This window comes from Oryzias latipes, chromosome 21 (genome assembly GCF_002234675.1).
Source record: "Oryzias latipes chromosome 21, ASM223467v1".
In the NCBI taxonomy this organism is placed as follows: Eukaryota; Metazoa; Chordata; class Actinopteri; order Beloniformes; family Adrianichthyidae; genus Oryzias; species Oryzias latipes.
In genome coordinates this window covers 7,897,992-8,042,170 of record NC_019879.2, presented here as the reverse complement: position 1 = coordinate 8,042,170, position 144,179 = coordinate 7,897,992, and the positions used below count along the sequence as shown (strand labels likewise).

At 41.2% G+C, this 144,179-nt stretch overlaps 2 protein-coding genes across 3 annotated transcripts; one reads left to right on the top strand and one right to left on the bottom strand.

The window, feature by feature from the left end:
• Window positions 1-58,577: 58,577 nt before the first annotated feature.
• Window positions 58,578-114,327, top strand: dach (dachshund protein; the record flags this gene model as incomplete). The annotated part of the gene is given in 10 exon segments (NM_001104874.1): window positions 58,578-58,696; window positions 68,609-68,761; window positions 84,679-84,851; window positions 84,960-85,104; window positions 85,199-85,330; window positions 103,172-103,317; window positions 105,278-105,425; window positions 105,822-105,965; window positions 107,667-107,735; window positions 112,908-114,327. Coding segments are annotated over 10 exon segments (1,267 nt in total), but the record flags the coding sequence as incomplete, so codon positions are not given.
• Window positions 114,328-133,179: 18,852 nt separating this feature from the next.
• On the bottom strand, window positions 133,180-138,145 carry gpr18 (G protein-coupled receptor 18). 2 transcript variants are annotated; one of them, XM_004081450.4, is made up of 3 exons: window positions 137,703-138,145; window positions 137,097-137,137; window positions 133,180-134,963 (listed from the first exon to the last, which is right to left on the bottom strand). In XM_004081450.4, exon 3 carries the CDS (start codon window positions 134,960-134,962, stop codon window positions 133,949-133,951), a length of 1,014 nt encoding a protein of 337 aa, XP_004081498.1. In that variant the 5' UTR covers window position 134,963; window positions 137,097-137,137; window positions 137,703-138,145; the 3' UTR covers window positions 133,180-133,948. The 2 variants fall into 2 exon arrangements, with proteins under 2 accessions (XP_004081498.1, XP_004081499.1); XM_004081451.4 differs by lacking the exon at window positions 137,097-137,137.
• Between the last annotated feature and the right edge of the window lie 6,034 nt (window positions 138,146-144,179).

Here is a 144,179-nt window from a genome sequence, read left to right as displayed (position 1 = left end):
TTCCTCGATGGTCAGCTGCTGAAAGACAAACCAAAAAATTGATGAACCCGTCGGCCTTATGATGAAAAGAGAAGAAAAAATTGCGAAACGCGTCAAATTCATTTCTGATTAATGTTTGTATAATTGACGTGATCTGGAATTACTTATCTTTTCAGCGCTGAACACTAAGCTGCAGATTCATAGCATCACATTCAACACGGTGAACAAAAGGTAAGAGGGTTCAATCGGGAGATTAAAGGCAACATCACCAAACTTGGAAGAGAAAACCAGCAATTTTCAAACACAAAAGCCATTGATGTGGCTGGTGCAGAATGTTATCACTCACCCTCCGCCATCAGAGCACTCTCTGTCATCTCCCCTTCACCCCAAGTGGCATGTTTGTGTTAGCCGACGTCTAAGGAGAGATGGGGTCAAGGCAGTATAACCTTGGAGGAACAAATATTCATGATCAATAAGTGCTTTCTTCCAAGCATCTAAATGATTTCTGTGTCTGCTTTTGTTCATCTCGTTTGCCCGTGCAGGAATGCATTTGGAAGATCTAAAAGGACATTTTTAAAGGGATACAAAGCGTCAGTGCCTTCAAATGTCACGCATTCCTTGATTAAAGGGAAGGTGCTTTGACTCCAAAAAAAAAAAAAAAAAAAGAAGCAAAGTTATGCTACACATATTAATTTGAATCTGAAATATAACACTCTGTAAGTATGACCCCCCCCCCCCCCCCCCACAATCTCTGCACACCAACTCAGAAGAAATAGTTATTTATCTCCCTCCTTTTTTAAGTTCATCAATTATATTGTGATACACTTAATGTCCATAAGAGGATGATGTATGATTGTTCTAATTATTTCTTATTCACCATGCTTTCTAAAGCATATCAATTTTGTTAATACCATGTAATTAAAACACGTCAGCGCACTACAACTTGCTGGCTGTATTAATGACTATGAAAATTATTTTAATTAAATAGCCAATTATAGAAAAATCCTAACCATGAGAATTGACATTTAAATGAATTTAATTTAAATTGCTTTTCAACATTGTTTTATCAAGGCGTTATGGGCTGAATAAATTATGACATCAAACAATATAGTGTGTCATTGATCATACACAAGTCCTGTCTCGTATCCATACATTTTCAAACACTTTCCTGATGCCATACATCATACAGGGTGATTACATTTTGACACGGTCATTTGTTTACCGCAATCTAATCCACGTGCGCATAACGTGCCGGTACTTCTTGGAAAACTATGGGAGTATTCTGTAACTTTTTTTTATTGAGATAATTGATGCCTCTTTCGGGTCAAAGTTGGCTCCTTTAATGTAGATTCTTGACTTGGTTCATTCGAATTAATATTTTTCTATTTTTGTGGATTAAACGAATCAAAGCGATATGGCGCAATTTGAAGCACAGGTCGGCAGGCTGCATTTTTGAGTTGTGCCGTGTTTTCATAACAGGGGTTGGACACACGCAGCCCACCCAGTCTGCTAAAGAGCCGTTTTATCTAAAACATCACACATATCCTGTGTTGCCTTTTAGTACCTTTTAAGCTGCTGGGGCTCAGATGTTTTTCTTTTTCTCCTTTTCCCATATTAATGAAAGTCATTTTTCAGACATTACGAGAGCAATGATTTGCAGTTAACCCAGCAAACAAGAAAAAGTAGTGGGCAAACTGTTGTGACATTCATTGTATATAATGAAATCTTAATATGGTGCATATTTAAGTGAAAGGTTAGCAACATAAAGGGCAAATGGATTGCCTTGCAATGAATTTTAAGCAGCTATTGATTTTACACTACAAGCTACTTCTTCCCTGAATGATAATTTTGAAATGGCACACATTTTTAAGCTTATCCAACAAAAACAGGACATCAGGAATACGTTAAAGTTGATCAATTAAAAAAAGGGGTTTTTTTTTTAGAGAAAAGAATTGAAACTTTGGGCAAGAAGGTACTTTTTGGGCTGTCACAGATGAAAGTAAGCAGGAAGATGGAGATGGAAAAAAAAAACACAATTTAGGATCTCCAATAAAAAGTGCATGTGGGCTGTTGGAGGAAGTGTGACGTGTAAAAAACAAACACACCTCAAAGTAAAATAAAGAACGCAGCAACCCATTCTGAAACTAACCATACTGCTTCTTGGTTCTTAAAATACAAAATTTATCTGGAGCTCAGAGGAAATTGTAGAGCTAAAGATTGAAAAAAGGCAAGGTGCTGCAACGCCCTCGTATATGGTTTGGACTTTAACCCACTTTACAGCGTGCAGGTTTCTGTCTTACTGTACTATCCGAGGCTGATATTTTTTGAGGAAGCTTTAGAGTTCAAGTTGGGCCATATACTGTATATGCTTCAAGATTCAGATTTCAGGAACTGATACTCTTTTTTCAAAAGAGTTTTAAGTTACAGTAGATGGTTTAATCTCACATAACAAAGCAAATAATTTTTATATTCTTTCATATGTGCATGTCTGTTATTCTCCTATAGTAAAACATATATAATAATAATAATTACATTATTAAAGTATCAGAAATACATTTTTTGTGTATTTTTGGCTGTGAAACAGCATTTAAGACAGATTAGGTTAGATCGTTCTAAGCAAAAGTCATTCACACTTGGGTCATTTCTCCAACCCAGTTCTTGGGGTATTCATTTCGGGTATATTTTTAGCTCACATTCTGGAGCAATACGAGTTGTTGTTTTTTTTGGGTTATAGTGGTTTCATTTAAACCCAAATTATGTTTTTTCTTAGTTTTTTTTTTTTCACAGTTCAAATAACCCATAAAAAAGTTAGTCCCTCATTAACCTTGGACTTGGATTAGGTTAAAAACACCCCTACTTGGATTTCTTTTTAAACTATGATGTTGTTAGTGTGTAATAGCAAGTTAGAAAGATTTAAATATATTCTAATCCATTTCAAAAGTGTTCTCAGTGGTGTGTTAATTATGATTATCCAGTTTTTGGCCAAAATAATAATAAAAAAAAAACAGTTGTTTTCTAGGACATAGTTTCTGCAGGCAGGAGTTCTTTAAAAATTCACTTCGGAATCGTTGGCGGAGTAAACCCATCCCCCTTCCCATCATCCATCTTTTTACACGCTGTCTGCTGGCTTAAAGCCCCTCACAAACCCAACTTAACATTACCAGTGAAACAAAAATGGCGAGCAATATTAGAGCCGTGCAGCCCAACAGTTTTTGAGCCAGCGGATGCGTTCTATTGGGGTGGAGCGGGAAGCTTCTGGCTCGCCAACTGTAGCACCTACGTCACTGCTACAGGCTTTTTGAAACGACATTTTTTCATGTGCCCCTGATTCACAATGAATTGAAAAAAAAATACTCAGAAATGCAAATTTAAGCTTAATTTTCTTTAAATGTGTCCTCCATCGTGAGAAAATGCTACAAGAACATGTTAAAAACACCAAAAAACACGGTTTCATCAGAGTGGGTGTTTAATTATGGAGTTTTTAGTGTGTAATAGCAAATTAGGGCAGCAGTTTTATACACTTTGACTTAAGTTATGAGTAAAAAAAACGTTTTTAGGAGTTTAAAGCGCTAGAGATCGTCCTCTCCTGGATGGGATGTTGAGCGCGTTTAGTCAAACAGAGAGCGGCTGTGTTCTTCAAAGGCTTCGCTGTCCCTTAGCTCCGCCCCCTCTGTACCGTGTGACAACAACAACTCATCCACAGAGCGGAGCTGCACTTTTCAGCTCATTTTCCTCCTGTCATTCCTCCTCCTATCTTTGATCATTGTCCCGCGGCTCGCCCCCCCTTTCCCCAAAAACCCTCACTCAGCACGCCTTTTTTCTTTCTTTTTTTTCTTCTTCTTCTTTTTTTCTGGGTTGTTGCGGTGGCTGTTTTTTCTTCTTTTTTTTTTTTTTTCTACTTCTCAACTTATCAGAGGAGCTAAACTCTCGTGGATTCTTTCATTTACGGAGTCTCGGCAGGCTGGGTTTTCTACTTTGAACTTCGGCTGCTCTGTTCCCCCCCTCTTGTAGGTGACCATGGCCGTACCGGCTGCTCTGCTCCCACCGACTCCCCTGGTCCCGCCGCCTCCGATCTCGAATCCCTCCGCCACCACGTCCCCGCCGTCGACAACTTCATCACCGTCTCCATCCCTCGCCCCCCCATCGGGACCCGGACAGAACCTGTTCAGATCAGAGCTCCTCGCCACCGGCAGCCCCGGCATCCCGACCGCGGCGCTGCCCCCCAGCAAACCCGTGTACTCGACCCCGTCGCCTGTTGAAAACATACCGCAAAACAACGAGTGTAAGATGGTCGAGCTGCGCGGCGCGAAGGTGGCGTCTTTCACCGTGGACGGCTGCGAGCTCATCTGCCTTCCGCAGGCGTTCGACCTGTTCCTGAAGCACCTGGTCGGCGGACTGCACACGGTCTACACCAAGCTGAAGCGGCTGGAGATCACGCCGGTGGTGTGCAATGTGGAGCAGGTCCGCATCCTCCGAGGGCTCGGCGCCATCCAACCCGGGGTGAACCGCTGCAAACTCATCTCCAGAAAGGACTTTGAGACGCTGTACAACGACTGCACCAACGCCAGGTTAGTGCCGGCGGGAGGGGGGACATTTCAGAGAACCTACCTAGCATAAAATAAAAATTAAAAAAACTCCCCCCTATTATAACCTTGCGTTTAAAGGTGTGCTGTCACTAAACTTTTTACGAGAACTATAAAAGCCGCAAGCTGGATGGAAAAGGAGTTAAAAGCGGAATAAAAAGTTGGAATAAAGTTTTTTTCTTTATGTTTTTTGAGCACGTGCGCAGTGACAGATAAGCTAGCATGTTCCCCGACTGTATACTGTAAATAAATCGATGACACATCGGTAGATTTCCATAAAGCAAATTGATAAATTACACACTTACAGTAAATATGTTTATATAATTAAAAAAATGTTTAAATTGAACCAGTTTCCCCCATTTTTAACGACTGAAATAGAGGTTGTGCCTCATTAAATGCCCTTGCCACAGGGGAAATATTGGCTCAGTTATGATAACTCAATTTAAGGAAATGTTTCAAATCATTTTCATACGTTTTTTTTAAATATATCTCAAGAAATAGTGCAGTGAGACACTTTATTTTGAAAGAAGTGTGTTTGCCAGAGGTGAATCCACTCTGTAAGAAAAAAAAGGAGCTTGATTAAATGTGCCTGATTGCTCCAAAACAACAAATTAGCTGAAGTCAGGTAAACAACAAAATGTGTTTAAGTTAAAGCTTTATAAAGTGTTTTTGTGCTTTAACGTGGAGTGATTTAAAGCAGAGATCATGATTTGATTTAGAAGAATTTAAAAAAATCAAAGTTTCTTTTGCTTGTCATGCATTGATCACATGGAGGCTTCAGCAGGGCCACATTTACCATCCATCCTGTCACTGTGATTGATTCTCTATTGATCTGCTTCCCAAAAATGAAATTAGGGTGGAGAAGAACTGCATCTCTGCTCCTTTTTTTTTTTATTTTTTAGAGAATTCATTTTGTGATGTAAAAGTTATGGCTCAAAAATCTGTATGTCAAACACGGCTCATCTCCCCCCCCCACTATTCGATCAATGATCTTGATCAACTATTGATCCTATTTCCAGTAAATCATAAGATCAAACCTACTTCTCCTTTAGGACAGAGTCTTACAATGTGAAACATTTTAACTTCTAAAGCTGCTTTCTAAGCAGTTCTTTGAATTTTGGTGTACGTTTTCCTTTTTCCTTTTTTCTTTTTCTTTTGCCATCGGCAAACACAGTTCCCAGTCGGCCTCAGAACATCTACAGCGAAGTGCCTCCAAGCATGCTGCAGCTTCATATTTCCATTCTCGCAGCAATCGTCTCAACAATTCACCTGTGCACTTTTGCTGCTTAAGCATCATTTACATAAAGCATCCCTCCACACGCACAAACACACTCACACACACTCACGCATCCTCCTCTTTACACCAGGGAGCGAACGGTGCGCTGATCCTCGCCTCTCCAGCCTGGCGCTGGAGCTTCAGGTGACAAAGTATGTGGTTGAACTCCCTGGGTTGTCAATGGGGGGATGGCCAGCGATGGGGTTAAAGGATAATGCAGTGCCGCGTGTCGCTTTAATGACGCTAAAGTGCTGGGCTATTATGGGCAAACGGACAGGACTGTAATTGTCTCTGAAAGCAGCCAGGTTCTCCCGGTGCTGGGCTGAAATCAATCACTCAGGCCCGGCCTGCCCGCCTGCTACCCGCCCGCCCGCCTGCCTGCCTGCCCCATTTGGAGAATTACATCATGGAACAGCGGAGCATCCGCAGGATAAAAGCCTCCTGTTACTTAGAAAAGAGTTGATTTTATTTGCAGGGATGCACGCTTTTTACCCCGTCTGTCGTTGAATTGCTGCTGACAAAACGATCGCTCTGAGTAAACAAGATCTCCTGTAGGTGAAAACGAGCCCCCCCCTCCCTCCCTCAGATACAGACAGTTTTTGTTTTTTACAGTTAACTTACAGTTGGAAAAAAGCTCACAGCTTCAGGTTACACAACATTCTGCCTGGGACAGTTTAGCTTTTCGTGTCACTCTTATTACCACAATGTCACGTCTTTTTTTTTTCTTCTTTGCACAGTGGTGCAACGATAACAATGACCTGAATAATGCTGCTCCACAATGGCTCCTGCTATTTCACATGCCCCTTTATTTCTTCTTTTCCACGCTCCTTTGTGTCTAAGCGCCACTCTCAGTGGATCGGTTCAGTGTCGATGTGCTCACCAACAGTTTCCCCCTTTACCTTAAGCAGAACTCTGCAGAAACACTTCAAACTACAGGTTTTTAAAAGTTCATCAAAAACTTTCAGGTTGATTAAAAAAAACACTTTTTCAATTTGTCCAATTTAAAGCTAATGTCAGAAAAATATAAAATGTTTCCCTTTTTTGAGGACAGCAGCGTTGGCTCCAAAACTGATCCCAGGTCTGTAATCTCCTCTAACATTATGATTGTGGCCCTCCAGGAGCCCTGTGTTCCAGCTACTTGTTTTCCTTTTCATTTTCCCCGCGGTGGGATGAAAAAGGTTCTTATTGCTGCGTGACACTTGAACTCACTGAAAGGTTATTATAACACGAGGGGGGGGGGGCACAGAGATATCGCATATCTCTCATTGGTCTGCTTTTGTGGAGGCAGGCTATCCGATGCTGGGGCGCAAAAATACACCAGTTAATTGACAATCATTGTCTCCCCCTGAAGGTTAACCACACGCCCCAGACAATGTCCCACCACTGGGAATGGGCTGGCTTTTCACTTACATGCCCTTCTTAAATAGATTTTCCCCGGCTCGTTTCAGTCAAACAGATTTTCCTCTGAAATGGTTCGGGTCAGGGTGAAAGAAAACTCTTTCTCCCTTTCTCCTCACCCACGCTGCCCTGCCAACCCTTGATCCCAATATGCCGGGAACTTTAACGGGAGCTATCGCCTCTCCCGGTCCCCGCTTCCAAAGTGTTTATGCCTAAACACACATATTTGCAAATGACGGTAATTGTTTTGTTTAGCGCTCAGTGTGAGCTGCCACCGAGGGTGCCAGCTTGTCTCTCTTCGCCTCCTCTCCTCCGCTGAGCTCCCCTTTATAATATATTTGTTTTCTACGAGGCACGTATGTGTTTACAGGTACTCAGGGGAGATTTCTGGATTCCATTCAAATCGTTCCCAGTCAGAGTGGGTGCTAAGATACCCGTCACCCGGCAACCACATCCAAGAGGGAGCCTGGGCGATAATAACTTCAAAAACAGAGTGACAGATGCCTGATTAGAGAAGGAGAGGGGCAGAGGTAGAGATAGAGGAGGGGAGAAAAGAGGGGTGAGAGATAATGGTATACAAAGCAGTTTAAGACCAAAATCCATTGGAGTACTTTCTTCAAAGCCAAATTGGCTCCAAGATGGTGGGATATTTGTCTTCATTGAAGGGAGGACGAAAAGAATTGAAAGTCTGTTTTCCATGTTTTTAATCCTTCTTGAGGATCTGCTGTATTTGATTAGGTACAGTCCGCATGCTAACGATTTCTTTTTTTTAACTAAAAATCAGAATTAGACTATTGATCTGTCAAGTTGGAGCAAATGAAGTTTTTTCTTGTTGAAAAGTAGCTCTCTGATAATAAAAAAACAAAACACTTTAATCTTTATATTTCTCTTCGGCCCCTATCGTTTATAAAAAAAGCTGAGCCAAGACTGCTGCTAAAACCCCAGATTTGACTTGTTAGAGAGGCTTTGTTTGACACTGTCTAATGTCATTTGTGGATTTAGAGGCTATTTGCATGGCAAAGAGGCCTGTATTGTTAATTTGCCTGTTGAATGCATTAGTTTTCCTTGCTCCTATCTTATTTGCATGCCTTTACTGTGTCGGCCACAGCCGCTGAATTACCAATTAATTCCTTTGCGAAATGAAATGCTTCAAAGCCACACTTTTGGCAGCAGGTCTTGCGGCATTAATCAGCGCATTGCACTTATTTTTATGGAGTCGCCCCAAAATGAATAAATACATTTAAGAAAAAGCATCACCTTTGACTTTTGCAGGGATTTTAAAACCTTACATCAAAAATTCTAGCAGGTTATTGATTTTTTTTTGTGTGTGTTGTGCTGAGTGACATGTCCCAAAGATCTCCATTCGCCCCTCCCTCACACTGTTCTTCCTTTTTTTTTTTTACCTGTGAGGGCCCTCACATTACAGCACATTTAGGAAGCATGGCGAAAGTCAGCGATGCTCGCACCAGGATGTTAAATGCTCCTGACAGAAGTTAGAGGGAGCAGATGAGATTTCCTGATTGGATGAGGAATGCAGGCCCTTGCCAGGCTCTGTCTAATATGGTCACATAGAGAAATTGATTTTCCTCAGAAATTAATTAATTTTTCATATAGCCCAAAGCTGGAGTTTAAAAAAGTGTGCACACTTGCTGGTTTCCTATTTTGCCCCCTTTAAAAAAAAAAAAAAAAAAAGAATTATTGCCTAATCATATTAATACTTTTGCCCCAAGGATGAAAAGATAATTGTACAAATGCATTTGGAAATATGTATCACTGAGTATTTATGATTAAATTATGCAAATAACTCTGCTCCCATCCATCGCAGACCCAGATTGTCTAATTAGGATTGATATGGCGAATAGATGTTGGGGAATCTGAATACAAGCATGTCCAAAGAGCAGAAAATTGAAAATGACAAGGCTAGAATCCTTAAAAAGTGTGTTGGATTTTTTTCCTTCTTCTTCTTTTTGGCCCCCCTCCCCTCTTTTTCTGTTTAATTCAGCGTAGCTGTATCAGGAGTTAATTTTCCCCAGCTTCATTTCTCGTCTGAGCTGACAGGAAAAAGAATCCATCAGGGAAGCAATCTCAGATGGGATTCCACAAATTTCCTCTTCTTGTTTTCCCTCTCCCCCTCCTCATTTTGGCGGAGCCTATCAGGAATGAATCTTCTCTTGAGTAAACATGCAGATGTTATTCCTCCACTGTCAGTGTTTGCAGAGCTTTTTGCTCAATACTTAAAAAAACCCTTCTAATAATGGAAGTATATTAAAGGAGGAATGTCATCGGACTAAAAGCCTGCTTTGTACTTTTTGGAATGTCGGTGAGGTAATCATAACACACACTTCTCTCTTTCTGGGGAGACTTGCAGCTTATTAAACTGTTTTGAATTAGGAGAGGCTCAGTGTTGAATATGCACATTCACATGACTCAAGCATAACTTCAAATCGGATGGGTTTTCTCGCAAGAAGTAAAAAAGAAAAACCCTCTTCAATGACCAGGGTTTCCACTCTTTTCTTCAGAGGAGCAGTGCAGCACCAGAACGGCTCCACAGCCTCCAACAGTATCTATTAAAGGCCTGATTGTTATCTAATCTTTACCTGGCGCTAGCTGGAAAAGCCCCGAAGCTAATGACACTTGAGACTAACAGTAGCTCCTGTTGTGGTTCAAAGCATCTTCTTGGATAAAAAAAAAAAAAAAAAACCTAAGCCCCTGCAGCTATTTGTGTGAATCTGGATTCTCTTCTGCGACAGTGCAGATACATCACTACTGTAAGCACTTCATCTATCTACTGCCTGGAATAAAAAAAAACACCTTTCTCCTAAAAAAAAAGTTAATTCTGCTACCATATTTTTCGGACTATAAGTTGCAGCAGCCAAAAAGATGCAAAATAGAAAACAATCCTATAACAGTTGCTTTTGTGGAGCAAACTATTTCATAAAATACGGGAACAAGAATGGACATTTCATCTTGAAAGTCAAAGCAAATTAACAGAATAGATAACAATAAAATATATGCATGCTTCAGGTGACACACTGGGCATTGTTTAAGAACGTGCTAAACACTGGTTTTTGAACCAGCCCTGTCCCATTTTGTTCACAGTAGAAAAGCAGGGAGGGGCTTCCTCTTCCTTTTCTTTTTCTACTTTTTATTAATGCATGTCTCACCTACAGTTGGAAGAGGCTTGGTGTGAAATGTTGAAGTGGTGCAAATCTCGTGAATCTTGCTCCAGGCTTTTTCTTTCACAGCTCTATTCCGATAAGTATGAAAGACTTAGTTTCACAGAATTACAGTCGGGCCCAAACTGCAATTATTATTTTCTCCTCCATGATCAATTTTCAAACAGTTGGCACTTCCATGACGTCATCCATACTTTACTACCAAATCCAAGTCCCAGATTGGTCACTGTTTCATCTAGTTTAGCTTTCAATGTGTTTCATTTTGTACATAGATCCCGAAAACAGGCGTGGAAACTTGCATAGGTGACGCATGAATGCAAGATTTTTAAACATTGAACCCCCTGATGCTCGCTTACATAGACTTTGAATCTAAAGTGGTTTGCCTAAACGCGTGTAGCCGAAGGCAATGTGAACCCAAGCCTTAGCCATTGATGCTTATTTAGCTTCATGAAACAAAGGGGTAATCTAGTATATTAGAGCAACATATGAATAATCATACAGATAAACTTATTATGTTAACAAGTCAACTAAACCTTTTATAATCACTAAACCCGTTGAATTCTTCATCCTCTGTGTCACTCCAAAAACAACTTAGCCAAGCCCGGCGTAAGACTGGACTGAGTGGCGCTTCTTCTGCATTGCTGTCAGTAGCAAATACTGTTACAGAACACCTACAGTGCCTTCTAGTGGTTGGTGCTATTTGATTTGATTTTTTAAAGTCACATATAAGTTGCACCTGAGTGTAAGTTGCACCCTCAGCCAAACTTTGCAAAAAAATGCAAATCATATTACAAAAAGTTCAGTAAATATTATTCCTGGACAAATATTTGATTGGGAGAAAGTTTAAAATCTTTCTCTAAAATAATAAAAAGTAAATTAAAATGTCATCAATAGGAATCAAATCACTGTTTAATCTTTGAATATAAATGTTCTTTACTTAATTGGGAAACCCAAAGTTGACAAAACCTGCAAAAGTTTGAAGAAAAAAGCAAACAATTAAACTTTTAGAGGTTTCCTCCACTATTGCTTTAAAATAAAGCTTTATGACATATGGGTGTGTAATTGTGGCTTGATAACTACTGTTAACAGCTTTAGATGGAATTCTTTGGGCTGTTGAAAGTGAACTCAGCAGGTCCTTCAGCGTGTTATGAAGTGATAAGGTCTGCAATATTTTATTTAAAGTCTCACCTCGGGAGTTGTGTTCAGACGGCACCACACACCTGTCGAATATACAAACAGGGTGTCAATATCAGCGGGTCAACACATTTTCATCTAACACTGACATCTCCCTCTGCCTTCTCGGCCTCCCTCTCCGCCTCTGTCTGGAAGTCTGGAAGTCTGGCGAGAATATCAGCAGGAGTCTTTATTGGGTGCAGCGCTTGGGTTTCTCTCTTGGCGGACTCAAATGTCACCATTTCCCTGATGTTTCTTTAAAATCGCATGGGCCACCACTCACTGTGGCGCCTGGCTGTTATTACCCTCCTCTTTAAGAGTGACAGTGGCGTCCTCGTTGACGTGACACGAGCCTCGGCGGATGGATTGCTGTATCAAGCCGACTCTTGCGACTAGTTGGATGGTGGGAAACAAATTCATATCAAATTTGAACTCTCTAAATGACTCAGGAGTAGTGGAACTCTTCTGGTGCTTTTGCTACAGCCTCAAAAGCATTGGAACAATGGCATGGCCGTTGTCTCCCGCTAATTTCCCAGCAGCTCTGAGAATGCAGCGTTCTCCGTTGGAAATAAACAGGTTATGATAATGGAGCAGCCCCTGGCTGAAATGTTCTGTCCACACACATTAACCCCGTACGACTTCCACATTAGGAGTTTGTGCAAGTGTGCGTGCGGGTTGCTCGGGGAGAAGCAAGCCAGTGTGTGAATGAGAAAGAGACGCAGCTTCACATATGAATGGTCTTGTGTGAAAAGGAGGATGAATTGAGTCAAGCTGACACAGCATGCCAATAAGCTTTGTCTCATTCCCAATGCCGTATTCATTGGTGCCACGGAGAGATTTATTGCATGATTGACAATTATGAGAGGGTGACCTAGTTCTTTGTGATGGAACAAAAAATGGTTTTCATCAGTTGCTTTTGCTTTCTTTTGCATTGTGTTTGCATGGGCGAAGAATAAGGATAGGCTTGATGTGAAAGGGGACAGTTTTCCCCTCCAACCACTGACACATGCTTTTCTCTAGTAATGGATGTTTACATACACAACCTATGTTTGTTTCACAACCCAAAAAAGTGCCCCATAAAGAGGTGCTGCCAGATGTATGAATTCAATTCTGTATGTTTTTGTATGTGCTCAGTATAAGCTGATTATTCTTAGATCTTTGCCTTTATTGTTACTTCTGTCTCTTGTGCTTTCTCAATTCCTTTATGGTTCAGTCTACCTGTCTATTAGTTGTGTGTTTGTCAGAGTGTGGTTGCGCGGCTGTGTGCGAGCGTGCCCAGTCGAGCTTAGATTACTGCGACTGCGAGGAGGAAGTCTCCTCTCCTCCTGGGACTCCTGCTTGACTGGCCGCACAAATGATACAAGCTCGGGTTTAGTTGGGAGTTAATATCCTGCAAAATTGTCCCGCACAGCCTTCGCAGAACGTGGATGATTAAATGACACAAGCATATCAAAAACATTTTTCTCAGACTAGTGGCTCTTAAGTGTCGCTGCGGTGCAGCCCGTCTCCCAAGGTTACCGTTAAAAAGAAAGGAATATTCAGTGGAAAGTGGGTGCCGTTGAGCTGGGATTAGGTGTTTTTTTTCCACATTTTTCTGCATTTTGCCTTGTTGGAGTTATAATATGTCAATTGCATTTCAGAGTTTCATTGAGAGGTTAGGAAAGTTGAGAGGACATATGCTAATTTTACCTCTCCCAGAAACAGACCCCAATAGATGCCATACTTCCCTTAGTGACCAAAAAAAAAAGACTGGGGGCTCCAAAGAGATGCATTTTATCCTTTCTTTTTTTCAAAGGATGCTGTGCTTTGTTTTAACCTCAGCAGGAAGATAGATAAAAGGCGGCATCTTTTTCGCTGGAGAGGTGGCAACAGGAATATCTGATCATCAGTGTTTCTGCATGTCTTTTCAGATTTGCTTTTTACTCTCTGCATTCTGTCACTGTGCTTAATAGAACCCCATTTTCAGCGCAGTTGCATTTCATTTTGGTATTGTTGTCATGTTGGATGAATTAAGGTTTCAGTTGGTGCTTTTAGAAATGAAAAGCCCCCGACAATGTTCACCCAGAAAGGGCATTTTGTAGAATGGCATAACTTTCTAGATACAACACTCTTAGTAGCCAAACCCATTTTATGATGACGCCAATACAGTGTTCCCTTATTTATGGCTGGGTTATGTTCTAAAAATTGCTAAAATTCCGCAAAGTTGGATTACAGATGTTTTAAAGCTGTAAAACTCTTCACTCTTTATACACCTTTCTCATAAAGACAAACATTTTCATACTTTTTTCTTTAAAGCCCTAAAGTTCAAAGCTTCGTAGAAAAATAAGTCCAGGATTGTAGAATAATAACAAAGATCTGATTGCGATTGAAGATTTTTGTAACTCTGGCAAACTGAATGCATTCAGGACCGGAGATTTGGCAGGGAGGAGATGGATTGACAATGGTTGACAGCCAATCAGGACGCAGACTACAGTGCACTGAAAAAAACTGTAACCATGAATGGTGAACTATGATATAGCAAAGGAACACTGTAATTATCTTCCATCCAGTATGGGTGCTGGGTGTCCAGTTTGTTTGATGCTGGTTTCTCCCTTCACATCCATAGAAGGGTCGACTGCAGCTAATCGCGCTCTTAGATGTAGGTTGTTATCAGCCTTCACGATGTCACCCAGCATTCCTGTCATTCTCCACATTCTGTGGAGGGGCACTGGCTGTCTAAAGCGAGAGTTTCTGTGCCTGCGGACCCCGGAGGGCTCAGTGTGTGAGAAACAACCGAGGCCTGCCATACCAGGCCTGTTGACAGTTCCTTGGCGCTGTTGTCTCAGCAGGAAGGCATAAACGGCAAGGCCGTGGACGAAGGCTGTCTGGTCAGCAGAGGGGCTGGAGTTGGAGAAGATTAGGCTTCACCCAAGGGCCACTTTGTTCCCAGAGTGGGCCGCCCCAGTGTTGTTAAAGGGAAAGGTCAGGTGCAACAACCAGGCTAAGCCCATTAAGAACCTGCACTCCTTATTCCTGCAAACCTGACTGTGCTTTCTCTTAACTACCATGGGGTTGGGGGGCTTTGAATAGCTGAGGCTAGCCATATCTTGATGTGAACTGGAGACCCGAGTTAATTGAAAAGAATATTACTGTGTACTCTTATGGAGGCATTGCAATTACGCCACTTTTATTACAGCAGCGCATAGAATGGTACTGCTTTTACACAACACACCCTCCAGTTGGTGTGCCATGCACGGCCAACAGCAGGAGGTGCCAGACAGATCCCGCCGGTGTCAAACAAATCCTGGCGTTTATATCCTCTCAGCAGTAAGTGCTCGTGTACCCCCTTCATAAGGTCGCCTGAGCTCCGGCACACTCGCATAAGTCTCCTTTAGCCGCGGTGAAGGCTGGTGTCAGGCGTGTCTGCTGAATGAAAGGAAACACGAGCAAGATAGCGTTTGATCCGTGATGGAGATGAGTCCACATCGGAGTAGAGCCGGTGATTAATAATGCTGCATCCGAGGTAAAAAGGATGTCATAGCCCGGACGTCTAATGAAAGCTCTTGAACGTATCTGGCAGAGGCGATATGTTGACAGTGGATGATGCAAATGAGGCTAAATGTAAGAGGAAACCTGAAATGAATCACCCCGCCGTCTCTTCGCCGCGCACGTGCTCGCGCGCCCCACCACCAGCAGTCAGCCATTTACGCTGTACAAAGCTGGGTTTGACACTCTCCCTCCTTTGTCTCAAACTGCTAACTGTATTTAATTTCACATCTTATCGGGCCCTGCTTTGTCTGTCTGTGAGTCTCTGCACAGTGGAGGCGACCCCCGGAGATAAACTCTGTCAGGCTCTGGGGTGATTTATTAAATTCTGATTTCTGTGAAGGACTTTAATGTCGAGGGGGTGGAAAGAGTAGCGGTGGGGGGAGTTGTTGGCGAGAAGAAGGGTAGTGCATGTGTGTATTGGGGGGGGGGGGGGGGGGGGGAATATGTCGCAGGTGTCTCTGCCAGCTCCGGGCACTGTTCTCTCTCCATTACCAGCATTGTTAGGTGTGGAGAGGCAGGAGAAAAGAGAGAAGTAGGAATCTATGGTGAATTTCCTGTCTTTGTTAAAGCAGTGGGCTTGTTTTTTCCCTCTGTTCCAGGCCAGAACAGCACTATCACATCTTAGCGTGTTTGGACTGGAAAGCCAAGAGCATGGGTGGGTTTTAGCAAAAGGCTCGACCCAGGTCTGGGTTCGCGCTTCCTCGGCTCACCTGAAAGGGCCTCTCACCCTCCGTCCACTTCTGTTAGAAAACTCCCGTGACCTTGTCAGCCCTTCCTTTTTTTTTTACTTGCGTGAAGTCTTAAGCCAGGACCCGTATGGCAGTTTTAGCCGGGTTCAGCCACCGCTGCTTCTGCTGATAATACTTTCTCGTTAAGCACACTTCACGGGTCAACTGTGCCCCCGCGCCGGAGCTCAACATGTTCATTTTAATACAGTTTTATTCATCTCCAACGCAACAGCTCCTCCCTTTTGAAGCCTACTTTACATTTCTCTTTCATATCACCTTAATCTAAATTGATGCGTTATCGGACAGGAATCTCAGAGGAGGGGATCAAATAAAGGCTGTCAGTGGCGCGTGCTGAACTGTGTTTTTGAACATAATTTAGCACTTTACATCACAGAACGCGCTTTAAAACAAGTCACAAGGTGCTTTTCATTTGACCCTTCCCTCAGTGAGAGATGTTTCAAACTGAGAGCAGAGTTGTAAAAGTGATGTGTTGCCTCCTCTGATATCTCTAAAGCAGTTTGATCAAAAGGTAATATTGAGGAGGGCGCTGGCGCCTCCCGTCTTCTCCCCCGTTTCTTCCCAAAGGGCTCTTTTCTGTGTGACACTTCCATTCCTAAAAGTGATGAGAGGCTAGTGAAGAGTTGTGGATCCTGTATGTTTATTTATTACTCGTGCTGGAGAAATTAATAGAGGCCCGTGGGCTGTGGTGCGTGAAGGGCTGCACAGGACAGGACTTCTTGTCTTGGATGGCAAACCGCAGAAAGCCAACATATATATCACAGCGCGCAGGTATCTATACACACCGGTGCTTTATATTAAGTGGTTTACCCCCTCTTGTTCACTCTTTTTCCATTTTCCTTTGAAAACGGACCATCTCCCTCAGTCAGGGTTGCCTATTAAATCAGAGCAGGAAGATGAGCTTGCAGAATGAGAAACTAAAAATATTAAAGCTGCTAGCGGAGTTGTACCCGCCCTCGCCGCCTGCCTGCCTTTTACCTGGACTCACTTGCTGAGCTGTACAACACGACCCTCGCAAGGATTCTACACACCTGATCTGTTGCCATTCCATTTACCGCCCTGGTAAATATATGTATGCGCAATGCCACTTAGAAGCCTAGCTGACCCCCTCGCCCCCTTTGCTGTCTCTTCAAGCCTGGTCAGAGCTGCATGTGACAAATTTATGAAAATGCAGACTTTTCTGTTGCTTTTATCTCCATAGCAACCATTTTACATTTTGGTCGCCAGGGGGTGAAAAACAGTTTTATTTAAGTTTGAGAAGAATCTGCAAAAGTAAACTTTTGGATTTCTTAGGCAACAGAAGTCTTTGTTAACCACAACCACGTTCCAATATAGTCATATAGTGTGTATAGCATCATTTCATTTAGCTTGAGCCAGAGATTCATGTATTAAATGTTCACAATATTCCGGTTAAAAATGTGCCACTAACAGAGGAATGACACTTTTGCGAGCTCGCCACATGAACGCTGTCAAAAGTTTGAAAGAAGTAAAAACCAACATACAACACAAAACCAAGTAGCTTCCCAAAGATGCTCAAGGAGTTAAGAGGCAATTAATTCAATTTTGAAAATTCAAGATGGCAGCCTCTTTCCAAGGTCAAAGGTCAAGGAAACTTTGGTGGTTGCTGTAGACTTAAACTTCCTGCATATGTGACATTTTATGGAGATCGCTTGAACAAAAGTTTAATTTCCCATTGAGTGGGAAAATGTGAAAATTGACCAACTTCACACGTTGCCACATAATGGCCGCATGCCGCGGGTTCTGCGGCAATAATAATTTCAAAACTTCCCTTTGATATCCCCGACAAGTCTGTTTTGGTTTCGTTAGTCGATTTTGAAAACATTTTTTAACCCACATAAAAGATTTTTGGCCCCTTTAATTTTTTTAATGGTTTGTCCTGCTGTGATGTCATCGAGGTTTTTTTTTGGGGGGGGGTTCATTTACTATGTTAGACATTCATTTCCGCTGGGTACTCGGTGTGTACACATTTTGGTTTGTTTTTGAGTACGTGGCAAAGGTCAAATTGTCCCTTAACGGTGCTTTAAGAAAGAGAGAAGGAAACAATCTGGTTCTAGAAGTTCAGGACAGAATAATCTCAGTTTAGTTAGGTTCAGCTGAAGTGCAGCTCACTCAGACGGAGGAAGAGCTCGTCTGACCTCATGCGCAGACCCTGTTTAGCAGGTTTGATGGAGAGGAGCGGGCTTCTCTGGTACCTTCGTCCCCCGTCTCCATTGTTCTCCACGAGTCAGTGCCTTTTGTCTCTGCCACTGATTTGTCTTTTGATCTGCGCGAGTGATTTATCTGTGCGAAGTCGCTTTTCTCTCCATCCTCACCCCTCAGGAAATTCGGGATGGAGCCGGCCCAACCTTGCCAGGGCCAAACAAAAGCCCTGGAGCTGATCTCAGGTGTTTTGGTTGTGTTTGTGAAAACGGCACACAGCTGCCCTGACTTTGACCCGGATGCAAAAAATGGACAGGAAGAAGTTCTCTTTATAAACTTAGAAACTGGAACAAGACTAAGGATGTCTTCAATGTTTTCTGTTTATGGGACCCTGATGTCATCCGATTGCAACAGTTCGAATCCCTCCAAAATAAAAAAAGAACCAAAAAAAAAAACCTGCCACAAGATCTAGTTGCGGGGGGGGGGGGGGGGGGGGAGTTGGAACTGACATCCCTAAGGGGGCCGAAGCTGTTTTTCCTCGTACACTTTTTTTATTTTTATTTTTCCTCCCGCCCTCATGTGCAGCTGTTCCAGCCCCCGCCTTTTCCTACCAGCTGCCAGAGAAAAAGGGAGAGACACTTGGAGAAAGAAAGAGTGGTGGTGGTGGTGGGGGTAAACACAAGCATTCAACACCTGCTGCCCCGCCAAGAGAAAAGGTGTGTGGAGAAAAGAGAGGGGGGGGGGCAGGGGGTGGGTAAGGTGGTTAGGGAGAGGCAAGTACAAAAGCCTTAGAATGTGGGAGGGAGATTTGTAAAAAGAAAACAGCCAGGTGGGATGGAAGGGGGGCATGCAGGTAGGTTGAGGTGTATCACTCTAAACGTTTGGCGCTGCACGAGCTACCTAATGCGTAAAGCGAGGTTATCTTTGGTGACAATCTCAGAAAAATATAAATAGATATCTTTGTTTCAGAAGCGGGAGTCTCATTGCTCCAGATGTTTACGTGCTTTGACCAACATTGTTTTTATACTGGGGATGGGGGGTGTTGCCTTGTATGTTTGTCTGAGACCTCACAGAGAGGAAACTTTTCCTTAGCAACGCTAATTATTTTTCCATCAGTGAGAAGCGATCACGTCCGCCTCGCTGTCCAGGCAGCAAATAGAGCAGGTAACACATGAGAGCGTGACGCCGCGACAGCGTGTTTGCACAATTAGTGTTTCTTAAAGACAGCCGCCTCTCTGCGATTTGAAGGAACGCCCGGAGCTGATATTGGTCTGATGTATCAGCAGTGAAACATTGCAGAAAAAGCTTGAATGAGCACATGTATTTAAAAAAAACACACACACAAATAAAATCAACAATCTCTTGGATCAGCCCTTTCTCGGTATCAGAGAACTGCAGAGTTCCCAGCCTGTTCCGTTTGGGACCCGATCGTCAATTGGCTGACATTATCTAAACAAGAAATATTGAAACTAATTAAAGAAATGTCTCTGTGAAATCTTGATTAGGCTGAGGTTATTTTTTTTCCCCCTTTTTTCTCTGTGCGAAGAGACTTGCCACAGGCTTCTCACAGCAGAGGAAGTTATGAAACTCCGACTGCCATATCATTTGCACAAAGAAACTTTCAGCCTGTTCCTCTGGCTCTGTTGACTGGAGTCCATAAAACAGCTTTATTAAAAATGACACCATTCCACTCTGTATTTGCTCAGTGGCTGCTCATCTAGATTAGGTCACATGTTGCCGTGTAGTGTTGCCAACAATAGCCGGAGTTTATGACAGATAGCAGCTGTCTGGGCCCCGACTGCGTTGTGATAACATATTGCGCACTGTACATCTCTAAATCTGCTGCCTCCTCGTCGAAGATAATCTGCTTCTGTTTTCAACAGAAAACTGTCTCGACCGCAATTCAAAGGCACGTCAGCGCCGTTCCAATTTCCTGCAACCAACTGCACACGATAGTAAATCATGAAGCTGAATGGTCACGGCCGAACTCCACACGGTTTGAGGTTTGCTGGGAAGTACTGATGAAATGCTTCGCTACTTTGGGTTGCACAAGGCTAACATTCTAGTCCCTGGTGGGGGGAAGTGGCTGCACATTTCTCAACCCCAGCAGGGCTTCTTGATAAGTGGTCTAAAATCTGTACCATTAAGATAAGTCTGTATAGCTGTGGATGTTTGTAATTGTACAACACTCACTGAGGGAGGGGCTTGGAAATGATGTTATGGCTGCCTCCAGTTTGGCTTTTCCCAAAGCCCCAGGCAACTGCAAGGCATCAAGGACACCTGGGTGCAACTTTATTAAAGTATGAAATGAGAGGTCAGTGACGCGCCCGTCCTGCACATGACATCCCGCTGCTGGTCCTTTCTTCCCCGCCCCCTCCGCTCAGCCTCTGGGCTCTTGATGACTCGGCTGTGAAAGTCTGTTTCATGAATCCCCCCGAGGGACCCCTCTGCTGCTCTTTCTGCCGCTGATACAAATTTTAATTCCTGATAGGTCTGTTCGATGGAAGCCGCGGCTATGAAGGCTTTTAATTAATGCGGCCCCACTTTACGTGTATGGAAGTGTTTATCAGATATCCAGAGTGGGGAAGGACGGTTTTGCTCAAAGATGGTCTTGCTTGAGACGTTGAGTTTAATTAGATGTAATACTTTCTCTGTGGAGTTTGGGTTTCGTGTTAAGGAGGCAGTTGTTTTGCTTCGAAGGAAAACAATGTTTTGAGTGGAATGAAGGGAAAGCACCTTGGAAAGTGCAGTGGACGAAATTGTTTTAGGGCTTCTCTGTAAATCTACAGGTTGACAATGGGCTGGCCTGACAGCTGTTTGTATTGGCAGGCTATTTCCAGCCTAATAGCTGTACAGTATCATTGTCAGCCTCTTATCGAGGCACCCACAGCTTTTTTGTGCCTCACGGACATGTGCGTGATTGAGCACTTGTTTGCATGTGTACATTTAAGTCTAGAAGGTAAAAAAAAAAGAAAACGACTTTTTATGCATTTTTGATTAATCTTCAGTAGCAGACTTGTCCCTGTCTGTGCAAGAAAGCAGATATCATGAAAATCCCATCTCCAGCTGTATCCTCACTCTTTAATAGCCCGGCTGGTGCCTTGAGATGATTCTGATGGAAGATTATCATCTGCGCAGCACTCTTCTTAGCACCGTCCTTGTCCCTGAGTCTCATTCGTGTTAAGGCTAATTTGCACGGCGTCCTTAATGGTTGTGTTTGGGTTTGCTCTGTGCAGCAGAAAGCCTTTAATTGTAAGGTTTAACATTTTGCAATTAAAATCTCCCCTCATTGCTCTGAGGAACGAATAAGCCGTCTTTGATGTGCTTTAATCAGCAGAGATGCATTGTGGCTTGAGAGGCATAAAGATGCCAGATACATGTCTGATTTTAAATTGACACACTCCTCCACCTTTGAAGATGCGTTCCTTTTTTTTTTCTCGTCTCTTCTCTCTGGCATAAAGCAGCAAAAGCTGCGTCCCTTGAATCTCACTCTCAAATTATGGGCCACAGATCTCTATCTCTCATTCTAAAGTGGCCAAACAGGATTAAGAAGAGCGCCTCTGTTTCATCACGACCAAGGAAGCATCCACAATCCAACGGGGCTTGACTGAAGATCTTCTATGCACGCTGTGTACCAGGTGTTATTTTCTCACTTAAGTAATTATAGAAAGCACATCTGACAAAACCATATATTTTTGTTACAGTATTAAAAACACATTCCAATCATCTTTTTATCTAATTTATAAGCTTTACCAGTGTTTTTTTTAAAAAATTATGATTATGCCGTTTTTAGGCAAAATCTAAAATCCTGTCATTTTTGAGGTTATACCTTCTGCAGGGCGGCAGTAGTTAGAAATATTAACCTCTGAGCTAGAGCCTAATTTTCTTTATAAATGTCCTTCATCATGAGAAAAAAACCTTATTACTTTGCAAAAAAAAAGTCCAATACCGCTACATGTCAGCCGCGAATTTAGAATCATACCCAGACTTGTTTGGAACTTGTAAAAAAACAGACTTGACATTCTGACAGATTGCTGTGTACTTCTGAAAAATGCTTTGATATCATCTATCCATGTATAAGGCACTTTGGTTTATAACAGGGGTCGGGAACCTTTTTTGCCAAGAGAGCCATAAACGCCACATATTTTTAAATGTAATTTCGAAAGAGCCATACAATAATGTAGTGTCCCTTAACCACAGTGAGGCACGGAGACTTAACCTTTTTTAAGGTTCTTTATTCTGGTTACTGTAGACCGCAACGAACGCCGTACAATTAATTCAGCAACTCCTGAATCTCTCCCGCCGAGACAAGAGCGCTTCTCCCTACTTTATATTCACCTGCTCCCGCTCCAGCCCTCCCATTTCCCTTATTCGGCCCATAGCTGAACCCCGTTGGTCCAAATTACCTAACAACAGGCTGAGCGACAGAACTGAGGGCCAATCAGATCTCTGCTTGATACGTTTAATGAACTCCAGAACTTTTAATGCGGCCCAACAGCCACCCAGTCCAAGTCAGTCCGCGACAATATGTTTAAAACTAAATATACAAGTGAATGTGTGCATTTGATGTAATTTCAACATTTTTAAAGTACAATAAGTCTGTGGATTCTTTTTAATAACATTGTTATGCTGTTGCTGATAAATGATGAGTATTTCTCGTGGTAGTTTTGCTGATGGTCTAGTCTGGTTGATCCGTGGTGAGTTTCTGCTTCACGCAGGCGTTGAGACTCTAAACGTGATCTTAGGTTGGTCTGACTGTTCTTTAGATGTGACAAAGACTGCTCACATGCAGACGGGAAGCCAAACGCACACTCACACGCTGCAGTGAGTGACGGGCAGCGGGTTTTACGTTTTTACAATCCCAGCGCGATTCACCTGCTGCCGGTCCCCACAACCCCTCACCCCCACCCTCTGCTTTCTCCCTCACACATCCCGTCCCCGCATCTGCGCACTCTTTCTCAGAGACGGGAGGGCGCACTTTTAGGCAAGGCAATTCACAGGTTTCCGGGTGGTACAAACTCTGTGAAATAATAGATCATAGTTAAGTGATAGAGCTGGCGCAGATTTTGTTTTCCAAGCACCGCTACTACTGCGCGCCTCTGGCATCGCATCGCGCCCGAGAAGGACTGGTCTAATGAAAAAAAAAGTATAATTAAAGATTTCTCTGCGAGCCACATGTGACCATCAAAAGAGCCATATATGGCTCGCGAGCCATAGGTTCCCGACCCCTGGTTTATAAGGTGCACTGACATTTTTGGAAAAAAACAACTCAATGCTCTTATATACTCCTTATAGTGCAGAAAATATGATAAATAAAACGGTTCTCTCTTATTGTTCTCTATTGTTGTCAGGCAAAAAAAAAAAAAAAACTCATTAAGATCAGACGAGGGGGGGACCCAAAAAGCTGTAGAGAAAGAGGTAGCACTTTGATGAAGGCTTGATTAGGAGCATCTGGAGTGTGTTTTCAGAGGACGCGGCCTCAACATTGAAGTACGACTCACTCCTCCAAACTACAAATCTCCCAGCAAGCAAATGAACGGCAGCAAGGATCGGGTAATAATGGAGCGTCTCGGCTTTTGTTTTCGCCGTGACAGATGGACAGTGTGCGCTCAAATTGAATTCAGCTTTTAATTGCATTGTGGCGCTTATAATTTATCTGCTCCCTGGGTTTAGTTTACCGGGATGCACGTTTGCTCTCCACTTTTTCCTCGGCTCCGTGTGGGTGTCTGTGCAGACGCGTTGGCCAGGTCTTTTTTTTTTTTTATTCTGCATCCACTACAGTAGGATAAAGGACAGCGTAATTCTCTGAGAGAGCAGTGTTCATTACCGTGGCAGTTTGCCCTCCAGGGTGACTGTGTTCAATAAGCGAGATTTTCCTTCTTTTTATTTTTTCCAATATACACTTAAACGCTGTAAAATTGCAAATGTAAGCTCTGTAGTGCCAAGGTGCTTCAGCGCTGAAATCAACACGCAGATCCCTTGAATAGGCGAGCACACTTCTTTTTATAACTCCTACATATGGACACAAGGACAGGTGACAGTCACGCACTTATCGTCAGCGAACCAAAACTTTTCGTCAAGTACATCTCGCATCCAGAAGTGTTTCATCTTTTGCCCTTTTCATGCGATATACAAGCTTTTTCTCTTTAAGTTCTGTGAAATGATGGTTTTCTGCCCCCCACCCCCCCTCCTCTTTCATTCAGACTGACTTCCAGCAGCATCCTGCAGCGGTGATAAAGATTATATGATTGTCTCCTGCTCCATCTAGCTCATCCCTCCTCTCCTTATCCTAGCCTCTGCCACCCTCTAATTGATGCACCCCTGCCAATTTACACTTCAGCCTTGGCTCTGACCCCTATTAACTACCTGGCCTCGCTCTCCCAGGGAAAGCACGGCGTTCTGGGAGAATCCTCCACCCCCAATCAACTCCTCTCAAGACTCCCGCTAAACATATTTTCATTCTCAGCCAGAGAGGGAGAGAGGGACTCCGGCCAACTTGTGTTTGGATGAAAGAGGGATAAGGCGAATCGCACTGCACTTTATCATCGGCGAGTCTCACGGTCGTTTGACAGAGGTTACTTTTATTTATTTTTTTATTCCACCCCACCCTCTCTCTTTAGATAACTGTCCCAGTAACATAGCACCACCACTTGTCATTGTCTCTTTCTCCGTTGTCCTAGATCAGGAGTATTTTGAGGAATGTCCGCAATGGTCTCTGTAGCCGTTTCTACAAGTTGGCCCATGTGGACGCTGGGAAAAAAGAAAGAAGGCGCTTCAGTCGCACCCCAACTCTCAGCTCCAGCTTTTTCCTGATAGCCTTAGCCAGGCATTCGTCATCATAACTCCCCGAAGGAAGGACAAGAAACTTGGTTCAATCATTTTACGTGTCTATTTGGATGACCTTAGTGGACACTGCAGGGATGAAGCCACTTTAGCTGAGTTAGTCACAGGGCTGACTCTTCGGCAGCAGACGCGGTTATGTGTACAGAGTAATGAAGTAGGGAATCATTCTGTGTTCTCGATTAACAGTAATCACAAAGCGATTGAAGCGTGAAAAATGGATTTGTTTCTTTCCGAGCAGAACACTTTCAGAACACATACATCAAATTCATTAATTATACAGCTTTGATGAGCTGGCAGGATATAAATTTCAACGCCGTCATGGCTTTTTCATTTAATTGTCGGGAATCGAGCATTTCTCTGAATTAAAGTTGAAAAGTCTGTAATTAGCGGCAGCATTTGTTTTCCAGCGTGCAGCTCTGGGGCTCTTTAGCCACTTTTCTTTGGGCAAATTGTTTTTGTGACCTGTGGAATGTGGAGGAAATGCTTCTTTTTCATTGGTGGTCCTCCGGGTGTGGAGGCCACGGCCCTTGTCATCGGCCCCACTGCACACACAGAGATGGACGGGCACTCACACACCCACAGACACACACGTGCTTACTCATGCACCAACACAGGATCACTCTTTGCTAAAGAAAAGCAATCTGCCACCACAGCGAGACCTCCGGGTCTTTTTGTAGCACCAGCAACCCCCTCCCCTCCGGATTTGCAGACGTGACATCACAACATGCAGCGATCGGTTTCAGTCACATCATCAGCATCTTACCTCCAATGAGGAGGTGCACAGATTCATACACTCCTCCCTTTACTTTTATTTGCAGTCAGTTTTTTTCCTGCTCAAACCCTTTATAGAGAAGTTCAAAAGTAATTGTACGTAGTCCCAGTTTGAAAAGGAACTCCCCCGAATGTGCAATGAAATCCGCTCCTCAGATCAATTAAGTGTTTACAGCCTGTAAGGATCAGCAGCACAATAGAGAAGCTGCCTCTTCTGGGCCCTGGAGGCTACCGTAGCAATGTTTCATTAACTCACTCTTGTGGCCCCCTATAAACACACATTAATTAAGGCACATTGGCATACAGTCTCTTAGCTTGCACTGTGCTAATGATGATATGACCCCAAAAAGGAGAGGTGCACCATGGGTCAGGGAATAAAAGCAGGGTGCGTTTAAGCCGGCTGATGTGCGGAAACACGGCCCGTCTCGGTCCAATTCAAATTAGGTCTATATTTGCTTAACCGGCTAATTTACATGTGCATGAATGTCGACTTAATTCTAGCACTGAGTATGGCTGGGGTGTGCTTCCATTTCCTGTGAAAATAATGATGAGGGTCAACGCGACAATTTTCCCTGTGTCAGCAGCCAGTGCCTAGTATGACTCTGATATGAAGACAGAGAAAAATGCACCTGATAGTGTGTTTGCATATGCAAGTTGGAGAATCAAGTAGACCATGGGTGCCCAGCACGTCAATCGCGATTCACCGGTCGATTGCGATCAACGTGTGGAAGGAAATGTGGTAGATCACAAAAATAAACAAAACAAAAAGGAAAGAAATTGAAATAAAAAATTCTGTCAGCCAATCATCATCCTTCCTGTGAAGTATGTCACTTGATTGACATGCAGAACATCTTCTGATTCATAAGACACCGCACATGTGTGTTCCCACTCAACCAGGGGTCCGCAACGTTTATGACACAAAGGGCCAATTTGAAAAGTGTTCTCCTCAACAACTGTGCCATCACCAAATATAATGGGAACTCTAATACAAAGAAATACAAAAACCTTTCGAATTTATCTGAAACTTTATTCCATTTATGGACAGTAGGTCAAACATATTTTTGCATTAATTCAAAAAGTGTTTTCCTTACAATATTGCACCAGGAAAATAGGTTAAAGATGAAATAGTAATACACCTTTGTATGAAAAAAAAAGTCCTGCATTTAAATCGCCTGTTCATGAAGGCAGGCGCAGAAAATTGGCAGTATTTATAGCTATAGGTAGGCGGTGTCACAGTAACAGCCCTGCATAATTGGACCCTATCCTTATGACGCCATAGGGGAAAAAAGATCATTGTGAGAAGAGATGATCACTCAAGCCCAATTTTATTCAAATCCGAAAGATACAAACACGACAGATCAAAGGTTTATTGTTGTCACGTGTGCAGTTGGCACGCGTACCCTAGGTTGCCGACTCCTGTGCTTTACTGTACGATATAGCAGATATGGAGTTTTTCTTCCTCCTAAACTTCCGAAAGATGTGAGCGTTCAGTATCAGACATCCAATCATAGATGTAGCTTCTAATGCGCCTTATTTTTCCTTGACTGGCCTGAGGTCAGTCACTCAAAAGAACCTTAAACAGAACACACACCGAATGTTTCTTTTGTCGGCACACCTTTGACATGACAACTAGGAACACATGGGTCTAATTCAACAAGTTGTTCAAAGAGAAATGACAGATGAACTTTTTATCATGGTTTTATCTTACTCATATAAATGTCAAATCAATTGAATTTAAAATAATAGTCTGATTCATTTTAAAATCAGCTTTTCATAGGTAGGTACAGTAGATCTTTTGGAGCTGGTCATTTCAAACGCAATGTCTTCATTGGCATGTTGATGTCTGGAGGTAGAACCTGTCTTTAACATAGGCCACAGATCCATCCTCTCTAATCTTTCACGTCGGTTTAGTTGCCATAGTGCTCGCCCCCTCACAGGATGTGTACCTGTATCTGACAGTGGCAAATGGGTGTCATCAGTGGGATCCCAAACAGAGATGTTTTCTTTGTTGAGCTAAATGGAGAGTCTCCCCCCCCATCATCGCAGCCTCTCAAGATCCGCAACTACAGGCCAGGGGACCGGTATCCATCTTCGTAACAGCGACTGTGTCGGAGGAGGAGGTGAAGGAAGAGGAGGCAAAAGAGATGGAGGGGAGGGAGGCAGCATGTCAATGAGCCTGCCCAGTGTCACTGAGCACCACACAGTACAGCCATCTGGAGAATCAAAGAGTCCTACCATCTGGCCGCATCACCCACTCTCTACCCCCACAGAATGAGAATTGAGCAGATAGTTCACTGCCACAACACTTTCTAGCTTTTTGGTTGAAAAAAGTCAGGTGAAAGCTCTCTAAGGGTTAAAAATGAAAACATTTTAGCATGTAAAGTTAGGGAGTAGACTTTCATGCCTGTTTAAAGTTAACCATAAAAGACAGCTTATAATATAACATTTAACCACGTTTTTGTTTCCGACACAGATCTAAGCTCACTCCTAGTGGATTTACCTAATACTTTTTAAAATACCATGTTAGTTAAGCAGTAATTAGGATGTTAAAACATGTTAATCGAGTCGTAATTAACATAATTAACTATTTTTTTGTTATCAAAGCTATTGTTGTCTTGTCTAAGTTCTTGAATACATTTTAATACCAATGGCAGAAATGGCTCTGAACTTTTCTGAAGATGGTTCTGTCCTAGATCCTTTACAGATTCTAAAACAGTCTGACTCTGCAGTGAAAGTTCAAGTTTCCCTTAAGGAGACAGAATTTGGATCACACCACCAACTTTAGGCTCAAAGTAGTTCTTTTACATTGCTGAGTAGGCTTTCAAAGTCTTGATTTAAATTATGCATGCCCTGTAAGTATGTTTTTGGCAGGATAGAGTGGAGCGAGGAAGGAGGGATGAACGGCGAGAAGTTGTCAGCCATATTCTAAAATGCCATTTCTGTGTTGCTGAGGTACCATTGTTTACAGGGCTTTGATGGAGAGGTGCCCTGATCGCCAGTAGCTGTTTCTCTGCCTCTTTTTCTCTCCCACTCCCCCCAACCCTCTTACTTTGAGAGAAATCTCCTGACGCTGTAAAATGGGCAATGATGACATATGTGGATGCAGGCCTGTTCATATCTTTGTGGGGCCTTTAGGGAAATAAATATCTGAGAACATTCAGTGAAATGAAGCTCACTCAATAAATCACCATGACACAATAAACACTTCTGGCACATGAGCACCCCCTCTTACCCAGCATCCCCTGGTGCCCAGCCCCCTCGCACACATTTACACCAACGCACGTGCACGCTCACAAACGCTTCTCCTCTCAGACACCACCTACCTCTCCCCGCCTCCTCTTGTGCTACCAAATGGTGCCTCCCCACAGGCCACTAAATCAAATCCCAGCACAAATACAGTGGGAATTTATTTGGAATGGGCTTTTGTTCTCTTTAACGCCTAATTGTTAGGCCGGCTAGGTCACATGATAAATCCTGTGCAGGTTTTTCTTTTCCCGTGCACTAACCCCCTTTATTTAAAATGGATTGTTCTGCTTTTAAACTCCACAACATTTACCATTAACACTCATTATAAATGCACACGCTGTTTTATAAAAAAAAAATTTTATTTGCATCAAAGCTGTGAATAACTCCAGTCAAGTGTTTTAATGTTGAATTCAAACATAAAATGTCTATTAAAAATGGTTGGCTGGCTTGATTGAATAGAAAAATGCTTCCATAAATAAATAAAATGCCATGAAGTTCAACACAAACTGTCTTAATGAATTAATTAACTTATTATAGAATGTGAAGCATGGGACCTCATTGTTAATTGAGGCCTCTGCTCCACTAAACAAACAGAAAAAAAAGTGTGGACCTCAAGTGAAATTGTGATCACTCTTAATTTCGATACGAGTAGCCAACCATGTCCTTAACCAACCATAAAAATAACATCAAATGGATTTTGTTAAATCAAAAATGATTTCTTTAAATATATTTCTAAATGCTAATAAGTTCTATCAAAAATTCCTTTTGTGCTGCTTTGCTTTTCGACTCGTTATCTTTTTAGTTGTTTTACTTGGTTTTAATTAGTGTAGGTTTAAGGTCTCTTTAAGGTCTTTAAATATTTTTAAGTTACATTTCAGCTACCGTACAGGGCGCACAGAATTATAAGATGCACCGTTAATGAATGGTCTATTTTTGAACATTGTTGTGAATAAGGCGGACCGAGCTATAAAGCGCATTAAGCGAGACAAAAGAGTCATAGATAATTCAGTCAGACTTTATTAACTGCATTTACATTCATTCTAGGACTTGTTTGAAAACGCTACACGTTAGCACGTTATACCCGTTAACCACAGTTAGTGTATTTCCAATACCTGTAACTCCAAACCTTCTTTGCAACATGAATAAAAACAGACTGATACTGCTAAAATAAACATTACTATGACTACACTAACTCCCAACCTTGTTAGTAACACGTTAAAAACTTATTTGCAACTCGCAAAAAGACATTTTGAAAGAGCTCCGTGTAGCTCTACAACATCAGTAAACACGACCAGAATGAATCTATATTTAAAAGGTTCCAGATAATAAGGCGCACGCTTATTTAAAAAAAACAAAAAAAACTTCTAAAGTGCAGTGACGTTATCTGTACTGAGATTTAGACTTAATTTTCCCAAATTTGTTTCCAAACTCAATTTTTTCTATTGTAAACACAGACAACAATGTAACTTTATTTTCCCAAAGTTTTCTTTGACCCAAAACATTTAAGAGAAAAAAAAAAGAAACTTTTTGATGCTTTTTACCTGATCCATGGGACTCATATTTGTTGTTTTCCCAAAGCTGCATTTCACCAAGGTATAGGGATTTTTTGAAAACAAAAGAACATTAGCTGTAATAAAGGTGGCTCAGATCATGGAGATGATAAATGTTAAATACCCCTCCTGCCCACTCATGAGTGACACTTTTAAAAGGATGGAAGGCGCTGCTTTTCCCATGACTCAAGCCACCTGTCAGCCTCCTGTGGCAGCTGCTGTTGATCCATGATAAAATAAGCCGTAATATAACAGACTGTTAACGTTTTATATCAGTGTTTGCTATGGAAACCCACATGGAAACAGTCCCTTAAACAATTCCATTTTTGAGCCGCTCGTCCGGATATAACCGCTTTATCTTTTGGTGGTGTGAGTATGATTGCTCACTGTTAAAAATGGCCCAGTTAGTACACTGAGAGAAACACATTGTTAACACTGGGCCTCATGCGGTGAATCTGTCCAGTGTAAGGTAATCTGCAGTAATAAGCTCCATTTGTTTTGTTTAGCTTTTAAGCTGAAGGAGAAAGGAAGGGAGAGGGGAGAATGAAAAAAAAAATCTCATTTCAAATCCTACCCACCTTCTTATCTCTATTTGTTCAGTTGTTTTTAATGCCACATACTGAAAGAATTTCAATGGCTGTTTTGCCATGAAGTCATTTGTTATCCTTCAGCGGGCTTTCGTCTCCCTATTGTGTGACAGCCCCCGAGTGTTTGAATCCTCCAGATGGAGCAGGTCAGACATACACAGACTCAGAAACATGCATGAGGATGCACACACACACACAAACACACACAGGCATCCAGACTCATTCACTGGGCAGGTTCGCAGGCTTTCTTCTTGATGTAGATCCACTCGCTTTGTGACATATAGGGATGTGATAATGTCATTTTTGGCAATTTGTCTTCTCCTTTCCTGTTTGTTGGAATCGTGGTTGTTAAGAGCTGCCTGGCAGTTACACGGCTCATGGCATGTTTACAAATGGAAATCTTTTACAGCAGTTTTTCCCATTTTATGCATATTGTCAGTTGGCGCTGGCATTTTTGGAAACCTCAAAGAACAGATGTATCTGACTTATTCCTACATTTGTTTTGGAATTTCTGCCTAGAAAATACATTGGAAATGTGGTGTTTTTTTTATTGTACTTTTCATTGATTAAACAAATATTTAGTTTTTTTGTTTAATATTCTGATTTGTGTTTCTTTTTTCTCTCCATTCTTTTTTTCATGTTCTGAATGGCTCTGTTCCAATTCGGATCTCTCAAAACACAGGTTAGTAGTCCTTCTTTACCTTAATGCTAATCATTAAACTAGCTGGTCATCACCCATCAATCATATTTAAAAAGACCATTTGTCTTTAAGTATTGTGGAATTCACCAATGTTTTTTGTGTGAAATTGCATGAATGTCCACAAATACACACAATTGAGTGTTGATATATTTTTTTCCCTCTTTTTAACTGTAAAAAAGACAGTTTTTGTATTCTTTGTTTCAAAATACAATATTTTTATAACCCTCAAGCTATTTTCAGAATGCAATGGAAAAACTGAAGGGAGTTAAAAATAATATACTTGCATTTTATCGATACATTACTCTTTGGGTACCTCAAAGCTAGTACAAAACAGAACCATCTTTATTTATCTATTTATATATTTTTCAAATGAATGTGAAACTGCTTACGGTTGATGACAATCCTGACATTATGCCACTGGTCTGTGTTCAGAAGCTTCATTGATGTTGCAGCAAAAAGTGCCAGCTGTCCTCTGTTAGCGCCTACGCTTTAGTCAAATTCAAATGACCTCTGTGACTTCAGAGAATCAGTCAGAGAAGTTCTTTTATTTCAGATTTACCACAGTTTAATTTTTTTAAACTTTTTTCTTTATGGTATTCCCATCATTAGCTCATCTCTTTGTATAGCTAACCCCCACCTCTCTATTCACACAAAAGCCTCATGCATCGTGGTGTAAACATCACTTTTATCACAATGATTGAGAACTGCAATAGTATTAGGGAAAACTTTTCTTTCTTTTTTTCTTTAGCATGACTTAAAAAACCTATGTACCTGCTTTTACTCTTTGTGGGAGGGGCCCGAATCAACAGCTGCAGCATTGGCTAACTGCTGAGTAGCATAAAAGAATCATGCGCTTCACATTGCAGTGTTGATAAATACAGAAACGGCATCACAATTTTGAACAGTTTTTATGATGTTTAAAATAAAAAAACTCATATGGTGGCCCGAATGTTTGAAATCTAAAAGCAAAAGCCCGTCAAGAGCGGGTAAAAGAGACCATTGACATGCTATATCCCAAAGATTCATTATGGTTAGAATAATTCTAGGAACATACTGGTAAGAAGACCTGCACAATAAATTGCAAATTTATTGTTATTGCGATATCAAGTTGTGCAATACGCATAATGCAAAAGTCTGCAAAAATAATAACCTTAAATGTGTTAAAACAATCTTATGGCAGCTTGAAGTATTTAGCTAATCAAATAAATCATTTATGCATTTGACCAATCAGATGGACCCCTTTTATGTTGGATGTTCGCGTCCTAAGTTGACGAGGGTCATTTGGAGTTTCATTTAAGTTATGTTGACTCTTATTTAAATAAACTGTTGCAGTGAAATGGAACATGTGTATTTAGTTGTTTTGCTATTTGTTCATATATTGTCATTGCAATATTGATCACTAATATTGGAAACAGTTCCTCAAACAGTTCAGCCCTACTGGTAAGCAATTCTGCAGCTTACAAAAAACTATAGTTGTGTCTAAATTCCCTCACGACGCACTATGTAAGCCGTTTTGTTGGTGTGTTCTACAATCCCAAAATCCAGCACCTCATGAAATTTCCCTAAAGTCTCTACGAAAAACCAGTCTGCACTGATGCTCAATAGAGTGGCAAATATAGATCTGTATGGATTGCGTTTAAATGATTTGTCATTTTAAAAAAAATGATGTAAATGTATTTTGTATGAATCATCCGCGTTTTCATCCTCAGAACCCAAAGTATTCATAGTCTTCGTAAAATGTTCATATTTAGACAAATTTTGACAAATAATTTTACCATAGAAAACAACTTATTTTTCAGTCTAAAAATAAAGATATTATTTTTGCACAGAGCATGTCTATGATTGATGAGCTCCAGTAGTCGACGTTAACACGTTAGTGTTCACACCACAGGTGCCTTTTCTAGCGACTGCTCCCTTTCAGATGCCGCAGATGACAATAAAGGTAAGAGCAGGTTCCATAACAAGAAGAATGTAATAACCGTAACAGCCGTCCTTAAATGATTTGATTGACTCACGCTAGACCTCATCGCTCTAGTTCAAACTAATGGATTCTGGGTATAATTTGACCAGGCTTTGATTGACAGCCCCTTTCTCTATCTCAACAGTAACCCCTGATGGTGTACATTAGAGTCGGATTAAAAGAAGGTGCTAACGCATATTAAAAATTAAGCCAGGCCAGGAGACTGGTGACTGATGAAGCTCTTTTTTTCTTTTTAATCCATTCAACTGTTTTCATTGCAACACCTTTAGAATGGTTTAGCATTTAAATTCAGCGGCGTTAAGCAGTGATAGGGACTTGTTAATCCAGCTGCAACGTGCACTTTGTAAAATAAATCAAATGAGAAGGTACAGCAGGCCACAAAGGATCGACTGAGTGGACATTATACTGCTTAACCACCGCCACAGAGCCTCGCAGTTGAAGGAAGAACATTACAAGATGGATAAAAAGTGGCATTTAAGACTAGGTGCTTATTTTGTTGAGAGCATGTTTTTCTGTGCCTGGAGGGCTCCACATATTTGAAAAAAGGACCGGATCTGTTTTTTTTAAGGAAGGATGTGAGGCCTTTTGTGGCTTTCAACTGCTGTAAATAGTTATAAATCTTAACTGTTACTCTATTTTCTTTGCATAATAGCAAAGGCTCTGTCTCTGAAGGACGGGGCCTAACTTCCTTAACTCTGCTGCCTTCATTCTGGGATTTTGTGAAGAGTCTGGTGCGAAGACAACGAAGCAACAAAAGATTGTTTTAACAGCTGCACGTCTTTGATTACACACTCCTTTTGAAGTATCACTTTAACGCAGCCTTTGAACTTGGATGGAGATCAGAAATGAATCGAGCTCCTTTTTGATGTGAGAGGAGGGGATTTTCACTGTTGAAGTCTTCATAAACTCCTCCCGAACGTTTAGCGAACAAGTTCAGTGTCGATGTTTAAACTGTGGCGGAGTACAAAAAAAAAAGTGGGAAGGGGGATGGTTCTTTCCTCATGTTCACATGCCCCCCTGTGACAAAGATAGCAAAACTACAGCTTTTATTTGCCTCAATAGAGTAGAGTTCATTATGCAGTCTGAAGTCTCTTTTTCTCCTTTTTTCCCACTTGTTAAGACACACAAAACGTAATACATTTGAACTACTCTTAACTTAACCACCTTGTTGCTCCTGACAGCAGAAAAAAAAGTACAATTGCAATACTTCTGTTGTTCTGGACAAAACTCAAATTCTATTAAAGGATTAAGTAATTTAACACTAATCTACGGGACTTTAGGTTTCTGTTCTTTTGGTAATGCCTTTAATCTTGGCACCATTTTCACAAAAAAGCCACATGAAGGAGAGAGTCACTGAGGGAAAAGCAGATTAGTTCAATTTCATGTATTTTGGAGAACTACACTAGCTTATGGATTACTGTTAAATCGGGGAAATGAGATGGAATGATGCAAAAAAACTCTGCATTTGTGTGAAACCCTTTCCTGGGAATAAACAGCTGGATCATGCATTTTTTTCATTATGTTGTAAAAAAGCAAAAAACAAAAAAAACATTTATATGTTTTTAGTGAAGATCCACTCTGATCATCTTTTCATCTATTGTGAAAGTGTTCCCAAAAAAAAAAAGAAAAAGAAAGTTTCCCCAGCGGTCTTTTAATTATGATTATGCACTGTCTCAACAAAATCCCAAAACCTTTGCCCTAATTTCAAACGTAGTCTCCGCAGAGGGGCAACAGTTCAGTAAAAATTCCCCCCCGAGATGTTGGTGGCAACGGAACCCCCACCCCCGGTCACCGATAACAAATGTTCATACGTTCTTGTGCTAGTTTACCAATCAATGTATTGTTTGTTTATTAGACAAAAATGGGAAAAAAAATCTGTTACCCGTTTTTTCATTTCTGTTTTTGAAATAATACAAGGAAAAGATTTTGTCATTTTTCCCATTTTAAAATTTGGTTTTCAATTGAAAAACAACTTATCAAATGACACATAGAATTTACCCCAGATCTAGCATCACCAGTGCAACAAAAATGCCCAACAATATTTGAGCTATCAAGCCAAACAGTTTTGAGCCAGATACCTGCTCAGACAAGGGAAAGTAAAGATGCACGTGGGTTTGGGATTTGTGACATCCCAATCTTTTTCATACTGCATTTTTTCGTCCGCTCCTGATTCACAACGATTTGAATAATGACAAACTCAGAAATGCAGTTTTAATCTTTTGTCACGGTTTCAGTTTGTTTGTCGTTTGAGTTTTAGTTCTTTTTTTGTCTCTGTCTTGTTTTGAGTTCGTTTCCTGTTTTGTTTTGAAAGGTTTCCTGTTATGTTGAGTTTTACTTTTGGTCCCCATCTGCCCTCATTGTTTCCACCTGTCTCATCAGTTCTGTATGTATTTAAGTCCTGTGTTCCCTTCCTCCTGTGTGGATCCGTAGTCTAATGTTAGGTTGATGTGTCTGATGACCTGTGAGTTAAATGTAATTCAAGTTTCGAGTTTGCCTGCATGGGGCAATGGTATTTTGTTTAGTTTTGAACTTTTAGTTATGAAACACCTTTGTTCCTGGAAACTGCCTCCTCCTCCTCTCTGTGCCTGGGTGCTCCCCAATCCCCGTCGTAACATCTTTATTGTCTTTATGTTTGTCCTCCATCATCAGAAAAACACCATTTTTATTGGAGTCGGTCCTTAAATGTTAAATGTATCTGCTTAGTCCATCGCCCTCTATTTTCACTTTTCTAAATGAGCCGCGGTCCATCTCCACAATAAAATATAATAAAATAATGTATATTTTGTGATTGTATATAATAAAATATACAATCACAAAATATACAGTCACAAGTAACAATAAAGAGGTAGAAGTTGGAGAAATGCTCTGCCCTACATCTGTCATTGCCACTGGGAGACCGGCCATAACCCTTTATTTATATTCTGCTCTATGGATACTTGCTTTCTTTTGTAAATGCTCATCGATTCAAGGGCAGACAAATATACCCCCAATACCCCACATGACCCACATAGAGCAATATGTGACAATTCACCATCTATTAGAATAACATGAGAGGCACAAATACAGTGCGCTATAGGTTTTATTACCCTTGCAGCTAACACAAATGACATTTTGAATGTCGTCCACTCAATCTCCTCTCGTCTTTTGTGCCATCTGCGAATATAAATAGACAGACTTTTCTGGGGGTCCAAAGAGTGGAAGTTGGATGAAATAAAGAGAAGAGGGAAAATTTAGATATTTTTAAATGATGTCCTACATTTTGTCAGCTAAAACCAGGATATTGCCTGAACGGGGGAGAAGCCATGTTCTTCAGTTGTCAAAAGGCAGTAAGTAATGATTAAAATAGCAGTGTGAAACGCGGGGAGATTAAAGTGATGCTAATGATAAGTGAGAGAAGAAAAGGGCAAGCTATATTTTAATTCCTGGGAGAATGGTTAATGACTTCTATTGCCTGAGATTAAACTAAACCTGTCTCATCAGCTTTTTCTGCTCACTGAGGAAAAAAAGAAAAAGCCCCCTGCACTTTAATTTGTTAAACTCTTTTAAGGTAGCACATTGATCTACATAGGTTAAACTTTTCAAAATTTGGGCAAAAAAAAAGAATAAAAAGATGCCCCATAAAGCTGTCAGGCGGGGCAAAGCTGTTGGATTGCTCAAGGCACATTATAAAGAATTCATTATCTCCAAACTGCCACATTTAATCAGAAAATATCAATTATTTAAAAGTGGAGCTTTGCTCCTGTTTGGAGCATCAGGTTTTACTGACACATTGAATAAATTTTTTTTTCCCTCATTGTAGTGGTGCTTCGCCATTTTCCGCTTATTCAATGTACATTTGGCCCCAGATAGAAGCTTTGTTATCACCTTAAGATGCATCATTTAATCCTTAAAGTAAAAGAAAGTAAGCTTAGTTGTAATGTGGCTGGTCGGTGATTTTCATAATAAGATGTACGCAAGTGTTGACGTGGCATTACAACGATTCAATACCGTTCACTCACTTTTTGTTTTTGCTCGAGTCCCTCCGGCGTGTCCTTCGCCAAAGTGCGAAGCGGTGCCAGAAATGGTCAGGCTCACCACATATTTTTAATGGCAATTAGCATGCATTCCAATCCGCTGAGCCCCCCTCACATAACAGCAGCCAGACTCTTTATCAGCACCCCAATGATAGGAGTCAATGAACATTCTGCTGACAGCAGATCATTTTTGTTTTTCTACAGATGTTAGGCTTGAGTTGGTGGCGTTTTCCACTCATACCTCCGGACTGTGGGGCCCCTTTTCCACTCTCCTTTTCACTGACAGAGGATTTTCTAAATCCAATTTTCTTATGTCCTTTTACTCTTTTATAATTTCTATTGTTTTCGGTTTAACTCTGATATTAGATGTGCTGGTAAAATCTGTCATCCCTTAAAGGACAAAAAACTCCAACTGAGCTGAAAAACAAGGCTTCCTGTCTTCAAATTCTCACTGGATCTGCCAGCAGGAAGCAGGCATGCAATTAATAAGCTTTTATATCTCTAACATCACAGTTCTGCCAAAAAATGAAGAGCCATTACAACAGAAAAAAAAATTCTGCAAAAGCCCATGAAAAGAGGAAGCAGGTTTTTAAAGTGCCGGTTGATGTCTAATCGTAGTAGCTGTGATTCTGATCGATATCATCAATGACTTCTGCTGCTGTGCAGAATTTGATCCAGCAGGCTCATGCTAATGTTCACGCCTGTGTCAGACACAATGTAATCTCTTCTTTTGGATCAATGCCTCTTTCTTATGGTCTCATCGTTTTTCTAGCATAGGTAGTAACACTACCCTCGAACCGCCATCTCCCCCCCGCCTTCTTTAAAAAAAAGAAAAGAAAAAAGAAGCACCGGATGTGCTGAAACCAGCGTTAACATTTTATTTAACGTTACAAGTGTTTTCTCACCACGGCGGATTTTCCAGCTTCCCACTGGACAAATAAAGAATTTTCTCTGGAATATTCATGATGTCTGTCTCTAAATTAGCCTGGAGTTAAAAAAAGCCTCTCTTGACAGATTCAGATCAATTGAATCTTCACCACCTCCACCACCACCACCACTCCCTTTTTGTGTAAAAGTAATATCTGTGCTTCTAGGGACACACAACAGTAATGCTTTAAGAAATCACATTAATAATGCACATATTTTGTCACATATTTATAAGTATCCCCCAGACATCAGCATGTCACAGTTGTTGTTAGATCCCCTTTGGTTTCAATTAAAATCTCACCGAGGCAATAAAAATAGACAATTAAAGTGGAGCAGGCTCTTCAGAGCTACAATTGGTCTGATTAGATTAACCTTGAACATCCATTCCAGTTAAAAATAAGCCTAAATGTTTATTAATAACAGCATCAGACGTGACGTCTGATGCTGAACCACACCGCTCATTCCGCCCGTATTGATTATGTAAGTGGCATCGTATTCTCCTGATTAGCCTGCATTATCATTTCTTTTTCTCCCAGGCTCAGTTGTTACTCATGTGTTTTGACTGGGGGTACTTCTTTTTTTCTGTTCTTTCCATGTTGTGAAACATTGGGGCTTCATTATCTAATTACAGGAGCGAGTTTCTCAATCAACACGAGGCTTAGAAAGCACACCCGCCTCTCCCTCTTCAAGCACTTCGCTCCAATAAATGCAGCGTTGTCACAGCGCTCCCTTCTCCCCGTTCCACCTGCTAACTGAGAACTGAGAATCCGCACGCTAAATATACGCCAATGTCACACCCCGCCGCCACTTCCAGCACCCCGTTCCCAAAGACCGGAGCGCTGTGAGGGGAGGGACCCCAACGGACAGCTTTGTATTGCTTTTAATAACGCGTGTGAATGGAAGAGAGGAGGCCTATCTGTCTGATCCCACCTGGAGGACCGGGACTGCCTGGTTCACCCAACAGTCGGGTTCCTTTTCCACTCTGTGTGTGGAATGGAGATGCCCATCTTTGTTTGTATTCCTTTTCTCTCACTGTTTTCCCTCCTTTTTCGGAGGCAGCCTCAGTCCTCCTCCTCCTCCTCTCTTTGCGCCCTTGGCAAATGAAAGGTCAAAGACACTGCAGTGATTAATGAGCAGTAGACTCTGGGATCCCTTTGTCACCCCCCCACCCCACCCCTTCTCAGCCCCCCCTCCTTTTTACTCCTTGCATTATTTCATCTGGTAATCTCGCACCACATGTCTGTGTATGTCGCAGAGAAAACGGTTTGCTGCATCTCTCTGAAGCGGCTGAACTTTTCTTTAAAGCAGCGGAGGGACAAGTGTGCACGGAGGAGGGGGCATTCATCCAAGTTGGCCGGGGCAAAAAGAAAAGGTGGTGTAGTGTAGATGTCGGACTCTCAGCTCGCCTTTTCATCTCAAGATGTTGCTAGCAGGTGTAATGGTTTTAGTAGTGTGCTCTCAAGACCAAAAAAAAGGCGCCCCCCCCTCTCCTGGAGCTGGGTGGTTTTATGGCGTAATTGAATGTGAGCGTCACAGCTCCTTTCACGGGATGGATGACACTTCACGGGCTCACACCAACTGTTTATTTGAAAAAGTAATGAAATATTTACTCTCCATTGCGGGACAGATTAGTCGCCGTAATTGACTGTGACAGAAGTCCGTGCACAAGTACGCGCGCGTCCACCCGCCCGCTCCAGGGGGGGAAGAGGGAGAGAAAGGAGTTTGAGGGCCCCTCGTGTTTGAATGCGGATCTGTGAGCACACAATGGGCCCGTTAGGCCGACTGAATCTCTGCCTGTCACTTTCCCTCCACATGTTGCTCCTCTCTTTCAGAGATAAGTGGGGCTGATGCCGAACAAATAGTAGAAATCAGAAGGCACTGAGAATCATTTGCCGCTCTTTTTCCCATGGCTCCCAAGCAGACATCCAGACGGAGAAAAAGAGGAGGGAATGCTTAAAAAAAAAGATTCAATGAGCAAAACAAATTTGTCACCATGAGCAGATCCAATTGAAAAGTCTCCTGGATGGGGAAGAGCTGGAGTTGTCACATCTCGCCGTGGCGATGAATAGATCCAAGCAGGCTAAATTGGCATCAGGTGTGGGCTTCCCCTGGCTGCTGATAGGCTCCCACATTGTGCTGGCCAGACATTTGGCCATTTTCAAATATAATGGGAGAAATGAATGCAAATGAGTGAGTGGACTGAAATGTATTTAAATGCAGATTGAATAGGGGGCTCTGCGAAGCCCCTGATAACAAGTTGCTTTAGGAGAAGGGCCACATTGTGTCGGGATCATCCGTCCTACCCCCACCGCTCCGACGCTGCCGTCCTGCTCTCTGTTGCACTTGTGCATCATAAGGGGGCCATTGTTCAGCGAGTAAACTCTCTCAAAACTATTTACATTACGCTTTTTATTTAGCTTTGGGATACTTTGGGGCCCATGTCGTCCACACACATGCAGCGAAACTGTTTCAGCAGAGGGCCGGAGGCGTGCTGCAGAGGAGGAACAGACGGGGGAAAGCAGTAAAAGTGGGAGGGGGCTCTGTTTTTAATGATTATGTTGCCTATGTCCTTAGCCTCTTCAGGAGGCTAACAAACAAGTTCCCCCTGCCCACTGCCGGTCGCCCACTCGCCCGCGGCAATCCATCTTCCCAAACGTCTTCTTCCCATATTTAAGGAGCCCTCGTTACGGCGCTTCCCAGACCTGTGAATTTATGGCACAGTCCAGGCGGTTAGCATAATCGGCCGGAATGCAGTCACTTCACTGGGAATGTGGGAATTAGGGCATGAGAGAAAAGGAAAGCAGTCGCTGTGTTAATTGAATTTAGTAAGAATCCTTTGCAGGGGCTTGGCCTTGTTCACACGGACATGGAGGACACTCATCGGGACAATATTTTTCTCCTTTTTTCTGATATGTTTGTCAGGAAAAAACACATTTTTAATAAACATGATATACATGCAGGAAGCATCATTTTCCTTTGATCTAGTAATTTGTCAAAGTTGAATGTAGCAAGACGTTCTCTTTTTTTTAACCTCATCTGCATTAAAAACACAATTTGCAAGCAACAGGGTTGGATTAATTAGAAATGCTAACCCCTGTCCATCAGGTGTGCTAATAATGCAGCCTCCTTTTCAGCCCCATCCTCCTCCTGTTTGGTTAAATATTCAAATGTCTGCTAATTTCTAACAAATATCGTCTTTTTGGCACTATGGGCTGCAACGTGCAGGAATGCTTCATTTTCAAACCTGTCAAATAAAAAGTGCACCAAACTATAAGGCACTTTAAGTTTTTCACAGTAATTCTAGAATTTGTTTGTTACATGACACACTACAGGTTAGCCATGTTAGACGTGTTAGCCGCGTTAGCGTATTCACAATACTTGTAACTCCCAACACGCTGGGCACGATATTGTATTAACGATACCTGTAACATCCAACCTCGTTAGTAACAGATAAAAAAAAAAAACAGTTACATGATAGCCATGTGAGAGCATTTACTGTAACACCCAACCGTGTCTGCAACTCCTAAAAAACCCCGACATTTTGACATAGCGCTATGTACCTCTTAAAATTGCTTCAACATCAGTTAGCACAACCAGAATGAACCCATTTATAAGGGGTTCTGGATAATAAGGCGCGCTGTCAATTTTTTGTAGCTCTTGTTTTTTTTTTGGTAAATTAAGGCTTTCAAGTGCGGAAAATATGGTACTTTGGAATAGGTTTGCGCCATTAGAGATCAAAACTTTTTTTTTAAATTTCAAAATAAAATCCCATCTTTAGAATGTATGTAAAGACTCAGAAGTAAAGGAGGGGGGCAGCTGTGACTGCAGAGATGCTTCAGTGTCCAGAAGTTTCCATGTGGTGATTAATAGGAGGGTTAATGTGGTGGGGAAATGAGTAAACACTCCTTTGCTCCTGGCTTTGTGCTTCAATGGCTTGATGACAAGGGCAGAGCAAGGTGAGAATTAAACAGACCCACAGAAGAAGAGAAAAGAGGAAAAAAAGAAAGGGGGTCGGAGGGAGGAGTGAAGCATGACAGACCTGGGCAGCGAGTGGGAGTGAGGAAGAAAAAAAAAAAGAAGGCCGCCTTGACAAAAGTGGAAGTTTTCCCAAAGAAGAATAATTAAAAGCGCTCAAGGGAGGGCAGTTTTAATTTCACATGTAAGGGGCTAAAGATTTCATTTAAAGGCGCGGCGAGCGGAGAGGAGGTTAATAAGATGAACAAAGCAGGGAATGTGAGAACATACACTGGGAGGAAGCACACTGGACTTTCACCTGACACGTTTTTAATTATTGAACCTCTGATATTTCTGTGTTGAAGAGTGGGGGTAAAAAGAGAAGATTAACTGATTAACAGTCATGGTAACCAATTATTTCACTCATGGAAGGGGGGGGGTCAACGTCTAACAGGGAAACACTTCCCCTCTAAGTTCGCAGTGCAGCGCCGCGTCCAACCCTGAAGTTTAAATTGTCCTCTTGGTTGGGCTTCCTGCAATCGAAGAGGTGCATAATTCCTCCCTCCTGGAGGAAAGTGAAGCTGCTTCCACAGTTGAACACGCACTGTTTCATCACAGACATTTCACCGCACTCGACTTTTCAGAAGTGAACGTATCCCAATTATTATAACAAGATCAGCTTGGTACCAACGCTCTATGGGACTCCGAACTCTCTTACTGGTGCAAAATGATCAAAAGGCCTGTGAACTAGACCCAGAGTCCCAGCTGTGGGCAGATTTGTTCAGTAGTGGTAAAAAAGACCTTTAATTGAATATGATGTATTTCCTTTTCTTTTGGGGCCTGGCTGAGAACAAAAGAGATGCGCCAGCTTGTCTCATCTCAGCCAGATATTGGCGGAAAGTGCTGCGGCGCTGCACCGGAGTCCGCAGGCTCAACAGGTTGCGATGTGTCGGCCCTCTCTTTATTGAATTCCAAATGTTGTCAAGGTGGAGCACGGCAATGACTGTTGCGCCGCAATCCCAAATTCCCTCCTCTCCGCTGCCACATCACGCCGCACACACACACTGTGTTTAACACTCATGTATTATATGTTTATCAGTCTGTAATGAAACACTGACAAGTTCCCTGCATAAGGGATGCTGTGTTCCATTAATAGTCCTTAACGAACCTCGGGCACTCACAAAAAGACCGGTCCTATTGCAGCTGACAGCAGTGGGGCCCTCAGCCCCGGCCCCCTGGAGAGCCAAGATATTAGGCTTGAGCAATGTCTGCACTCCCTCCCTCTTTTCATTGCCTCCCTTCATCCTCGCTCTCTCGCCATTTCCCTTTGGAAGTAAAATGTGTCTAATTCCATTTCTTCATCCACACGTTTACTCCACCACATCCTGACAAAGAGAAGTGTGTCATTTAATTTGTCAGAGGCCATTTGTGATTGATTCTCTTCATCTGGACCTCGGCAAATGTTTGCGCTGCAATGAGAGCCGCAGACCATCACTTACTCTAATTGTAAATCAAACTCACAGCTCTAATTACAATGTGGAGAAAATCCTTCGATTTGAAGAGGGGAGAAAGCTGAAAGACAAAATATAACAAAAAAAGACAGATTTTAGTTTGGTATGGTTTATGTCTTGGAATGAACAACTCTGACGATTCATGCGAGCTACTATTTCATTTATCTAAAGTTGTTCAAGTCACGTTCTTGACTTGAACAACTTCTTGCTCAGTACTTCCTTTAATCCCAATGTTCGTCCTTTAAACTTACCAGAATTAAAAATTAAGTTGCCTTTTTTGGAATTCTCTGGATTAGTACAGTAATTGGAATAATTTGGAAGTTAAACCCAGATTATTATAGTCGTTTAAAACTTTATCTTCTTTCTTTGAATCAGTTTTTACATTTATGAGAGAAATTTGCTTTGTTGAATTAAAGTCCCACTTCAATCATCTTTAGATCTATTTTTACTGGGAGTTCCCAGTGGTCTTTCAATTGGGATTATGCCACTTTTAGCCAAAATAAAAAAAACTTGTGTTGTTTTCTGGGACATAGTTTCTGCAGAGTGACAGTAGTTCATTTGAAATTTGCCTATGAGTTGTGGGTGGGACAGTTAGTGCGGACAAGCCTGCGCCCTTTCCTATCATCAGCAATCAAGAGCATTCTGTTTATACTCTCTTCCATTAGTTCACAGCCCCTCCCACCCGCCAACCTAACATTACCGGTTCAACGAAAATGGCGAGCCATATTGGAGCTATCCAGACGTACATTTTGGGGCCAAAATGAGCCTAAGATAATTTGTGTACAAGTGGATGCGCTAGAATGGAGCGGAGCAGGGAGCTGGTGCCCCCCCCCCCCCCCCCCCCCCCCCCCCAGCGTATTTTCTGCATCACAAATACGATCTTTTTCAAACAGCTTTTTTTATCTGCTCCTGATTCGAATGAAGAAATATTCAGAAATGCTATTTTGAGCTTAATAATCTTTATATATGTCCTCCATCATGAGAAAATGCTACAAGAACACGTGAAAAACAACAAAAAACAGGATCTTCATTGGAGTTGATCTTCAGGAGAAACATCTCATGATATTATTTCTACAACAGATGATATCCAATCTATTTCTGTTGAATTGTTCAGACTTTTCTGGCTTTAAAGTGGAAGAATCTTGTTGTTTTTTCCCCCTTCAGCTTTCCACTCAATAAAAGCTCCATCTCTCTCGTGACGTCTCGGTGACGAGCCGTTTGTTCTCACTGCAGAAATGTGGTCTGTAACATCCTCTAATGTGATTCACAGTTTATTTGCAAGTCCATCGGCGTGTTGAACAAGGGGCTTATGAGCACATCACACATATGGATAATTTTAAGCAGATGCATCTGGCGTGGCTACCGTGCTATGATTAGTTTCCAGAGTGTGTAAACCACTGGCGACACGGATGAAATATAGCCAAGGTTCACTGGGAGTGCAAAGAGAAGAAATGTACCCCATCTGTAATACACAGTGTAGACTAATATCAGCTCCTTTTCTCTGATATTGCAGTGAGATATCGATCTGGTAAAATTGTCCCATATTGGAGCTGTCTGTTGTGATATTCATCATGCTGTCACCTCTCTCCAGCACCTACGCGTTATTAGAAACCCGGGTTTGAAGAGGTTGAAGGGTTTTAGTCTCCAAGATGTAGCAAACAATTCATCATGAGCGCCAGAGAGAGGGAAAGAGGGAGAGAAAAGGATTCAGGTGAGGTGATGCTCGGGAAAGATTTATGTCCAGTCAAGCTGTACATTAAGAATTATATCATCAAGCCGAGAGCACACCAGCAGCTCGGTCTCTATCTGCTGAGTGGGCCCATTTGCTTTCCTGCCAGGCTTAAGTGGAGTTTTAGTTTCTGAGAGGAGTCGAGAAACGTGCCCAAACTTCGGCTTTGCTCCAAGCAAATGTTGTGTGTTTGTTTTTTGGACTTTATTGCAGAAGAGGCATAAAGCTGGTAACTGTCACCCTAAGCCCAACCTTCTTCAGGGTCTTGTTTCCCCTTTCTCTGCCTCTGTCAGAGGTTTTTACTGGAAGGATCACACAGGAGGAATCCAACTCTTCTGCGTCTTTGCAGAGGCTTTGATTTAACTTGCTACAAATGTTCGTCTGGGAATGCGCGGGCTGGGGGCTTCCTCTGAAGTCGTGGTCGCCCCCCCTCCCCGCACTCTCTGCGCATCAGGACTCCGCTCCAGATATCATTGTTGCAAACAGCATTTAAAGTCATAGCTGGTTAAGTTGATTGTGCGAGTAAACTCCGAGCATGCGAGAGGTCATAAACAGGGCCGCCCGGATCTAAATATGCAAACACTCCAGCAGCAGTGGACACTCGGGGGAACCGACGCCGCCACTTCTGATGGGGGTGTGTGTGTGTGTGTGTGTGTAACTGCTCAGAAAACAGGCCCGAGCCCTAACCTTTCCATGTATACAGAGAGGGAGAGGACAGGAAGAGTTTTCCTGATTATGTAAACACTCCTTTTCCTCCCTAGATCATTTTTGGGTTCTGACTATTTACATTTCATTAATTATTGAAAAAAGAAAGCAGGAAAAAAATGAATAAACAGTAGATAATTTTTGTTTAATGTTTCACACAGGATTCCGGTCCTCAGTGCAATTAATGCTAATCACCAAAGCCTTCCTGTTTTTCTTGAATTTGTCCTGTTTGTGAGGCTGCTCCGTCTCTCTCTGGGCCTTCTTCCACTCCTCTCTGCTCCTTCATCTCTCCTCATCGCATCCCAACCTTCCTGCCTTTTCTGTCTATTCGGACCAGGAATTATTCACGTCCAACAAGATTCCCAAAGTTCAAACGCCTTCAGTGGAGATGGGGGGGGGGGGGGGGGGGGGGGGGGTCAAGCGTGCTGGGGGTACTTACCATTTGTAGAGTACAGTGTATTAATTGCTTATCGGTTTTTGATTTCAGAGTCATTTAGACTGAGGCGGACGCATCATTTTCAGTGCTATTGTTCTTTGGGGTTTGTTAATTGTCACCCCGCTGGCAGAATTATAAGCAAATTAAAAGCCTTAACTGTTGACTCTATCGGAAGTCAGTCTCCCCAACAATTTCACAAAACAATAGGGAAGGATTAATGAAAATGCAGCTTGATTTCTGTTCTCCAAAGCTGCTTTTTTTTTTTTTTTTGCTACGGGGAACCAATTAACTACCCTTCAGGATGACTTTCACTCCTAACTACTGGTCTGTTCCACTGCCAGAAAGCGGGATTAATTCTCAATTAATCCCTCCACTAGAACAACTCTGCCTTTGTCTGCTGGGGAGGACATGAGCGTACAACAGCGAGGTTACCCCGAATCTGTTCGGCTGAGGAACTCCACCCCTTCCCAAGATTGATGCACCCTGTAGACCGGCTCTTCTCAAGCTGAAAATAAGAGCCATTAAAAGGGAATGCTTGACAAGGATTTTTGTTTTAAGGATTTTGGGCTTTATTAGCCATGCATATTAATGAGTCAATTAATTTCATTCGTCCTCGCGAGTGGTCTGTTTGTTTTTTGCCTGACCTTTTATCTTAGATGCGTTCATGCTTCGCTTGCTTTAAGCACTTACTCCATACTGTGTTTCCCATAGCCTTCATGTCCAGAAAAAAGAAAGAAGGGGGGAGTTTTTAGGTGTTTAGCACCAAGTGTCTCCCCTTCCCCTTTTGTTTTCCCCTCTGCCACTCTCCCTCTATCATCCGTCCACCCTCCCCCTCCATCCTTTTCTTCTTGTGCTTTCTCCCTCTGTCAGAATGCCTGCTGGATGTATTCTTCTCTAAATGTGACAGGAAATATGCTATTAAAGCATGCAGAATATTTGCCTGATGGGATTTGCAATAAAATTACTGCAGTTCCTTTCCATTAGGATCTCTAAAACCCCCTCACTCTAATTTATGATTACCCTCAAAAAAGAAAAGAAAAAAAAGACATGTTATATACATAAAAAACCCCAAAGTAGCCTCCAGTCCACATTTAGCTTTCAAAGTTAGTTGAGAGGACATGAGAAATAATTGAAAATGCAGCTGGACTGTGTACAATCTTGTAAGGGATGCCTCGAAAATGAGATTAATCAGCGCACAGACATTGTGAGGAAAAGTTTGCAGTGAATGCCTGACAGTTGTGCTCTTTCTCTCATTTCAAATGTTGGCAGGCTAGCAGGCAGCTCCAAGGGAAATGCGCTCCTTTCATACTTGAGTAATTGATGAATTGTATGCAATATGCAAATGAGAATCCATAAATCTTATGAATGACAGCTTAATTTATGTGAGCCTTAATGAATGCAGGATTAGATTTTAATTAAATATCCTCAAAGGCACCCTGACTGGGTAAGTTTTTAAAGCCTTGTTTTGAAGACTTGTTTCATATGCATCGCAGTTCATGAAAAAAAAAAAAAAGAGAGAGAGATCAGCACGAGCGGTTTGATGAAATTTCCTCACAGTTTGAAGATAAGGCCCGCTCTGTTTTGCTAACCAAAGGCACATTCAATTAATAAATACAGGATCAAAATCATATCGCGCCATCTCATTGAGGCGTTCCTGGAGCTGCTCGCTCTCGCGCATTCCACAAACTGCCTTTACTTGAAGAATTATCTGATTCCTAGCATTTGGTACAGTATCTTTTTAATTAAGACAATCATCCATTAGGCACGGAAAAGTCAACCAATTACGCTTTCCTCATCAGCTCCCATGATGGAGGAAGCCTGCTTACTCATTATCAGAGCCTGTTGATGTGATGCTAAACAATCTCAGACTCTGTAGTTATGGGACATACAATTATGAAATCAGCTTTTAACATTAATGATCCATGGGAATAATCAGCAATTTATCATGTTTAGATCTTTTATAGATTCTATTTCACAGTTGAGAGGCTTTAAACGGCTTTAACAGAATATGATTAGAAGACAGCTTTGAACAGTTTGTTTTCTACTAACTTCTCTCCTGACCAGTGATTGAAACCACAACGTTAAACGAAAACGCAGATCTTCTTTAAACTATTTGTAGTTTAACTAAATACTTTCTGATGCTGAAATTACAGATGGACCAGTAACTTTTATTAAAGTCATAACCTCAAGAATCAGACGTTGCCCCTGCTGCTTAGTTTGTTTGTTGTTTGATGAGGATTGGACACCAACTGGCTTGGTTGGTCGGCCTTTATTAATCAAAACCGAGTAGATCTTTTTTAGAAAATGCGATATTTATATCTCTAATCCCTTATTGACTTTAACACCCCTCAAGGAAGAATTCCTAATTTTATTAATAACTGTTTTGAATTTTTTTGATTTGACATTAAAACTGTTTTTCTGACCAAATATAACAGTTTTTGAGTGGTTTTAAAGTATATTTGATCTAACCAGATTCAATGAAGTATTTCGGGTTACCCAGCTCTAAGCCTTGGCGCAAACCAAACGCGATATGCACGTCTACGGGTGTCTAGTTTCAATGTTAAGGTAATGAATGGATGTGATGTTTAGAACTTCAGACACGTTGAGATTCTCTAGGCAGTTAATTTTTCCCGAGTTCAAATGGCTAAACTTTGGCGAAGCTTGTTGTCGTGAGAACCATTTAGGAACTCAGCTTTAACAGTGACGTGTTGATGACACGAACAGCAGTTGAAGTCCAAAACCAACATGGAGGAAAAGCTGATTGTAGCCATTTTTTGCTCCTCCTGGACTTTTTGATATTTTTCTCATTAGTATTGAGACAATAATAAAAAAAGGGTCCTCTAATTTGACTCCTTTTTAAATTTTACAGGACAACAAGTCCTGTTAAACAGAAACACAGAAGTCGCAGCTCCTGCAGTAGATGGTGAACTGACTGTACTGGAAGATTCTCTGAATGATCTCATGAACCCAGACATGGAGACTTATATTTTTGTAAAGCTTTTAAAAAAAAAAAAAAACGGAATAACCGATCTCTCAATATCATCAGTATTTTCCATAATTTAACAATGTGGCTAAAAGTTTTTGGCAGTAGCTCCTCCTACACGCAACAGGAGCAACAGGTTTATTAACGAATCTTTGGACAAGAGCAAAGCAGTGAATTTGATGCATGTCAAAATAGACGCATCGGTCGCCAATTTGATGCGCGAATCGCGTTCTGTGTGAACGCATAATAATAGTTGGCCAATCAGATGCAGAGGTGGATACACTGACTGAGATCTTATTGGTTTCTATGGCACCTACTCTCACCAGTCAAAAGTGAACCTGTTGGACGTCGACACCCCTACCATTTAAAGGTGGGCTTAAGAACATATGTCAATCAAATGTTTTGAATGATGTGAGGCCATAAGCTTTTATTTAAGCATCTGATTGACCAGTTTATAACTTGAATAACTTGCACTACAAAAAAATATCTTGGGGGGAAAAAAAAAGGTAGCCAATAACATGTTAAAAAAATGTAGCGGACCAGGAATTGTTTTTCTGAGTAAAAGAATGATTGAGTAGTTACTGTTTGTTTCTTATGACATTTTGGCTTCCTGGAACTAGCCGGTACTTCCTGTTTGAAATGTAAGGCAGAGGGGTCACTCTATTATTTCCGTTAAATGAGAAGAATCTATGTGCCGTCCGTGTCATTTGGGATTTTGATTGTCTAATGTCATAAAGCTCCTCTCACCATCATATCTCCACACCAAAACCCCCCAGTCAGCAAAGCCAAGTGAGTGAGCCCCATATGGTTTCAAAGTGGGCAGAAAATGTTGGCCCTGAATGGGTTTGTCCGCAGTTTCCGTGGTTGCACCACCTGTGTTTGCCCTCATTGGCTTAAGTGGGCTAGCCAACCGCCCGGTGGCTAGCTAGCTCTGCCGGCCCCTTAAGTTCCCACTTAAGCCCATGTGGGCAAACACAGGTGGGGCCACCAGGGAAACTGCGGACAAACCCATTTAGGGCCAACATTTTCTGCCCACCTTTAAACCATATGGGGCTCACTCACTTGGCCTTGCTGGCTGGGGACCCACTACTCTTTTTTCCTGCTTCACAAAAACATCTGAGACAGATGTTAGTAAACAGACTGATTGGAGCAACAAGAACATTCTGCTGTTAGCAACAGCTCAGCTCCATTTTGCATCAACTTTAAAAGCAAAATGGAGTTAAACATTCAGGCAAATGGTTTGTCTAACTGGTTAGTTTTACAATGACCTTTGAAAAAGTAGTAACTTTTTCAAAGTGCCAAACTCTGGTTTGACCCGACCTGGCTCCAACCGCACACGACTCCCAAAAAAAGCTACGAGGCAGACAGTCACTCTCCAACATTAGTCCTCTTAGGGATCAGAACCCAGACAGCACTTTAAAAGGGGAGGTTTTTAGTGGGATTGATGCTAACTCTCACCCGCCTTTGATTTCACACCATTTGATCTGTGATATATTGTTCCGTAACAAAGCTTCGCAGTTTGCAGGCGGATGCAGCTGTTCCTAACCCTAATAAATAAAAGTCTGCTTATTTTATCTCCCCCCGCACTCACAAACTCACTGTAATCCAGCTATCTGGATCAGATAAACGCCGTGTGGCTACCTGTGCGCGGCGGTGTTTGACAGGTGCAAGGGGAAACTGATTGAGATAATCCAAGAATAGGTTCAATGCAAATACAGATACAAGATGAGGGTAGGGATAGATGGATGTATGAAAAAGATGGATGAATGAATACATTCTCATGTATCACACTGTGACTCTGAGATTATGATCATCACAGCGAATAGACTGCCAAGGTCAGCAGGGAATATAAATCATCTTTTTTCCCCCCCTTTTGGTTGAAAGCAACATTTATTCCTGTCCTTTAGGCTGGTTTTGCGTTGTCAGGTTGTCACGATCTTGATCAGGATTGCTGGTGTTTGCAACCAAAGCTAATGTCAACCGGTAACTTTTATTAACTGACAAATAGTTTTGTAAAAACAAAAGCACCAAGTTTTTTTCTTCTTTCTTTCACAACAGCCACAGTGACATTTGACATTTTTCCTCACTCCGTTACTAAGGAAACAAAACAAAAAGCTAATAAGCGGCTAAAATGGATGCACATTTAATCAAAAACTAATTTCAGAGAGGTCTTTTAGCTTATAAAACCAAAAAAAGTGTTTTTTTTTTACTGAGGAAAAGCGCTCTGCTTCCTTATCTGCTGAGTTTGTAAGGGCAGTGATTTTATCTGTGCCTCTGTGATTGCTCACATTACTCCTTTATCTTCAGTTGCTGATCTCACAGCAGCTGATTAAGTTGGGAGGCTGAGAGCAAAGACCACATTCTAATCAGCAAATAATTAATTACAAAAAAAAATATGTTCACCCTAAATCCCATTCTTTGTAATGTTTGAGGTTTTTTGTCAATATCGTCATATAAGACCACAATTTTCCTAGCTCCTGTCACATATTGCTTCGCTCAATTTGACAAAAAGTACATTTTTTTATAATCTAATCCAATATCGTACCTGTGGGAATTACACATTAGCAGAAACACACTACTGACATGTCATACAACAAACAAAGCTAACCTCTGGGAGGGGGTTGCATACGTAATTTTCAAGTTGTTAACGGAATCAAATGAACAGGAATAAAACCAAAACTGCTCTACAAATTTAGGCCCCCTCGATGGTCTGAATTTCCTGTGTGTCCCGACACTTAAAAGGTAAGAAGCTGCTTTGTTTTATCAATAAGACCTTGTTTTCGTGGCTGGTCACCACCCCAGCAAACCAATCAATGGGGCATGCTCTGCTATCGCGGCGAGAGAAATGAAAAATAAACCCCAGATAATCCTTCAGTTAAAAGGTTACTCAGGGCGATAAAAGCTATTTTGTTAATTTATTTACTCTCTGCACTGGAGAGATAAAGAAAAGGAACAATTAGGGAATTCTAGGTGAGAGATTTTAAAAGGGCAATGGCATTGGGTTAATATTTTATAAGGCCTGATTGGCAGAGACCTGAGGAGGCCTTTTGTTTACACAGCCCCAGACAAATGATTCCCCCCGCTTGTTTTGGCCAACTGGGCGGAAATGGAATAAATATCTCCATCCTTACCTTTTAGAAACATCAAACAAAAGGCCGAGATAAAAGGTTAATGGCTTAATCATAACCACCCGGAAATAACGGTGCGCTCCTTCCCTGCAAAGTCGGCGGATATGATCGAGTTGAATTCCTGAAGATATCCAAAGATGAGAGGAGCGACAGTTTTTTTTTTTTTTGGTACGTAACTAAATCCACTCCGGGAGTGCGCTCACTTGGGCTAAATATTGCATCTGTGGTTTCAATTGATTCATAACAGATTCTAATCACTGCATTAACAGCATTCTGGGTAATAAGATCTCAGCCACCGCTTCCGTCGTCCAAGCAGAGTCTGACAGCGAGATGTCAGAATTCTGCCGTCCTGATATCTTATGCGATATTATACCTCTTATTATACCCGATCGGCCCGCGTCGGCTTCCTGTAAAGCGGGGTGAGAATGTGAATTTAATTATTGTGCTTTTATTGCATTGTAGTGCTGAAATTGGACTCGTGTGGAGTGTATTGTTGGGCCCCGTGTAATCTGATTGCCTTGCGCAGCGTAGTGTGGTGGATGGTATCAAGTTCCAGCCGACTCTGCTGGGTCAACACACGGCCGGGCCATTAAAGGAAGTCTGGTTCAGGGAAAGTTCACCGCTATTTTCTTTTCAGCATTGCATCAAAGGAAGAAAGAGAGAAGAGATGTGTAACATATTTGCAGGCAGAGCTCAAAGCAGGTGGGGCCTATTTTGTTTCCTTAATTGAAGCCAGATATATCAGAGGCCTAAAAACCTTCCAAACAATTGTAAATAAGGCGCAGAATAAAATCCTCTCACCACTGACCCTCCAGACCAAACAGAAATTATATCGGCCAAACAATTCAAAACCCAAAGCATCTCATTTGTGGACTCATTTTCAAGGATAAAATGACAGACATAAAAACAACAATAGGTAGGAAATGCAGCTAAAGTGGCAGAATCCCAATCGTAGATCCCGTTGCACTTTTTTTTTTCCTTTTGTGCAATAATGGCCTAGTTTGAAGCAGTTTCTGTGCCAGGCTATTTAGGGAATCAGCATCTGCTGCTTGATAAATAGCCTTGCTCTTTTGTTTGAGGCCAGGTTGAGTTCCTCTCTAGACTTAGCTTATTAGCCCGGTTGGCTCTGACCATTACAGACCTGTTCAGATGTTGCTGTTTTATGAGTGCCTTCAGCTGTTGCCTTTCAGGACACAGTGTTCAACATTCTTATGCAGAACAAATCCAAACAAAAGAGGACAATGTCCCCTGCTTTCTATCTTTAAACTCCCACTCCGTTCGTCATCTTTTAATCTATTTTCAAAAGCGTTTCCAGTGGTCTTTTAATTAGGATTAATTATGATTTTAGCCAAGACAAACAAACTGTGTTGTTTTCTTGGACATAGTTTCTGCAGAGCGGTAGTAGTTCTATAGAAATTCCCTTTAAGTGGTGGGTGGAATTGTTGGGGTGGAGTAAGCCTGTCTCCACTTCCCATCATCCATCTGTTTACCAAAAAATGACAAGCAAAACCGGAGCTATCCAGTGATACAGTTTGGAGCTCAGATGAGCAAAACAAAGACGCACATAGATTTACATTGTCTACAAGGGGATCCATCAGAATGGAGCAGAGCAGGGAGCTTGTGGCCCGCCTATTGTACTTGCAACCTCACGATAACAACCTTTTTCAAATGACATTTTTCTTTGTGCTCCTGATTTACATCAATCTGATTAAAGAAATACTCAGAAATGCAGTTTTAAGATTTTCAATGGAGTTGGTTTTTAACAAATCCTGTTTGCACGAGTTGGGAGGCCTATTCGACCCTACCAAGAGAGCAGCATTCGTTCTGAGCGGCTTTCCTGTTGCTCCGAGGTTCCTCAGTTCAAAGCTCTGTTTCAGCTGCTGTATTGCTTTCCTGGCCGGCTGGTGTTGTTTATGTGAGGAGAAGAGCTGAAATGCTATCCTTTGAGCACACATCCTCTTGAAGCCCTGCCTGGCCTTACTGCCCAGACTCCACATCCTTTTGACATGATCTGAGGTTGACGGGACACTTTTTGTCCATTTGAGAGCTCTTTTGCTTTTACTTTTGTCGGGGGGAAAAAAGCCTTTTACCCATCACATGCCCTCTATTGAGGTCTTGCATTAATAATTCAGTCAGAGTACAAGTGAAAGTGATGACAGCAAAACTGTCTGCGATCTCTCATAAGATCAAAGAGGTGTTTCTATAGGAATAGGAATTACATTTCTAGAGGCTCTTTGGTTTGGCGGGCAGTCTTCTGGCTCTCACTCACTTCCATTGCCTCCTCGCATTTCGCCGTTCGCCGTCCCTCCTGATATTTCCCTCTGTCTTGTTTATTTCCTCTCCGAAGAGATAAAGTAGGGTAAAAGTCTGCTGTTAGTTCTAAACCCTCCAGAGCTTGCATATGACAGTGTCAGCACAACCATGCAAGAGTGCTATTTGCAGCAGCGAAGTACATAAACCTCACAGGGCTGAGTCATTTTTACTAGTAAGGCTGTGTGGTTACAAACACAACATACAAACACCACGACATGCTTGTGTAGATGCTGCTTTTGACTACTCCAGGAAGAGTTATGGTGACGCCGACCGCTTTTAACAGAATCAAAACCCACGTAAGACTGTTCGATCACCTCATAATCTTATATTGATAGTAACTATACACTTGGGTACCAGTCTTCTGAACAAACCTTTATTTTAGAAAACTACCACTGGATTTTACACCACATCCGACTCTTCCTTGACTCATGTCAAGTCGTTTGCTCGTGTTTTAAAAATACATCCGCTACTTTCTTCAAGCGCCTGCGCTGACCGCTAAATTAAAGCCCCCAAGCTAGCACATTTCATAAAAAACAAACAGATTTGGAAAGTTTTTTTTGCAGAAAAGAGCCAGTGAGGAAACAGAAAAGCTGATGGCTTCAAAGAAAAAAAAGCTGCATTTAACTGACAAAGCTAGGAGTCTTTACTAACACGCCAAAATAATAATGCATAATATTCCACAACCTGTCTAATATTACGAGGATATTGCTTTAAAGATTGCACAAATGGTGACGTCACGTGTGTTATTATATTTAGAAAAAATACACGTTTTTCTTACGAGCTTACAAGCTTTCTTAATATGATTTATCAGACGCGCATTCAGTCAGATGAGGCTGAAGTTGGCGTCTGATTTTTTTTAGCTTCCACTTTGATAGTTATGAATTAAGGGGAAATAAATATCATATTTCAATCAAGTTTAAAAAAAAAGGATGAAGATTAACTTTACCCCCCAAAAATCTATTGGAAACTAGAGGCTTGAAAAAATGGATGTCCAAAATATTGTCTGGTGTTAAACCAGTCCGTGGCCTGAAAAGGTTGGAGACCACTAATCTAGGCTTTGATTTACTTTCATCTTGTCTCTTTTAAACTGCCTTTTGGAATGCCTGCATTTTTCAAGGAGGTGACCTCTTGACCTCTGCACTGAAGCCTGTTTGAAATAAAAATAACTGGATCCAGGTGCAGTTCATTAGATAACAGCTAAAACAGCTATGGGATTTGTTTTGAGGACCTATGCGGGATTGACCAAAAAAAAAGTCACCAAAAACCCCACAACAATACGGCTCAATCAAGACGGAGTCAACAGAAACGGTAGGAAAAGGTCTGATCAGGAGTCCCGAAAATGTTTTGACTTAAACACATTAGAGGGAATAATTAGCAGTTCAGAAAAAACAGCTGGTTTTATAAGAAGCTCAAATCTATAGCGGTTGAAGCAAGAGGGCGGAGTTAAACTGCACCAAATGCTCCAAACAGACCTACCTAACAAAATCCCCAAACAACAAAACGTCTGCTCCACAACCACCTACAGCCTGCTTTTAAAAATACCTTGTAGAAAAGTCTTGCCGACTTCAACAATTGTCAAAGGTCAATCCAAGGTTTTTACACACTGTTTCATGTGTAAAGGCTGAAGTATGTGTGATCAGGACACCTTTACTTATCAAGGAACAGCTTCGAGAACTAACTTTTTATTTGATTAGAGAGGAATCTTTCACATGTTCTAAGAACATGACAAAATCCCAGCCTAAAAACACAGTTGAGAACATCATAGGAGAAAATGAAGCTAAAAATTAGAAATAAAATGAATAGAAAATGAATGATAAACTGGATATTTTTGAGTCACATACAAAAAAAATCCTAGAATAACATAAATGATCATAAATCTTATTCGGGTTTTTTTTAGAAAACGTATTTAAAAAAAAAAAGAAGAAATCAGTTTATACATTTTTAGAGCTACGTCAAACCCAAAGCAGTAATGACTTCCTGGAAGTACATGCTCAATATTTCAGAACATTCTTGTCCATCTCCTGCGTGCTCAGGCTGAAATCCTCCGCAGAGCACTTCTCTGCTGCTTTTCCACCTGAATCAGATGACAAAATAAAACAAAAAAAAAACATTAGCGCATATATTTGTTTATTTCACTATTTCTGTGCAGATAGATTGAACTTTTTATTTTTAAAAAGAACCCTGTATCCTGATAAAAGCTTAAAATGGATCGCTACGAGAAATAATGTATGAAGCCAATATGTCACCTGTGTCAAGTCACCATAATTCATCTTCAGCTCAGACATGCAGCTTCATAAAGAATATGCCCATATAGTCGCTTGGCCCATTACATGCTCATTGTGTGTTTTTTTTTTTTTTCTTTTTTCCTCCCTCCACCCTGTAGGCTATTCTTTGTAACTTTAAGCCAGCAAAGTAGGTATTGATTGAAACTCGAAGCTGTATTAATAACTGAATGAGTAAGATGTGTGGAGAGTCAGGGGTGTATCTGCTTTGAAGGGCCTTTTTCTCCTCCGTGGCGAGGTGGCACGGTCATTTATCACGGCTGGATCTGTGCCCCTCGTTTGGTGTAATAAAACTCCCCCATCAGAACCGTCCAACAGGTCTGAATCACTCTGTCACACCACCTTCCAGCTAAGGCACGCATTAAATCAAGCAAGCAGAACATTTCCTAAGGCAGCCATTGCCTTTTAATTTCCTGAAGAACCTTAAAATATCATTCATTACCAGAACTACACATATTTGGTTTTTAAAAGTCTCATAAATCAATAGTGGCCTGACTGCAATAATTATAACAAGTTAACATGTAATTTCCAGGCCGAGGGCCGCGCACTGGATTTTAGCATATGCAAACGAGGCAATTCAAACAGTGTGGGGATATTAATGCGAGGAACAGGTAACGAGGTGCAGGTTATGAATTATGCATCAAAAAGTGGTTGATCTTCAATAAAGGAAATGAATTCACCGTGTAATCTAATTAGTTATGGAAGTCTATTATGTTGAGCTGCAGAAAGCAACTGTCCTTGAAAAGAAATTTATTTACAGTACATGTTAGCTCTTTGGAATGGGATTGCTTTCTGGAGCGCTCCAAATGTTAACACTCCCCCCCCCGCCGCCGCCGCTGCCAGTGGCCACGCACACCCTCCTCACCCCCACCAACCCTTTCTTCCTCTGCCTGCTGTTGCAGCTCCAGACCCGGTCGGCCTCCGAAGAGAACCCAGAGTGTCACGTCAACAGAGAACCCCCACATCATGCCCCACTCGGTCCCCGGACTCATGTCACCTGGCATGATCCCTCCCACAGGTATGGCTATCCTCCTGTTGCTAAGGCTCTTCCTCACTGGGTCTCTTCTTTTTTCTGTTTGCTTCTTTTTCTCTCTCACTCATACTCACACACAAACAGCTTCCCTACGAGCGGCCTCCCTGCAGCTTGTCCTCGAAATGGCAACCAGTCCAAAGTGACACATGCACCCAGCCACCAGACACCAGCCGCTCACTCATTTACCAAAAACAGATCTAATGCTCAACCCCCGCAAACCAAACGAGGGGGAGAATAAATTGGACCGGAGATCTTTGCTCCCAGATTATTCCAGTAGATGTTGCATTTTGCCTTGAGTGCATTCTAATTAGTGCGATTAAATCCACTCCACTGGTATATGTACATAGGCAGTGGTGATGCTAAAGCGAGCTTATCGCCACAAGAATCAACAACAACCGTTTGTGCCCTGTCTCAGCTTCGGGCCAAGTCTTAATGCAACGAATGCTTTTGTTCTATTTGTGGCTGGCTTCAATCTGAATGCTTTGATGTTGGTGGCTCTAAGTGCTCTGATTTGCATATTCCGCTGTCCCTCTTGATATATCTGTAATGATATTGTGGCGTTGAAGCAGCTCTTTGAATGCGCAGTTGGTGGACATTGCACATTTTACTAAAGCTTTTCAACATCTGTCTCTTCTAAGCTTTAAAGGGCATGATAAAAATATCTAATGAAGCCAAATGTAAGATTTAACGACTGCATGACATTGTGCCTCCTAGCACTATTAACTGAATGGAAATTATAAGCCAGAATATGGAAACTGAGTGAGTTTTCTCCATGGTCATTCAGACTCGATATGGCGGCTGACCCTGATTTGATTAAACTTTGATTCTCAAAGTCACAGTTTGATTTGGTTTATGATTTGAATCAGTGTGAATTACTTTTTGCAATTATTTTTCCTCATTTTGTCTAATAATTCTTCTAGTTTTTTTTTAAATAGAACCTTAATTTAAGCAGATCAATATCCATTGAGATCAAGTTTGTCTTTTGTTCAGAGCGACCAGAGCAGGAGGTCAGCAGCACAGGCCATAAAAGAAAATAGGAAACAATAGAAGTAAATAAATGTAAACACAGTAAAAAGGAAACCTAGTCAGGCATTTAAGAGAAGAGTTGTCATGAAACAGAAGAGCAACACACATTTCTTTATAAAATTGTGTATTAAATTGAGAAACTGTTAAATCTGCATTCATTTAGTTGTTAATGTTTGAATTATTTACAAAGAGCAAAGCAGCGTTCTGCTGCACATACACAAACAATGGCTTTAAACATACTTTTTCAGTAAGTAAAGATGAGTTTAATTCGAATAAACTATCGCGTTTAACACAGAGGTTACGTTCTAAAAATAACCACAGATAAAATCTGCGAAAGCTGTTTTAAGGCAATAAATTTTGTGGTTTGTAATAGATTTGATCGCAATCAAAGATTTATGTACAAGTAACGCGGCATGGAGGAGATTGATTGACAAGATCAACAGCCTATCACGCAGAACACACTTCGAAGAAAAAAACAGCAAGTCAGCTAACGGTGAACCATCATATGGCAAGAACACTAATGCATGAACGCGTGCTTCAGGCTCTGAAACAGTAGAATAGACAATCTGTTCCTTTTACATGCGCACAGAAGTGCAACAGTAGTAACGTTACATCTTTCCAAAAGTACACTTCCAACCTCTCCCATATTAGTCTCTCACTTATTTGTATTTCTCCTTAAATTAGATTTTTCCATTTTATTTGTTGCTTGAAATTAAGTGATAAACTGTTATTAGTAATTTTTCCCCACTCATCTTTAAATTGTTTAATTTTATTAAGGTTTTTTGTTTTTCATATAAAGTGTTTTTTGTCAATTCTTGAGGAAAATAAACAAACAATTCGGCACCAACTTCATGCATCGATTCTTAATCCTTTAACACAGGAGATGTCATCGGCAACACATAAACAATACACACTCTTTGACATTCTGTAACTTTTCGACAGTTCTGATGCGAGAACCCGAATGTAAAGTGTTGCGTAATAACGTAAAGCTGCTTTTCCTCGCGATAGAACCAGCTGGATCTACACTGATTGCTCACACAATTAAGAGTTGCAGTTGTCGAAAGAACGTCAACGCTTTTGTCTGGAGTTAAAGGGTTATTCTGGCTGCAGTTTGGGCAGATCTGTGAGTCAGAGAAAAATTAGTCAAACTAAAACGTATAAAGTTATAAAGAAATGTTTTATACTGTTAATTTGCTTAGTTTAAGTAAAAACCCCGTATCGTGGGAGGATGATGATCTCATTCTATCTCATTGATTTAAATGAGACAGATGTTTTACAAACAAATCTTTGTATCTATAGAACGTAACTTGCGGCATCACTTTTCTTTCAACTCTACAAACTAAACTACTTACAGTGGCCCTGATCCACATGTTTCATCTGTGAAATCCACTTTAGGAGGATTCAGGGCTGCAGTGTTTGAAAAAAAGTGACTCCGTGTGTCATGCTGCTGGACTCCAAGTAGTGTGGAAAAGACCTTATCACTTCCTCCAGAAAGATGGGCAGCAATAGTTCCATTTTTAAGATAGCCATTGACATCTTTGCTGTTTGGTCACACCTGCAAACTGCCACATAAGAGTTGGATTTGATGGTGAGTAATTGCTCGAGTGGGCTTGATCACCATCTTCAAGCTGCTGCTTTGATACCATAATTCCCAATTATGACATCATTAGTATTTTAAGTGGCTTTTTGGTTTGCACATTTTGGCAGATTTATTATTTTCATCCATATGGACTATTATTGATTCGTTGTTTTCCACATCATTTCTGGTATTCTTCCATGGAGAATCCCTCAATTATCAGGGGAAAAAGGAGGTAATTTCCCATTAAAAATTCTACTCTAAAGTGTTTGATTTCATGTCAAATTCTTTATTGGTCAGTTTCAAGTTTTGACTTTTACTTTGAAGCAGAAGGTTTTAGTTGGGTGAGGCATTATCGTTCTTCATCATCCATGATGTTGTGTTGTCAGTTCCCTTCCTGAGGGGAAGTGTAACACTTGCATTGTCCTGAAATTAAGGATTGTATGTTCTTCAACCCATTGTGGATTGATAGAATGAAAAGTGTCCAAACTTTTGTCGCTACCATCTCCCCCCGCACTGCTTCTATTGTTGGATGGGAACCAAACAGAAATCCAGTCATTGTAGATTCATCTCAATGTCATTCTTGCTTTATGGAAGCTTCTCTTTTTCACACTATGATCTGTTATTTCTGGTAGTTTCTTACAGTCTGCTCACCACATTTTTGTTTACCTTTGTTTTCTTGTTTTTGTGTTCTTTACCTGTGTGTTTTTAAAAAACTATTTAGCTTCTTCTCATATGGACGTTTGCATACAATTAAAGTCAAAATAGCAGCTTTAAAGCCATCCATTGCTTACGTTTTTTTTCCTTTGTCGACCTGTGTTTGTAAGTCAGCCAGGCTCAACCACTTATTAAAATCTACAGCTGATTCATTCTAATATTTTAACTTTTTAACTGCAAATGTTTTATCGTTTTTTTTCTACTTTATTTAAATGAGGGTATCTTATTTAGGTTTTATCTAAAAACTATTCTTTTCCTGAGCCGGGGGTGTTCGTGTCCCTGGGGGGTGGGTCCTGGTCCTTGCCCCTGGGCGCTGGGCCCCGCCAAACTTCCAACATGGCCGAGCCTGGTCGGGCCATATTTATAACATCCCTTGTGGGCCGCCCTTTTTTCCCCGGGATTCCCCCCTCCTGGGCGGGGGCGGCGGGCCCCTGCCTTGCTCCTACCTGGACCAACCGTGGGCCGGGTGGGTGGCTGCCTGGAGTGCGGAGCGGGTCTCCCTTGGGGGGTCCTGGCTCGTACCTGGGGTCGGGGCGGGGGGATGCCCGGAACTCCTGGGTGGTGGTGGGGTGCTCGTCTGGGGCTGTGGGCGTCCCTCTCCGGTGGGGCCCTGCGTTGGGCTCTTCCGGCGCGGCGGGGGGCTGCTTTCCTGGCTGGGCTGGGGCGGCGCTCTCTTTCCCTCTGCGCCTCCCTGCTCTCTGGCTCTGGGGGCCTCGCGGCGGTCCTGCTGGCCCTGGCCTGGGTGGCGGTCTTGGTCGCCCGGGGGGCGGTTGTTCCCTGCCTGTTCCCGTGTGGCGTTGGGGGAATTCCGGCTGCCGCTGCTGCTGCGGCGGGGGTATGGGTGTGGGGGTGGCTGGGCGCTCCTCGTCCTTCTTTTCACATTCCACCATCCATTTTAGAAGAACATAAACACTCACCTGAGCACAGGTGTTAGCTCACCTTTGCACTAATAGTTTGCATGATTGAATGAATGAAAGATTTCACACTAGTTGGTTTAAAGGCATAGGTATGCGTTCGTGAACACTATCTGTTTTGTGTGCATGTTGACATGTGGACATTTTTGCGGCTAGCAGGTGTGTTGATAATATTTGAGTGTGTGTGAACAGGCCCCGCCCTTTTTGTACTACATTTGAACCGTACCGTAACGATAAACAACCAGTAAACCTGTCTGCTCTATGCTGCTTCATGGTCTTACCCCCCTTCCCCTCCTATTATCACCCTCCTACCCCCCCCTCTCTCTATCATCCCTCTCTCTTCTTCCCCTCTTTCCTTTTCCGTCCGGTCCAACACCAAAGATTTTCAAACATGATTGAAATTAATAAAGTTTGGCCTCAATTACAAAAGGGGTTTATTCAGACATACCTTTGGTTTGTCTGAAGATGAATAACCCCTCTTGTTAAAATAAAATATGTCCAACACAAGAGGCCCTCAGCTCTCATCTGTTTGCCTAGCTGTTGGACAGGACAAGTTAAAAAAAAATAAAAAAAAAAAAAAATAAAATAAAAACTATTCTTTTTCAGGGTAAAATAGCATCCTATGTCATTTCATTATTTTACAGTACAGTCACAGACACATTTCAGTTGATTTATTGTTGCAAAAATAACCCAGGTAGGATCAATTAGGACTTTGACATTCATCATCTTCTTAGATATGTCCACGTTTCATTTAAACAAAGATTAGCCTTTGAACCGACAACAGGCTGAGGTTGCTGGACATGTTCTCTGTACCACAAAACTTAAAGGGCGACAAGAAAAACAAGAAGAAGTGCCGTGATGAGAAAGACACATGTTATTTAGCAGAACATAAAGCAACAGAAAAGCCTTTTGATATCAACCCCTTTAAGCCTAGAGGAAGTGTGTGATCTTGACATTTAGTCAGGGTATTAAGGGGCAGAGATAAAGGAAACAGGGTTTTTGGTCTGTTCATAACTGCCTTGAGCCTCCTGACTGTGTTGAGACAGAACCTCTGCAACACTTTCTGCTTTATAATTACAGCGTTTTATTGTTTTTGATGATAGCGTTGGCCATTAATCATCACAGAAGTTGCAGATTGCGACAGATAAGTAATTAAGTATAATTGACCACACACAAGTTGGCATCTAAGTAGGCGACTAATTGATCCTCCTGCCACGTCCAAATGTTCTAACTGATGATTCTTTTGAAAAAACTATGCTGAGAAACCGTCTGAAACCGCTACACCATAGTGTCCTGTCATATTGGTTCATTTTTCAGATGAGCTCCTACGCACACACGAGGAATTTCTTTTACCGAAAAGTCCAAAAAAGAAGAAAGAAAGATTGTCTTGTGAGAACCTCTGTGGAGTGACTTGGTTAGATCTCTCCTCACCAGAAAAAGGCAGCCAATACATATAGATTCAAATCACTTCAGATTAAAGTCACAGCTTGCAGGGAAGGTGGCGGAAACGTGTCGTCGTCACCGTCATCGCCATGACCAAAGAGGGGGATGTGAAACACTTTGTTAACATTTGCGCCTTTGCCATCGACGCCGCTCCCTTTCAGGAAAGAAGCACCTCCGATTTCCACTTAAGAAAAAAAATTCTATCATATGCGCGTCTGAATGCATCTGCGTTCACGGGGGTTAAGCTGGAGCCCTTCCAGTCGCTGATGCATTACAGGCAGATTGGGCCCCCAAATCGGATTATTTGCTGTGGACTGACACCACACTGGGATGACATCTCCTTTAAGAGAGGAGATGGGGGCGGCGGTGGGCCTCCACTCACACCGGCCACTACTTAAGCAGCAGCTTCCATATAATTCATTTATGTCTTGGATATGGCTTCAACCTTTTGAATAACGCAAGAGTACTGCGTTTACCATTAGAGAAATGAATGTCACCTATGTCTCTCAGGGGGTAGCATCCTGCTCTTAGCTGTTAGGAACAATTTCTTCCACCTCTGTCAGGCTTTTTTCTCCACACTACAATAAGTTTTGGATCAAGTTGTTTCAAGCCTTTTAATAACCGATTTGTCATTTTGGATTGAGGAAGAAATCTGCTAATCCGCTGCCTCCTGAAGCGGGTTTAAAATAGATCCCCATATGCAGCAGGTAAATTAGTGTCAGTTCTTTGTGTCGCAGCTCCTCCTCTTTCAGTCCGCTGCTTGTCAGAAGGTTAGCACACCCTGTAATTGATACTAAATTTGTCATGATGTGGGTATCACAGTTCAAGTGGTTTAGTGTACCTAATAGTCACCGAGCTTCCATCCTCGGTTTGTCATCGCCGCGCCGCCTCCGTGCATGAATTTAAGGGGTGATGCTCACTGGCATTTGAGTATGTGATCTCTGCTAATCTAGTTCACACTGTTTACACTACAATGTGTTTTTGTGGGATCTGTCCTAGAGAAAACACAATAGAAACCGATCTAAAAGACTGTTTCCTTCCAAACGCTATTCGAAAAAGTCCTAAAAGTCCACCCATTGTGTACTGATGTGAAGTTAATCTGATTTTAATTTAATTATACAGTTAGTTGTGGAGGGCACAGGCACTGGGATGTTTGTTGTAAGAATGTTCTGACATTGGCGCAGGTATGGGGCAGCTCGCATGTTAATTAATGATGAAGATCCTGACAATATGCAGAGGCATGACAGCGTTAAGCCAGTCGGCTGCTGCTTCCTTTGCATATTAATAGATCCTTCATTATTATTTAATATGACAGCTGCTCCAAGGGCTACCATCAGACCTTGTCTCTGTTATTTGCTGTTTCGTGCTCCCCGTGTGACAGTGCCGTGCTATTCTCTATTTGTTGAAATGTTCCCTTTCCCCCCCCCCAGTTCTCCCGTCCATCCGACTCTTTACACGCCGCCGCGGCGCGCTGTTTGTTTAGCGCTCAGGAGGATTCTGGCTCGCCTGTGCACCAATATCCGAAAAGTGTTTGAATCCAAAGGTGACTTTGAAAGAATATATGAGGCCCGGATTGTTTTGTTTGCATAGTAATGAATGCAGATTAGCACTGAGTGGGACTGGTCTTGTTGACTTTTAGACTTCTCGCGGCTAATGGACCTGTTGGTGGGCGCCGGCGTCTCCCAAAGCTGCCTCCCAGCCATTGTGTTGAGGCGCACGTTATGCGGATATGACAATTGATCTGGTGAAATGAAACAATTATCAGAACAAAGATTTCGATCTGTGGACTGACACTTAGTCAAACGCGGGATGGAGGCTGCCGCTGAATGATTAATGAAAAATGGGAAAGTGATCATTCCAACCATTTCACTCTTGTACGAATCAATCTCTCAGCCTTTATTTACTCAATATACATCTGATCTAAACACATTACCTTTTTCCCACGTTGAATTGTTTCCTTTTTCTCGCCTTTTATCCGTCTTATAGCTTAGTCTGGAAAAGGAGTTTGGCGGTGAGGACAGGCGGCTGCAGTGCCATAAACCATGATGTTCTTAACAACTTAGAGAGCATCAGGGAGCTCCACTGCGGCACTCCTTTGAGCCGCACCTGATTTGTGGGGGGAATTTATCACACAAACAGCCCAGAGGTGATTTCAATATTTACTCGGCAGTCTGTTCTGCATACGTCTCATTTGGAAAACAGTTGACTCTTGCCCATTATACACAAATGAAGGCTGACCTTCAGACTGGGCAGAGGCCACATTCATTATGTGAAGAAGTATCACCGTCTTTTTTTTTTTATTCCTGCCTTGCCTATGCATATGGAACAGCAGCCAGGGCTTAATGCAAACGAGAGGGCCCCGGTTGACATGATGTATACTGTACGTCAATATGGTACTGATGTATTTTAAGATGCAAACAAGGCCTTAAATTATATGCACCTTCATGTCAGAGGCTCAGAGTGACTCCCACCATCTGCCTATCAGCTGGGAATGAGGGGAGAGGGTGTTCAGGCCGGTCTGTGCTGGCACGCATGCTTGTGTGTGTTTGCGTAGGCTGCCTCGTGTGATACGTGTAGGATCCCCCTTGTACCGGTGTCTCCTCAGACCCGTGGCTAATGGCTGCTTTGAGTCCCGTCACCGCGATGTGACAGCTCGGCGGTGATAAACGCAGACGTTGCTTTGTTCTGCGTCAAGCGTAAGGCAAGCCCACATATGGAGCGCAGCAGCCCCTGTAAGAGGGCAGGTGATATACTGTAACATGGATGTGAGTTATGCCAGGAAAAGCCACACACTGTTTTTTTTTTTTCTGGTTATGCATCTTTGATTTTTGTTGGCTGGGGTTGGCAAGAAGAGTCATGGGGACTCTCCTGAGACCCTATCGGGCCTCGAGGAGCTTTAGCTGGATCTGCTCCTGCTGTTGGAGACCAGCCTCATGAATAAAGATCTCAGTCACGTTCAATGCACTGGAACTCTGGAATGATGACAAACCGGTGTTTTATGATCTTTGCGGTGTGAGCAGCATATCTACAATATGTCTCCTATGTAGCATATTAATCCTATGAAGTTCATTTTGATTTATGTGACGAGCATTGTGGGATTTATGAATATTCAAAAACGATTTCAGGAACCTTTTTAAGTACTTTCAAGAGTCAGTGTTCACTGAACCCACTGCAGGGTGAAAAGCAAGCAGGAAGTTGGAGAGAGTATTTTGAAAAGCAGCATTCGGACAAATGAAGATTTAATAAATGCTGCTCAAGGATTTCAAAGCTGCCATAAATCTGTATAAATATTGTAGAGGGGTAAATTGAAAGCTTTAGGTTTCAATCCAACTGTAATACAGGTTTCAGCCTCAGTCACATGCACCTGGACTGATGCTGTTGATAAACGTGTGCATGAACAATTTCACTCTACGGCCTCATTGAGCGGTCTAAGATCCTACATTTGTGGTTTCTCCTGCAGACAGCTGCTGTCCACCCATAGGAGCAGCTGTGACGTAGACTTTAGCAGCACTTGGGACTTTCATACATTTACCTTCATCTGGTTAAAACTATTTACTCAGATACTTTTGTAGATATTACATTTCTATTCGATCTATAACTTGTTTACAGTCATAAACCAGTCAAGGTTACCATCCAACAGTGTTCAGATGAAGACGTCAGACACCGATACATCCCTCTGAAATATTACAGAAACAGTTTTCTTCCTCAATTTGTCACAGTTTTGCATTTGTTTCCCCTTTTTCCTCCTCTCGTCAACTCGTATCACCTAGCCACTCTGGTATAGGCAAATATCCTTTGTAAACACTTTGCAAAAGTTGTGAACACAAAGTGCTTGCATCATGCACTATTATCCTGACTGCATCTGTTTCCATCAAAGGAGAAATACATCAATATGTTGGGCGAGGGGCTGCAGGAGTCTGAGACATTCATAAAAATTATATGCTGCCACAGACACAGGGACCAATCTCATCAGCATGATAACCCGCTGTGAAGATATCCACTGTCAGAAGATGAAAACCTAAGTTATGATCTCCCCGGAGCTTATTCTCCTACACTGTATAAATTTATTCATTGTTCTGTTATTTCAAAAGTCCCTTTTTCCTGTGTTTTCTTTATTCATCACGGCAGCTCTCAGAAAGGTTATGCAGGTGCTGTGGCTCAGCCTCTGCAGACATGCAGCAGTCTGTAAAGAGCCGCGTCTCCTCTGCCTCCCCCTTCCAGGCCTGACAGCAGCCGCGGCGGCAGCTGCCAACGCAGCCATCGCAGAGGCCATGAAGGTCAAGAAGATCAAGCTGGAGGCGATGAGCAGCTACCACGGCAACGCCAACCACCACGGGGCCGATGGGGAGAACGGAGACCTCGGTTCCAGTGTCGGTAAGGATGCCCTTCACAAACACACACCTACACATACTGTTGGAGAGAGCAGAAGGAAGGTGCAGACCAACAGACATGTCGCAAATAGAGATGATCGATCTCATCCTCACCCTCCCTGTTTGAAGGTTCATGGTTTAGAGAAAAAAATTGGTCATTCTTGTAGAATTTTTGTTAACAGGGGAACAAGGGAAAACACTTTACTTTAAAAAAAAACTTTGAATCATCAAGTTAATTCATGCTAAATATCACAAACAGGCACCACCACTGCTGCTTAGCAAAGCTCAAAGCATCACTGAAGAGACTTTCCACCCTGGACAGACCCTCTTCCACCTGTTGCCCTCTGGGAATCAATACAGGTTGTTACAAACAAAAACATGTGATGAGTTTTAGCATACGGTGTTCACACTGGACTGTCGCTACCCGATACTAGCACATGTACTCACAGTTGAAAAATGTTTGATGGGAAATTTCAGAGCGGTGTAAATTTCACGAATCCTGTTCCAGGCTTTTTCTTTCACAGCTCTAATCTGATTTATGAAAGACTTGGCGTCACAGAATTTCAGCCGAGCACAAACAGCAATCATCGATTTCTCCTTCATGATCAATTTTCAAATGATTTGCACTTCCGTAAATTGAAAATGACGCTACCCTTACATCACTACAAAATCCAAGTCCCTGATTGGTTGAAGTTCAACTGGTTGCCCGTTCAATGGCCGCATGTTTCGCTTACTCTTCCTGTTGCTGAGAGCTCTCTGTTTACACGCTCTCCCACTAGCTTACAGCCTGTATACATTGGTGGTGGAACAGAAATGCCAAACAATATTGGAGCTGTCCAGCCATACAGTTAGATCCAGATTCCAGCTCAGACGAGGAAAATAAAGACGTACATGGATCTATTTGTCTACAAATGGATGCATCCGAATGGGGCGGAGATGGGAGCTTGGATTTTTTAGCGTATTTTGTATTTTCCCAGCTTATTTTCTACATCACAAAACACCCAAAACTTAATTTTCATCACAGTGAGTCTTTAATAAGTCTCAAATTAGGTCAGCAAAGCAGAACGTGACACATTAACCCTTAATTATTTTTGGGGGGGTCAGCTTCAGGCTGCAGACTATGGCGTCCAACCAACCACTGAGTTTGACTGTACATGTTTATGTATAGTTACTCTGCATACAAAAATCTCTATTGACATCATTCATTTTGGCCATAAATGAAACTGGAAACAGTCTTCTTCTCATTTACACTTATTTAAAAAAGTGCGGTCTTCAGCGTTTGAGATGAATGTCTAGCTTTGTTGTGGAGCTGGGTTTGGTTTTGTTTCTCATTGACGAATGAGAATATTCTGGACTGTTTTCACTCGGTCAAAGTTTTCCGTGGAGAACAACAGCCTTTTGGGGGTTTTCTGTTGGTTTCCCAACAAGCTTCTCTTATGTCTTTCTTTATTCATCTTGATTTAGTACGCTAAAATGCACGTTACAAACCAGATAAACTTTATTTTTACACTTGCTGATCATCAATAAAGCAATAATTTCTTATGTAATGCCTATTTTAAACCTTTTTTTAGTGTTTTGACATTATATACTATTAAATGTTTTTTTTTATATTCCCTTTCACTGCATTCCCCACAGTTTAAGACCTACCTGAAGAGCGTTAACGGCCAGCGCCTCCAGATTACAGCTGATTTCTTGCTAAAAAAGCTGTTGACTTTGCTAAGCTCAAAAGCACTTGAATCACTAACTTTGGGAATAAAAGTCATGTTTTTCCCCAAAGTATTTTGTGTTGAAAGAGGAAAAAAAGAAGTTTAATAGCTAAGTGGAATTGTGAACACAGTTTCCCAAAGCTATCAGCATTTTAACAGGGTCTAATTGAATTGCTGTGAGAGTGCTGGTTTTTCACTATGTGCCATTTCAATTAATTATTAGCCCTAAAATGCAGAAGGATTTCTGTAATATCACACACAACCACTTAGTGAATTAAACAGAAAGATAATGTGTGTTAGTGGAGATTCATGAGGGCATTCCAAATTATAAACCGCACGTAATCCCGGTGGCTTTGCTCGCTAAATTGAGTTTTTTTTTTTTTTTTTTTGATTCGCTTGCTGTAAAAAATAGCTCAACTTCTAAATAAATTTCCGCTGTTACACTGCGCCGCCGAGCGTACAGCACATGCGACGAAAGCAGGATGTGTTGCAGGTTTAACAATGCAAAATTCATAAAGTTTGAGGTCATCAGTCCAAGAGAATGGAGTGTGTTAAAAAATAAAAAAAGAGGGAGACTATGAGCCTGCGAGGTCACAGAAATAAAGATAAATGCGAGTACCAACAGCAAGGTTGTGGCAATGGAGCTAATAAGAAACTGTTTTATCTTTTTACAATTTAAATTGTAACCTTGAGCCCACAGTACAGCCTCACGGGCTCCCGGAAGAATCATAATTCTGGCAGGGGTGGGGGGGGGATCGGTTCTGGGTGTGGGCGCATGGGCCGCAGCATTAGCTCTCTGAGTGAAATATATGGCAGTGACGCCTCTCGGCCCCATCCACAATCAATTGGATTCTTTTCCTTTAATATTTACTCGCAGCGATGAGATGCTCGTCTGCATGGTGATGAACAGTCTGCCACTGGCGTTTGAAGGTGACCTGTCAGTGAGTATGGACAAATCTCTCGCTCGCAGAAATGTAGAAAATAAATCATTAGGGGCAGGCAGTCAGACAGGGCCCCCCCCTCCCTTCACTCTCCTCGGATTTAAATCAGCCCCAGATTTATGATTTGAATTAATGCTTCGTTTGGTCAAAGGAATGGTCGAGAGACAAATGATGTTTGGTACTGAAACCATCCTAATATTGATTACTGGGTGTCGGAGCAATCTCTTGTTTATATCAAGCACTCTGCTGTGACAGGGTGGCCAGCAGGAGTCATCCAGATAATACTCTGCAGATATATGGCCCGATCTGCACGGTGGAGCCACAGAACACACGGCGAGCGGCATCCTGTCCCCTTCATCCGCCCCCAGACTTTTGCTTTTCATGGCAGGATGTTGTAATCCTCCCAAAAAGAAGAAGAAGGAGAAGAAGTGGCTCCAAAGCTTGATTTCAAAACTGTTTAAGATTCTAAAAGTGATTTATGACTCCAGGCATTTTGGGTCCGGGAATGCCTAATATGTCCAGCTTCCAGGCGCTGGACTGGCATGGCACGAAGTCAGCAGAACGGGAATTCTTTTGGCTGCCGGGAGCAGACTGGGGACTTGGGAATGACCCCACGCTGTTGTGACCAGACCACAGCTGCTCAGAATGAGACAGGCTGACATTTTTATGATCTAGGAGCCCAAAAACATACGCAAACAGAAATGTTTAACTAAAGACCCACTCCTATCTTATTTTGAGCTATTATAAAAGCAATCCCGGTGGACTTTTTATCATGACATTTTTTAGCCAAAATGTTATTTGTTGTTTTCGAGGACATTGTTTCTGCTGAGCAGCAGGAATTCATTTGAAATTTACTTGTGAGTTTTTGGCGGGACCATCAGTGTGGACCAATACCTTCCCTCCTTCCCCTCTCCGTTGCCAAACTCTCTCTTTGCACTCTCTCCCGCTAGCTTACAGCCCTTCACAACCCCAACCTAACATTAGCAGTGCAACAAAAATGGCGAGCAATGTTGGAGCTATCCAGCCGTACAGCTTTAAAGCTAGATACCAGCTCGGACGGGGAAAATAACAAATAATAACAAATACAGTCTTTTTCAATCTCCATTTTTCTATCTATCCAGTTTCTATCTATCCAGATTCTCAATAAATTGAATAAATAAATACTCAGACGTTCAAATTAAAGCTTATTTCCTTCATATATGTTCTCCCTCAGCAGAAAAATGCCATGTTAAAAAAATACCAAAAACACAATTTGTCATCAGAGCAAATCTTAAAGCGAACAATGTTCAAAACCAAGACGGCCATTGATATGATAATGCGAATCCCTCATCTGATCTGCTTCATCAGATAGAGCCATTACATGCACACGCTAATTTAAAGGAAAAACAAAAAACCCAGCCTCCTTCAGGCTGAAATACAGGTGCCCCGTCTCACTGTTTGTCTGGACCTGATTTTGCATTGTGAAGTGTCTGAAGCAAAGAACAACAGAGGCAGCCCCTCAAGGACTCTCAGCAGTGTCTGCAGAGTCAGGTTTCAATGTAAAAGGCTAATGCTTCTCCCTCTCATTGAGCATTCATCACAAACAGACCCACGTTTGAACCAGGAGCATTAATTATTGCAGAAATAAAACAATTTCCCCTGTAAATAACTAAAAGAAGAAGAAAAACATTAAGCGATAGTCAAAAAGTGCTAGAGATGAGAGGAAATGAGTGACAAATCCTTTTAAGGAAACATGATGAGGGGGAGGGGGAGGAGGGAGGGCTTCTTTGATTATTCCTGCACAGTCTTTGGTTGAGCAGAGGGAGCCCTCTCAAAGCACAATGTGGATTGTTCCTGCGCCTCTCAGGAAATGCCACAATTACAGATCACAGACCAAGCAAAACATGTGTGGCGCTCGGCCTTGAGGGGGATAAACAGCCTGCCATCCCCTCCCAGCGCATTGACCCCAGTCACAACCTTCATTACTGGGAGAAACATTTTTGTCAGCTGCCCCACTAACAAACATCTGCCAATTTCAAGAGAGAGGATTGCTTTCTCAGCCCAGAAAACGTTTTTTTCCCCTTTTGTTTGTTTTTCTGACCCACTGAAATGGAGTAAGACAGACAAGTCCGAGCACCCTCGTCTTCTTCCTCCGTCTGTGTTGTTGCTCTGTCTTGCTTACATCTCTCTCCTACCCTTTGTCTCTCTTTGGCCACTGGGGGCTGCCCTGCCGCTCGTCTGACTCCTCACCACACAGCTCTAATGGAGCTGAAATCCTGTTTGTAATTAGATATGGGAATTCCTCCGTTATCAGCCAGATGATGCCACAACATGCCGAGCAAACATCTCTCCCAAAGACAACACTGCAGAAAAAGGAAAATGCACGACACAAAGTGCTTTTTTTCCCTCTCCACACAATGCCATAGACGTGTGGAGGAAGATACATGTTTAAAGTATGATTTAGTTTGTATATAAGAACTGGAGTGACTCCTCCCCGCTGCCGTTTCAAACAGGAAGTACCCGCTGGTTCCAAGAAGCTAAAATCCCTTAGACTTCTATAGAGAAGTGAACAGCTGTTACTTAGTCATTATATTAGTCAGAACTCTCATTCTTGCTCTGCTACCTTTTATTTAACATATTCTTGCTAATCCTCTTTTATTCATGATATGTCATATTTATTAAAGTTATGAACTGGCCAATCAGATACCTCAATAAAAGTCTCTGGTTGAACATTTGAAATGTTTGATTGACTGATTCTTCCGTGCCCACTTTCAAATCAGAGGGGGGTGGACTTCCAACAAGCTCACTCCTGATTGGCGAGAGTGGTTGGTTGCCTCAAATCTACTTGAACCAATCACAGCGTACTGACGAGTGCTGGTTCCAACATGCCGACATCCGTTTCACGCAAAAATGGTGACTGAATTGCCTTCATTTTGTTGGAGCCAGTAGTAAGACATTTTCTAGGTGTGACGTCACACTCACTCACTTGCTCCATTTTTCATCTACAGTCAATAGGCTCAACAGGAAGTGGACGCTAGCATGCTATGCTACACGCGAACAGGCACTGACAGGTATCTGGAGGTTTCGCCTGACTGAGAGACCAGAAAAAAGGTTCTGGATGAGATGATGAAGAACCATCAGTCTCGCTTCCGCGGGTCATCAGGCTAATTTCTGCCAGCTCCATCCTCATGCATGCATGCATGCATGTTAGGCTGGGAGTATGTGAGCGTGCATGCACGTCTGTCTGTGTGGGTGTGTGTGTGTGCATGCTTAGTGAGAAAAGAGGGGGCCTTGGCCCCTGAGAACGCTCTGTGAGGAGACCACAGCTGTACACTCCCAGCAGCTAATTGGTCCTTATCTAGCTGTCCCATTCATCTTCATTTTTTACCAATTACTGAGCATTATCTGTGTTCTCAGTTGGGTATGGGACTTAATCCTTTTTGGTTAAGCCTGTTCTACAGCTTGCAAATTTCGACTGGAGGAAGGGGGAGGAGGGGTGGGCACACGGAGGTAAAGGTAACAAGAGGGGGGGCCAGAAGTCGTAGCAAAAAATGAACTTCCAATCATCCCTCACTGGCAATAGATAAACAATGACATCACACGTCGGAGAGGGGAAACAATGAATGAAATTAATTATTGGCATATTAATCCTGGTCCTTGTTTGCAAACGTTGCAGCCTCATTGATTAGGCTGTTCTCCTTGCGCTCACCATTATTGACTTGTTAAAACCATATTCTCTAGTCATTAGTGGGTTCCTCGCTCACGGGTAGCAGCGCTTTACGGCCGCGCAGTTAATTATTCAGCATGTACTCATTTTAAAGCAAAATCATTCTGTTTACTTTCCAAACAATTCAAGCACAGTACATTGCTCATCCAGAAGGTACATCAAGATGCTGCAATCTGGGGCAGTTAGCCTTAATTTTCTGAGATCAATGCATAACTAGTCTCCTCTCTATATGGGGTCTGTGCTTGGCCATGTTGCAGAGCTGAGTGAAGTCAGCGTGGATACCATGCACTAATTACTGGAGTGTTTACTGCACTGTTGGATAGCATTTGGAGTATTTTGGACCATATAAGCAAATCTGTGGGCTTCGTTGTAGACAGAGGAGCACAGTATTAAGATGAAAGTTCATGCAAGGGAAAACAGTGGAAAAACAGTATTTATCGGTTGTGAAATGAGGTTTCAGAAGTTCAAGTTTGGCCTGTGAGCAGATGCAGCCGTGCACATAAAAGCAGATTACGTAAAGACGGCCCTGCACTTTGATAAGGATCGGTTTGGTCACACTCTCTGCGCCAGCTGTCAGCACAGCTCCACTGCTGCGATTTAATTAGTCTGTTTATGTCCTTTCTAATAATAAAACCCTCCGGGTGGAAGGACATGTCCAACAAGTTTAGGGAGGTGCTCCAACCTGCTAGCCGCACTGGTCCTGGTGGCTCCATGCGGCCAAATGTGGGCCGTGATGGAGGATCAACTTCCTGTGCCTCTAGACAGAGCCATGGCCCCTGGGCTCAGATCAAGAATCACCCCCCTTCCTCAATCCTAACCCTAACCATTAGGGGATAAAGCACACACTGACCTGATATGAGTGTCTGGGGGCAACTTCATTCATCTTCTGCTCTAACACTCTTATGGGAGCTTTTGTCAAGCTAGCTCTGTGGAGAGGCTAGATTGTTGCCATAGGCTGAAAAGAATTCATTTCTTTAACGTACACCACCTCTGTTGCTGCCGCAGACGTCGCCCTGTCTCTTGTAGGCAATTAGTCTTTTATTTTTTTTAAACCTTTTTAGCTCTCTCACCTTGCAGAGCAGCGCCTGCTGCTGTTGGTGAAACGGCTGGAAGTAACTGCATCGTGCCAGACAGGGAGTAGCACCGCCGGAAAACTGCCTTCCAGTCTGAGTGAAGAGCTTGATGGGTCTCTGTCTGTCTCATGGGCTTTGGCCCTCGCCATCTCTCTATTAGGCTGCTACGCTCATGGGAGCCAGGTGACAGATAAGTGCGAAGCGGCGCACACATTTTAATAGACATTTCAAAAGATAAACCTGATAATCATTGCTCTCTTTAATGAAGTCTAATGTCCTTGTTCTAATTCCGGTTGCATCCGTGGCTAGGCAGCAGCGTAACACGTGCACGATTGGGAAATCGGGAGGCACGCTGACGAAGCTGCACAACACACAACGGCAGAAATAGATTACAATAACAGCAGGGAGGGGGATTGATTAAACATTATTTCTGTAATGATCCATATCAAATTCTATCATGTTTGAGTGGCAGAGGAGATGCAGGGAACATACCCATGTCTCCCTCAACAGCTAATGCACAGCTATAAAAAAAACAACTGACCAGTTGAGTTGTCATCTCTCATCAACATTAGGCCTCGTTTTTCATTAATTGCTTGGATTAATTTGGAGCGCTTTGATGCGGGGGTGATGCTTGTGTTCGTCTGTCCCCTCCTCACTATTGTCTGTCAGGTTGAATTTAGCCCGGGAAGAGGCTGACCTTTGAAAGTGAAGAGATCAACACAATCTGATAAGACAATGTCACTTGGTGTAAATGTGATACGTGTAATAAATGACATTCAACCTTTCAGTGATGATGAGCTTTCGCAGGTCGCAGTAATGCGACTTGGGCATGGGGTGTAATTGTGCAGAATCGGGGTAGTTTTCACAATAAGGCTGGACCATGTGCTCCCAATTTGTCCAATAAGGACACTGCTGTATACTAGCCTTCACAATAAATCTCAAATTAACTGTTATCACAATATCAGCCAGTGGGATTTGTGTATCGCTAAAGACAGCGTAAGCAGCGATACATGGTTGCCTGAAATGTTTTAACACATGCTAAATAAATCTCACGGCAGCCTGAAGTATTTACGAATTGAACAGAGCCCTTTGTACATTCGACCAATCAGATGGAGCCCTTCAAGCCACTGACCAATCAAACAGACCCCTTTATGTCGTTGACCCATCGAGTAGAACCTTTTTATGTTAGATGCCCGCCCCTGATGATATACAAATGATATATTTGTTGTTTTTTGTTTTGCTGATTGTTCATGCATAGCTAGTCATATTGTCATCACAATATTGATCTCTAACATCACACATTGTAAGTTTTCCTCATATCGTGCAGCCCTACCGTGTGACAACCTTTCAGTGATTCAATGGCTGACTGGAAAACAGCACACCGTCTTACTGGTTGTCCCTCATGAGGTTGTTGTAAAAAAAGGAAGGAGGTATCAATGCTAATTTTTGTAATTAAAACAGATGATCCAACAACCAGGAGCAAGCTGAAACCCCGTCCCACCACCCCCACTGACGTGAAATGACGGCAGAGTGGATCATGATTGATAACGCTCGTCAATATATTTCATTTCGGAGCCTTAGTCAAATGACAACTGGTTGTCATTGACTGAAAGCAATCTTTTTAAAAGGGGGGCCTTTGCTAAGTATCAGATGAAAATGATTCCTCTGTCTGCTTGGGTGTCACTGTCTGCAGGAGCTTTATTGATTGGACTTGAATATATTGCAGCCGCAGTAGTAACAGCTGCTAGTAATATCTGCCTTCTCCTGCTGCTCTGCTCCTCTGCTCGCAGCACTTACCGCGCTGCGGCTCATCGTTGGAGTGCTCAGATGTCAGGGATTCATCGCACAGATTTTTGCGTGTTTATCCGGAGTGATGTGTAACAAATATAAAGTGAGTCCTGTTTGGATTCATATCATAAAAACAAGGTTTTTTCTTTTTTTTTCTTTTAGTAATGTGTTCTAAAGGGCTTTTCTCTCCACCCCATCATGATTGACTCAACCCAGCATTGTTTCTCCCGCTCCGTGTTATCTAGCACAAGGATGCTGGCACTGGCCGGTAAAGGTCATTTACCGTAATGAGATTTGCCACATGCAAGCATATGGCCTGATTATTGGCCCCGTTCGTTAACGCTTTTCCGCAAAGAGACAAATAGACGGCCAAAATGAGGCGCGGGTGGGGAAAGGGATGAAACGTGTTTAGCATTTTCACCTCAAAGAGCGGGAGAACTTCTTTCACAACAGATCTGTCGCGGGGATGATTGATCTTTCAATTTTCATAAGGAATGCATGCCATTAGAGCAGAAGATTCAAATTATGCCGCAAAAGTAGCCTGCCTTCGATTTTATACACTTAAAAGACAAACACCTCTGTCTGTCTCCTTGATAATTTCTACCACATGTTACGCTCCAGTGGTTAGACTTGGAAGGCAATTATGTTACCTCATCAAACCAAAAATGTTTTCTTTTCATGGTCTCTCTTACATTACAAGGCCTTTCCCAGCAACATTTGCCCACCTGAAGCCCTGAAAAAGTGCATGTTTTTGTGTTTATTGCTGTGAGGTATCCAAGCCTCGTGCATTTTGGAATGTAAAACACATTGTTTGCATGTGTGTTTTTCCTTCATGTCTGTGTAATTTTACCTGTACACAAACGTAAGCGGGGGCATCGTTGTCCGACTGTTTTCGTCCTTCCACATCCTGCAGGAAGTCTCTTTTTTTATGATGCTAGTTTCACATAGATCGCTGGCGGCCGTTTGTGTGCAAACGTGAGCGCAGAGCAGGTATTTAACAAAGACAAGATGTTTGCTTTATTATCAACATTAACTGCACAAACACAAAAAAAAGCTTCAAAGTTGCGTTCAATGACACTGAAGGGCTGTGGGTGGCTACATCAAAGCGCCGTACCTTCCTCACTCCCCCCATTTTAATGAGGAACAGGACTCAACAGCCTTGACTGAACCCGCCATCTGCGTGCGTCTGTTTTTTGTTGTTTGCATCGGGGTGTGCATGCTTGCATGAATGCAGGAGAAGTTTCTGTGCACGTGTAAGCATCCGCTCGTGTCGCCTTAAGTGGCAGACGGCATATTTAAGGAGGCTGGGTGTAAATATTAACGGTCTAGTTTGTTCAGCAGCATTATGGGCACTTTTTTTGTGCTTTTCCCCCTTTTGGGATCACACTTCCTTCAAGCAACCACAAGAAAGGTGCTCTGTGTTTGCGCGCCACACCCGTGTGGAGTGCACAACGCGGGGGGGCTTTTTACAAGCACAATTAGTGGGAAAACTGACTGCATACGCATTGTGCAGCAAGTCGGCCCATTTAGCTGCTTGACTGGAACAGTCCTGTTCGGTTTGACAGATCAGAAGAGGAAAAGCGTCTCGGTGCCACGGCAAAACGAAAGGCTTAGCGGTGGGCAAATCAGGCCTTTGTCTTGTTCAATTCCAATCAAAGGATAACTAGAAATGTTTGTTTGACAACAGCATTTACCATGCGTTGTTCAGAAGCCCAGAGCCTCCCAAACAAAGACAGATAGGCTTTAAACAAGTCATTTAATTAGCACCGGATCCCCAGCTTTGGCTGCGCCAACCAATTATACATTCCTGAGGCATGTGCAGGTCCTATTTCACAGGAGCGCCAGGCAGATCCTCTCCAGCCCTGTCTCTTACAGTACATCTCTCCCCTTCCATTTAAGAGAAGGTAAATAGCCCAGACAGACAGCTTCATTAGCCAGCGTCTGAAGAGCGCGGGGCCGATTGTCGCTTAAATAGTGCGCTTTTACTGCAGGCCCAGCCAGCGACCTCCGATCAATTACAGCTGACATTATTGTTTGTCAGGAGCTTTTTTTTTTTCTTGGACAGAGGGAGTAAAAAGAAAGAAAAAAAAAAATAGATCAAGCCTTAGCTTTGGCTGGAAATGTAATCTTCCCCCTCTCTTTTGTTCTTTTCCCTCCACAAACAATAAATCATTCAGTTGAAAAGATAATAAAGTGCCAAGTAGGAGCTAGTTTAATTTTTGTCAGGGGAAATGTGTCCACAACAGAGTTAAGGGCAAAGGGGTGGTTGCTTTTCGCACCATTTTCAATGACAAAAGCTTTGTTTCTTTTCTTCCCCCGTTTACTTGCCTTTCCACTAGCTTTAAACCTAAAGGCTTTAATGAAGATGAACCACACCGCGCATTACTGCAAAGCTCTCCTTTTTGTGCCATCAAATGAACACCTTTTTTCATCATATTAAAACGCTCAACCTTCACTTTTTTTGTCTGATTCTCATAAGCAACTGCCATCAGCCAATCGGTCCTGATGTAACAGCCTTTTAATCACGCCGTTACCGAGGGCTGTTTTAATCCATTCAGTTCATCCTGTGCGACTGGGATCTTTGCTTACCCATGCGTGATCTTACCAGCACTGTGAAACATATTAGCTGAGCTGTTTATATTAGTATTAAGCGATTTGTAGTTTTAATGATGGTAAATTGAAGCTCACCTTTTCAGCTCCCTCAGGCTTAATTCAGGTAAATTGCTTCAAATGTACTGCTTATACCCTTCACGAAAGTTGGGGGGGGAGGGGGGTGTTCTGCCTCCCCTAAGATTAGAAAACCAACCAACATGGATCAGGAAGTTTGAGTATCTGCACATATATGTCAACAACAACATCTAAATAACACACGATCTTTGGTATACCGTAACTCTTTGACCAGTGTTGTGTAATTGTGCAAAGCAGTTTTCTCCCTGACAGAGTTTGCTGATTTTTACGTCGATTGCATAAACACGTCAAAACTGTAAAGTGTTGCATTTCTCTGCTTCAGAATCCAGTGGAATTACGTTAATTGCTTTGCTTCAACGGTTGAAGAGTTACAGTAGTTGAAAGGATGTAAACCCTTGAGCTAAAGTTCTAGTGTTGAAGGGTTAAAGCCTCCGACACTAGTCCCAATTGCCCTTACCGGTGGATACGGCGACCTGCAGACAAAAAACAGGCAAACCTGTACAGGGCATCCAATATCAAGATCATAGACTGCTTGGTGAACCTGTAGAGTTCAATTTTTATCCACATTTTTCTACAGGCATGCTGTGGTCGACAGGTCGTAGTGAACACTTATACAACACGCAAGGGTAAGTAAGGGTGAAGAAGGCAAGACACGGACACATTATACAGATGTCTAATTTTTTTAACCCCCCCCAGATCCTGCACACTGCTCAAGTGCTATTCAAATGATAAATGTGTGCTCCTTGAATTGCCCTGCATGGAGCCTGACCGTTTGAAATTAGGCAATTTGTAGTTTTTGTGGGCGTCCTATGGGGCATCCAACGGGCACTGGCGTATCACCTGTACACCTGTGCAGCATTTGCACACGGTTAGAAAGGAGCCAGTATGTGCACTTTACTAATGTCTATAGTGTAGAGTGAGGGCACCGTAAGACAGCATTACGACAAAAGTGTGTAAGAATTTATATTGTTCTTACAAATACTTCACGATACACTTACCACAAGCACAACAATTGTACGCTCATGTTAAAGGTGGCAACACATACCTGCACTCCCTTTAAGATGCGCCTGCACCTGTCTACAATCCAAAAACTTGCTGCATCCCGCTGCACCCAGGTCAACCCCTGTATAGTGGGACTAAGGCTGCAGGTGTCTAATGTGCGTTATTTAATATTTGTTTACCTTTTGTATATCAAACTGTGTGACTTGAAGTTGAGTCTTTTGCTTTACAAGTCAAAAGAAAGGAGGAAGTGCACCCAAGCGATGTAAAACTAAACACTTTAGGGCTTTCAAACATGTAAATGCCATTCCCACCTGGCTCCTTTCAGTTTCAACTGGATTTGGGACGCTCCTTGTTGGAGTTGCACGTTCCCCCTGTAGTGTCCTGAAAGGGTCTTTATGGGAAAAGCAGTGCTCTGGGATGGGGCGACATGAAAGGGGCTGGACAGGCGCTAAAAGCGAGACTAATACCCTTCGGAGGGGAACAGAAGCCGAGTGTTCTTTGGCTTGGCTGTCAGTCAAGTGGAGATCCATCGTGAAATTCTCATGCCATCAAGAGCACGGAACAAGGAGATCTATAAAGGAATGTTGTTTCAGTTGACTTTTCATCGCGTTCCTTATTGATTTGATACACGTCTCCCTTTAACTGAAAAAAAAGGTGTTGTATTACCACCCTTAAATGTAGGATGTGGCCCTCAAGTGGCCTTGGCAGGCGGATAGGGAGCCTAGACCTCTCCATGTTGTCCTACAGTAAATACCCCTGCAATCAGGTCCTCTGCGGTGTTTTTTAAATGAGCTTAGCCTGCTGAGTGGTAATTGATTCAGTCTGAGCTCGAGCGGAGGCGCCGATACAAGGTGCTGCTTGGATTCCGCCTTTCTTTAATCTCCCTCGCTTTATTTAGTTTGGGAATACTCACCACGGAGAAATCTTTCTTATGGAAATCAATGCTTCTTTGGATGGAGGTGGCATGACAGGGAGGAGTACTCGTGTCCTTTCATTTCCAGCCAGTGTCCTTCTCTTTAGAGGCTTCACCAATGCAGATCTCCTTGCCCTTTGGCTACTGATGTTTTTTCAGAAAAGAAGAGTGCGGTTGTTTTGTGGATGGTGTTCTGTAGTGGGGTGGGTTTTTTTTTCTTTCACTCTCTTTCACGCAGCTCCTCTTTTCCTCTTTCTTCTTTTTCTCAATACCTTGAACCCAACTGCCAAGAAGGAGCGAAGAAAATAAAAAGAGGAGTGAAAAATCAACAGAGAGACTCAGTCAGATCTTCTAGTGTCTGTGAGGTTTTTTTTTTTTTGTGCTTTAAAGCATTTCAGGAAAAGCAAGTGGAACAAGACCAAACTGTTTCCAGTCACTTTTGATCCTGCCAGTTCAAAGTCCCCATGGAGCAGACTGAGAGAGAACCGGGGGGTTGCCAGTGATGGGGAGGGAGAACAGACACCTAGCTTTGACCTTCTGTCTGCGCTCACATACTTTCAAAACTGCCTTGTTTTCATTAAGCCGCTTACAAACCCAGTGCAGGGAGACAACCTGACTCCCTCCCAGCCCCTTGTTGTATCTTTATTAGACTTTCTGTACTCCTGAGACCCCTCAATTCATTTTGTTCCTCTACAATGGACACAAGTTTTTCACATAGGCTAAAAACTGACCTTTTTACTCCGCACAGTCTGGTTGAACCTTAGGAAAGGACATTTTAAAGCCTTGGCTTAAGACGATAACACATTTGTTTTATTTTCAGAAAATATTTTAAGTTATAAAGCACTTTTGTTTTAAACTTGTCCCAAATTAAAACAGTTTTAAATGTCACTTTGGTTGCTTTTCAAAGTTCCCGGGAGCATTTGATTTCCCGGCAACAGGTTTTCAAATGTACTTTACAACTGTACAAAGGTTTTTTTTTTTTTGTCTTTTGTACGGTGGCCCTGAAGTTCAAATCACGTCAACAAATCACTCAATGCAAAAACATATTAAAGATCACAATTAAAAAAGCAAAAACAAATAATAAAAACTCACTACGCTTTAGAAATCCCAACAAAATTCCTGAAACCAAAACACAATAAAAAAAAAGAAAGGAAATAAAAAAGAAATGTTTAGGAAAACAAAAGTCATTTTCACAAATCAAAATTAAATGTTAAAAATCAAAACACAATAATTGGAAAAAGTAGATATTAAGAATATTGCTGATTGGATGATGACGTTTGATTTTTGATGTTTCGGCTTCAACGTCCGCATACTTATAAAGGTTTTCTTATGAGTACGGAGCAGATCCTTTTGTTTCATTTTTTTAATGTATCTTTTTGATTTATGGAAATGACTTTTGTTTGAATTCTTAGGTTTTATATTTTTTTAATTGTGTTTTGGTTTCTGGAATTTAGCTTTGATTTCTAAAAAGTTATTTTGTTTTTTGTTATTTGTTTAGCTTTTTTAAATTGTCTTGATCTTTAAAATGTTTTTGCGTTGAGTGATTTTTTGTCGGTGCTTCCGTACACAACCACACTGCGGTCCTGCCGCACTTGTGTAACTCTTGCATTTAAATTCTCATTTGACTAATGATTTCTGTCGCTTGTTTTTCTGTGATGTTTAACCCATAATTTCCATATTGTTGGTTTTTGTAGTCATTTTGTTCCAGTGATGAATGTGTCTTTAGTAAATGTAGCTCTTTGAACATCTGTTTATATAGTCTTTAATTTTTTAGCAGTTGTTTATACTATTAGCATATTATTACTATTACTATTATCATATTATTATATTAAAGTAAAATAATTATGTGTATTATGTTAACTAGGGAAGATACCAAAGATACATTAACTTGAAATATTCCTTTTATTATTCCCTTTATAATTGGTAACAGAGTTTTATTGGTATTCAAGATTTTCAGAGAATCTTATTGGTTGGGAAAATTGACTGATGAATTGACCCACCACAGGTTTGTAGTCAGGAGGCGGAGCCTCACAAGTTTCCCCTGTGAATACTTCACTGATGTTATGCATCATTGAGTAACCAACAACCTCTTCATGTGTCCTAGGCCTGGAACTCCCCTTCATGATGATGCCACACCCCCTGATTCCAGTCAGCCTGCCCCCAGCCTCTGTCACCATGGCGATGAGCCAGATGAACCACCTCAGCACCATTGCCAACATGGCTGCTGCAGCACAGGGCCAAAGCCTCCCCTCCAGAATGGTCACCTCTGTTATAAAGGTAGATTTTAAAACAGGAAGTGATGTCACACAGTATCTACTCTATTGCCTAACTGCAACTTTTTGGACTGGATATTTATTTTGTGTTGGTGTGTATTTGTGGTTACTGGGTTTGCAGGAGCGTGTGCCGGACAGCCCCTCCCCTGCCCCCTCCCTAGAAGACAGCAGGAGGCCGGGCAGTCACCCATCGTCCCATCGCAGCAGCAGCGTGTCCAGCTCCCCGGCGCACACAGAAAGCTCCTCGGACAGGATACGTGAGTCTCTCTTCAACGGGACATCAAAACTAAGTCAGCTGTGCTGGAAAGTTGTGAAAAAAACTGTTTGGTTTCTTCAATCACATTTCTACAGCCATACATCACAATGGCCTGTCCATGAACCAAGCTCTGCTAGGCCTTTCCCCCAACATCGCTCCAGGGCCCAAAGAGGGGGACCTGGCCCACGACATGAGCCATGAAGTAAAGAGGATGCACGCCGACAAAGGTACGTTCCACTTCTCAACTGTTGTGAAAATGACTGGCAAACAGCAGGAACTCACAATTCCAACACAAACAGCATAACTTTAACTTACCACCTAACTGATTAAGGCTTTGTACTTACAGTGCTCCCTCGCTATAGTGCGGTTCAACTTTCGCAGTCTTACCGTGATTTTCTTCAGTGCAATTTTCCTTTCAGTTTTTTTACGGCACAGTGTTCTGCGTCCTGATTGACTTTAGGCCGCTTTAGTCAGTATCCTCTGGTTATAAAGTGTTCAGTTTACTGAATCAACATAAAGATCTTCTTCATTCTGTAAAACTGGACTTTTTATTCTGTGAAGGTTTGAACTTTGAGAGTTTATACAAGAGAGAAAAGTGTGAAAATAATAATGTCTGTCTGAGAAAAGTGTACAAAGTGTGGAGTGAGGAGTTTTACAGCTTTAAAACATCTGTAATCAGAGGGACCACTGTATTTTCTAGTGTTTTTCTAGCTTTAAAGCATAGAAAAAACAACAAGTACTTTTTTTTTAATTGTCAGGAGTGCATGGACTATTATTATGTACTAGAAGATTATTTAATATAACACAAATATTAGCTAATACAAATAAAAGATATGAGGCTTTTACTTTTTTTAACTCCCTTGCCGAATTTTCTTCAAATTTTTTTTAATCTTGTCCTGTCTTTCCAAAACAGAATATTATCATCATCATCATCATCAAAGAAGCATGGACATTTTATGAGTTTTTAGAGATCTATGTTCATTTTATTCATTTCTATGTTCAATTATTCAATACTTAGATCGATTCATTGGTAAGAATTACAGAAAACTAATGAAGCTTTTGGTCTGCAAAACCAACATTTACACAAAAACAATCTGAGATGTAAATATTTGAGAATTAAATTACAAGCCCAGTCTTTTTTTCTCCAACACGTGTGGGAGGGTGAGATCTCAGGTTACAGTATTCCCTTTTCACAGGGTAACAACACACTTTAAGGTTATTGAGGGGGGCTTTATACATCTGATTTTATGTCTGCACTGAGCTGGAGAACCGCTCTGAAATAACACACTCAGATCAGGGGGAGAGGAGGATGGGGACTTCACCTCACCTCCTAAAAATATTTGGAATGCAAAAAGAAATGCAAATGATGATGCTCTTTTTCTTAAAAAAGTCATCCAATTTGTTTCAATTTTTTTAAGTCAACTTCATAAACGGTGCATTTGGTGTAAAGGAGTAATGAAAACTTTGTTGGTTTAGTTTCAAAGCACATTAAATTCCTCTATTGCACAGGATATGATGACATATGGCGTCATAACTAATTGGGTTTTGAGAGAATTAAAAAAGAAATAATATAATATTCTCTCATGGTTGCATCACACACTTGAACTTTTTTCTTTCTTGCTAATTGACTTTTGCATAATTAAGCTTTGTCCTTCATCACATTAGATTTTTTAAATCTAAACTTAAAGGGAAAAAAATGATTTATGCATTCTTATTTTTGCTCTAAACAGTAGGGCTGTAATGAGCATCAGAATGTCGGAAATCCACGATCTGTTCCAGCAAAATCGGGTATATATTTGGGTCATTTGGATTTGTGATCTTTATAAATATAGTTAAGTAAGGTAAAATACACTAAAAGTAACGTCATTATTGATCTAAAATTATAGAATAAAGTTGTATTTTAACTATATCAACAAAAAGATGAAGCTGATTTAGTAAAATCAGTTTGGCAAAATCCATTTAGGTTTAAATATAGTCAATTATTTGAATAAAAAAATATACTAAGTATGAAAGTTTGACCATCTTGTGATGAATTATGTGATGTCATGACTGTCTGCTGGCGGAGAAGCCGTGTCGGAACATGTCTACAAAATGTTCCTCTTAAGTTTGAAAAAAGTCAGTTTATTAAACATGTTTTCTGTTAGAAACACTGTTGTCAGTTTAGATGAAAGGACTGGGAGGGTTTTCGAGTTGTTCAATTTTGATTTAGGGGTCGTCTTCATTTATGTCTTCTTGTTGGGTGTCTACTGGAACTGTAGTCTGCAAAACTTTGAGGAGGGAAAAATGCTGAGAACAATTTCAGAATTTGTCGTGAAATAACCCCACATGTTTTTTTTCCTGCTGAAGTCAACCAGGAAATTGACCGAAAAACCTTTGAGTTTGACATTGTTTGAAGGTTAAACAATCTCTTTATTTAAAAATCTTTGATTCTGATCTCATGTTCTAAATAAAGATATACATTTTAAATCATGATATTAATTTTCATACATCCAGTAAAGAAAAACACATAGCAACCATTCAAACATAATGTGTTATAGTAAAAATCATGATTCGATGTGTAGATTATTGATTGGTAAATCAAAGCTGATTACCATCTACAGTGCTATTGAACAACAGCAACAGTGTTGAGTTCAAAAACATCAAGGTGGCAGAGTGAGGCACAAATAAGGCAGATCGTCGTTTCTTGTGTTATCTGTGGGTTTTTGTTGGGTGTCACTGGGTGGGGTGGGGCCGATAATGACATTAAAGCCACTGTGGAAATCATGGTGCTTTATGTTCCCTGTTGGCTGCGCTAACATGAAGATCAGTGTTAGACCTTCACACGAAGGGTGTGAAGCAGAGAAGAGTAATAATTAGCAGGATCATGAGCTAAATTCATGGCTCCCAAACTGCCTCGCCGTGCATGCATGTGTGTGATTCTCCTGATTTCAATGGTTGCATGTTCATATGGAAAAGAAAAAGGCAAAGTGCAAAGGGTGATGTAAACAAAGATGGATGTTTTTTCGCCTTACAGAATAAATGAGCTGAAATGTCCTCAAATCTCAGCTGAAGTGTCTCCTCCTCACTGCTATAATCAACACAAATTACTCTTAATTTCTTTGCAACGCTGGAGTAGAACGCCAATGACCCGGCTGTCCGCGGCGGTTCCAACCAGTTGACCCGCGCACATCTTTTCGCAAACACAAGCTGTATTATCAGGCGAGATTGTCAATTCCTGATATGTCACCGGACTTGATTAGGATTCCAGCTCCTCCAATCTGTGCGCCAGAGGTCTTGGGCTGTGGAAAACATTTTTATAAAATAACCCATTAATGCAGAGGAGTGCAACTAAATTAGTTACCAATTTGCTGAGCATGAATTAATGAAGAGAGCTTCTCCCGGCTCCCACAGTTGTAATTTTCATAATAACCCCAGACCTTTATTTGGCAGGTTGTTTAGTTTTTTCGTTTGAAGGTTTTCATTAGTCTAATGAGGACTGTGCAAGGGCGAGCAGTCAGCACAATTTACATGAGGAAGCTATCATAATAAATGAGGCAATTTGAATAACATGCACAGGTTTATGCAGCGAGATAAGAGAGATTGTAGCAGCAAGATACAGAGGTAACCAATACATTAGAAGCAACTAATAACTAAAGTAATTCCAATAAAAGCTATGAGTGAAGGGAATAAAATTAATGATAGAAATATTGAACTGTAATGATATGATACACGATGCATTAGATTAATAAAACAAATGCACTCCATTGTTAAAGAGAGAAAGAGGCTCTCACCATCGGCGGCTTTGTTTATGGCGAGCTTTTTAATTATGCTTGTTCATCGCATCGGTTTGTTTAGATAAATGAGATAACATTCCAACGGTTTAATGATATCTCTCCACTTGTTTGATCTTTATGATCCTGGCCCAGCCTTAAATTAATCTTTTGCAATGGAGTGGTAGAGGAGAGCTCAGCGGGTGCAGGGGGAAAGGATGCAGTGCCCCGGCTCATATGGAGACTATTTAAATAGCCAGACACCTTAGAGACAGCCGCTATAATGTCTCATCACTCATATCCTATGAAAGCGTCTCCTTCTTTTCTTTTTTTTTTTTTTAATATCGTCTCTGGTGATGAAGGACAAAGACTGTTTGTTGTTGTATGAAAAAAGACCGTTTCCAAACTTGTGTCATTGTGTGCAGACTAACCAGATGGTCGTTTTTTTTGTTGTTGGGTTTTTTGTTTTTTTATTTGGATGGGATTTGCTGTTTGAACCCTTTTTCTCCCCACTTTTCTCGAGGAAAAAAAAAAGATTAGATGATGTGGGAGGGGGGAAAAGAGGCAAGAAGAAAGGGAAATGTCATCTCATATGTGACTAATTGAATTGCTTCAAACCCGAAGTCTGCGGCGATTGCTTCCGACAAGCCTCTGTCTCATGAAACAGCAGGTAGCTGACAAACAAGGGGAAATTTGAAAGGTACAGAAGCCTTTGGCTGTAAACTCACGTTGGACATCAAACACTGGATATCATTTTATTTCCTCAGGGAAAAGGTGTTTGAAACACAAACCATATGCACGCTACGTATGTTGAAGTGCAAGAGGATGCTATAAAATTTAAAAAAAAGGGAAAAAAACTTGTGGAACTCAAAGCTTTGGGCCAAAGGGAGGTTTCACCACCATCCACACACCTTTTGAAAGCAGCTTTCCTGTGCACCACAGCTCTAAAAGGCCGGACAGGACAGAAAAGGTTATGTAAAGCCCATTTTAAAAGTGGATAACTCACTGGTAACATGATATTTGCATCTTCTTGGAAAACGTTATATATACTTATTGACACAACAGGAGATGCACTCATAATGTTCTTCCAAGCACAAATGGTAGCCTGTGGTGTTATGTCACGCAGAAGTGCATCTTTTCATACTGAGTTGCTGCATTCTCCAACAAAGTACGGAACACATTTGCTGCAACTTTGCTCGTGAAACACTCCCATCAGGAAGGGTTTCTTTGAACTATGCATTGGCGTAATTGTTCCTCCCAAATCCCCACTAGCCTCCACCCACCAATGAGCATACACTAGATGGGTCAGGGTTGCAACAACATCACATGTTGGTTTGGGTTCACCAATTTTCAACCAGTTTTTCAGTTTCAAAATAGACCAACAGGTGGGAGAAGCAAGTTTTGGATTTATTATAAAGTTAAGGCATCGAATCCGGACTTAAAATCTTACTTTAGTCAGACTGAATGAGTGGATGAGTAGTGAAACTTTTTTTTAAAGAAAATAAGATTTTAGTTCCAGATACCAGGCTTCAACATTAAGACAACATCACCTGGATAAATAAAATCCTTCACCAGTAAGTTTAGGATTTGTTGACCCAGGCTATCTTAGAGATGAGGATGTTATGTTCACATGTCAGTCCAGAGACCAATCCGCATTGAACTCCTCTTTTCTAATCTCTTTAGATATGATGTAAAGGAAAATGAATGTAAATAACTCACAGAATAGTGGTATAGTATGCTACATTTTCCAAAAGGCAACTGTGGGGAGAAGGTAGAGTAGTTGACCTCTGATCAGAAAGTTGCATGGGCCTTGGCCAAATGCCCTTAGGCAAGACACTGACGCGGTTGAAGGGTGGTACCTCGTTTTGTCTGAAGGAAGAAGGAGTTGACAAAGAAGGAGTTGACATGTCCCCTTAAACTCATTTTGTGCCCAATGTTAAATGCCAGACTAGGGAGGATTTTCTATTAGACACAGCATTATAGTACGCACCCTTCTTGTTGGTTTATTATTATTTAATAAATGTAACTAGGAGACATGTATATACATTTGTTATTAGACATTAAATGGCATGCGACTTTGGGACAGGCACATTTAGTGATTGCACCGAGCATTTCCACTGTACTGCACTCTGGTCCACCTTTTCAAGGAGATGCACCGAACTGTACTCAACCTTAATCAATAAGGAGCTATGGCAGGGGTCGGGAACCCATGGCTCGCGAGCCATATATGGCTCTTTTGATGGTCACATGTGGCTCGCAGACAAATCTTTAATAATTATAGTAATTTTTTTTTCATTAGTCCAGTCCTTCTCGGGCGCAATGCGATGCCAGAAGCGCGCAGTAGTAGCAGTGCTTAGAGAGAGAAATCTGCGCCAGCGCTATCAGTTACTATTATCTATTATTTCACAGAGTTTGTACCAGCTGGAAACCTGTGAATTGCCGTGCCCAAAACTACGCGCTCCCGTCTCTGAGAAAGAGCGCGCAGATGCGGAGACGGGATGTGTGAGGGAGAAAGCAGAGGGTGGGGCTGAGGTGTTGTGGGGACAGGCAGCAGGTGAATCGCGCAGGGATTGTAAAAACGTAAAACCCGCTTCCCGTCACTCACTGCAGCGTGTGAGTGTGTGTTTGGTTCCATGTCTGCATGTGATCAGTCTGTCTCACATCTACAGAACATTCAGACCTAAGATCACGTTTAAAGTCTCAACGCCTGCATGAAGCAGAAACTCACCACGGATCAACTGGACTAAACCATCAGCAAAACTACCACGAGAAATACTCATCATTTATTAGCAACAGAATAACAATGTTATTAAAAAGAATCCACAGACTTATTGTACTTTAAAAATGTTGAAATTAAATCAAATGCACACATTCATTTGTATATTTAGTTTTAAACAAATTGTCGCGGACTGAGTTGGGTGGCTGTTGGGCCGCGTTAAAAGTTCTGGAGTTCATTGAACGCGTCAAGCAGAGATCTGATTGGCTCTCAGTTCTGTCGCTCAGCCTGTTGTTAGGTAGTTTGGACCAATGGGGTTCAGCTATGGGCCGAATAAGGGAAATGGGAGGGGCTGGAGCGGGAGCAGGGGAATATAAAGTTGGGAGAAGCGCTCTCGTCTCGGCGGGAGAGATCCAGGAGTTGCTGAAGTATTTGTACGGCGTTTGTTGCGGTCTACAGTAATCGGAATAAAGAACTTTAAAAGAGGTTAAGTCTCCGTGCCTCAGTGTGGGAAAAGGACACTACATTATTGTATGGCTCTTTCGAAATTACATTTCAAAATATGTGGGGTTTATGGCTCTCTTGGCCAAAAAGGTTCCCGACCCCTGAGCTATGGCATTGTTCAAAGCTTTGGACTTTGGGGGTCATACATGTGGTCCACTTTGTGCTGCACATCATCAGCACTGTTGCACTCCCTGCAGTGTGAGTGATAAAACAGAGCAGGTACCAGCATCGTGCTCTATTAGCATTCTGCTTTTAGTGTGGAACCTGATGGGCTCATAGGAAAATGGTGCATGCGGTTTTGAAGAAAAAAAAGATGAAAAAGACCCAAAAAAAGTGATTTTGAGCCTTTGTAGTCTTTGTTCTGCTCCTTCTTTGCATATGCATCTGCAAGGATAAAAAAGCAGGTGAGGCACTTTGGGTCAGGTGAAACTTTCAGCATCAGTTTTGTGCGATGTAAATATTTCACTGACATTGATGGTATCTCTGTGTAGTATCATTAAAAGTTGGGTATGTTCGGTGGGAGCTCCTTCTCTTCATCTTCCTGACTTTAATGCGTGGAGTTTTGCTCAGCCCCGCCGATGTCCTTGGCATTGCGAGCTTCAAACACATGCTGACTACCTTACTTTCCCTAAGTCAGGAGGCAAGATTATTAGCCATCACAACCCTGAAATGTGACTTGGCAGACAATAATGCTTTATGATCAAACAACTTGTCAGTGCATCCTGTTGAAATGAAAGAGTGCAAAAAAATAATTCAATAGAGGATCAATCAAATTTCCCCCAGCCCATGTGAGAGAGATTGCTGATGGTGCAGAGAGGGGGCTATTCCTCGAGGACATGGGAGTTCATTTGGATATTTGTTCTCCTCCTCATGAATGTTCCATTGCGTGACACCATCTCCTGCTAATCACATTTCACTGAAGAGAGGAGGATGCTTTTAGGGACGTTGAAAAGAGAGAGGTTCTTTTTAATCTTTGAAATGCCTCAAAAGTGACAGAATGCTTTCTCCTGCCAAGACGAGAGGCTCGGATGGGGAGATAAATATGCTGTGGTCAGCTAAGTGTATCTAGTGAGCAGAGAGGCAAATTTAATAATGCATTATCATTCACTGGCGAAGGTGAAATCTCCCTGTCCATCAAAGGGCTGAGGCCTGTTTCATGTTACCCTTCACTGCAAATGAACAAGTGCTTTACTCAGCCATACCAGAGATGCACAGTAGGCACCGGTGCCTTCCTATATGCGCTCCTCTGAACTGTCAGGGAAAACCTTCATAATCAAAGCAATCATCTATCCATCTTGACTGGAGACGTTAATGATCACAACCCTTTATTCCTTCCAAACAGTTCGGAACAATAACCTTCTCCTTTTTAGTTCTTGCTCCCAGAGAACACAAGATGCATTTTACATATCCGAGCATCTGTTGTTATGCAGATTATGGGAACATATTTAGTTGAATGCCCTTGGACAACGCCATTAAACAATTAGGAAGAGGATGTTGCGAATTTGCGATTCAAAACCATTCGTTTCCTCGCAGCAGCAGCAACTGTTGCGGACAGATAAGGTTGACCCTGGATATGTACTTCTGTATTTTTTTTTGGAGACATTCGGCAGGATTGTTTGTATAATTTCATATTTACATGTAAACAGTAATTAAGTGATGCTGCCGACATGCCAGGAGCCAGGCTCTGCCAAGGTAAACACCGGCCCCGTTAGTTTGCCACAGTCCATCATGTTTACAGACTTGCAGAGCCGAGTGCTGTTTGTGTGCTTTTGCTTGGCAAAGCCCATAAAACACCAGCAATTGGATGCCGAGTGTTGAACACAGCCGCTCTTATCGTCTGGCAGTCTGCTGGCTGACTTGAGGACATTGTGAGTCAAACCTTTAAATTTTCACTCTGCGATAATTACGCTCCTATACTTGAGCTTTTATATCCTTTCACTGAGAAAGTAAATCATTCCTAATAAAGAGAGGAAGAATAGGGGGCGAAGGGAAAAGTGCTTGAGGACTAATTCTCTGCACTCCCTCCCTCTCTGGTCTCTGTTCTGGTTTCTTTTTTTTTTTGAAAGGCTTTCTCCAAGTATTGCAGTCACCTTGACTTTGCAGCTGCAGCCTTCTAGTCTGTTGCTTATCCTGCCTAACCCCAGTCTGTCAATTAGGCCTTAAAAAATTAATCTCTTTAACTGGAAATACCATGCCAGCTTTTCTTCCGTCTGTAAATGAAGTGTTATTAATTCACACAGCGCAAAGCTACTGTTGTGAATAATGTTATCAAAACAGATTTCCACACGTTTAACACGTCTCTCCCATTTAAGCCTCTTAAGTATTTTTATGACTGTGAAAGCAGGACTACTAATGGATTTGCATCCGTTTTGCGAGCGACGATGCCACGCAGCTACAGAGCAAGGGCGCCTAAGCTGGGCCCTTTTAAAGTTTACATTTCCCGTTTCCTCCTTTGTTCTTTCATGTTCTTTCAAAAGCAGCTCGGTGTATCCAGTCTGGATTAGTGCCGGCTTTCACAGACACTCGTTCGGCAGGAGCAGGAACTCCTTCTTTCCTGTAGGACTGCAACGGCAGGCAATGATACCCAATACCTCCTCCAAGCAAAGATCTGATCCCGAGTGGACTATGTGGCATCCCACACCAAGCTCATACTTGTCCTATTAAAAGCTGGTGATTATGAGCGATTTCCTCCCTTGTTTGTCTGTCCCAAAGCTTAATTGTGGATGTGTAAGTGGCTTGTGGATTGTGATGCTAAGCGCATATTTCATGTCTTGCCATCAGGCAGGAACGGGACTTTCCAGTCTTGAGTTGAGAAGTCACTCAAACTAATGAAAAACGACTAAGCGAAGAGAACTAAGCAAAAAGAGAGGCCTGCTGGTTTGATGATTAGCGTGTCAGACAAATTAGTGGGGTGTACAGTACAAATGATCCTCTTCTGAAATTGGGAATGATTCCTGGACAAATAGCCAATCAATATCTCAGACCAATTTAATCTGCAAGATTCTCCTGTCAATAAATGGACCTGTACAATGGAGGTCAGTGTGCAAAGGCAATCTGAACTCTTTCAAAGTGTCTCCCAATAATGTCCTTCTCCAAGCATTATCTTTCTGACAGTGTGGGCTCATTGTCGATAGGTGAATTACGGAAATCTATTTAAGTCTGCCTTCCCATTTTTTCTTTTTTCTTTCAGTCTATAGTTCAGAGTCTGTCTCCCATTCTCCGGTAAAACTAAGGTCAGGGATTCAGGCCTCCGGGATCCCCCTACCCCACCTGGTTTCCTCCTCCACCTCGTCTGATCTAACTGGGTTCGTCACTCAGCAAAATGCCATTTGGTCTCTGGGCTGCTGCTCCCTTTAAGGGCTCATTTGAAAGGTGTGCAGTGGCAGAAACAAAAGTCCTGTATGCTTTTATGCAGTCATCACAGTCAGCCAAGCCTGTAATCCTCGGAGGTCCGATAATGACACAGCCCCTGCATTTATTACATGGAGGAGACGAGCAAGGGAAAACGCTGACTTTGAACAAATGAACACTCTGACCTTTATGCAATAAATATGACACGGGCTGCATAAAAAGACAAGATATCTTCCTCTTGAATGGAAGTCAACACGGACTCTGCTCCCTTGTCTCGTTCTTTCCGGATACCTCCTTCTCTTGTATGCATTTTTGCATCCATCTTTTCCTGATTTAGAGTGAAACTACCAAATTTTCTGCTCTATAGGGCGAACTGATTTAAAAGTCCAACTGTCAATGAATGGTCTATTTTCAAATTTATGCCATATATAAGGAGCACCAAACTCGCATTATCTGAGACAAAAGAGTCAGAGATAAGTCTAGCAGTCAGTCAGACTTTAACGGCATTCACAGTAACTCTAGAACGTGTTTGTGACACGCTACACATTAGAGTATTCTCAATACCTGAACTTCCCAACCTTGTTGGCAACACGTGAAAAAACAGACTGATATGCTAAAACAAATACTACTGTGAATACGCTAACTCCTACAACGCTACACACTGAGCGAATTCACAATAACAGCCAACGAAACATTTTGACAGAGCGCTGTGTACCTCTCAACATCAGTAAACACAATAGGAATTAATCTATATATAAAACACTCCAGATTATAAAGTGCACTGTTGTTGTTTTTTTCTTTTAATTAAAGCTTTTAAATGCGTTTTGTAATTTTTACTCCATGATTAACTTTCTGGTGGCATTTACGCAAATTAAACGGGACGCCATCCATACGTCACTACCAAATCCAAGTCTTTAGTTGGTCAAAGTCCAACTGGATTCAACTTTGACTACGCCTTTGGTGGCAGACGTTTAGTGCGTAGAGCCCAAAAATGGTTTTAAAAATGTTAGTAGCTATGCGTGAAAGCGAGAGTTTTGAGCATGGAAGCCCGAAAACATCCAATGACGTGCATTTATATAGACCTTTCATTGAAATTGGGGGACTTGAGCGCGTATTGCTGAGGGCAGTGTGAACGGAGCTTGATGTGAACACTCCTGGTATGGTATCATTTGTCGATCCGCTGTCAGCTAACTTCCATGAATTAATCTCATACAAAATAATTATCAGCTGAAGCAGCAGCATTCATTTGTAGTCGTCAAAGTCGCAGCAGAAGGTGCGATTCTCTTGAACTGTCAGCATGATCTCTGTCTAGGTGTTTTTTTATTTCCTCACCTCGGACCGCCTTCCTGACAGTAAAGGATTTATGGTTATTTCCTCCATGCAGCCTGTCCATCTGTGGCTCTATCTTCATATGGCCTTGAGAATACGATTCAATTTATTAAGGCAAAGCAATGGACTCATTACTTTAAGAAAGGTGGCGAGCCAGGCAGAGTGAGAGAAAAAGGGAAAAGTGACACACTGAATTGGTTATTAATGGAAAGGCGCAGCCATAGGGCAGTTGAAATTTAATGATATCCTACAAGAAAATATGAGGGTGTCACTCTCCAAAAAGTCATGCTAAATGTCAACATTTTAAGGTCCCGGTGCTAATTTTATGCCTGTGCACAGTAATGTTTTGGAGAGCGTTTAGGAAACACGGCCCAGTGGCCAGCCTGATTATCCCACTCACCTTCTCTCCTCTCTCCAAATGGGTTTGTGCAGCAAGCGATTTCATCTCTAAGTGAAGGGAACAGTGGGGAGGGCAGAAAGAGGGAGCGCTGGAGGAAAACACGCGGTTTGATTTTCATGCTGTGATAAGAGAGTGGGAGCCAAATGTTACCTGTTAATCTAGCCCAAACCGACCGGGGCTCTTGACTTTGTCCCTCAGCAGGGATGGGGCAAACACTCATTTTCCTCTCTCTGTGATGAAAAGGAAATTAGCCTAAATGTGATGAGGATGCATTAGTGTGTGTGCCGCGCATGTGCGTAATGAGTGTGTACGCGACCGAGCCTCTTTGTTTGCAGACTTCTGAGTGCACGTGTGTTTGTCTTTGTTCACAGTGCAAGAACTAAATGGGACGCACGTCATCCCAAAGAAACGGACATTGTATGGATCCCAAAATACTTTCTTTTTACAGCAGGTTCTGCAGGTTAATTGCGTGGCCGACTGAGCCTTCTTGCAGGAAATTTGACCAACAAACGCAAACTTACTATAAAAAGCCAGTAAGAAAGAAGTGGTGAAGTTCAAATTTAGTTTTTTACCTGTTCTCCTTTTTCTGCTACAAAAGAAAAGTCAAAAATAAAGTAAAAAAACACATTAAAATATCACAAATCTGTAAAACAAAACATTCAAATTCTGGAAGTCCAGTGATTAATATTAGGATTATTGTCCGAGCTGGGACCGTACAGACAAAGGGACAAAAGTCAATCTCTCAGATTAAAGGCAAAAATCCTACTACATTTAAACATGCTTAGTGAAATCACAAAACTGTAGTGATTCTGTAAAAAAAAAAGTTGCTTTTCAAGACTAGATTAAAAAAACTGACAAAAAGAAAAAAGAATGATTAAGGAGTTTTGTTTTTAACGGAGAAATTTTAGGACTATTTCTGTTTTTAGAAGGCGGACTGTAAACTGAGTTCAATAATATTGATTCTAAAAATAAATAATTAAATAAAAAAGGGAATTGGATTCCCCTCTGGTGGAGTTAAACCAGTCAGACTTCTATGAAGTCTCAAACTTTTGCCTTTAAGAATTCATTTACAAAACTTTTACAATCAGGGGGGAAAGAAACCCTCAAAAATGTTTGCCTCCAAATCAAAAATGCACATCATCTGAAATGTAATATTTCAATTTATACCAGAACGTTGATAATAGGAAATTAAAAGCTTCTATTGTTAGTGTGAAATCTATTCTGTATGACAAAACTTTGAAAATAAAGAAAAATGAATAATTTTGACAACAAAAAAAGGAAAGTGAATTTAGAATCTAAGAACCTGTAAAATTTGATTTTCTGAATCCTAAACAAAGAATTAATCAAATTATTATCAGTTTGAAATTTACTGTGATCTTAATTTGATCATTAATGAGTTTAATAAATTTGATAAGTAAATACCATAAAAAAATATACATGGAAAAAATCGTCTAAAAATGATCTTTTATTTATTTTCTTAATCTCAAATGTTGGATAATATAAACTATTTATAAATTGCTAATGCGAAACTGCTTATGTTGGTTACAATAGTAAACATTCATTTATTTCAATGTTCCTATTTAATCTTAATCTGGAGAATTAAGACAAATCCATATTATATGAAATAATGGCCTTTATAAGCTAGCAACTGATCACATTAAAACAGTTTCTATTTAATATTTCATATGAAAAATAAATTTGTAAAATGCACCTTTTTCTCTGATTTATCTTATTAGAAATCAATTATCAATTTATATTTTAATCTGCAGCCACTGAATGAACAGAATTGCCTTTCTGTCTTTCATTCTTCCACAGTACATGTGGTTGTTTTACGGCTCCACATGACTGCATTGGTTGCAGAAGACAGATATCTGCCTTGACAAGATTTTTCCGAATGCGCTGTTTTAAGTGCAGGTGGAATAATGCTGCGTTAGCTGCTAATGGCTGTCCGAGAGGTCATAAGTACTCCATTTGAAGGAGGCTGGTTTCCCCGCAGCCCTGGCAGGTCAAATTAAATGTAATTGTGCAGTGAAAAGCAGTGCCTGGCTCTGCGCTGGCTCTGCTGACAACCTTCAGGTTTAGCATTCAGCTCTCCTGCTGCGAGGAACACAGGTTTGCAAGGACAAATGCTTCACCTGTCAATATATCAGACTGACTGGCCAGCCAAAACATACTTCTGCGCCGCTTTCTCCTCTCTTATTCACCCATCTCTGCTTTTCTTCTCGCCATCACTTGTTTTTTTTGTCCATCCGTGGCTCTTTTTCTCATTTCTGACACTCTCCTTGCCCTTTTCCTCACTCTCCTTCTCTGTGTATCTTCCTCTCCCGCGGTTCTTCTTGTGAGTACTCAGCTGAAAGGTCCTGAGGGAGCCAGTTTCAAACACAGGAACCAGAAACATATGGCACATTTTCAACTCCCAAGGTCAATTACAGCTATTTATCCAGAGATTGCAGCTAAATTTCCCAAGGTTTCGTCTAGATTTACCACAGATTGCAACGTGTGTCTGTCACATTTGAAACCAGGCCACCCCCCCACCACCACCCTGCTTCACCGCACTCGCTGTGACTTCCCCTCAAATATTTCAAAGGCTTTCAAGTGGGCTTTACACATGTTTTATCTCTGGTTATCATGTCCCCTATCTTTTTCCCCCCACCTTTTTCCTCAGCTTTGCTGGGTTCAACTGCTGCTTGCAACCCAAATCTAATAACATGTAAATTGGAGATAAGCCCAGAATCCTCCAAGTGCTATTTTTTTTTTTTTTTTTACATTTATAGTTTGTCAAGTCAATTCCTGGCCTCCTGTTTTAACAGCACAACACACGAGGAGTGAGAAAATTAACTGGATAGGTGATTCATCATTGCTAGCACACTGTCAAGGACTCCCTCTGCAGCTATTGAGAGCAGGCGGAGGAGGATGGAGAGAAAAGTGAGGGAGGGGGGGCGTTGTTTTAAATTATGGCATTTCATTGGGAATGCATTGTATTTACAGCGTCCCATTTTTATTTGTGGCTCCTATTATCCACCGAAACAGTTGCGCGTGAAATGTTATTTGTGACAGGGGTGACCTGCGAGTGTTGTTTTTTTGTTTTTTTCCCCCCGCCGTATTTCACAGGCGGAGGGCCTTAACTGTACCTTTGCCGTACGGCGGCGCACAAGGGGCTGTCACAGCTGCGCCTGGCAGCTCTGCTGGCGTAGAAATATCACCAGGAAAACAGTCCTCCCTTCCTCCGCCCCCCATCCCTCCAACTCCCGTCACTGTAATTAAGTCGAAGTCAATGATTCTGGAGCGATGGTGAGAAATAAACATGCAAACACATGCCAGCATTTGCAGCCAAGCACAAAAAGAGAAGTGAAAGAGAGTGTAGGGGAGTTGAGGCATAAGAAGCAAACAAACTACAGATTGTGTTGCTGGGAAATTTACACTCACTTTCATTAAGGCGCTTTGATTATATTGATTAAATTAGCCACATATTAGCTCAAGAGCTGGGAAAACGCCGGTCTTCATGCATAGCTCCTGGTGGAAATGTTATCTGACAAGAGGTGCGGTGCGGTGGTTTGAGTCTGTCGAACAAAACACGCTGTTTGCTTTTTCCCCGAGCATGACAGGTTGTTTCCCCCGCAACAAAGCCATCAAATATTCTCTGTGATCCAACATTGTGTTGGAGGGGCGGCCTGCTGAGTGGGAAGCCCGAGTTTGTTAAAGCAATGATTTATGATTAATGCCAAAACTAAATAAGGGGACAAAGTGCCTACAGTACAAATCAATTACAAAGCTGCAACAGCAGACCTTTCCCCGAGGTCTACTAACGTCTCTAGTTGTTATGGTGATTTTATTGGAGGTAGGTGATGCATGCATATAATACATGCAATACATCTAGATCAGCCGGAGTTGGAGTCAGCTGTAATGCTTTTGATCTTTGATTAGTTATGTTATTGAGATAAAATGGGACTTTCCATTGGTGTGTGAGCAGAGCCTGTCTTTGCCATGAAAGGGCGATACCAAATCAAATAAAGTACATCAGGAATGACTTCTTCTTCTAAAGTATGGTATTTTTGGAGTCGAGTCACTGTTTTTGCATAGTTTGGACAGGGGTGCGACCTATCCTCAAGTGCGACTTATATGTGACTTTTTTTACCAAATAAATAGCAACAAGGTGTGTGTTTCTGTATTTGCTACTTACAGCAATGAAGGAGAAGAAGAAGCATTGGTCAGATTACACCATTCTTGGCCAAGTTGGTTAGAAGCTACACAGTGGAGAAAGTGATATAAAGAGTTAAATTTACTTGAATATTTTTTTTGTTATAGTTATCAAACATTATTTCATTATTATGATTTGCCTTCAAGATTAAATGTCCGACTTGCTCCTGTGTTTTGTTAAAAAAATCCTCCCAATAGCAAGACTAAAGCTACATTCACACCGCTCTCGGCAACGCGGGTCGAAGTGGCCACTATCACTGAAAAGTACGTGAACGCGTGTATCGTGCTGCTGCATTCAAAACTCTTCTGCTCATGCGTAGCCACACAAACTACTTTGACTGTTTTCGGGTCTTTACAGACAAAAGACGCGTCGAAAGTTTAGACCTGGTCAAACTTTGACCAATTAGGAATACCGATTTGGTAGTGATGTTTGGATGACGACCCCTTTATTTAATACAAATGACAACAGTTTAAAAAATCGATCATGAAGGAGCAATGGATGATTTCCATTTGTGCCCGGCTCGAATCATATGACACCAAGTCTTATTTATATTGGAAGAGAGCTGGGAAAGAAAAAATTAGGGTAGGTAATTTAGTATTTTTATGAAGTCAAATTATAAACAAATTTGAATCCATTAGGCACCCATCCGTTCAAATTAATCAACAGAAGTGAAAGGAGAAAGGTTGTTTATCCTCTCTATGGGCCAGCGGTGCATATTTCACCATCTCTCCCATTCAGAGAGAAAAAAATATACTAATTCTCCAAATTGTAAACCTAAACTGTGAATGCTCGTGCGCGGATTTTGGCGCCAGGATGTTTCCAGGGCATTTGCAGATGCTTGAAATAATCTCCAATGTTTTTGCTCAATCTGCTCTGAGGATGGGTGAAATAAATACTTTAAACTAATTAATGTAAGACCAGCTGTTCCCAGCACTTGGCTGGCGTTGGTGAATATTGATGGGCGGGAGATGCAGAGCTGCTCGGCTCTGCTCGCTGTTTGTACATGATTCCGCCTGCCACACAAACACATATAAATACTGGATGAGAGCAGAGAGGTGCTTTGTGCTACACAGTCAGGAATGCACTTTACAAATGAACCCCCCCCCCCCCCCCCCAGGCACTATAAAAAAAATAAAAAAACACTAAAACAGCTGATGGACGTAACTTCCCAAGAAAAGAACTCGAAAAGACTGGACGCCTTTCTGGGAGATGGTAGAAATTCTTGGCTTGATGAGACAGAATCGTGTCAGATCTGGTGGGGGGGGGGGCAACAATCAGCAGCGTCTGACAAACTGTTTCAGTGAAACCAGGCCGTACATGTGTCTGCCTGTTTGCCTTCTCCTTTCTCTGCCTCTCCTCCCTCCTCTGAGGCTGGGAGGAGAAGCTGGACAGCAGATGGCAGGGCCCTACCCTTCTGCCGCTGATAAATGGAGGATGATGTCATCTTAAGTTTGACAGGCGCCCATGTGTGCGTGCACAAAGGAAGCCCCGGTCTCTGGGGTCGAGCTGCCTCTCATTTCAGAGTCTGCATGACATCTCTTAAAGAGGGGTGCCAGGATTTATGTTCTACTTGATATAGTTTAACCCCTCGATTACTGGCTTTGAGGAGAAACAAGACCCAGGACTCTCTGAGGGACCCGTCTGTCAGGTCACTGGTTTTTTTAAATGTGTGTGTGTGTTAGGAGGGTGATTGGAGATCAATACAAACCCAGTTACAGCAGCTGGTCAGAATACTTTTATCTTTCAGGTTTTTTTTAATCCAAGTATATCCACCGGTACTTCCTACTGGTCTGCAATCAGGTTATCTTTCCTTTTGTGCAGAAGACAACCCCCTGTGCACTCCGACAGCACGCGACAGCTATGAGCGCTTGTCATTGGCTGGACAGGCCCTGCCTCCAGGTTTCCCCTCGCCATTTCTCTTCCCAGATGGCTTGTCATCAATAGAGACTCTCCTCACCAACATACAGGTACTGTTTATTGACTTTGTTGTGCCCTCCTGGAACCTCAGCATGTCTGTTTATGCTTTTACACTGCACCTCTAACCCCTGTAACCCAAAGGTTACACAGACTGAGTTTAATAAGAAGAGCTTACTGACACAGATGTACATCCAACCTTAAGGTAGCACTATACAAAATATTTGGTGTTGTTGTGATTTAAAAAAAAAGAAGTTGCATGTAGCCAAAACCTGATTGGAGTTTTGGTTTTTTAACAAAATATGCTGTAGAGGAAAATTGTCTCCATGAAGGAATAACAATACCTAAATACCTTAAAGTTTTTCATATGAGCATAACAACAAAAATATTTGTAAGGGCAAAGAAAAAGGTGTATCATCTGCATAAAGGTTATACAAAAAGGTCTTAGTATTAATTGTCAAAGTGGTAACATATAGAGTAGAATAGACTAGAATAGAATAGACCCACAAGGGGGAAATGAACTTGTTACCATAGGTCTATTAAAAACAACAGACAATAAAAAACACTAAACAATACATGTAAAGAATGAATATCAACAGTAATTGTTGTCCAGAGTCTATGAGACGTTGTGGACTCTAATAGCTGACAGCTACAGCCAATTACACTAAGACGCTTGTGACCGGAAAAACTCCCACATGCAAACTCTGCACAGAAAGGATCCAGCTAGGATTCAAACCAGCTGAGAAGCGAGAGTGCTGACCAGAACGCCATCAAGCAGGTTTTCTTTTAACTTCACCCTCTTAAATGCTTCTGTTCCATCATAGTCCATCATAAAAAGCAATCTTTTTGTGAAATCTATCCAAGTTACGAAAAAACTTTGATCCAGTGTGTTAAGATAGAACCCCTAATTTACTAATTTTTTTAAGTTTAATTGTGTGGGCCCTCATCATAAAGTAGCTGGGATTGGCTCCAGCAGCCCCATGACCCCAAAAGAGATTCAACAGGTTCTGATTATAGATGGATGGATCATTTAGTTTGTTTCCATAATGAACATAGATAACTATAACCAAAGCATTGATGCAAACAGGACTCATTCCTCTCAGCCTACAATTTAGACCTAATCTCCCCTTCAATTAGAGTCATGAATGAATTCGCCCACCGTCCGAGTCAAATGTTGCCCTTTGTACTGCACTTAGAAGCGCCGACAGTAGAGGCTCACTTCTTGTTTTGCTTGTTCTTAGACAACCACAATAAGCTCTCAGCTCTCCTCCACGTCATCTCTTATTACAATCTTTGGATTGAATATTTATATACAAATCAACAAAAGGAAACCAAGCAGAAAATGAAGATAGAGCAAGTCGGCATAAATTGGGGTTAGTAGAATCCACAATTAGTGCCCAGTGCATTCCATGTAATTGCATGTGGATGGGGAATATCTGGGATAAAAATGGCGATGATACTGTATAACCTTCACATGGGAATGTAGGACTGTTGGGAGCGTTTTTAGAGATATACTTGTCATTAATGTAATTGAGCCAAAGCAGACTTACAGCAGTGGGCTCTATATGTTTAAAAGTAGGGCAGTTTCTCACCAATTAGTAACTAAAGAACAGACTTTAGAAATAATTATCAATGTTTTTATTAATAAATTCTTTAGTAGTTTAGGGTTTTCTCAATCCAGCACAGTTCTGTAAGAGTTTCATGTTGTTGTCTTGTGTTTCCTCTCCGGTATTTTAGAGCTGGGGTTAAAAGGAAGCCCAAAAACAAGGGCAGAAATTCTGGCCGGTCCTCATTTGTGGCTCGCTGATTAAAGCCGTCTCCTTTGATAAAAGGACCAGTTCAGGTGTGGCTCTGACTGAAAGCAGCCAGCTGCAGCTTCTCGCCTCTGCTCAGTTGCTTTCGGGGTGGTTTGCAGCCACTTTGTCTCAAAAGCTCTTAAATAGCCTGCATCACTCTCACCTGTGTATGGCCCGCACTGTACATATGTGTGTGTGTGTGTGTGTGTGTGTGCAGGGCCTGCTCAAAGTGGCGATCGACAACGCACGAGCTCAGGAGAAGCAGGTGCAGCTGGAGAAGACGGAGCTGAAGATGGAGTTGTTCAGAGAGAGGGAGCTCAGGGAGACCCTGGAGAAGCAGCTCGCCGTGGAGCAGAAGAACAGAGGTACCAGCTGACCACTGCTAAGGCCTCAGCAGCTGTGTGTGCGCACACATCACTGCAGATGTTCCTGGTTGAGACAGACACTCTGAGCCGCTGCGCTTACAAATAAAAGGCTCCGATTCTCCTCGCCTTAGCATAATTAGCATAATGTAAAGTACATGTTTTATACCCACTTACTCCTACACTCATGCAAAATGCATCATCCTGCGTAACTGTATCGTTTATGTTTAATGAGAGAAATTCAGGAAAAATATCCTAATAAATGTTTCAATTAGCTTGAATCCCCTTCAGCAGTTTGCTAAGTCATTGTCAGTATTTGCTCGGATTCTCTCTTGGAGACCTTTCTGTGTCATGAAATATTTAGATGCTTGATTTTATGGAGGTCTTTCTCTGTTTCAGCAATCATCCAAAAGCGTCTGAAGAAGGAGAAGAAGGCCAAGAGGAAACTCCAGGAGGCTCTGGAATACGAATCCAAAAGGAGGGAGCAGGCCGAGCAGACCCTGAAGCAGCCGTCTCCCTCTGACAGCATGCGCTCGCTCAACGGTCAGACACCGTCACACGCCGTTCTGCCGTCTCTGCAGAAACTCAGCAGCTTTTCTATTTTAAATCACCCCTTTACTGTCTTTAGTCACTTTTTTTTTGGTTTTTCAAACTGGGAAAAACTATTTTCCTAAAACCTTTTGATTTATGTTTAATAAAAGTGTTGGTCATCTTTTATTTGAATTATTGTCTGATACAATAATGTATTATCAGGCTGCAGTGATGCAATGATTATGTCGATGAAGTGATTTTTAGCATCTTTTCATCAAATTATTGAAACCCAACTGAAGGAATAAAAATATAAGCAAACATCTAAAAAAACATTTATAAGAAATTATAAAAAGAATGCAATTGTCAGCAAATGACAGAAAGTTAGACAGAGCAGCACAGAAGGAGAACACGATAAAGCAGAAGCATTACTTTGGAGTAAATATTAACGTCTCATCAGACTTAAAAGATGTTAGAATATCCCTTTTCAAAAAAGAACAAACTTTTTCAGACTAATAGGAGGTCAAGAAAGAAAAAAAATAACTTTCCTAAAAGTTCTCAATGCTAGAATTTAGGATTTTATTTTTTCTCAGGCTAAACGCCTGTATTCCAGGCAACGAATCAAATAATACAATGTAAAATGTAAGTAAAATTGTGAATTTATAAATAAAATAGTATTTTGATACTTAGTTTCTTTCGCTAGAAAAGTCAATTTAACAATAAACAACAACAAAAAAGATTGGGGACACCTGGTGGCTAACTGAAGTCATAGCAGCCTCCTGTAAACTAACAATTTAGATCCATGGTCAGCAAAAAACAATCAAAGAACGCACAAGCTCTATAAATGTTACATAAAATAATATTTAATTGCAGATTTTTTGCTCAAATATAAACCGTTCAATTAAAAACTAGATCAGAGTTGGATTCTGCTGTAACTGATGTTGTTGGGATTATCACAGAAACATCACAAAAGACACAAGTGATGAGGTTAGCTTCAAAAAGTGGATGAATAGTGATTTGTATTTACAGTTTGTAATGCTGACTCATGGATTGTCCTTAAAAGACTTAGTTTCTTTAGGTAAATCTGCTTTTTGTTCATTTTTATACAAATATTACTAATTTGAAAGGTAAAACTTTTACTTTTGTTACATTTGAATCGCTATTTCTGTAAAAAAAAAAATCTTTTTAAAATCAAACAAAATTCTTTTTTGCTTGATACCCAGTGATACTCAGCCCTAAAAATAATTGTGACTTATTAATAAATCAAAAATTTTAAAATAAAATTTACAATGGCTAATAAAAAAAAAGTAGTTGCTGCTCTATTTTGGAATCTGAAGTTAGCCTGTTTAGTCTGAGGAATTAGCTTAAAAATGTCTATTGAATCATCAACAAATGGAGTTATAAAGTGAATATTTCAATGCCAAATGTATCCATGCTTAAAATATCACAAATATAAGTGTGAACGATTGTGTAGTTTGCAGCTTTCCCTTTCAGATGTCTGCAGACAAAAAAACAATGTTCTTTGAAGAGCTTTGATTTGAGAGGCTTTTTTTGATGGTCAGAACACAGAGAGGCACAACATCACACGCGTTCTGTCATGTTCAGCAGAGATGCAGCTCCAAGGCTCTTGTTTTGAACAAACGATGCTGCGAAGGTGGCGCGGTGATAGGTGGATGTCAGGCGACTTTAACGGCGGTGATCGCTCTCTCCTCGCAGACTCTCTGACCCCTGAGATGGAGAGTGACCGCAGCAGTGGAAGAACAGATGCTGAAAGGACAATACAAGGTACAGCCGCTCAGATGAGACAATAAATCTCTCTGCCTTCCCTCTTTTTTTCTTCTTCCTAGCTTTAAATTTCACTCTGCTGTGCTCTGCCCCCCTTGTCTTCCTACTGCAGCCCCCTTTTCTACACACACACACACACACACACATGAGCTTCACTTTATGAACATTAGTGTTTCTCTGCCTGCTGTTCAGACATACACCACCATCTGGGCCTCTGCACCAGGTCAAGAACATGGTGTTTTTTTAGAGTATTAGCCCCCTTTTTTGACTTTTAGGGGCTTTCTGCAGACAGGTCACCGCCAGCCACAGGAAGCCGATCGACCAAAGTAAGAAAGCAAGGGGGGGAAAAGTTGCTTATTTACAACTCAGGAAGCATTAATGAGTCATAAAACCTCAAAAAGCTGCACAATGCCTCCTTTGATAGTAGTAATCGAGGCAAATCAATCCACTTTATGAATAAGCGTGTGCATTTTTAATGGTTTGTTTGTTTGCAAGCCTTGGGGGTGCTGTTTGTGTTTGCAGCGATAACCTCTGTAGACCGTCTGCTATCTGTGTTTACCCAGATACAAGACACCTCGCAGAAGCTGAATATCCTCATTATTACTCCGACGTCCTGCTTTAATACGCCTCAGCCGCGTCTGCTGGGAACCGCCCTTATCAGTGGGAGAGGTCCCAATTTAACGCCGCGTGCAATTTGCAGCTGAAAGTAGGGAAATGTTCACCTTTCTTTTTTGCGTGCAGGAGGAAACTGGGTGTAACTGCCTAAATGTGGACTGTTGGAGTCGATTTTTTTTAAAACGAGCAAAAAGATGAGTCCTCCTTAATTAAATGTCATTCAGACGCGGCGGGGATCGGAAACAGTTTGATGTCCAAAGAAAAGAAAAGCATGTGTCATCATTTATGAATAACTTCAACACAAAGTAAATATCATTTCAGACCAAATTAGTATATTTGGCCACTTTCTTACTTCTATAGAGAGCCGACTCTTTGTGGTGTAAATGCAGGGCTGCCTGTTCCATTGATCACAATCGATCGAGTGTGGATAGTCGCCCGCCATCAAAACTGAACATGCAAAAAGAGACAGCAGATGTGGAGTGTTTTTCCTCCTAAACTCAGAAAGGGGCGAGCGAACGTTTAAAGTCAGACTCCTAACCGTGGAGGTCGCTGCTAACATGCCTCATTTTTTTCTCGAGTGGCCCGAGGAACACGGAACATTTTTGTTGTCAGCAAACTCCTCGAAAAAGGATAAAAGAACTTTTTATCATGTTTTACTTGATTATCTAAATTCTTCCATCTTTTTCATGACATTTGCCAGATTCAATCTTTTGAGTCTCAAAATCTGATTTACATAGTAAGTCTGTTTATCTAAGTAGATAATTATGAATTATGATTATATGTATATATGTCCATTTGCTGTCCAAACTTCCATTTTTGGGTTACAGTTTTGTTTTTAGTTTGACTTGTGATTTGTGCGTTGCAAAAAAAACAGCAAAAACTTGGAAAAATCCTTTATTTAGCTTGTTAATGAGCAAATAACAATAAAGAAACATCTTTAAGTTAGCGTGTTCTAAGCCTGGGTTAATGCAATAAATATAATGTAGTGCAATGTAATCCATTCTAATATGCAAGAAACCTGATGGGATGCAGTGGAGATGCATAGATATTTATTTGTAATATTTAACACAACCTTTGGTGGAGCTGGCCAAAAAAGAGTGGGCACCTCTGCCATAGTCTGCTGCAGGCATCCTCCTCATCATCACGGCCTGGAAGAGTGAAATGCAGCTGAATATGCGGCTGCACTTTTTTTTTTGTGTGTGTGTTTTGTTCAATTAGAGAAGCATTTGTCTGCCACCCATGTCTCCTCTACTCTGCTCTGCAAGCCTCGCTGTATAATTAACCTCAAATGGCAAAAAATGATGTTGATAAATTACACAAGCAGAAGGGGGGAAAAAACAACCCGCGTGGAAGCCGAGAGAGAAACGTGTGGGAGCACCGTCGCCGCCGAACCTCAAGAAAAAGGGGGGGGGGCGAATGGGGAAAATAACGAGGGCATCATTTTGGAGAACTAATTATTTCTATTTGTCTTTTGTCACACTTCTCTAATTCTGCGATATTAACACAGTCTGTGTTTATTAATTGCTTTTACAGCGTCTTGAACGGGGTCCAAAAAGGGAATGAGGCTCTTTTCACAGGCGAAGGCGAGCTTCGGGGACCGTACCTCGCCAGTTACTGCCTGGCAACGGTGCACGTGCGAACGGTCCCTCCCCTTAGCGGCCTCCCCAGATCCTCGCCGCCTCCCACTCCACGCGTCGTCGGGCGAGTTTACACGACCCTGCGCGCCAAGATAAAGTTCTTTGTTGCCGAGATTAAACATCAAAACAGTTAAAGTGAAATTAAAATTAAATGAATGAATGTCACTGAAGCAAAAAAGACTGTAATTAATGGATCCCTTAATTGTCTTCATAAAATATTTGCATGGGCATGATTTGCATAATTTACATGTATTAATTAATCTTTCAAAGGAATTTTGTGCTGAGAGAAGCCAAAGGAAAAAAAAATCCCTTTGTTTTATTCGGCATCTAATGAAATATTTATTTTCTTTAATGAACTTTTCATCTTGATTTGAATATAAAAATACTAAAGTTTGAGCGTTTTCTAATGAGGGCCCCTCGTAGGAACGGCGTGTTGGGACGCGCCGCGTTTTGTCGCCAGCAGATGTTTCCGGCTTTGCGCTCATATTGCTCCCTGATTGGGAGGAAGGATTGGAGAGAAAAAAAAGCAGCCAGACCTGCTTGTTCCAAGCCTTTCATTTGAATTTGATCTATTAGAAGTGAAACTCTGCAATATTTAACAACCTCTTGACAATGTATTAAATGTCATCATCCATCAAATAATCAAATTGTCTTTGTTTTCATTAACACCCCTATAAATTGCTCCAACTGTGAATCCGGGCAGACAGGCTGGCTGTGAAGCCATGTTTCATCCTGTCCCGGTGTGGGAGCTCACGTGTGCCTCCTCCTCCTCCTCCTCCGCTTCTTTTGCTCGCCGTTTTCCGCGCCGCCGCCGTGACTTTTACGCAGGACTCACTGGTTGCCGCTGGAATTGCTCCCGCCAGAGTGCGATGCCTTTGAGACCCACAGCAGTGCTGGGTAATTAGCCCGTGTGTTTGCACAGCTCCCCCCCCGCCTCTCCCACTCGCACTGTACACACATTCAGACACACAAGCTTTTGTCGTCTCCTCTGTCTGCCACACCAAACACAGCCGGAAAGGTTAAGCAGGAGTCGTTATGGAATATTTCAACCACAATGACTATTGATTTTAACCATTAGCACCAAAAAAGCTGCAACTCTGCCTGATAGATAGAAAAAATACACGTTTTTTTCATAGCGGAGTATCCTGATGCTGGACCCCCTCCCTGCAGAAGTATAAATGGAGTTAGAAGACATTGTACGCAGGTGTATCCTCCAGCAGTGCCTCCGCTTCCCCGCGCTGCTTGTGTCATGTCCAACAAGCCAGGCCGCTAAACGCCTTTGTGCAGGCGTTCGCTTTAACATTGAATTATTCAAGCGCTGCCACGGAGAGCTTCTTAAAGGCATTATTGTAGCTTTCTGCAGCGGAGGAAATGTGAAGGTAATAAACGTCAAACAGGCTCCTGAGCGCTGCCTAACAGATGCTCGCAGCAGCCCGGCGTCGCCGCAGCGCTGCTCGCTCAGGCGAGCACTCAGACAGGAGAACTCGCCGGCAGTGGACAACGCTTGTTAGGCTGGAGGTGATACCAGGAGTGTCTGCATTTTTGCAGTTTTCCTTGATCTAACACCTCAAAAAAGTCACACTGCCTAAAGGAGGAACAGGACACTAACCTGAAGAAGAAAATGACTAGAAAGCAAAAATGATCTGTAATTGTTACTCAAGAAATCTCCTACTAAAATATAGACACAAGGACTTCCACATAAGCACCTAAAATGAGAAAAACTGTAGATAGAATTCATTCAAACTGAATAGCCCAATCATATGTTGTTGTTTTTTTGCTAGTTTCTAAGCAAATGGTTTGTATTTTTGGAGTTTTTATTCTTAATTGTAGTTTATTTTGATGAAAGTGACCAAAATCCAGTGTAATAAGTGGAAATGACTCAATTTGGAACACAATGAGGACAGCATTTTAGCACAAGTTCGCCCACCTTAATATATTCTCATAACATCTAAATTTAACATTTATTCTGAAGACTTAAAATTCAATTTTTCTTTCTAAAGTAATGCCACTCTAACTTTATTGAACATCCTTCAAATTCAACCTAAAATTTCAGAACAATTTGATTTTATTTCTTTAGATGATATAGAAGGTTTTAGGGCCAAATGTTATTCTATACAGTATTTCATTAGCATTAAATACAAATGAACATTTTATTGCAAACTTTTCAAATCTTTACATAGAAAACAGAAACATTTAAATAGGATTTTACCTAAAGTTCTGTTCAGTTATGCCTCTTCACATTCAACTCCTTGAAAACAGTCACAGACAAAGTTGTTTTGTGTTTGACTAAAAAAAAATATGCCAGTGTCTACTTCTCCCTCACTGTCGACTCTTCTTCCTTTTTCCAGCTGACATTTTAGAAATGAGGGTCACAGAAGGGTCGCACGGCGTTGCCAAAGGTTTACAGCGCCTTGAAACCTAATTTAGCCAAGAGCCATCAGGAGATCGTGCGCACACATTTTAGAAAATGCTGGGGGTGTCTATGCGGCCCACGGCCCGGACTTTGGACATGCTTGGTATAAAGCAAAACAGCTTAATCCCTGGTACAACATCGTGAAAGTCTAAAAACAAAGTTTGGAACCTTTGCAAGGACTAAATAGTTTGCAGTGCGGCTGGAATGCAGTCCACATTGTGCGGGTGTTGTTGTGTTATTGTGCTTGACTATAAAAGCCTTCTGGAGCGCATAGTTAAAGGTGATAAAAGTTGAATCACTGCATGCGATGTTTAATCCTGTTTGCCATGGCTACTATATCTGATCCTTTGAATCAGCCTCAGAATTCATTGTGAAATTGAAAGACTAGAGGGCAACAGAAAGTTTCACCAACATCCTGAGCTAACGTCTTTGCATCAGCAGGATGTTAGCTGTTGGCTAATCGCTATCTGTGTGTGTGTGTGTGTGTGTGTGTGTCCTCTGTTGCAGATGGAAGACTGTTCCTGAAAACCACAGTGATGTACTGATAAGACTGCAAAGAGCTGGAGGAAGGATTTTCATTGGTTGGAGCTGGTTTCAGGAGAAGCTGCTTGTTGGTGGAAGTCACCGAAACTCTGGAGGAGTAGGAATGTAGAATAAGAATCCTTTTCCTTTGAAAAATCACAGAGGCTGAGGTTAAAAAAAAAAAAAAAAAGTGTGTGAAAGCAGCTTCACAGCCCACGTGAAGGATCACCATATAACCCGAGCACAGAAAAAAATGTACCCGTGGTACATTCTTGGTAATAACGCCTAAATCCACAGCACTGAAGATTTTTATACTGTATCTCAGCCAGCGAGAAAGCTTCGAAACGGGGACAAAATCTACGAAATTCGACTGAATCTTTGTTTTGTATTTCAAATTGAATTGGAAGAAGCGGAGAAAAATAGAAACTGTCCATAAAAAAAACACAAAAAAAGGAAGAAAACCAACGTTTGGTTTTCATGTTTTCTAAATTAGATGACGTTACAATCAAGTTTCCTTTTTACCGTTGTACATAGCAAGACTGATAATAGGAAAAGACCCAACAAGTGTGTGTGTATATAACGTTAAGAGGTATTGTGTATGCAGTAGAGCTTTTAGGCAAACAATACCATCATTTCTATAAACTTCCCCTTTTTCTTTTCTCTGAGCCATCGTCTTTTTTTTCCTATAGCTGCCATTTTTTGGTGGGAAAGCATGCAGGCATGTAAATGTTTGTCCTGGAAATATGATATTTAATAAATCCTATATTGTGCTGAGCAAATATTACAACTCACCCCAAGCCCAGAGGATTTGGAACCCCGGATGAGGACGTTTCACTCTCCAAAAGGATGACTTTTGCTGTTGATATTTACTGTAATCTTTGTAACAGAGGATAATATTTCTTGGATTTTACTGTACGTTTTTTTGTCACCACTCACTTTCAAAAAGTTTTTTTTTTTCCAAGTGTCTGGTCAAATCATCATTGTGTTTGCCAGCTTGAAAAACAATCAATCAGGATGCAAGTTTTTTTTAAGGAAAAAAAGAACTCCTGCTATGACAGAACTCCAGTCCCTGGTAAACCTTAAACAAGTGAACTTTTTACAGTGTTTCCTGATATCCCGATGAGAAATAACTTCCTGTTTTCCTTCCCTAAAGACTTTTGGTGCTGAAACACCAGTGTATATTCTCTAGTCATGAGCTGATGTCAGTCCTTCCACTGCAGAACAGTTGCCGTGTTACAGTCCAAAGGGGGGGGGGGGAGCAGGGGCGTCCCGTGCTCACCTTGTGTTTGTTCCTTTCGTTCTCTATGGAGTGTCTCGGTCTGTTGTCACTGATAACTTATATAGCTTCTCGAATCATCTCTTTATGTACTTCAAATTCCAATAAAGTTAACATGTTGCTGATAAACTCTGGGAGTCACGTATGTTGCTCGGGTGTGGATGGACGTCTCACATGACACACACACACACACCAAAACCCTTCCAAAGCGCAGCCGCGTTTGTTCTTTACACTTTTCAATGATTGTGTTGTTTGGTGTTTTTACGGCATTTACAATCACTCCAACTTTTAACCTTTTATTATTTTTTATGGACGGCCTAAAAAAGCATTGAAGGGGTTGCTGGACAGTAGAAAAATGAACAAGCGTCTTGTTATTCGCTTTGCGTTGCAGTAAAAACATGTATGTGTTATCGGAAGAAGAGAAAATCTTTGGTTTCTTGCCCTCTTCTCAGACAATAGTGTGTGTGAGCTTTTTTAACTTCTTTTTTTATGCTTAAGCTTATTCTGCAGAAATGTGTTCATGTGTTCTTTACTTCTTAAGCCCTAATTCACAGAATTCCAAAGAATACCGTAACAATTCTTTTTAAACCATCTAAATTAAAAAGTATTAAAGACTCAGGTTATTTAAAATTAACATGTTCTTGGAGGACAAATACTAAGAACATGAAGCTCAGAATTGCATTTTTGAGTATTTCTTTATTCAAATCATTTTGATTGAGGAACAGACGGAAACATTAGTTTGAAAAAGATGGTATTTGTAACGTAGATCATGCAGTGGGTGGCCCACAAGTTTCCTGTCCATTCGGATGCATCCACCTGTGGACACATGGATCCATGTGGATGGACGTCTTTGTTTTCCTCGTCTGAACTTCAGCTCAGAACTGTACGGCTGGAGAGCTCCAACATTGATCACCGTTTTTGTTCCACCAGTAATGTTAGATCAGAGTGTAGGTATAGGCTACTGGGAGAGCATGTTAATACTGTAGAGACATCTCAGCTATGGGTGATGAGAAGGGGGGCAGAGTAACTCCGCACCAATGAACTTTTGCTGTTCTGCAGAAACTATGTTCTAGAAAACAACAGTTTTTATTTTTCCTAAAAACAGCATAATTATAATTAAAAGACCACTAGGAACGCTTCTACAATAGATCAAAGGATGATCAGAGTGGGACTTTAAGCATTGTAATAGTATTAGTATAGTACTTATACTGGTTCTGATCAGTAACATGAATGTCAGACGATTCCTGTTGGGTCAACAGAGCTATGCTGCTGTCATCTTGGCTGGCTACAACATCGCCAATCCTTTGACACTCCAAAAATATGTAAATAGATTGGACAAACATGTCCGACAGTTGTCAGAACCAGTAAAGTTTTTCTAGAGCTTAGAATTTAACAGTCCTGTGTTTTTTGAAACAAAAATAGCCCTATTTATGCACAATTTACGAAAACCAAATAGGTATTTTTTTGGAACCCTCTATACGGTTGTTATAAATTGAAAAATGATTTTGAAACCAGGCTGGCGGGTAGGTAATATATGTTTTCTTTTTTTTCTGTTAGGATGTTTTCTCTATCTCACATAAACTTGCTATTGGCTTGCTTTTACAGCCCCTTAGTGATTTGCTTGTGAACTGCACTTTGCTCAATTTACCTCGGTTTCAACAGGGGATTCAATTCAGAAGTCAAAAGATTGTCGCTTGTGCCTAAACAAAGAAAAAAAAAAGGAAAGAAAAACTTTTACAAAACAATTAAATGAGTTAGTTCAAAAGGGGCCCAAGTCCACAATTTTTCAAAAAACAGATATTATATGTTCTATGGTCTTCAGCTATCTGATTATGTCCCAAGTCAGTTGTAATGTTTTGACTATGTTTGACATTTAAAAAATGCAAAATTCCTGGACTTGGGCCTATCTTGCATGTGTTTCACTTTATCCCATAGATGGCAGCACTAGTTATCAAATATGGCAGCGCCCCTGTTTAATTCAAGAAGGGCCCAAGTCCAGAGACTGTAGTTTGCTAGTCCTCTGAAATGATAAAAGTGAGGTGCTTCATATTATAGCATTTGTAAGCTATGAACTGGTGCTAAATCTGGGTAAAGTATTAATTGTTTGGTGTAGCCTCCCTTTAAGATATGCAATTAAAATCGTTTCCCGGAAAAACAAACCTCTTGGACTTGGGCCCCTTTTGAACTAACCGACTCAATGAAGAAATAGTTAAAGGTAAATAAAATAGTAAACATAACATAACATAAACAAAATATAAGTAAATGACTTGAAGCTTTGTATATGACCTTTTTTGTTTGCATTATAGTAGACCTGCTTTAGTTCTATTAAGAATTTTCTCTCCTGGCTGTTTATTTCAGTGTGATGTCCATTTGTGCTCATGAAATATAACCAAAAGTAACCATTATTATTCAAAGGAAAAATGTCTACATTTTAATTGTTTTATAGATAGGAAGAACATAAATATGTGTGTTGGTTTTTTTTGCCATTTGGTGACAGAGTGAGTCGTATAAATGCTTGTATCAAATGTGATGCTTGCAGCACTTTAAGGTTAATGGTGCAAACTTTTCCCCGGGTTTCGAGGATCATTTCGGAGCGGATGCAGCTCCTTCAGCGTACAAAAGAAATATGAAATCGACATTGAGGGGCTTAATTTCTCCTGTAAGCAACTCTGAGTGAAATGTGTTGACACAGCACGCCCGACCCATTCCCACTTTGCATGCTTTTTAAAGCATGGCCGTAACACAGCCAGCCACCAAGATGAATAATTGACTGATTGCTGCATAATTCAGCGCCGCATTGTAAAAATTCAAGGCCTGAAATATTTCAGGCTCCTCGTCTATTCATTAAAAATGAGGTTAAAGTTTCTATCAACCTTGAAAGAACAATATGACGCACAAAGAGCAATCAATCATGAAGCCGTGCTGAGTTTGGGGTCCCTCTTTTTAAACTTGCCTCACTCTGAAGTGGAAAAAAAGTTCCCACATTCATCCATTTAATAATTCCATTGCTCCAGTGAATGATTCACTCAGCTCACCTCCAATGAGCTCTTGAGAAGTGAGTTCCTCAGCTATTACTTCCATATTCTGTTTATTTCTCCATCTGATGCGTTTTTCCTGCACTGGCACGTGAGAGGAAGAGGCCCTGCAGCTACATGTTTCATATCACTGCACGTTTTGTTATAAATTCAATTCAGTACAAACATGACCATGAGGCACAAAGGCTTTAAACACCAAGTGTGCATTATGGATGTGTTGTTGCGTCGCACTTCCTTTGTGTCGAAAGCACATTGCTGATTGCATATTCAGAGCAGAAACGCTGCGCAAGCTGTGTCTGTTTTATTGACTTCGTGCGGAGATGCGCTCGTGAAGACATCAACCAGATGTGATTATTCTGCATGATCCTCCCTCCTTTCAGCTTCACCCCAACGTCCCCGCCGCACTAATTGATGTTCGGGGCTTGCTTGACCATCAAAGGACACATCTATTTGCCCTGACGCTTCTGGGATTTAGGGAGTTTTCATGTGCTTTTGGATACATTTTAAAAAGTTCTTCAGGAAGAAAAGTGAAGTTGCATTCATGCTACGGAATAACTGCCCTGTTGACCCCAGCTGAGCTAATCCCAGAGCCATCAGCACGAGCAGGAGATGACCATTTAGGGAGAGCGGCGCCACTGCGTGTCTCTTGATAGCTCAGTGGTGCGAGGAGTCTGCGGAGAGACATTAGGAAGGTTCGGGGCTGATCATCTGAGAGATAGGACTAATGTCACCTAATCAGACGGACCATTATGTATTAGAGAAACTACAACACAGTTTTATCTGACAAGGACCGGGCCACATTACCTAAATTAACATTTTGGAAGCATGAACATGGAAGACCACAGGCGCTAGAGGAGAGCTATAGGACTGCGGCCTGTGCTTAGACATTCGGCAGTAATTATTAATTTATGATTGTCCCTGGTCTTAATGAAAATGAAAGCCAGGAAAGAGAACAGGGCGGGATAATGTAGCGTGAAATTGAGTTTCATTTGTACAGGGGCCACCTTTTAACTCTGCGCCTCTTAGGCAGGAGCGCTCTTCGTAGAATGTATTTCATTGTTTTGTCTCCTTTTTTTTTTGTCTATTATGCACGCTCAAATCTCAGCTTTTCACTCAAACTCTCTCTTCCTTTTGTTATATTCTATGCCAGCATAATCTTAAACATCTTTGATTGCTCCAACAAGGTCTTTAACAAGGGAACTGTGTTATTTGATCTGTAATGAGTATCTCAATAAGTTTCTTGAAATGAAAAATTCCCTAAAGTCTTTTTTTTTTTTCTACTGTCCCAACCAGACAACAAGTAAAAGCAGTTTGGCATAAAAAAGCCGTTAGTTATGATTTAAATACAGTTTTGGGCATATTAGTGGATACTCTGGTACTAAAAGGCTTAAAAATCTTTTTGCTGGATCAAAACCTTTTATAAATGCAATGCAGAAAATTGACACAAGCATGGATAGAAAATTAATTGGTCACATATTCATGAAATACATTGAAAAACTTAAAAAAAGAGGAAAAATGTCTTGTTTCCTGAAAGACACTATGGGCCTGATTGACCCCAAAGCTGCATCATTTTTTAATAATCATCTAAAAATATGATTGTTCAGTAAATAACGGCCAAAAAAAAACGTGATTTTGAATAAAGATTCTGGATGCTTTTTAGTTTCTTCTTTCTTTCTTTTTAGAGTTTAGGAGGAGAGCATGACAGCCATGACAGTCTATCGACCTTATATAAATAGACATTAAAGTGAAAGAAGCACAAATATATATGTATATATAAATGTATATATACATAAAACGCCCCTCTCACCCTCCGTGGGTGGTTTCTCCTCCAAGCTCGGGTCCTCTACCAGAGGCCTGGGAGCTTGAGGGTCCTGTGCAGTATCTTAGCTGTTCCTAGCACTGCGCTTTTCTGGACTGAGAGGTCTGAGGTCTTTCCAGGTATCTGTTGTAGCCACTCCTCCAGCTTGGGGGTTACTGCCCCCGAGTGCTCCAATTACCACAGGCACCACTGTCACCTTCACTTTCCATGCTTTCTCCAGTTCTTCTCTGAGTCCCTGGTAATTCTCCTGTTTCTCATGTTCCTTCTTCCTGATGTTCCCATCGCTTGGCACTGCCACATCCACCACAACGGCTTTCCTCTGTTCTTTATCCACCACTACAATGTCTGGTTGGTTCGCCATTACCATCCTATCAGTCTGGATCTGGAAGTCCCACAGGATCTTTGCCCTCTCATTCTCTACCACCTTCGGAGGTGTTTCCCATTTTGACCTTGGGGTTTCCAGTTCATATTCTGCACACATGTTCCTGTATATTATTCCAGCCACTTGATTGTGGCGCTTCATGTATGCTTTCCCTGCCAGCATCTTACACCCTGCAGTTATGTGCTGGATTGTTTCATGCGCCTCTTTGCACAGCCTACACCTTGGGTCTTGTCTGGTGTGGTAGATCTGAGCCTCTGGTGCTCAGGGCTTGTTGCTGAGCTGGCAGGATGAGTGCTTCAGTGCTGTCCTGTAGTCCAGCCCTTTCTAGCCATTGGTAGGACTTCTTGATATCAGCCACTTCAGTTATGGTCCGGTGGTACATCCCATGCAGGGGTTTGTCCTCCCATGAGGATCTGTCCTCCAGCACTGTATCCTCTGCTCTCCATTGCCTGAGACATTCACTGAGCACACTGTCAGTTGGGTCCTTGAGCTTGATGTAATCGTGCATCTTGGATGTTTAATCCTGGATAGTGGCTTCTACGCTCACCAGTCCTCGGCCTCCTTTCTTGCGGCTAGCATACAGTCTCAGGGTGCTGGATTTGGGATGGAACCCTCCATGCATGGTGAGGAGCTTTCGTGTTTTAACATCCGTGGTCTGTATCTCTTCCTTTGGCCATCTTATTATTCCTTCAGGGTATCTGATAACTGGCAGTGCGTAGCTGTTTATTGGCCGGGTCTTATTTTTGCCATTGAGATGGCTTCTCAGGACTTGCCTTACTCGTTGGAGGTATTTAGCTGTTGCAGCTTTCCTTGTTGCCTGCTCCAGGTTGCCATTTGCCTGCGGAATTCCAAGGTATTTGTAACTGTCCTCGATGTCTGCTATTGTTCCTTCTGGGAGTGAGACCCCTCCTGTGTGGACTACCTTGCCTCTCTTTGTCACCATCCGGCTGCATTTCTCGAGCCCGAATGACATCCCAATGTCAGTACTGTAGATCCTGGTGGTGTGGATCAGGGAGTCAGTGTCACGCTCGCTCTTAACATATAGCTTGATGTCATCCATGTAGAGGAGGTGACTGATGTTGGCCCCATTTCTGAGTCGGTATCCATAGCCAGTCTTGATGATTATTTGGCTGAGGGGGTTCAGACCTATGCAGATATATATATATATATATACTGTATATATATACTGTATATACGTTCTTGAACATGCATCACATGGTGTGTCCACAGCATGAATCCAAACATAAAAGTAACCGACTTCACTTCAATTGAGATCTGAAATGCATGAAATAGATAACAGGTCTGTACTAAAAGCCAGCAGAAATGCCAGCAATTATGTCAGCCACTGTTACTGATCACAGGACTTCCTGCCATTTCCACAGAAAAAGAAGGAAAGAAAAATTTTAAACTCAGCAAGACAACAAAAAACGACATGAGTTTAATCATCTGTCATCTCAGCAAACACAACTAAAGACACACTCCAAGATGAGATAAAGCTCTTACAAAAGTCCTATTTTCATTTTTTGTAAGTGAATTGGAACCACAAAGCTTACTTCATCATTTTAAACAGCCATTTTTATGTTGTGATCTATCAAAACAGTATCAGACTTTAAAGCTGCATCATCTCTGAAGTGGCATCTGAGAGGTTTTTGCAAAATCACTCAAAGCCAGAGTATGCAAGTCGCCAGGGTTGGTTATATTAAGTCAATTTCATTTTTACAATTGTGAGCGAGCAATAGTTAATTTAGTTTGACTCAAGAGCCCCTGACACTCCTCCAGAAAGCAGATGGATGAGACAAGTGACCACAGGCATGTAAGGAGTGTGTGTCTGAGTGTGTGCAAGCCCGCTGGATTAGTCTTCATTTGGTGCCTCTGTCATAAGGGAGGAGAAGACTAAGCGCTGCATGGCAGAGAAAAGAAAACACGCAGGGTCAGTGGAACACACACAAACACAAGTCCATGCTATTAACCTCCCCCCCAACTCATCAACTTTATTTTGCAATCTTCCCTCCGAACCATTAGAATACCCTAAAGAAATGACTTTCCAATTAAAGGAGATCTCTAAGAAGTTTTTTCCCCCCGCTTTTTTCATCTCCACCTCCTGGAGTTCTTTATTCTAATAATTTAAATTGGAATTGATTTTTCAATTTACTCGCCGACTGTTATGGACACAGAGCACATGGTTAAATTGAGCCGAGGTTTTGGATGTTTGTCTTGACAAAAGGCAACATATAAGTCTGTGCATGACTTTGTGCACAGCCATACATTTATTCCTGTATGCAAAATCAATCAAGAAATCAAAACCACATGAATATAGCCTTTGGCTAATTCTGGCTTTTTTTAACCATGTTTATCATCTGTTTTTTTAAAGTGCACTGTCCCCTTTAAATACACCTATGAATATGAACGAGGTGTTCATTCAAAAGAAAAAAAACTCTTCCATTGTTAGAAATACTGACGTAGAGGTGAGAAATGAATTTTTATTTATTTAATGAATTATGAGGTGCACCATCAATAAATGGTCTATTTTTCAAAATGATGTCATATATAAGGCACGCTGAACTATAAAGCGCATTAATAAAGGCAAAAGAGGCAGAGATTAGTCAGTCAGTCAGGCTTGATCAACTGTGTTCACAGTAACTGTAGAACTTTTTGGTGACCTGCTACACGTTAGAACTGGGATTTACAACTCCCAACCTTGTTAGCAACATGGGGAAAAAAACTGATTGATCCCGCTAAAACAAACGCTACTGTGACAATGTTATATTCCAACCTTATTAGTAAGATGTAAATAAATAAAAAAGCAGTCCGACACCGCTACATGTTAGCCACGTCAGCCCCGTCACCTATGTTAGCGTATCCACAATGAAACCCAACCTTGTTTGCTACAAAATAGGTCCATAAATAAGATGTTCGGAATTATATGAATTATACACTATTTCTTTTTCCAAATCATCCAACCATTTTCACAGGGTTGCTGGAGCCTATCCCAGCTACTGTTGGATGAAGTTGGGGATGCTCTGGACAGGTCTGTGGCAGCGCCACACATTTAAATTTAGGTACTATTTAGAACGATCACTAAACCTATGAAGCATGCTTCTAGCCTGTGAGAGGAAGTCATTGTGCCCTGGAGGACATGCAAATTCCTCATTATTATTATTACTTATTGAAAATAAAAATCATATATTAATTTTTAGACATTTCTATTCTATGATCATTTTTCTCTGTGTGGGTTTTGAATGTTTCTTTGGTCAAAAAAAGTAGTGAATTTATAAATGTCCTGTTCCAATACAGGAGAAGGGTGCCTCCCCTGTGGTCAGCCTGGGCTGCACACTCTGACTGAGCTGCAGCTGATGCATGCACTTTACTATTTTGGTCTTTCTATCGTCATAAAAACGCTTTTTATTTTTAATCACTTCATTTGTTTATTTCTCACCAACTGTCTGATAACAATGGTGCCAGTATGTGACTCATCTAGTCATTTGCTCACTAGAAATACACTAGGTGAGGCCCGCAGGACGCCTGCTTCAAGGCAGAGGGCGCTGGCGATCCCAGAGAATGTGACACCGTGCCTAAAGAATGATAGAATTAGTGGTAGTCAGTTAAGTGCAGCCGTCCAGTTCTTCTTTAATATTGTTTAGAATCATTTTCTAAATGGAGGGTTACGTGTCTAAACTCTGGAATTTGTGGAGACACGTCACTGGCAGTGATCTCCATGGAGACAGAGACTTTGAAAACTGAAGAAAGAAAAGGAACACTTCTACAAACAGGTCATCATGCGTTTCTTCAGAAGCAGCGGTGCATGGACTACATTTATAAGTCAAAGTAAGTCAATAATTCTGGTGATTTCTTTTTAATGTGACAGTTTGTTAACGGAAGAAAAATGTTGAAATGAAAGTTTATAACAAAAAATGTTACTGTTGCCAATTAAATGGTGAATAAGCTACTCTGTAGGGTTCATTTGTTTGTAAAGCTGACTGATGACGTCACTGCCTCCTTTTCTACCACGCAGAAAAGGCCGAGCTGTGAGATTAAAATGTTTTCAATCTTTATGTATGTTGATTGGTACCATTTTAAACTTGAATGAATCCAGACGGACTTTCTTATGTTACAAACCCTCTAGTGGTTGCTTGGTGAACTGACGAGACACCTACTTTTTTTTTTTTTTTATTGTTGTCTTTTTTTGAATAGGCTTCATCCCAGAAGTTAGAAAGGTTGTGTACTTTCCCGAAATAAAAAACAGATTTATTTCTGTTTTTTGAATTACATAGCAACTAAAAAATATGAACGTGTTACAAAAAAGTTTTTGTTTGAGAAATAGTGTTTTAAAAAAAAATGTGTAAAACATAAAATAATCTCTGTAGTCAATAAAAGAGTATTCAATTCCAGAATTTCGCATTTTGACAAAGCTCATATTTGAACTAAACAGCAACAGCAGCCAGTAGCTTTTTAATGAGCATTCATTCATCGCAGACTCTGCTTCAAAGCAGAGCAGATTCTGCTCGAGCTGTTTTACAGATGCTTTTGGAAATGTGAGGTCGTTCTTCTGTGGACGAACGGTTTTGTTTTTGCTCATGACAGCTGCGCGGGCTTGGTTTTTTTCTTTTTTTTTTCATTCTCTCCTGAGTTGTTTTAATAAAGTTGTGCTGCAGGACTAGTGAGAGAAGATTAATGGACGCGCAGGAAGTATGGCAGTTGTGAGAGGATGCAGGACAGAGCGGGCCAGCAGCCATCTGTTCCCTCTCCTTTACAGCTCTCTTAATGGAGAAGCAAACCAAACAACAAGGATCTGAGCCTGCAGACAGACACAACACACACACACACAGGCATGCACACACACCTCTGAGCGCACACAGCTAAACACAAAGCATCACTTCACATGACAGAGATGAGAGGTAGGCTTTTGTCATCGCATTCCCCCTTGTGTGTGTGTAAATGTAGGTTTCCCTTTTTTTTCTCCCTACCTTTTAGCGAAATAAAGTTGGGTGCGAGCCACAGCAGTGAGATTTAGATGAAAGACACAGTCTGGATGGAACGTGATTAAGAGATACATTCTTGAGGCAAAATGGAACTTGGCATTTGTTGAGACAAAACCTAATCAAATTAAAGCAAAACACGACTATTGTTGTTGAGTGTGTTCTCTGTTTTTGTCACGTTTGAAGCGAAACAGTGAACAACAGATATGGGCTTGTGCCTGCTCAGCATCAGCAGCCTGCTGGTTTATTCAGATTTACACACACAGGCACTGACTAATAACGCTCGTGCCCAATGATGCCTAAAGCACTTTATAGAGCTGTCTGGATTATAAAAGATGTTTACTGTGATAGAGCTGAATGGCTCGCTGAAAGAGTATTATTGTTCACAAGTTATTGTTTCAGATTAATTCACTCAGCAAAATTGTTAAATTCCCCATCCAAAAGGCATTTGACCTCCAGTTCATTGTTTTCTTAGTAACGTTTCTTGTAAAGAGGCCGTAAAGGGCTACACATACATAGTTCTTTAAAATTCCTTTGAAATTTTGAGGTTTTTTTGTGAATTAAAAAGTTATTTGTGGCTCAAATTTCAGCGTTTTTCTTTTGGATTTCATAAAAAAAAAAAAAAAACAGAAAAAAGTTTTATATAGCTTCTTTTCCTTTGACCCTTTGTCTCATCAATTAACAATGTTGTATAATTTGATCCATGTTCTACCCTGTAGTTCATCATCATTCCACTAGGGGCAGTAGAGGACTTTTCCTGCTCAGTCCAAAATGGCTGCCTCCGTGACACCCTTATAAACACCGTTGGATTGAAAAGTTTTGCTAATATTTAAACCTTTAAGATTAGAATAACTCTATTGGTATTCATTTCCTTAAATAACTTCTTGCTGTATTAAAGAAAATACTAAATTTGTTGATAACTAATTCTTTCTAATACAGTTACATCATGTTAAAAATGTGTGGATCAAATTTGAAGCAGTGGGTAAATAAGGTGGTCTTGTTCCTGAACAGGCTTGTAAATATTTTTGTATCTTAAACTAAAATTGCTGTGAGCAAAACTTACCAAATGACCCAACATTTCATAACTCATGCTATCTATATCTCATACAAAAAATATATTGCAATTTTTTTGTGCGTTGATGTCATCAGGGTTTCAAAAGCATCTTAAATCCCCCCAAAATGAATTTTGTGTCAATTCTTTGATGTGGTGGGTTTTACAGGGTTAAAGTATTTTCCCCTTAAGTTTTTTTCTCTTAGTAAACTTTTTTTTTTTCATAACTGTACTTTAGCAAAAGTGTTTTAGATTACCCATAAAACATGACAGAGAAAGCCTTAACATAAGGACAAATAGAGGGGAATAAAAGGATACAACACAAGCAAAATAAAAAATTGAAGAAATTTAGATGAAATAGTAAACATTTAATGCAAACATATAGATGAAAAAAGCAACTTAATTTAGGATTAATGATGCACTTTAGTCAGTGGCTGTAACATTTTCTATAGGCGGTAGAATTTGGAAAGATGGCGAATGAGAACAGCAACGTAAAAATGACAAATAAAAGGGTTTCAAGAGTTTTACCATTGATGAATCACTATGAATGAGTTTTGTAAAAATAAGGCTTTCCTCTTGCCATAGCAAGGAAACGGCGTGGATTTTAGTTAAGGTCAGGGTGCTGTCGCATGGACGTAGCAAATATTTTGAGGGGCTCAAGGTCTCCTTTGAAAATATTGCTTTTCTTATTTTTGCAATGCCTAAAGAAGCTTGTATTGACGGTTTCTTAATCTCTCCAAAATTACCTAAATGTGCATCTACTTAAAAGCATAAACATTATTGACATTTTAAAGCATAAATTTAGGCGTTAAATGGCGGGCAAGTCAAGTAGGTCGCAACTGTCCCAACTTGCCCCCTCTCCCTAGTAGCTCCGCCCCTAACTTTAAGAATATTCTTACATTTTTTATTTCTTAGAATACATCTTTGGTTTTGTTGCTGTTTTAAAGTGTTTTTCCAGAGGGTTTTTATTTGAAATGTTTAAATTAACAGAAAAAGGGCTTTTAATTTTTTTTCTCTTCATTATTTTATAGAAATTCTTTCTGCGTTTCTCCTTGACTTTACGCTTTACAAAGCATTTTAGTCTTTCCCATACATGCTTTTATGCTTCTCCTCACTTTTATTAGGAAGCCTGCGCTGAAGCATTTTCTTGCGTGCACATTTTTGAACAAACACAGACCTTGTCGTGTTAAGCAACAACATGAATCGCCTTCCTCTTCCTCGCAGTGAAGACATCTGTACGACATGATGAAGTTTCCTCTCAGAGTATCAGTCCTGTAATTGAGCTGAAGCAGAGCAGACGTGACGTGCACACAGAAGCCCCTCTCCTCCTTTCCGTTCTCGTCTAAGTTTTCTCCCTGTCCCTGCTCTCCATCTCTCCCGACACAGTCATTTCTGTCTTTACATGAACGCCAGCTCAATTAAGTGCATTTACTGTTTGCTGCCATCATATCTCTCTCAGTGCAGACAGAGCTGCACTACAGTGAAGAGAGACACAAGTGGAATCTCATAGCAGTGGCTTCACAAGCTTCCCACTACACCAGGTCTTGAGTGAGAGCATGTCCCGGAGCCACAATGCCTTTTTTTCATTCTTCATTCACCTTGTAAAGTTGCCTCCTTGTTCTGCTCTCCTCCAACACTGCGAGGAAAAGTGAAGTGAGAGTGGATTAAATATTAACACAACCCCACACAGTCCCTGTCGGAGCCGCTATTCCACTTCACATGATACAATTAAAAACATCTCCACACGCATTGAACGACGCGCCATTGAGAACATGCCGCTATCCAGACTTAAAATAAATCGGATCTATGGAGAGCAGGACAAATAGGAGGCCAAGGTTTTCATACAGGCACTTAGCTGAGCAGAAAGTTCGAAACACACACACACACACACTCACACACAAATGAAAGGCCTGCATTATTTATACCTGCTAATGGTGGCTGGCTGTGTGTGTGAAACGGCAACAGGACGAGCCGCTAAAATAGACGCTCAGCTGTAATCAAGGCCAAACATTTCTTCGGTTCTGCCCTGCTCTGCTAAATACAGGGTCAATTGGCATCAGTTCAGTCACATTTGCACAATATGATCTCTTTTTTAATGGAGATTAAGGACGATATAGATGGAAGACTGCCTCTAAATATAAATAAATATGCACTGAAAGGAATACCTCACACGGTTCCTGCAAGACGCTGCCGAGCATCTAGCACCGATAAAAACAATAGCTCATGTGCTTAACCTAGTTTTGTCCACAAAAGGAATCCATTAGCCTCATTGTGCAGCCCTTAAGCTCGGCAGCGCAGGGGGGGACCCGCTGCTGCACAGCTACATCCATGCACATGTGCCTCTCATTTCCTATGGCAGTCCAGAAGTATCCTTCAACATCCTATTGTAAAGTTTACCAGGGGAGAGGTTGGGTGCATTAAAGGGCCCTGAGAGAAACACTAAGTGATGTAAATGCAGGCAGCTGCTAACGCTGTACAGTAAAGGAGACCCAGGTGAAGCTTTATGCTTACTGTATCTATATAACATTATAGGCTCCCTTTCATGTCCTTGTGATCTTTAATGGAAACAATATGAAGAGTAATAGAATGTGGAGGGGTTGCTGATTTCACTAAAACTGAGGCACACATGCTCTTTGCTGTTGATTTGAATTATTTATCACCACTAATATTTTATTTTCATATAAAAATTCAAATTACTGGTATTTTTTAAAGTGTTTTTTTCCCCAGAAAGATCTGTAGGTGGAGCAGAAAAAAGGTGCATTTTGACCCTTTTGTCTAAAGCAACCTTTGGATTTCTTGCTTCCACAACACACACACACACACACAGTGGAAAAACTGAATCTTAAGAATCTTAGCAGACCCCTGTTTCAATTAAAGATTCTCCTATTTTCTGTTTTGCAAAAAAGTAATCTTATTGAAAAAGTTTTTCATTAGCAAAAAATAAAATTCTTTAGGAAAATAAGAATTCTCCAAGGATTTTTTTTTCTAATTTTAACAAAGTCTGACTTATTTCTAGTGTTTTTGCAGTAGGAGCTTCCCACACAAAATGTTTCTTCTTTATAATAGATGTTTATTTTTAATCTCAAATGGGCCTCAATATTGATGAATACATAAGTTACCATTTGGAACTTTTGAAAAAATTTTGATCCCTGCAAAGACAATTAGCCAGCAAGGCTCTAACTAAGGAAACAATTACTGCAGCTCTGATCGGCACTTTATGGTTCACCGAAACACACAGCAAAAAGCGTAAATGATCGTGCTAACAACAAAGAACCAAACATTAAATAAAAATTATCATTTTATTAGAAGCAGTCACTTGAAGTGACATTCTGACCCCTCAGTCAACCTAAAAAAAACTTCAAGCTGTCCTGTGGAGCTGCTAACCAGCCTTTATGCTTCTCACGTTAAATTTCACACTTCTTATCAATTTTAAGTGTTCCCAGTGAACTTTTAATTATGATCATTTTTAGCCAAAAAAAAAACGGAATCGTTTTCAAGGACATAGTTTCTGTCGAGCAGCAGTAGGTCATTAAAATTCACCTCTGAGTTGTGGGTGGAACTCTTGGCAACCCCACCACCACTTCCCATCATCCATGACTCAGGCTCTCTGTTTACATACTCTCCCCGACTTAACATCCATGCAAAAAGAAAAGGTGGAGCTATCAAAATAGTGGCGCCATCCAGCCAAACAGTTTTGATCCAGATGCCAGGTCAGACAAGGAAAACAAAGAAGTTTCGCTTCTGTGTAGAGTTTCCATGTTCTGCTTGTGCATGCGAGGGTTTTCCCTGGGTAGTCTAGTTTCCTCCCACCGTCCCCAAAGACAAAAACCTGTTTAACCCTTGTGCTATCTTAGATGACCCCACCCTTACATTGATGTGTTCTCCCTACCATGACAAAGGTGGATAAAGGTGGAAAGATTTCATGTAATCCATGGACACCAGTGAAGATCACAAATCATTGAAGAGAAAAGGTTCAGAGCACTGTCTAGTGGGTCTAGATGACCCAACTCCCAATGTTAAAGTGTCTAGGATAGCACAAGGGTTAATGAATGAATGGAATTTTTTCATCTGCTCCGGATTCGCAACAATTTGAATAAAGAAATACTCAGAAATGCAGTTTTAAGCTTAATTTTCTTTATATATGTCCTCCATCATTTCAAAAACACCAAAAAACTCAATTTTGTATCAGAGCAGTTCTTTAAAACAATGCACAACTTTTGTGGGTGTAAGGATGGAATCAGGTCTCAGGGGTCTTCAGATGGAAACCATCTCAACATTTGGTCAGTCATGGAGTTTGGCCCACAACACTGAGAAGGCTGGATGTGCATTTCAGTGTCCCAGAAGCCGCACTCCTCCCTGCCTGCACCCAAACCTTCAGCTCTATAAACACGTGGTGCTAATCAGTCAGCAACGAGCAATTGTACTACCAACGACTAGTCAACCCTAAGCCTTGATTGATTAACGCCAGAGATGGAGATGAGAAAATTAAAGTGAATGAAGAGACAGACATGTCCAAGGGCTGGTCTCCATAAGAGCAGAAGAAGCAGCAGAACAGAAAAAAGGTAGAAGGAAGATCCATCACACCATCTAAGACATCAATTACCAAGGAGCAACCCAGCTTAACAAACGCTTCCTTAGAATAAAACAACCCGCCTGTCATCCCTCCTTTCCCCAACAACTCAGTTAAACCACAGAGCCCAGTAAAGACACCAAAACCGAAAAAAAGGGGGGAAAAAAACCAAGTGTGCCTATTAAGCTTTCTTTAAATATGCAAAAACGATATGATTTTACAATGATTACATATTCACTTCCCCAGCTGGCTGCCTTCGAGCGTCTCCATTTGTCATCGACTATTGTGTCCAATTATATGATTAGCTTTGAACACTCCAGCACTTCGAGAGCTCTCGTGTGTTCTGCTGCGCAGAGTGATTCACAAACAAAGTCATTACAACATGTATTCACACATATCAAATAACAAAACAGATGGCCACTGCGCCTGCCGCCTGATTTGTTTTCCACACGAGTGGTAGAAAGAAAAAAAACATTTCTGTGAGCTGCGTTTAATGCTGACTGTTTTTTATTCCCAAAGAAGAGCAGCTGCTTGTCGCGCTGTTAGATCAGCTCCTATGAAAGACAATCTTGTTTTCATTAATTTCTCTACAACAAAGGCCCTTGTTGGGAAGATTTAAAATTGCAGCGGTTAAAGCTTCCGGATAATTCATCACAGAGACTTGACAGGAAACTTAATTGTTTTAAATGCCAGTAGCTGTGAGCAGCATGGCTGGTTTGTCTTTGATGTCTAACAGGTGGGACAGATAGAGGACCCTCTGATGTTTCATTCGACCTTTGACTTTTTTCGGTTATAAATCCACTTGTAGTCCACGAGCCAATAAACCCATCACCATTTGATGGAGTGCAGTTGCCGATATTCCGCGTCAGATGGAGATCTTGTAGTCTGCCTCGTCTTGCTTAGTGTAAATCCACTCCCTCTATTTCCTACAGACGGATCGTATCCTTACCCCGGAATGGTTTCATTCAGTCCAACTTACAGTGGGTGGGTCTAAAGCTACATTCACGCAACGTGCATTCAAGCGTCCACTTTCAATGAAAAGACTGTTTAAAGGTGCGCTTTCGGGCTTCCGCGTTCTAAACTGGTGTTCACGCGTAGCTGTGCTCTTTTTTTTTTTTTAAGACTATTTTCAAAATGAACGGCTGTTGAATGTGCATTGAAAGTTAAGCCAGGTTGAACCAATCAGGAACCCGGATTTGGTGGTGACGTATGAATGGCGTCCACTTGAATAAATTGATCATGGAGGAGAAATTAATCATTGCAGTTTGTGCCCGGTTGGAATTCTTTGACACCAAATAGTTAATATTTCAGAATGAAGCTGTGAAAGAAAAAAGCCTGGAGCCTCTTCTTACTGTAGGTGGCGGAAATGCACTGGTAAACAGTAGGAAAAGTAGAAGAAGCCCCTCCCTGCTTGTCCAGTGTGAACACTATGGGCTAAAAAAGTGTTCAAGATCTCTCTGCTCTGCTTTTGGCTCATAATGATTTAAATGTATTGTGAATTCTGTTGATTTCAGAGAGTTGCTATTTTGTTGTTTTGACGTGAAAGCCTAAAGTTAACTGAGTAGCTCCTCCAGCTATGCTAACTCACATCTCTGCACAACAGGGCAGAGTGATGCGTTTCCTCAGATGGTCATCTGCATTTCTGCAGGTATGAAGGTGTATTCAGACTCTGGTGCAGATGAAACAACATTTCTGGCCCACCTGAAGAATGTTGCTTGTCCTTCTTGCAAGTGAAGCCTGGAGAAATTTACTGCACAAAGCAAAGAGAGGAAGCAGGAGGAGCAGACGTCCAAATGGACAAAAAGCAAAGCACAAATAACTCAAACAAGAGGAGGAGCACGAAAGTTCTTTAAACAAATATGGAGTCAGTAAATGTTTTACTCAAATGAACACAGCAAAAACTGACTCTTAAGCAGAGTAAAAAGACCTTTGTTTGAAGAAAAAATGTCTTGTTTTCAGTCGTGCAAAAATAATAATCTTATTAAATTAGTTTTTTAATAAAAACATAATCTCAGTTTAGACCATTTTCTCCCCCCACTGGCTGATTTTTCTGAAGAAAAGTTTTTGAGCTTTAAGAATTGTTGCAGTTTAATTGACAGATTTTCCTCCCCGCATGCATCTTCAATGTCCTGCAATTTACCATAGACGGAATTTGTCCAATGGAGCCACCAGCGATTGTAATGTGTCTCTTGAAGTTTGGGATTTCTCAAAAGTGTTGTGTGAAAGTGGAGGATACCATTAGCTGTTATGTTTCATTTAAAGCAGGTAGTCCTGACTGGCATGGCGTAAAAGTCTAGTTAGTAAAAAAAACTTATCATAAAAAACATATACATCTTTTTTAAATTGTTAATTTAGCCACTCATATGTAAAATGTATATTTTCTTTTCTGTGTTTAACCTTTTTTATTTTCAATTTTTTTCATAGTTGCTATTAAGAGACCACGTCCTGAACTGGTTATCTGGGTCCATCACTGACATCAAACAGACACAGTTTAACACAGTTTGCAGCTAAAAACTGGTAAATGTTTTCTTCTTTGTGAGTTCTTGTGAAAAACAATTGTTTAAGTTTTTTTTTTTACTCTTTAATTGCTTTTTATTTTTGTCATTTAAGTTCTTTCTTGGTTACTTGTGTTATGTAGAACCTTCTATCATTTAACAGGTTTTCACTGTGTTTGACCGCTGATATTTTTGGAAATGTCACTTTCTCTAAAACGTTGGCTCTGTCTTTACATTCTGAATTTCTCTTTTTTATTTTGGTCACCTGCTGTTTTTACACTTCCTGTCCACGACCAGACACAAACCAGTCTCTTTTATCTCGCATGAGGTCTGTACAGGAAATCAAGACAAGCTTCTGGTCTTTTACAGCCTCTTCGCGCTGATGCATATCTCATTCATCTATGACTCATTACTTGTCTGTTCTTTGAGGAACACATTAAGCTATAAATTGCAGCGTGCACCTGCAGCCAAAGGCCCGAAAATTCCCCAGCACTGAAAATGTTTTCCTTTAAAGGTTAAGGTTGCCATAAATCTTGTAAATAGCTTCTCTGACGTCTCTTGAGCATGTTACTGTAAATGCACTCGAAGCAACTGAATCATTTAACATCTAATCAATACTCTTCACATTTCACCATAAACACACTTTAGCCAGATTCCAGGTGGAAGAAGCTGTTATCGTTTATTGTTAACTAGAAAATACCTGGAAAATGGAGCTGGTATGAAAGGAAGTGAACAAACACACAGAAGCTGAAAGGTGTCGGTTGAAATGTTGGAGCCAAAAACTACCGGGCTGTTCACTTTGGTAAAGTTAACACTGATGTCAAAAAGCGAGTGGGATCTAGCTGTGCCATGCTGCCATCACCTGGTCAGTAGCTTTACAGCATCTTTCTTGGTGTGTTTGCACTGAAAATCAAACCAAACACCAAATGGCAACAACGGTGGTGTTTATGAATCATAACATTTGCACATGTCCTCTCTGTAAACCTCGGAGGCTCCGACTAAAGCGTCAGCCTCTTTGAAGCCCCCCCCGTGTTTCCTGTGCAGGCGGTCAGACCCTCGCCTGGTAACGAGGTTAAGTTTCCGTGTTGTGCATACGGATGTGAGCAGTGTCATTCTGCGCTTTAAAAGGCTCGCCGTGCTTTATTTTCACCTGCACGTGTCACACCTGCTCCACAGACACTTGTGCTTTGGCTGTTATAAGGAAAACTCACAGCTTGAATCTCATGGGCGAGTCAATCAGAGCTGAACACAGATGCTTTTCGCCAAAACAGCAGCACTCCCATACTGTGAGTGTAAATTACACTTGTGAAAAAATAGATTGCTCTTTTTTTTTTTTGGAATCAACCACAAGCGGAATACAGTACTGCCATCTTTAGAGTTTCAGTTTGAGTTTTTTTTCTTTTGGGGGGGGGGGGGGGGGGTTTAGATCATGGCGCTGGTTATGTTGCTCAAGGAGCGGATGCTGCCCGTGTGCGTGTGCCTGCTCTTCCGCCTCACGCTTCGCAGGTAGTTCCTGTACAGAATCACACTGATCACTCTGTCCTGGAACTGCTTTGAGACAATGTAATACAAAATGATGTCCAGAACGGTGCTCAGATTCATCAGGAAGGTGGTGAAGACTGCCCACGTGCTGAAGCCCCCATCCTCAGCGTCCCCCAGCAGACGGAGCACCAGGCACACATGGAAAGGCACGAAGCATACCAGCACCTGGACAATGAGGGTGATGATGATCCGGATGGACTTTTCCTTCACTTTGGGCTTAAGTTTAGAGGTGCGACCGTGGATTAGATTGTCCACGATGGTGACGTAGCAGCCGATCATGATACATGTGGGCACCAGGAAGAAGAAGATGAGCCTGATGAAGTTGACTGAGTTCTCTTGACGCATGTAGATGATGTCCTGCATCTTGATGCATGTGGTAAAGTTAGAGACGCGGTCAGGATCATGGTCTGGGAAGATCAAGGGCACCGTGCTGCCCAGAGTCATGACCCACAGTCCCAGACTCCCCACCACGGCTTTCGGCACATTCCTCAGCTCTTTGCTGTGCTTCGGCTGCACGATGGCCATGTAGCGGTCAGCGCTGATCAAGGCAAACAGCCACAAGGCTATGCAGGGGTAGAAAACGGTGAGGGCCGCAGTGACCCGGCAGAACATGTTTCCAAAAGGCCAGTAGTCCTGGTGGAGGTAAACCATCCTGAAGGGAAGCAGCAGGGTGTAGGTCAAATCCACCACTGCCACGTTAATCATGTGGACAGTCACAGAGTTTTTCTTTTTGGTGGTCAGGGCAAACACCCATAAAGCAGTGAGGTTCACTGTGACTCCGATGACGAAGATGATGCTGTAGAAGACCAGGGCTACTATGCGGTACTCCAGCGGGCCTTGCTCTGGCTTCCCCGGATCTTCAGACATGTTGGAGGAGATCCAACCCACCTTCATCCTGAGAAGACCACAATCTGCTGTTAGGTTCCAGAAAAAATGTACAAATGATGCAAATTTAAGACCCCCTTTGATGAACAAAGTGTTTTTTGTGTTTTTGACATGTTTTTAAGGCTTTTTCTGATGATGGAGGACAGATATCAGGAAAATTAGGCTCAAATTTTTGTGAATCAAAAGTAGAGGGAAAAGGCCATTTGAAGCAAGCCGCAAGCTCCCTGTGCCGCTCTATTCTGATGCATCCACTTGTAGACGACTAGATCTATGTATGTCTCATTTTCCTCATCAGCGCTGGAATCTGGATCTAAACTGTACCGCTGGATAGCTCCAACATTGCGCACCATTTTTGTAGCACCACTAATTTTAGGTTGGGGTTGTGAGGGTCCATAAGCAAGCAAGAGAGAATATAAACTGATAGATTTTGGGAAGTGGGGTTGGGCTTACCTCACACCGACAGCCCTGCTCACAACTCAGAGGCTTATTTTAATTAACTACTGCCGCTCTGCAGAAACTATGTACTAGAAAATGACAAATATGTTTTGACTTTGGCTGAATACGGCAAAATCGTGATAAAAAAGAAAAATTGGGAACACTTTAAATAGATCAAAAGATCTTCAGAGTGGGACTTTGAGCTTCAAATGTCCTATTTTTTGCTTTACTGGATGATTTCCAGCAGTAAAGATGATGTTTTATTTATTACAGACCGAGGTTCCTCTTTCTGTCTGCCACGGTCACAGGTGTTTGTTTCAAATTTAGATTTGACAGTTTACCAGCAGAACAAGTTTCCTAAATTTATTACAATGAAAAAACCTTCAATTTGGTTGACTGGCCTATTTATTAGTCTATAAAAAAAAACAAGAGGAGCTACTGAATATGCTGGAAATCAAACTAAAGTGTATCTAAATCCTCACTGATTTATCTCTGCTTGGCTTTTATCAGTTTGGGTTGGATCTTATGAAACAGCTCTTAGAAAAAGTAGTACACATGAAGTTCATTTTATGAACTATACTTGAGTATAAATCTAGCAAGTTTACTATAGAGACCATTAAATGCAGTAAGTGAATATTTTTTCAGACTAAATAAGAAATTTTAAGTAAACAAAAGATCGTATGTAGAAAGTACACTATACTGCCTCACTTTTAGTCCAGAATAACTTGTACATTGAAAAAAACTACTTTTTGTCACGGGAGTGACTTTGTTTTTCTGTACATTTATGCTTTAATTTGGGAAAATTTGAAATCTTTGTGGGCAAATCTGAACAGCCAAGTTTCCCCAAATCCCATTGGAAGTGAAGGGTTTGGTTAGTTGGAGAGACGTCGGTTTCAACGTATTCAAACGTAAGTTATTTGCTGGATCAACATTTTTAATCAATTAAAAATGAGGTGTTGTGTAAACCATCAGGATTCTACAAATAGAAGCTAAATCTGTGCTTGGGAACCACATTAAATAGATTTGAGGATTACATGGTTGTGGAATGACCTTTGAATCCTCAGAAATGCACGTTCAAGCGAGCACTTTGAATTAAAAGTCTATGGAAATGTGCGCAAATTAGTGTTTTGGGCTTTCCGCGTCACTACGCAAGTTTCTACCATTAAATGTGTGCTGCAAGTTAAACCAGGTTGAACTTTGACCAATCAGGAACTCTGATTTGTTCACTGGAATTTCACTGCTTCAACATTTCGCAGCAAGCCTCTTCCATCTGTAGGTGGCAGACATGCGCCAGTGAACGGTAGAAAAAGGAGAAGCCCTTCCCTGCGTGTCCAGTGTGAACACCATATACTGAAAGCACGTTCAGGAACGCACGTTTAGTACATTTGTGAACGTGCATCGCGTGCCTGGTGTGAACGTAGCATCAAACCACAATGTGGTTGCAGCCTCCATGAATCCAAGTCAAAGACAAAAAAAAGGAAAGATAAACCAACAAATGTTAAAAAATGGTGTCAAATTCTTCCTACATGAAACCTGTCGACAAGTTAGAAACCCTTTTTATAGCAGCTGTGTTGTGATGGCACAACTCCAGAATAAACAGAATATTAAAAACAGAAAAGGTGACATTCAAAAAAATATTTCTTTGGATTTTTGTCCCAAAACAGATCAGCTGTTGTGGGAACATGGGGTGGAGAAAACCAGAACTTACTTAAGTGACAGAGGAACCTCAATTGTCCAAATGTGCAGAATCTAAGAGAAAAACAGGAAAAAAAAACAAGAAAAGCAAAAGTGCTCTTCTTTTAATCTCAGTCAGAGATTTTGCGTTTAAAAAAAGCCACAGATGTAACTTAAATAGCCAGACGTGTCCTTTGAATGTGCTTATTGTGGGAGAGTCTGGCTGTAAAACCACAGCAAAAAGTAAAAATACCAAAAGCAGACACAACAACATTTATTACATTCATGTTCACTTAACCCCTTTTTAACAAAATGTAAACAAAAAAGCAAATGTATTAAAGTAAGGTAATGTTTAGTCACAAATACAGAAGTGAAATTTCTCAGTAGCTCTCTATTGATAGAAGTCATGTGACTTTTGGATAGGACCTTTTAAATACCTTTCATTACATATATTTATAATAAACAAGATACAATATTTAATCCTAAAATCAAATTGACCCTCTCCCCCATAAAAAAATAAAAATAAAATTAAATTGTTGTATAGAATGAAATAAACCTGTGAGGAGACATAATCCTGCTTGATTTGACCTCAAATATGAAGCAGATCAGAAATCTACGGTCAATTTAAGGTTTAACTTACCCCAGAACTCAAACCCACATCTTGACAGGCTAACAGCAGCCGGTTTGTGAAGTGAAAGCGATTTCATGAAGAATATTTAAACTCTTACAGTCAAAACGGGGAAGTGAGTGCTTTCTGAAGTGTGTTAGAAACGGTGGCGAGCTTTGTAAAAGCCCCCATCGCTTCCTGTGTGCTGTGTGTTCCGTCTACTTTTAGATTCCTTCACAGTGTTTGCGTCGTCGAAACAGAAATGGCTCCAGCTTTCCACCGTCTGCAATTACACCCCCTTAAAGAAAATGATGTGCCATTAGAAGTGGGAGTGTGTTTGGCAGGCAGAGAGATGGCAGATTTAGGGCGAGTTATTGATTGGAAAAGTGGGGTCTGTCACAGCACATTAGTTCTCAGGGGAGTAATCCACAGCAGGTTGCTGTGAGAAGCATCTGCTGCAGGAGAGAAGTAATTAAAAACAGGATGTTGAGGCAGTTGCCATATAAACAGGAAATAAGACGGCGGTAATAGACACTTCACGCTGATGCTGTGCGATGGTTTTACACCACACCGACTTAATGGATGCAAAGCGCATACCTCAGGTGAAACGCTCAAGGTCAGTCTGGACCCAAATTGAATACAGATTAATGCGTGTGATTAATGTGTACATGGGCGGCTAACAACCATGAGTTAGGATGTTTGGCTCAAAGAACATGTGCAATAAAAACTTCTTCCCCTCATCTTCCAACTGCTACTTTCCTTTCTCATATAAATCTTTAAAACCAGCCAGCCCCTCCCCCTCAGTCACCCAACTTCCTGTTTCCTGCTCCTCCGCTGCATGACCACCAGAACAGGTCACGCACATTAATACAGCGCTGAATTTGCAGGTGCACCTCCTCTTTGCAGCCCTGTTCATTCAGTCTTGTTGCTGTGAAACTATTATCCATCGCCTCATCCTCTTGATGTGTCTCAAAAATCTCCTACCAGATGGTACTCGCCTCTCATTGCAATATGTTGTTATGACAACAGTCTGCGTGTGATGGTTTCCTTGTTTTGATGTGTGTCATGTGGTCGCCTCAGTGAGTATTCGACTCTACAAACTAGAAAAATGTATTTGTTAGGTCTTGTGTGAAATTAAGGTTGTAGTTAGAGTTTAGGTAATAAAAAACAACACAGTTTCAATGTAAATGCTGGTTTTATGACGTCATATACTGTTAAAATGTAAAACAAATAAGAGATCAAAACTGAAAATCTGATTTTTTTTAATTTAAACTGCAGTGCTCAACTAATAGTTTCTTTTCGATTGTTTTTGTTCCAATTTTTTATTCTACACTGACCTCTGCTGGTCATATTATGTATCACAACAGACTGAATTGTTTTCTTGTTGTTTTTTTTAACTGAGGTGAGTTGCAGAATAAATGCCTTTGAACATTTTATGTGTTGAAAAATCCTTTTAATACCACGTGATGATTTCCATTACTGGATTAGCCTAATAACGCTGTCGTGTGTTTACAAAAATATGTATTTTTAAAAATGCATATTTAAACATTCAGATATTATTTAAATAAGAGTGCAACAATATGTGATGCATTCTTTAAATGTGTTTTTCCCATTTTTAATTCGAAATTTCCTTTAAAGCCACAAATCTAGACTTTAATTGATATATTTAATGACTCTAATGTGACGTATGTGTACTGTGTACATTGCTGCAAAAACATCTATTTATGAGTATAAGTAATTGCAGTGTTAAGATGTTATCTTTTGATTCTAATCAATGTAATAACTGACATCTAAAATGGATTTGATATATCTGTATGTTGGATCTTTTTATTTCAGTGTTCAATTATTTTCTATGCTTGAAATTAATCAAATCAAATCATTTTTACTGCAATGCGACATTTTTCATCTGAAGTTGGCTGTTTGGCTCTTTTCTGTCACTTCTCAACAAGATTGCAAACTTTTACAAGATGCATTATTAATTATCATTAGATAATTGCACTCTATGGTTTATGTAGCAGCCGGCTGCACTTTGAAGCAATATTTTACTATCTATAAATATATTGAATTTTCTAGATGTTTAAATGCTTGAAACTAAAATTTACAGCATTTATCCAATATATTCAGTGATCCTGACACTTTTTTCCCCCAGTGTTTTTGGCCATTACATACTCTTTTTCCTAATCCCACGTTCACACCAGGCATGTTGGGAGGGGCTTCTTCTTTTTCTTCTGTTTACCAGCATATATCCGCCATCCACACTTGGAAGAGGTGGTGGACAGAAGTGGTGCAAATCTCACAAATTACTGTTATTGTGTCCTTGGGCAAGACACTTCACCCTCCCTGCCTCCACTGGTGTGTGAAGGCCTATGAATGTCTCAGTGATGGTCAGAGGGGCCTGGCAGCCACGCCTCTGTCAGTCTTCCCCAGGGGAGCTATGGCTACATCAGGAGACACCATCACCAAGTATGAATGAGGAGTGAATGAACAATGGGCACACTGTAAGCGCTTTGGGTGTCTGGAAAAGCACAGATAAATCCAATCAATTACTATTATTACAAATCCTACTTCAGGCTTTTTCTTTCACAGCTCTATTCTAAAATATGAAAGACTTGGTGTCATAAGTCCGACCGGACACAAACCGAAATTATTAATTGCTTCTTCATGATCCATTATCAAACTATTGGTACTTCCGTGAATTAAAGCGGAGGACATCCATACGTCATTACGAAATCCGAGCCCCTGATTGGTCAAAGTTTGATCTGGTTTAATTTTTAACACACGTTCAATGGCTGCACATTTTGTCCCAATTGGTCGCCAAATCTTGCACTGCATCACGTGAACATGAGAGTTGGAGCGCAGAAGCCTGAAATCTGCATTCACAGGTGTTTACATTGATTTTTTCATTCAAAGTGGATGCCAGAACGCGCGTTGCCATGAGCGGTGTGAACGTAGCTTCAAGAACGTTATCAAATTGAACTCAATGTTTATGAACATTCGTAGAAAAGTACATCATATTTCTGCAATGTTCAGTATTGTTTGGTCCAGACAGCTAACTGACATTCACATAAAGCACAGAAGCTACGGCTGACTGCTTCCACCCTAAATGTCAGAACATATCGGTTTTGTTTCAAGTGGCTCAGCAGATGCAAAATCACTGAGAGGGTTTGACCTGTTTGAACTCTCATGCAAAACTATGGAAGCGATTTTGTAGCATTAATAAAAAGCAAAGTCAAAACCAGAAATGCTTTTTCATTTTCAAAATGAAGCTGCATTTTTTGACTCAAAAATAAAATGAAAAAGCAATCCACCAAAATGCTTTTCCATTTCCTTCCTCAACACAGCTTATTCTGTCACTTAATTAAAATTAAAATTAAAATGGTATTTGACATTTCATTTTCAAAACGTTCCATGGTAAATGTGTAGCATAATTCATTTAGAAATGTTTAATTTGACATTTAAAATGGATTAATAGAAATGCTTTTTAATTTTCAAAATGAAGCTGCATTTTTTGACTCAAAATTAAAAAGAAAAAGCAATACTTCAAAATGCTTTATCATTTCCTTCCTCAACACAGCTTTTTCTGTCACTTAATTAAAATGATAAAGAAAATGGTATTTGACATTTCATTTTAAGAAAGGTCCCTGGTAAATGTGTAGCAAAATTCATTTAGAAATGTCTTATTTGACAATTAAAATGGATTAACAGAAATGCTTTTTAATTTTCAAAATGTAGCTGCATCAAATGCCTCAAAATTCAAATGAAAAAGCAATATTTCAAAATGCTTTTTCATTTTATACTTAAAACCGCTTATTCTGTGTCATAATTAAAACGAAAATGCAAAGAGGGGATTGCATTTGCAATTTCAAATCCACCCTGCAAAACTTGGAGCAATATTCATTTAGAAAAAGCATTAGCAGAGGGGAGGCGGGGCGATGACGTCACTGCTTTCTCCGTGTGTCCGGCCGCTGACACACACACACACGCACCAGGAGCAGACTGTGTTAGCGGCAGAGAAGACGGCTTTGAGTTGGTTGTGAACTTCTGATGGGTTTCCACAGCTTCTCAGGACTACATAGCAGCATGTCCGCCTTCTGCGGTCCTCCTCCTGACGCACCGCGGACAAGCTTTTTTCTGCGGACCGCCAGCTGCCTTCGCAGAGCGGAGCGCGAAGCTCCCGATGATCGCTGAAGGCGGAAATGCTGCTGCGATCTGAGAAACCATCAAATGAATTTGTGTTTCCAGTAGTGTCCAGAACAAAATAAAGACTCATGTAATTTCCACATATTTACACATTTATTTGCAGCTTCGCGCTGAATTTGCTGTTTGATGACAGCTGGAGCCCCATCAACAGATAGCAGATTTCACCGTACTAAACGTTGCTGGTTGGACCAAAAACACTCACTCAGCGCGAAGCTGCAGGAGACTATCTTCATAATGTGCTTTTATTACTGTCAATATTATTATTAAGGGCCTGCTCTACTCGATCATATGTTTTTAAATCCGTGCGGTCAGATGACGCTGAAGAAGTTGGGTTGCGATTCACAGCTTCTGATTCACGAGGGAGCTAAAGGAACATTCTGCTGCATTTTTCGCATTAAGATCCAGAAATCCAGGTTTGAGCAGTCCAGGTCCAGCGGTTTGTGAACAGGACCCGGTTTTAGGTGATCTTAATGCGAACACAGACATACCAGGTCTCTCAGCGACAGCTGCCGGACACACGGAGAGAGCAGCGACGTCATCGCCCCGCCTCCCCTCTGCTAATGCTTTTTCTAAATGAATATTGCTCCAAGTTTTGCAGGGTGGATTTGAAATTGCAAATGCAATCCCCTCTTTGCATTTTCGTTTTAATTATGACACAGAATAAGCGGTTTTAAGTATAAAATGAAAAAGCATTTTGAAATATTGCTTTTCCATGTGAATTTTGAGGCATTTGATGCAGCTTCATTTTGAAAATTAAAAAGTATTTCTGTTAATCCATTTTAATTGTCAAATTAGACATTTCTAAATGAATTTTGCTACACATTTACCAGGGACCTTCCTTAAAATGAAATGTCAAATACCATTTTCTTTATCATTTTAATTAAGTGACAGAATAAGCAGTGTTGAGGAAGGAAATGATAAAGCATTTTGAAGTATTGCTTTTTCTTTTTAATTTTGAGTCAAAAAATGCAGCTTCATTTTGAAAATTAAAAAGCATTTCTATTAATCCATTTTAAATGTCAAATTAAACATTTCTAAATGAATTATGCTACACATTTACCATGGAACGTCTTGAAAATGAAATGTCAAATACCATTTTAATTTTAATTTTAATTAAGTGACAGAATAAGCTGTGTTGAGGAAGGAAAAGAAAAAGCATTTTGGTGGATTGCTTTTTCATTATATTTTTGAGTCAAAAAATGCAGCTTCATTTTGAAAATGAAAAAGCATTTCTGGTTTTGACTTTGCTTTTTATTAATGCTACAGAATTGCTTCCATACAAAACGTCAGTTCTTAAACAAAACAGTCAACTGAAAAGGTGCTGATGAACGAGGAGAGTCAAGAGAGGGACAAAGGAAAAAAAAAACAATCATCCTGCACAGTGTCAGTTTTGCAAATTAGGTCACGAGTCATTTAGCATCTTTTCCCACTTTGATAAAACCCAGGAAGTTTTCTTTCCTTCCCCAGAAGTGCTGTGTAACTTAGCAGTCCACAGGATCCATGTGTGGACTGTCTGTGATTAAAGACAAAAAAACACTAAGGGTATGTCTGAATTCCTTGACTACTCACTACATAGTGCACTATATAGTGTGTATTTTGTAGCGCTGTTCAAATCTACAATTCTAAACTCTAGTCTCCTAGAAATTTCCCAGTAGTCTCTCTGAAAAACCAGGGTGCGTCGGCAAATATAAACCATTATGCATTGCATTTGAAAAAATTTCAGAAAAAAAAATGTATTTAAATGTTGTTGTTTTTTTTTTTGTAAACCATCAATATTTTCATCATCAGAACACAGTGGATTCATAATAATCATTGTAAAACACTCATATCCATTGGATTTTCACTTCGGTGACGTCATATTCGCCATTTGGAAAAAAAAAAAAAGTAGTGAGCATGCTGTCTGAATTGCTTTTAAAATCCAGAGCACTGCACAGTCCTACACTATATAGTTTTTTAGTAATTAGAGATTAGGGTGGGAATTTGGACTCAGTCTAAGATTATTTTGCTTTTGAAAAACTTTATTGATCAAAGTTTTCTTGCAAGACAAAAAAATAAGACAATTTTTCTTGAAATGAGAGTCTTTGTACTTTTTAAAGATTTCGTTTTTTCAGTGAAGAAGCACAAAATTGTTTTTGAATCAGAACAACCAAACCTTTCTCACCCCTTATTTGAGGTCATGAATCACATTTTGATGATTCCAGCTGATTGCGGGGGAACACACACACGCAAGAATCTACAAAAACTAAAGGCACTTTTTGATGCCAATATTTGTTGTAAATAAGGCAGTGTAAAAAAAAAGAAAAGGGGTTA

Excerpts from the sequence above, each read along its gene's own strand:
- gpr18 (XM_004081450.4), bottom strand. The coding sequence starts at position 134,962 with ATGAAGGTGGGTTGGATCTCCTCCAACATGTCTGAAGATCCGGGGAAG.